The sequence below is a fragment of the Patella vulgata genome, chromosome 6, assembly GCF_932274485.2.
Source record: "Patella vulgata chromosome 6, xgPatVulg1.2, whole genome shotgun sequence".
NCBI lineage: Eukaryota > Metazoa > Mollusca > Gastropoda > Patellidae > Patella > Patella vulgata.
This window is the reverse complement of record NC_065884.2, coordinates 19,866,848-19,978,851: the sequence shown is the minus strand read 5'-3', so window position 1 is coordinate 19,978,851 and position 112,004 is coordinate 19,866,848. Positions and strand designations below refer to the sequence as shown.

The 112,004-nt window shown below is 34.2% G+C and overlaps 3 protein-coding genes and 2 long non-coding RNA genes across 6 annotated transcripts; 3 read left to right on the top strand and 2 right to left on the bottom strand.

The window, feature by feature from the left end:
• The first annotated feature begins 2,131 nt into the window (after positions 1 to 2,131).
• LOC126823399 (uncharacterized) lies at positions 2,132 to 10,787 on the top strand. 2 transcript variants are annotated; one of them, XR_007681152.2, is made up of 3 exons: positions 2,132 to 2,312; positions 2,766 to 3,191; positions 10,072 to 10,787. It is a non-coding gene; the product is annotated as an uncharacterized LOC126823399 (long non-coding RNA). The 2 variants fall into 2 exon arrangements; XR_007681151.2 differs by lacking the exon at positions 2,132 to 2,312 and adding an exon at positions 2,551 to 2,659.
• Positions 10,788 to 19,620: 8,833 nt separating this feature from the next.
• On the bottom strand, positions 19,621 to 24,064 carry LOC126824158 (aspartate beta-hydroxylase domain-containing protein 2). Its single transcript, XM_050553338.2, has 2 exons — positions 23,193 to 24,064; positions 19,621 to 22,747 (listed from the first exon to the last, which is right to left on the bottom strand). Exons 1-2 carry the CDS (start codon positions 23,980 to 23,982, stop codon positions 22,524 to 22,526), a joined length of 1,014 nt encoding a protein of 337 aa, XP_050409295.1. The 5' UTR covers positions 23,983 to 24,064; the 3' UTR covers positions 19,621 to 22,523.
• A 479-nt stretch (positions 24,065 to 24,543) lies between these two features.
• Positions 24,544 to 84,625, top strand: LOC126823476 (dynein axonemal heavy chain 10). Its single transcript, XM_050552343.2, has 72 exons — positions 24,544 to 24,865; positions 26,244 to 26,396; positions 26,890 to 27,035; positions 27,481 to 27,705; positions 27,925 to 28,751; positions 29,756 to 29,954; positions 30,171 to 30,287; positions 30,924 to 31,172; positions 31,865 to 32,041; positions 32,579 to 32,780; positions 34,418 to 34,545; positions 35,298 to 35,384; positions 35,933 to 36,046; positions 36,589 to 36,726; positions 37,205 to 37,393; positions 39,854 to 40,014; positions 40,613 to 40,844; positions 41,912 to 42,166; positions 42,766 to 42,924; positions 43,183 to 43,299; positions 43,635 to 43,737; positions 43,938 to 44,116; positions 44,464 to 44,675; positions 45,451 to 45,607; positions 46,030 to 46,263; positions 46,712 to 46,834; positions 46,963 to 47,196; positions 47,424 to 47,647; positions 48,072 to 48,240; positions 48,467 to 48,567; positions 49,034 to 49,217; positions 49,489 to 49,623; positions 49,839 to 49,991; positions 50,502 to 50,690; positions 50,851 to 50,997; positions 51,290 to 51,481; positions 52,252 to 52,370; positions 52,660 to 52,954; positions 53,978 to 54,238; positions 54,862 to 55,063; positions 55,542 to 55,816; positions 56,213 to 56,365; positions 56,644 to 56,969; positions 57,702 to 57,909; positions 58,409 to 58,573; positions 59,364 to 59,685; positions 60,304 to 60,392; positions 60,642 to 60,792; positions 60,970 to 61,058; positions 61,649 to 61,846; positions 62,222 to 62,455; positions 62,802 to 62,899; positions 63,174 to 63,355; positions 64,297 to 64,433; positions 65,082 to 65,299; positions 65,555 to 65,924; positions 66,467 to 66,602; positions 67,353 to 67,507; positions 67,801 to 68,019; positions 68,301 to 68,574; positions 69,591 to 69,694; positions 70,343 to 70,498; positions 70,739 to 71,077; positions 71,613 to 71,813; positions 72,282 to 72,587; positions 73,319 to 73,490; positions 74,003 to 74,134; positions 74,988 to 75,199; positions 77,696 to 77,863; positions 81,592 to 81,772; positions 82,239 to 82,384; positions 82,869 to 84,625. Exons 1-72 carry the CDS (start codon positions 24,649 to 24,651, stop codon positions 83,013 to 83,015), a joined length of 13,968 nt encoding a protein of 4,655 aa, XP_050408300.1. The 5' UTR covers positions 24,544 to 24,648; the 3' UTR covers positions 83,016 to 84,625.
• A 4,237-nt stretch (positions 84,626 to 88,862) lies between these two features.
• LOC126823572 (uncharacterized) lies at positions 88,863 to 93,786 on the top strand. Its single transcript, XR_007681223.2, has 3 exons — positions 88,863 to 88,956; positions 90,262 to 90,343; positions 92,935 to 93,786. It is a non-coding gene; the product is annotated as an uncharacterized LOC126823572 (long non-coding RNA).
• Positions 93,787 to 96,425: 2,639 nt separating this feature from the next.
• Positions 96,426 to 111,792, bottom strand: LOC126824246 (mitochondrial import inner membrane translocase subunit Tim22). The gene is made up of 4 exons (XM_050553443.1): positions 111,517 to 111,792; positions 102,548 to 102,732; positions 97,978 to 98,050; positions 96,426 to 97,188 (listed from the first exon to the last, which is right to left on the bottom strand). Exons 1-4 carry the CDS (start codon positions 111,770 to 111,772, stop codon positions 97,109 to 97,111), a joined length of 594 nt encoding a protein of 197 aa, XP_050409400.1. The 5' UTR covers positions 111,773 to 111,792; the 3' UTR covers positions 96,426 to 97,108.
• Positions 111,793 to 112,004: the final 212 nt, after the last annotated feature.

The following is a 112,004-nucleotide window of genomic DNA, read 5'->3' as shown; positions in this document are numbered from 1 at the left end:
TAGACATTTTTTTACAAATCATTTCAGGTCAGCAATTTCCAGATGCAAAATTGCTAGCTGAACACGATTTTTGAAGATTTATCTATGACGTCATTTTCGTTAGGGGTTTGCCTGATTTCAAAAATGGCCGCCAAAATTTGAAGAAAAATGAATTTCCAGATAGGATGGGTGATTATCACGCAATGTATGCCTTGTAATATATCAAATATGTAGTTTTTGTTGTAATTGAACTGAAAAATAATCTCTAAAACTAGTTTCCCCAAATCCAAGATGGCGGAAATTCAAAATGGTGGCCAAAATATATCCAAAATGGCGGATTGATCAGATTAAAGTCATTTCACTGTTTGATTTGGTTTGTAATATATAATTTAAAGGGTTTACATTGTGACTGAACTTAAAATTAATCTAAATAAAAAAATAGTTTCCAAAATCCAAGATGGCGGAAATTCAAAATGGCAACCAACATTTATCTAAAAATGGCCGATTTGTCAGATAAAAGTCATTTCACTCTTTGATATGGTTTGTAATATGTAATATAAAGAGTTTTCAAAGTCATTGAAATTAAAATCAATCAACAATTATCAAATTCACTGACTCTGAAAACTTAATAGAGGACATATTACAAGGCATATCAAACAGAAAATTCACGATTATCCTAAAATTTGATCATTATTGGCAAATTCTGGCCACCATTTTGAATTTCCGCTTTCTTAGATTTTGGAAACTCTTTTTTATTTTAGTTTGATTTTAAGTTCAATGACTTTGAAAATTCTTTATATTACATATTACAAACCATATCAAAGAGTGAAATGACTTTTATCTGACAAATCGGCCATTTTAGATAAATGTTAGTTGCCATTTTGAATTTCCGCCATCTTGGATTTTGGAGAAAAAAAATTATTTTGATTAATTTTAAGTTCAGTGACAATGTAAACCCTTTAAATTATATATTACAAACCAAATCAAACAGTGAAATGACTTTAATCTGATCAATCCGCCATTTTGGGTATATTTTGGCCGCCATTTTGAATTTCCGCCATCTTGGATTTGGGGAAACTAGTTTTAGAGATTATTTTTCAGTTCAATTACAACAAAAACCATATATTTGATATATTACAAGGCATACATTGCGTGATAATCACCCATCCTATATGGAAATTCATTTTTCTTCAAATTTTGGCGGCCATTTTTGAAATCAGGCAAACCCCAAACGAAAATGGACGTCCTAGATAAATCTTTTTTCAAAAATCGTGTTCAGCTAGCAATTTTGCATCTGGAAATTGCTGGCCTGAAATGATTTGTAAAAAAATATCTTATTGTGACACCCCTTATTATATGTATATCAATGAATAGGCGGCCATTTTGGAAAAGATAGCCGTAACGACCACCATGGGGAGCTGCTGAGGTGGATCCAGATCACAAAATAATCAGTAGGGTTGATGCCATCTATGTGCCAAGTTTCATGCTTTTAACCCAAAGTGCACGATTTTTTGCTTAACCGCCCCACTATAATGTATCTTTAATATTGCGAGCTAATTAACCCACACCGATGTCTAGACTGGATAACCTGCTCAAATGTCGTCAGGCTTGTTCACGGCGCTAGTCTTGCTTCATCTGGTCAGAAAAAGGTGACGTAGTCGTAGGAGCAACTCTGGCGTATTAGAGCATGTTATCCAGTCGACTCCAACGTAATGCCTCTCAGTAATTGTAGCCGCCTAGCAAATATTCACTTCTGATCAGTGTGGGTATTTTCACTCAAAAACATGATCAGATCTATTTACCAAGGCCACCTGCAGATTTCTTGAAGGTTACGAGATGTAAACAGGGTTAGGGCACGTTCTTGTTGCCGAGGATTGTGGGTTAGAGTTAGGATTAGGTCTGAGGTTAAATATTACCACTAGCCCTGTAGTGTTTACATCTCCTATACATCTCGTATTATACAATTAAAATAAGTGAGTTTTGTTGGACGAATCGGTGATTTTAGAAGTGAATTTGGTGAATTCCGGTGATTGTAAATGAATTCCGGTGAATTCCGGTGATTAGTCTACCCGGGAAATACCGACTATGCTACCTTTCATTTCAACAGCGTTGCTGCGTATCCATTTCAACCTCTGAACTTTGTTATCCTTCCGCCTCAAAATCATGTATATTCACCAAAAACTGCCAGAAAATGTAAATTCAAACCCTTTTCTTCAATTCTACGCCAAAAAGTCAACAAAACACAACACGCAATAGGATTCAATAGGAAGGATGTTGGATGGAAAAGGGGAAGTGAGAGAAGACTATAAATAGAAGGGATTACATTCGTGGATGTAAGAATTTCTAAAATTAATTTCAAAAATAGTTTTAAAATTTATCGACCGTGAATCAAAGTTTATATCGAATTTTCGTTAACTTATCCTTATTTTGTTCCTCTCTGTGGTAGTGGCGACCAAGGGAAAATTTACAAAGGGTCAGTGTGATATCTCTGACTCTACACAATTGCCCACCCTTCCTCTGAGAATGGGCGCTTCCTATAACTTTTTGCCATATATGGAGATTTCCCCTCCGACCTCAGTGAGTCACATACCCATATAAATTTTGTGAAAGCTGGCCAATGAAATGTTAGAGTAAACCGTCCACAAAGCAGGAGGTTCGAAGGGAAACAGAATTTAGAACGGTTTGAAAGTTTATTAGTTCTTATTAGTTCACAACTATTATAGCAAAATTTTAGCAATACAACATCGATTATGTATAAAGACTACATTAATTTATTTATTTTGTAGAGAGTCCATTGATTAGGGTGTGTATAATAACAACGCCATACTAGCGTGTTTCTCAGCCTCGATCTGAGATTGGAAAAGAAAAGGTGGTTGACATTTTGTTCTGTCTTTACAAAATAACAAGATGAGTTCTGGTGTAAAAGTGACTGAAGAAATTCAACTGAAATATGAACATTTTAAAATGAAGAAACGACTCAGATTTGTTTCGCTGAGGTTAGTGGAACTGGAGGATGAGAATACTGGAATGAAAACGTTAACTTTTGGTATAGAAAAAGAATTGATGAAAGGCCAGGAGTGCGACGGCGACCCCCTCACTGATTTGGTTGAACTCATCAAGGATAATAGCCCAAGGTTCATTTTTTTCGACTATCCTGTCTTGAGCAAAACGGATAAAACTTCTAAAAAGGATCAGTTGTTCATGATACAATTGTGAGTATAAAATCTAGCCAGATTTGAATATATTTAATGTCTGTCTACTAACTAAACTGGCTAAAACGTCCATTGACAACCGGAACTACCGGCAAATATACCGGTAATAATGTCATATTGTCGTCGCCGCTTTTGTCTTCTTGACACTCTAGAGGCGAAAGTTAATATCCGATTTAATTAAACTTTATACACCCTGTTTAATCCCATTAGTAGGGTGCCCCACCATAAAAATATGTCCAAATAGGCCTATATTATTACCAGAATATTCATACATAAGGTTAAGGCACAACCCATAACTTAGTTCCCCCCCATCATCACTGAATAAAAATGGCCAAGTCGTCAAGTTATAAACATTTAAAGTACAAATAAGTAGACTGAAATTGTTGTACAGCAGACAACACATCCATGCATTTCTTAGTCAACTTAGTGCAAAATGTGGGACAGGATGATTTACCCAAATTACCCAATGTCAATTCTACTCACCCAATACTGGGAAATACTATGGGTAGGGCCTGACTACTACGGCCAGGCTACGGGGCTATTGTGAAAAAACTAACCGAAGACTTCACTAAATGAAAATGTAAGCATCAATGTTTTGCTATTCCAGTTATCTCCCTTAATCACCCAATACCACCAAAAATTAACTCAAACCGGTACTATCAAAAAATCAATCCATTTCTGTGAAATAATGGATCAGTACTAACAAATAATGAGAAAAAAATATAATCACTTGAATAACTGGTTTGTTTGGGGAAAATTAAATTATACAATGTTTAGCCATCCCATTTATCACTGATGGATATTACATTTATAAATTACTATAAATATCAGGTTTCAAAATTTTGTTCATGGGACATTTTTAATCGGGGTTAATGGGCCAAAATTAGGTCACTGGAAGTTATCTGCAGCAAATAGGGTCAGTAAGCTTCCATTGCCTTTATTGACAAGTTTTTCTCACCAAAATGAAGTTTTCTACTACATTTGTACATGTACCGGTAGTTAGCTATGCGAGATAGTGGGAAAGTAGCTTGTTACAGAAGTAAATTACCTGGTGACAGCTATTAAAAGTGAGTGCTTCGTATCAGTATGGATATATTTTGTAGTCTACAGAATATTTTGTTGCTCATTGAATGGAAAATGATTAAAATATTGTGTGATGGCAAATGGGGCACCAGTTGGAATCACATGGCCAATTCTTACACAGGAAAATAATGTGTGATCATGGGATTACACCATAGAAAAGAATTTGGGATGTCTGTGGACTACTGGTACTTTCTGGACGTGTTATGAATAATTATCAGGGACTATCTAAATCTGAATGACGAATGACAAGAAATTTCTAAACAATAATTTATCCCTTATGCCAACATTTTGGTTATTTTATGGAACTCGAGAGTGTAATGTATAATGTTTGTACATGTATTAGAATGCATGGAGTTTAACCTCCTACATTTCTGCACTAGGACCAATGAAACTTAAGTTTCCTATGAGCGAAAATTTTCTGGATAGTGGTGCTACGCCCTACTCTGATATTGGATCCCAACTGTCAGGGTGTACATGGGACCAGATTTTCGTCCCATTGGAACGACTATACATTGTCCCCTAGGCCAACCGCCCTACACCACTAAGAAGGGGGAAACCATGCCAGAAAATCTTAATGAGCTTACTTGGGATCGAACATGGGACCTCCATATACGCGAGCTGACGTCTTGCTTACTGAGCCACCACCACTGCTCCCTGTTAGAATGACTGGCTCAAGAGGATAAACAAGTTCGCTAGATGAATTAGAATGATGAAGAGAATACCAGAGACTCACTGGATGAATGACATGCTCACTGGATGAATGACAAAAGATAATGACAGGGGCCTACTGGAAGAATGACAAAAGGAATGACAGGTTCTCCAGATGTATGGAAACGAGAATGACATACATGTAGGTTCACCAGACGAATGACAAAGAGAATGCCAGAGATTTACCAGGTGAATGACTAGGTAGGGAATGACAGACTTTCATTGTCATTCCTCTGGAGCTCTATCATTCTTCTATTTGTTATTCATCTTGTGTACCCCTGTCAATGTCATTCTTTTTGTCATTCATATAGTTAACCTCAGGGCTAGAAATTCACGTGAATCTCCGAATCTGATTCACGCAAGGATTCTCGCAAGAGCTTACGCTGCGAATCTATAAAAAAAAAAAAAATCTCGGAAAATTCTCTTTAACTGTTGAATGTCAGTCAGGGTTAATTGTGGGATTTAGCCGATTGATGTCTAATCTAGCCGATTGGTAAAACAATGAATCGGCCACATGGTATCATAAATCAATCTACTTGTCTTTTTTTGTCTAATATTACAACGCGTTAATTATTACTTACTTGTTAATAAAGAAGTGTCGGCTACAACAACAGTCATACCTTAGTGCGAATTGGTCATATGTGGTTCATAATCCGAATAATTAGCACATTTAACGGTGATTTTGATAATCCGGTAAAAAAACAAAACAAGCTTGCTGTTAATTCATACTAGGTTCAGTAAAATACGCACGTGGTGAATGAAGACGATCTCGGCATGGTTTGCGAATCGCGCATCTTCCACGCTCCGTCCGTGTGAATTCCAGGTATTAAAATAATAACTGGATCATACATTGATGGATTCACCGACCAGTTGTTAGTTAAATTTAAATTTGCATTGAATATAATCCCCTGATAGAACACCGAATACACGGAGATAGAAACAGTAGATATTTTCCCAACAGAATCTCGAATGGCGAATTCCAATGACACGTGACATATTGGTTGGAATTAGGTCAATAAACCAGTTCTAAATAGCGTTTTCCGTTATGATTTTTTATTTTATATACATGCTGACAGAGACTTAATTTTAAAAATATTATTGAAGGCTATATCATAGTCGTACCGAAGTTTATTTTGTCACGTGATCATTGTGCAGTTTGTCTATCATCGACGAATGAATAAAAACTTTTGCAAGTTACGTGACTAGTTGCGTGATGAACAAAAGACTACAAATTGTGCTATGAAGAAATGCCATGGTGCTGTATCAGCTTATTTTGACTATGGCATTTTCTGGATATTACTTTTGACACAATTTAAGTGTTTACCAAAAACTCCATCTGATTGGGTTTTTTATCATTGTTGTTGTATTTTGGTGTTATAGATTATCACAATAAACACAATTTTGTTTTTTTAGACCGTATTATTAATTAAGATTCGGAGGATTCGCGCAGATTCCATATATGAGAATCCTCTTAGATTCTCGCAAAAAATGACAAATTTCTAGCCCTGAACCTACATGTATATCAATCGCTTTGTCATTCATTTTCTGAAGCTCTATCTTTCTGTTTGTCATTAGCCAGATGAACATGTGTATCAATACTCATTCTCTTTGTCACTCTGCTGGTGAACCTCTGTCATTTGCCTAGAGAACCAACTGTAATTCTCGTGGCATTCACCTGGTGAACCTCTTTGTCATTTGTCATTAGTCTGGCGATCCTGTGTCATTAGCTTTGTCATTAGCTTTGTCATTTTCCCAGTGAACTTTTACCATTCTGCTTGTAATTACTCTTCTGAGACTCTTATCATCTGATTTGTCATTCTTCTGGTGAACCTGTCATTCTCTTTCATTTGTACATTTACCTATGTCATTGGTCTGATGAACCTCTGTCATTCTTTTTGTCCTTTGTCTGGTTAATTCTTCTGTTGAGTCTGTTATTCCTCTGGTGAATGGGTCATTCGTCCAGTGAACTCCTTTCCATTCCTCAGAAATAATTGTTGGTCAGGAGTAGACTGACACTGGTCATGGTCCCTGGGCAAAAAGGGACATTGGCCCCACAAACTACCTCACTTAAAGATACATTATGGGAGATTGCCGAGATTTGATAACGAGTTGGCAGTCCTCACAAAACTAGATAATGTAAAGCCAATTTGCTGAACATTTCATTCAAATTGATCCACTATGAACCGAGAACAAAGCGTTTGAATTTCCGCCTAGCCTTGATCATCATTACTAAAGTCAGTACGATAAACAGGATAGTCTTGATTATCCATTAAATCGTGAAGGAAGGCTGACAATCCACTAAAGATCGCAGGCGAGCGATGCCATCTAGAGTTGATTATGGTCTGAATAGGTTAATTAATGTCTAATTAATAATTTAGATAAAATTTTAGACCCAAAGAAAGACCTGCAATAGACATTGCATAATGTATGTTTAAAGATAGATTAGTTAATAGTTTAAATAAAGAGTTGGCCATTCTTACTATAATAATTCAAAAATAGATGATAAAAAAAGGAAATATTGAAAATTTCAGTCAAAGTACTTTATTCTGAACAGAGTTGTCACGGTTGGAAGTTTGGACTAGAAATGGGCATCAACTCTGTCTGCACCATCTATGAGAAATGTTGATCGTTTGATTGACAGATGACGCTCCACCCACATATTCTTGATTATTAAGTAACATTCCCAGTGACTATACATGTAGTATAGGGCTTAGAGTCGCACGGTATGCCTTCCATCCCCAGTTTCCGGTAGTGACGTCAATGAATGACTAACAGTAAATGTAAGCTTGGTCGATCATTTCTTGATTTAATTTAAATGGACGACTGTTTAAATCCAAGCTGTTTCCAAGCCATCCGAGGGTCTACAGGGTTGGGTTTGAGCTTGTGTAAATAAAGGTCAAATTAATAATTTCTATAAGATCTGAAGCCTAAATAAAGACTTGCAATAGGCAGATTTAGCTCTTGCATAATATATATTTAACAACCCATTTTATAAACAAAGGTATAAGAACTGTGCCATAGTTTTATTCCTCGAATTAATTGCACAGGTACATGTAGCTTTTCTTCATACATGTCGCTTCAGTAACTAACCTGTAACTCTAAATTATCAAAGACCAGTCACATCACACACATATCCATACATGTAGGCCTAGGTCCCCAAACACTCTTTACGTACATTGTTCATATAAATATCGTAATATGAAACCTATGGGAATGCCTAAAAATTCTTGAAAGTCCGCGAATCTGCTTTGCCTCGGCGACACCCAGATTCGTGCAATTCTATAATCAGTATCCACGTAAATTTCTCCAAGTATCATGGTGCCAAACTTCCGTGCTAAATTGAATACTTCGCCGTTGAGGTGTAGAATTCAGATTCTTAAATATCCGTAATAAATCTAATATCAAAACACGACTTGACACCTGTGGCTGTGCATGGCTGCATATTTACATGTACCGCGTGCGGAGAACGGGTAACGCCCAGTGGAATTCCTTTCCCACATCCATGTCTATCTGTACGCTACAAATTATATTTATATATGGAATTTTTTCCCCGACCTAATTATTGATTTTGTCAAATTTTCTAGTAAATTATTTATAGCCTTTATTTATGGACATTGTTTTAAATTTTTTAAATGATTAAATACACCAGACAACGAGCCGTGTGCATTTCCATTCCAGATATTTACTGTGGGGTCGTTATGGTAGAATAAGTACTACTCTAGTAGGTCACATGACCTGGGGGTGCGTTTTAATTTATTTAGACAGTAATTCATAATGCTATAAACTAGTGTTAAACAGATGAAAACAAGCGTGGATGGTATGAAATTTATTGTTATAAAATTGGCTACTTCCAACTGTGTGAGTAACTTGTCCAACAGTGCGCAATGGAAACAATGCAAATGGCGGCTTTTCGCGGTATTTAGAAATGAACAATTAAATGTACGTGGCGTACACATGAGTATTGTTGTCTCAAGTCAGTTTACTGAACATAAAACAGTTTTTCTTGCTACCTGTCACAGCAGACGTAAAATTCGCCTTTCGGCGACAAGATAGGCGAACATTTCGAGCCATGACTAATTTTTCAATCGAGAACCCCATCGCGGTTTCACGACAGATCGTGTGACCTTGCAAAGGAAAATGTCTTTTCCACATAATATTTTGAGAAAAAGGTGTATATTTATCTTCCTTTCTCGAGTGATTTGGAATAAAAATGGTTGAAAATTTTAAAAGTTTCCACAAAATTTTAAATTTTTACTGGCCAGATCAAAAATCTACCGGCCACGGGTGTTCGGGCCAGTGCTAATTTCGCACACTGCTAAAGTTAATGTCCGATTGACTTTGAATTTATACACAGTGTTTAAGGTCATGAGACGAAGAAGCCTATTGATTTTCAACAATTTTCTATACTTACTGACTTCAGATTGATACACAGAGTTTAAGGTCTTGAGATTTTCAATGAATTTTTAAGACTTGAACAGCTAAATCCATGATGTTTAATGATTTGTATACTAAACGTTAGCATGGGGCAGAACTTTATAAAAACCAAACAAATTCAAATGGTTTTCTGATAATTACATAATGAGTTGTTACTCTTAATCAGATTTTAATGTATTATAAATGTTTCATTACCAAAAACAAAAAAATTAAAAATATGCAACAACTCTTGTTGACTGCCCAGACGATATATCTCTGTGGGCGTATGTTTCGTTGCCTGGCAACCTATCTTTATTTGATTTTAAAAAACGTTCAAATATATCACCGCTACACCATACTGTACATGTAATTACGATTGGGTTTGAATTTCGTGAAAATCCGACTGAGGCTGTCTGACAAAATAAGCATTTGTACGTACAGGCCTCGTCCTTTGAAAATCCCGGGAGAGCATAAGATACACTCCTGAAAAAAACGATACAACAAACCTGTCATCTACACAGACATTGCCATGAATGGTGTTTCAGGAAGGAAGAATTGGACAAAAACTTAAATACTTCCTTGGAAGGTTGGTAAACTGACATGAAACAAGTCTTTTGTTGTGATTCTTCCCTTGTATTAAATATCCTAATTATGTAATTTTTGTTTTGTTTAACAGCATACCAGATAGTTGTAAAATTAAAGAGAAAATGGTGTATGCCTCTAGTGCACAGGGTGTGAAAGCGATTTGTGACGGAAGCAGCAAATATGTTCAACTGAATGAGTGGGAAGATCTTAAACCGGAACTGCTACAAGAAATTTATAACAGTAAATAAACATTGCTCCATTTTACCAAGAATCGTTCCATCACAACAGTTACAACTGAATTCAGTGGTACATATTTAAAACGTTGCCAACTGACATTAGTCAAAGTTATATATACCACTGAGTTAATTTTTTTATATGCTTATTAACCATTGAAATTTAGAATTATGATCTGGTCATCTGTATCTTTTAAATTAAATTAATTCAGCTGGTGGACACTATCGAGCGATTATTGATTTTTTTTAATAACATATTAGGAAAATCACGAAAAACTCCAATATATATTTGTATCTTGTTTTAGTGCTGTTTTTCTTTTTTGATTATACATTTGAATGCTTTAAATTTGGGATTACCTTTCGACACAAATGTTTTCTGTAGGCTAAGAATGGAAACGTTAACATACCTTATTTTCAAAACACCTGGGTATTGATGAAATCAATCAAGGGCTAATAATGATTGGAAATGATCAATTATTGTAATTAATTTTCCATGTACCATTAAAATCTGTTCTTGAAATCTTAATTGTGTATATGTGAACAAAATATGTAAGAACATTTGTTTTGAAAATTACTTTTGTCTTCTTTTTTTCTTTTAAAATGGAGGTATTGGTCGGTTTACAAATGTACACTCTAACATAGTTCGCACATTCTTTCAAGGGCTTGTAAAATCAACATGGAATTTGTCGGAATATCAACATATATGTACATGTACATGTAGGAAGGAGGATATGTGTTATTTGACTGTCACAACTGAGTTAAATGATGAGCAATTTCTGCTTAGGGTAAGCGGAGTTGAGTAATTTGACAGATTTTAGAACCAAGTTACCCAGTGTTTCTAATTGAGATAGAATGATATTCAAACTTTGTCTAGTATATCTGTTATGTGAATGCCTTGAATGACTTCAGCTATGCAGAGTTGAGCAATTTGATTGGTTGAGACTTTAGAATACAATACAGCTGCTTTAAATTGACAGGCATTGATGAAACCTGGTGTATAGGTTAACTACATCAATGTCTTTTATATCCTGTACCATAATGAGCATTTTTATACGCCAACATGTTAATGACTATCCGTCCATCAACAATTGGCTCGTTAAAATGATTGAGGCTACATTTATCATTTGATCATTAACAATTTTCTTTTAGAGTTAGGGTCCTTGCTTCATTTTGTACTTTGTAGAAGAACAAAAATTATACAATTCCAATCTTTATGAAATTCATAAGCATTATTTAAATTGGTAAAACAGAAAAGCCTATCGAATTTCAACAATTTCTCTTGATTATAATTATAATCTGATCTGTAGGAAATATATATATAGTGTCTTGTAAATGCTCCCATTACCAACAAAAGAATAAATATGAAAATATGAGAAATAAAATGGAGTTGGTCCTACTGTTCTGCTCCGACTGGGCTAATGAAGACGGGCATACCCCATACAGTGTGCTTATGGCTTACTCTTATTTTGAATACCAACTGGCAAAAGTTCTTTTACGTGCACGGCATGCCCATGTGTACACTGGACCTGTTTTTTGTCCCATCTGAACATTACAACTAATAAATGTGAAACAACCCTTAATAAAGCAAAGAAGTTCGTCTTATTCCAACGATTTCTGTTTATTGTCCCCCACCTTTTGAAGAAAGCAGGGGACTATTAAAATGGGTTTATTAGGTCAATGCCTTGATGGAGTTCGAAGATGTGTATTTTCTGCTTAGGGTAAGCAGAGATAAGCAATTTGATTGGTTGATGCTTTGGGACACGATAACTTAAGTTCTAATTAAGTGAGAGAACTTCATGTTAGTTTCATTACATCAATACCTTGACTAAGTTCGATAGTGAACATTTTCTGCGCAGGGTAAGTAGGGCGTTAAGCAATTCGATTGGTCGAGACCTTGAAACACAATTACTCTCCTAACTGAGGTAGAATGTTCAAACTTGGTGTGGGGAGTTCCTTTGGTGAATGACTTGTTACTTCTAGAGTTATGCCCCTTGTTTCACTTTATAGAACCTTGTGAATGCTTGAAAGACAAGTTAATCCTCCTATCTGTATGAAATTTGTTTTTATTATTCTAGTTAAGAAAACAGAGAAGCTTTAATAAATTTTTATAAATTATTGACTCAAAGAAGCCTATCGAAGTATCTAAATAATATTAGTTTTATCTGGAACTTTGCTAAAGTAAATATTAAAGCTCCAACATATAAAAAGTTTCATATCAAAGTACTTTTCTTAAATAAAAAAACATCAATTGAATCTAACTTGTGGCCATTTTTATACGCCCACATTGAAATGTGGTCGTATATTGTCGTCGGTCCGGCGTCCACAATTGCTTGTGGACGCTCTAGAGGCTAAGTTAATATCCGATTGACTTTAAATTTATATACAGTGTTTAAGGCCATGAGACGAAGAAGCCTATTGATTTTCAGCGATTTCCGATAATTACTGCCAGAGTTATGGCCCTTGATCACTTCGAAAAATCTTGTGGAAGCTCTAGAGGCTAAAGTTAATATCCGATTGACTTTAAATTTATACACAGTGTTTAAGGTCTTGAGACGAACAAGTATATTGATTTTCAATGAATCTTTATGACTTGAACAGCTAAATCCATGATGTTAAAAGTTTTGTATGCTAAACGTTAGCATGGCGCAGAACTTTATAAAAAAAACTACAAATTCTAATGGTTTTCTGATAATTACTTAATGAGTTGTTACTCTTAATCAGATTTTAATGTATTATAAATGTTTCATTACCGAAAAAAGTAAAAATATGCGACAACTCTTGTTGACTGCCCGGACGATATAGCTGCTGTGGGCGTATGTTTTGTTGCCTGGCAACCTATCTTTAATATACATGTACATTAGTTTCTATAGATTTCACACAGCAATCTTTAATCCTCTGAGAAAAATATAAGGAACCCACCCTGCTGTGCAAGTCCTTTGGAACGAGCTGCCTGTTGCGGCTGATCCCTTTAACATACATTATGTAAGGGCTAAATCTGCCTGTTGCAGGTCTATCTTTGAGCCTTAAATGTTATGTAAATTAATAATTAGACATTAATTAACATGACAAGACCATAATCAACTCTCGATACCATCGGATGGCACCGATTTTAAGTAGATTAAAACGGTTTGGAATGACCATTACGATAGTTCGGTCAATGCACACAGCTTGTCAAAGCTACAACCATGAATTACATAATGCCCTTTAATTTCCGGATTTCTAACTAGCGAAAATGTCGAAAACTGTCTTGAGTTCAATATCGTCCAAAATTAACAACTACCGGTATGCCAAACACACATAAAACCCATATAAACAAGTACGATCGTACTATGGACCAGGATCTGACCCTGGTCCATGTTGTTGGATGAAATCCAAAAATCTAATTCACCAAATCGATGCAGTATGTTCAAAGAAGAATGTCGATCTGACTTGAACTGACGGAGCCTTAAAGGGTTAGCGACCAGTCTCTGTTCCAAAAACACAATATACACAGACATTGCAAGTTAAACAGCAAGGGTATAAAATCGCATGAATGGGTCCCGAAAGCAGTAGACATGTACAAATGTACATGGGGGATCTTGATATTCAGGACTCGCACTGCACCTGCATCCAATTACAATTAAAAATTTCTGATAGTTAAAATGGCAAAGATGAAAAAGTTGGCGAAATTGCAATATTTATGTAGGGTTTTGCAATTTTACGCATATTTTCTGTTAATGTTGGTTTAGCTCCATAGACTTAACTCATGAATTGGACTTTTGGATATCATCCCCGATTCCATTCCATAACTTTACCCTCCGTTTATCTCTGGTAAAACTCGCCGGCCATTTTGAAATCGGCAGCATTTCATTTTAACAAATCCTGCCAATCAGTAGCCATTAGGGGCGAATAGGCTGTGATTTAGCCCCGAAAATCGTTTCATCTCGTCCCAGCAAATTCCGGGTGAAAATCTGACGTTTTGTTACATAATTTAACCAGTAGGCCGTCACTGTCGCATACTTTTCTGTTCCGATGCATTGCACAATACGTCTTGCACTTGAATTACGTCTCGAACTATATTTGTCAAGTGTAGCCATAATCCGGTGAAAAAATCAAATTCTAAGCCAATCAGAAACCATAAAAGCAAAGATCGTCATAGGTCAAGGGTCAATAGCCATAAATAGACCAGTGAATACCTTTTATGATACGGAACACGTTGGATTGTTTACATTTGTCTGAGAGAATTTCTCTGCAAATATGCCGGGATTACTGGATAATGTCACCTGTTAAATGTTGCATTGACACGGTAAAGACGACTTACCCCTGATCTGTGGCATAAATATGGCCAATAATTAGGAAATAGCACCAATGATTGAATGAATCTTTTATTTTCTGGAAACCAGTATTTCTTCAAAACTATTTCAGTGAAACAATATCCAAAAGAAATATATACTTAATACAGATGAAAACGATTTTGGCATGCTTGAAATACTGGTTCCATCTTATAATTATATATAATGCTAAGAAAAAACAAAAATAATAATACCATGTGATCTTATCGATACAATTAATAATAATTCACCTTCATCAATTTTACTATTTTCTTAAAACGAGAAAACAATAGACTTATTATAAGAGTATAGAGAGAGAGAAATGGGGTTTAACTTCTACTCGACACAAACTAGGTAATTTTGGTTCAATTTTATTCCAATAATTCGCTTGCGTGTAGTGGTCTTTAGCAGTGGAATCTAAACCACGCCAGTGGACTCAATGACAGACCTTATAATATGCTACCCATTCGGCTACCCAACCCCCTATAAGAGAGTATAAGATTACATTTATTTAAAGAAAGAAATTAAAAAAAATAAACAAATGCAATTATATAAATTTCCTCGTACACAACAATACCATACACCACTAGTATTAATGAAAAATGTATATAATAATAATAACATCATCATTTTTTAAAGTGTATTAATACTGGAGAACGGTTTCTAATGTGCTGTTCAGGTTCTTATATTCACAGAATACATGTATTTACACAGAGATCAGGTCTTGTACCCATATACGCTGTACAAAATTGAAAGATATATACCAACCAGTAAATAAAAGTACATAAGAGAAAAACAAACAGTAATTACCTAAGTAAAATGGTTCTAGTAAAATGAATTAGAAATGAAATGGTCTAATGAAGTTGGGCATATACGCCATACAGTGTGCTATAAAGCAAATTTTGCCTGGGCTCCCGGAGCTGCAACGTTATAGGTCATGGTCTCAGTTCTTAACTCGAAACACGGAGGGTTGAGAGGATTAAGGTTTGTTATCTAGGTCGTAACTAGCTCAGAGAAACGAGGGGGGTGTTCTCAGGGGTGCTGTAAAAGTGACGGACAATTTTTTCACAGGGGTGGGGGCGAAACTTTTTACGGGCTTGTGAGTGATCCATGAAAGAAACTATTGGTCAGGATTCAGTGTTCTTCTTTACAACAAGGCCTGACAAGGACAGCTGTCTAGTCGTTCGGATGGGACGAAAAACCGAGGTCCCGTGTGCGCATTGAGTGCACGTAAAAGATTCCCTGACAGTTGGAATTCGATATAAGAGTAGGCTGTAGCGCCACTGCCCGGGCAAAATTTCCCTCATAGCACACTGTATGGCATATGCCCGTCTTCATTAGCCCAGTTTAGGAGCAGAACAGTAGGACGTTAAACCCCATTTCATTTCATTTCTTTACAACAATTAAGCAATTATTCAAAACTGTAAGCTCTTACATGTACTGAGTTTAAATTCTACACCTTACCGATTCTTCAAGATATCTGATTAAGAGTCAAAGACATAGGCTACACGATATAAAAAGGCGTTTGTTTTTGGGGGGTGTTTTTTTTTAAAATCTCGTCAAAAATTATTCAGATCGATCATTGTAACTTCAATTATGACCTGAGGGCCTATTTTAACGTGCCTCTGGGTAAATATCGAGTTCCTACGTGGCGTAAATGAAAAAAACAAAAGTAACCGGAAATGATTCTGACAGTCAAGTAAACCTTCAAATCCGATGGCATTTGCTGCCATGGTCCGCCCCCCCCCCCCCCCAATTGTTTTTCTGGGGGGGGGGGGGGTGTCTGAATATACTTGGCCCCCCCCCCCCCCCCCCAAAAAAAAAAATTTACATAGTAGACATCCCAATATGGTTTATACTGCTAAAATAAAACCGAGATAATCATCCTGGAAACATGTGTGAAGCGAAAAGTATCTAATCTGTGTTCCATAAAATTGTGTCTAGTTTGCCTGTCAGTAATAATATTTTGTTCATTTTTTTCTGCCAATTATCAGAGTGAATCGCATGTAGGTACCCAAAAACATAACCGCCTAAACCAAATATTTACCGCCAGCTCAGCCAGCAACGTAACCATAATTATGCTTTTGCATGCGGTGTCTTGGTAGACAGCATGGCCACATGGTGTCTGTTTATAGGTTTTAGGGGTTTTAAAAAATGGGTTAGGGTTAGGGTTGCGGACCCCCCAATATATATTTCACGACTACACCTCTGGGGGGGGGGGGGGGCTATGTGCCCTCCCTTCCGAAAAAGTGCCCTCGAATTCTCAAGGAAATGCTCACGTCAATGTCATTATATTCCCATTGCCCCGATTACAATATACTCTGCCCTCTTTTCCTGCTGATCTTCCCTTGTTCCAACCAAATCCAGAAATACTAAAAACCAATCGACCTCATATGCACTATCGATCAATTCTTGTTTTGTTGGCTCTCAACAGTGTGTGGGGAAACATTTAACCCGGCTGGTAATCGACTGATTGTGGCTGGTATCCAATCTTCTCTGATGTCGGTTTCCATTTTAACTCACAATTCCGTAATAAGTCCCGTATTAAAATTATCGGGGGTGGGTACATGGATAGCTCTAGGCCCTCTAACCAACTAGTTTTGATGGGGCCCCGTTGTGGTAATTTACAGAATGCGTAACATGACGAGATAACGAAACTAAGTAGTTTGATTCACTATTTCTGCACCTCGGATAGAGACCATTATAAATTTCAGTGGAAATGACGATTGGTGCCATTGAGGCCCTCGGACTGACTGATCTCCATGGATGGCTTCCAGATTAGATTTCACAGCTGGATTAATATTTCTATAATATTCAGAATCAATTAGTCTTTCTTGGTTTTATTTATTTAGCTAAATGAATTTAGGAAAATGAAAATAAAAATCAGAAATTGCAACAGGGGCGACGCGAATGTTTTTCGCTGTTAGCATCCTGTTCAAGACCAATACGCTAACTCTAGCCTATATACCACGAACCCTATTGATATTTATTCTGTGAAACCTGTTGCAAAATGTTCAGTTCAGCATCACCAAAGGTATCAAGAATGGTAGGCTACATGTCAGACATATTCAGTGGTTGAGTAACCCTTCCAGATACCACCTAGATCAGTTCAGAAGCGAATCCAATGACACCAAGTGTAAAATGTTCAGCACCATCCTAGGTATCACGAATGGACAATGCCAGACATTTTCAGTGGAAGGATACTCCCACCAGATGCTAGATCTGCTCAGAAGCGACCCCGATAAAATCCACTGCAAAATGTTGAGCACCACCCAAGCAAATTACGGCTGATCAAATCAGATTACCAATAGATAGATTAAAGGAGCTAAATCACTATTCTTTGGTACCTGGAAATGGAGAGATAGACAGAAATGGGGTTTAACCTTGACACAAACTAGGTAAATTGTGGACTAACCATGGAAATGGACACAAATGGGTCGCAACGCATATAATAATGTATTATGAAAGTATATAAACTGATTTAAATTCAATCATTTCTGTTTTTACTGTAATTTCTAATTAATTATGTTCAGCGAAATAAGCCAAGAATCCATACTGAATGACAGTCTTTTCCATCTGGTAATTGCAGTCTACACCGGTAGTATTCTCCTGTGGCTGTAGGGTATGTTTAGCCTCGTTCATCAAGTCGCTTCATTACAAATGCCGCTCGAAAGCATTCTGGCATGCGATACATGTGCCAATTTTAACATGTTCATCTTGTCTTAAACATACACTACGCAAGAGCTAACTCTGCCTATTGCAGGTTTTTCCTTAGGCCCGAAATGTTATATAAACTATTAATTAGACATTTTAACTAGATTACAAATTTAATTTAAAAATGGGAAAGCGAGGCTAAGTCCCGATTATACCAGTTCCTTGGTTACCACTGTGCACACATCTTGTCAAAACTATAAACAATGATAACTTAGCTGCGAAATTTTTTCATCATCTATTTTTGAATGACCAACGCTTTATTAAACTCTTTAAGTATTGGATATCAGAGGCCCATCTTTTCACTGTAAGATAATAAAATCAATGTTGATTTAAATTGACCAATAAGTCTTGTTTGCAATATCGAGGACTGTGGATGATATTGAATTAGCGACTTGCCTCCTTTTAAGGATGAGGTTAAGTCAGTAACACAAAACTTACCAGTCTAGCTCCTTTCCTGCAAATAGACTTAGTGGGGTAACAATTAAAGCTTAAGGAAATTATCAAGGAAACATGTTGGTTTTTATGGGGAGATACCCCTCCACTGTCCATTCATGATACATTTATTTTATTTAGGTGGTGCTCGGCTTAAAGGATCTGAAACATTTCATCATTATTCTGGTGTTATTGTTTATGGGTTGTAAATAACTTTTAACACCCAAAATACCATAAATTTGCTTCCTAAAACAACTAGGCTGTGATTTAGCCCCGAAAATCTGAAGCTTTGTTACATAAGTAACCAGTAGGCCGTCACTGTAGCATACATTTCTTTTCCGATGCATTGCACAATACGTCTTGCATTAGAATTACGTCTCGAACTATATGTCAGGTAAGCGTTTTTTCCATCCACTGGAGCCAGGTGTTATGACGTCATATGTGGATTGTGGGTAAGGGCTGTGGCCCGCAGATTTCGTCAGAGTCTCGAGATGTAGACAGGGCTAGCCCTAACCCTGGGCCATTCCTTACCCTTATTCTAACCCACAATCCACATATGACGTCAAAATACCTGGCTCCAGTGGATGGAAAAAACGCTTACCTATATGTCCGTACGTAACTAACGTACGAAAATTAAAGGGTGCAGGTAGGGTGAGTCTGTCGTTCAGATTGCTATATGTCAAGTGTATCCATAAGATCGTCAAAGGGTCACGGGTCAATAGCCATAAATAGACCAGGGAATACCTTTTACAAGGAGCAACACGTTGGCTTGTTTACATTTGTCAGAGAGAATTTATCTGCAAATATGCCGGGATTGCAGGATAATACCACCTAGCTGTTATATAAATGTTGCATTGACACGGTGAAGACGACTAACCCCTGATCTGAGGCATAAATATGGCCAATAATAGGGAAATGGCACCAATCGCGCGCGGGCAATGATTGAATGAATTTGTTATTTTCTGGAAACAAGTATTTTTTCAAAACTATTTCAGTGAAACAATATCCAAGAGAGATATATATACTAAATACAGATGAAAACGATTTTGGCATGATTGAAATATTGGTTCGGTCTTATAATTATATATAATGTTAAGAAAAAAACAAAAATAATAATACCATGTGATCTGATCGATACAATTAATAATTCACCTTCATCAATTATACAATTTTTTTTAAAAAAGAAAACAATAGACTTATTATAAGATTATATAAAGAGAGAAATGGGGTTAATTTTCCACTCGACACAAACTAGTTAATTTCGGGACTAACACATGGTTCAATTTTATTCCAATAATTGACTTGCGTGTAGTAGTCTTTAGCTGTGGGAGGAAACCGGAGGACCCGGAGAAAACCCATGAGGTTGGACAGGCAACCCTTCCCCTTGTCATGTACAACCATGGAATCTAATCCACCCCAGTGCACTCAATGACAGACCTTATGATACAGTGCACACATGCTACCCATTCGGGTACCCGACCCCCCTATAAGTGAGTATATGTACATTTATTTAAAAAAAAAAATAAACAAATGCAATTATATAAATTTCCTGTACACAACAATACCATACACCACTAGTATTAATGAAAAATGTATATAATAATAATAATGTCATCATTTATAAATGTATTAATACTGGAGAACATTTTCTTATGTGCTGTTCAGGTTCTTATATTCACAGAATACATGTATTTACACACAGATCAGGTCTTTTGCCCATATACACTGTACAAAATTAAAAGATATATACCAACCAGTAAATAAAAGTACATATAAGAGAAAAACAAACAGTTACATGTACCTAAGTAAAATGGTTCTAGTAAAATGAATTAGACGTGAAATGGGGTTTAATGTACTACTGTTCTGCTCCTATACATGTACTGGGCTAATGAAGATGAGCATATGCCATACAGTGTGCTATGACGGAAATTTTGCCCGGGCACAGCACTATGGCCTACGCTTATATCAAATTCCAACTGCCAGGGGATCTTTTTACATGCACACCAATGTATACACGGGACCTCGACTAGACTGCTGTCCTTGTGCCTTGTCAGTCCCTCCGCCTGCACCATGAATTAGAATAAAAAAGTAAAATAAAAACATATAGTAAGCATAAAGTGACAAAATATAATACGAAAATTATTGACATGTACAGTACATTTAAGTAAAACATGTTTAAAATATGTAATATTTAAAAACTGCTTACAAAAATACATGTATACAGGTGTAGGCCTACTCATAAAAATCACATAATTTCATCAATATCATCATCACTATTAAAATCAATGTCACTGTCAGCATATGTTTGGCTGTCACTTAATATATTCTAACAATATACACAAATCCATACAAGAAAGTTTTCACTTGTAACAAGTATATCTATCTGTAATGCAGCTTGATTTACATTCACATTGAAAATTTTGTTTGGTGCTTGATCTCTATTCACTCTTACCCTGTCATTTGTTCAATAGACTTTAAAAAGACAGGTTTAAATTTCCGTAGCTATAGTAAGGCAACCAGGGAGGAATGCGACAGAATATGCTCCCTTTTTGACTGCGGATGCAAGGGCCGCAGCGACATTTTCAGCCAGGAGACTCATGCAAGCTCAGTCTGGTGCAGAAATAATTCATACATATTTTTTTCAAAAAAAAGAAAGTGCACTGTGCACTTGTATTTCGGTTCTATTTTTCTCCATAACAACTTGGGTATATGAGTACTGCACATTGGATTTCACCCCATGGTGACACAGTTTTTACCATAGTGGTCTTCTGTCTTTGACTGAGTGGACTATTGGTCTGAGTGGTCTTGGGCCGAGTAGTCCCTCTGGGTTGTCATGCATTTAGATATCTTCAAGTTCAGCAGTTTGCATTTGCAAGAAAATGAGAAAATGTTAAGATATGATCCCATTGCCCTTTACAAATTAACCATTTTTTTTTTTTTTTTCTAAACATCACTTTCTTCAACAATTTTGGAATCGTGATAATGTTTCATACACAGTTTTGTTTACGTTGGTAACGTGGAATGTGAGAAGTCTGTATTTAGTAGCCTATAAGTATAATAATAATATACCCCAGTGAGAGTTTTGACTGCACATTCCTGGATTTCTTTGTCAAGCAAATCAGCATTTGTCTCCTGCACAAGCCTGCCATTTCCATCTAATTTGATCCACTGGTTAGCACATACCTTTAATTCTTCCCAGCTTGTCGCAGTGAAAGGTTTTAGCTCAGTGTTTTTAACAAAATAGGTATGCAGTTTTAGCTATCCTTCCGCCATGTACTGTTTGTAACAAAACGTAAACAAAGTGCAGGTGACCTTTAGCCAAACGACCTTTTGAACTTTTCGTCGTGTGTGTCTGATTGGCGAGCTATGTCATGTGATCTGTTAAAACCAAATCACCGCGAAATTCAAATACCATCGCACGTTGATAAGTAAGCCCGTATTTATTTTACGTTTTCTGCCAAACGTCAAAGATTGGATAACAGAAAAGTTGTTTGGCAGTACAAAGTCATACCAGAAGAATTAGATGATGTACTTTTTTTTCCTCCCGAAATTTGCTGGTACGGAAAAACAGAAGCAGACTAGCTAGACATTTCACACCACGGCCTAAACACAAAAATCTTCAAAAAAAAACCAACCAGTGAAAATCTGCACATTCCTCAAAAGGATTAATTTTTGTCATGGTCTGTAACTGTACTTTCCAGAGAATACACACAGTGAATAAAGTCTTCAGTGGAGCCAATCAAAATCTTCAGCTAAATATATTTGGAAATTCATATCTCTCTCTAGTCATATTGAGTAGTATGTATTGCATAGATTTATATCTGGAGGTATGGTTTATTTGTCAAAATAATGGATTAGCCGTCAAGAGGGACAGCAGAAAATATATCTTGTAATAATAACCTCTTTGAATATGGAATATCAGGATGCCATATATCAAACAACAAAATAACTCTCTCTTTCTTTCCATAATTTGTTGCTGAATGTAGAAAAGAATCATCAAAAATTAAACATTCCCTATCATTCCAAGTGCACTGATCATTACCAACAGTGAGGTAGCAATCTTCTGAAATCTGCAGGCCTGGAAAATAAGAAAATTCAAAATTAAATTTTGGTGAAGAAAATTAATGAGTGGCAGACACAGGATAATTGGGGATGGAGATGGGAATGGTGGGTTGGGGGAAGGGGCGGTAACCTCTACCAAGAAAACAACTGAGTTGTCAATGGTGATTTTCAGTGAATATCTGGCCTTGAATATAACATTTAATTTCATCAGCTACATCAACCCAACTCAATTAAAAAAAACACCCTCAAATCTACTGTTATTTACAAGGGGCTCCCATCCAGCTGGATCCCCCACTGTTTAATGAGACTGACATATCAAAAATAATATTTTTAATGACACTTATACACAGATATGATTAAACTAATGCATGGGATATCGTGGTAAATGAGATGTGAGTTACTTGTATGCAAGAGGAAAACTATGATTCTGCTATTGATATCAGTGAATATTAATTAGTTACCTAAATGACAGCGAAGTCGAATATTTGTTGGGCCAAAATGTTCTGTAATATGTGTTCCTGGATATATCACAGAAAACCCTGCATTTCCAAAAACTGTGTTATTCATGAAACCTCTGACAGAAAACAAAAAATTCATTGTTTTTGGACACCTGGGTGCATTTTTTGTCACACAACCCTGGTCAATTAGATGGAAGAAACACCATTTTCCATTTGGTGTATTGTTTACTTTCCAACTGCCACGATTGACTTCAGAACTGCCATTGGTCTTCGAAATATGTATTTTAACACTTTCATATTCACTTTTGATTCCTTGAAATACATTTTCTGTCAAAATATTAGTATTAAGGCATTCTGAAACATTCCAAAATGTTTGAGTGCCAATATGTGGCAAGTAAAATATTTCTGGATCCTGCACGGCACCTTTTGATATAGATCTATCTCTTTTTTTATTAGTATTATATTCTTGCAATTGACAACTCATTTCTTCGTGTTCGTCCAGTGTCAGCAGTTTTACTCCGTTAACATTTTGTCTAAATAATGTTCTTGCTCTTGTCATTATTTCCGATCGTCGTTTACAACGAATACAATTGGGGAAAGCACATCTATCATACTCTTTCAACAAAATTTGACTATTTTGATGATGATCATGATGATGTTTTCTTCGTCTTTTGAATACTAATATAAGTGCAAATACAGTTACAAATGACAAGATGACCTTTGTAGTAAACGTATCTGGCAGACCGTTTATAAGCGCAAAATAAATTTGGTTGTCAAAAAATAGAGCTGCCATATAGTTGTAATAAATAGTTGGAAAATAAATAAACGCCAGAAAAAAATACGTTAACGTGTTAAAAAACTAAACTGAAAGTAACAATGCACACCAGGGGAAATAACTCTAAACTTTAAAAAAAAAACCCCAAACGAAACGAAATAATAAATAATTCGATTAAAGAAAAAAACAACCTTTTTGGTAGATTGGTTTGGGTTAGAGAGTTATGAAAAGATAGCGGGTGTTCATAATACTATAAAAAAAACTAATCAGAGTGTTCATGTCAGAAGTTATATAATAGAATACGAAAATTGTGCATCGTTGCTACTGGTGATTTGTGTCCCTGTATTTCCGGTGATAAAAATAGTTCCAATGCTAAGAAATATATCAAACATTTAATGTACCACTTAAAAGTATCATACAAAATACCAAAATAAATTATTCATTCTATATTCTATGGGTTTTTTTTAATATCAACCACTCGTAAATATCTTAATAGCCTTTTTGTTAGGGACTATATCTCGTGTATTAACACACTGGCGTCATTAGCAACGTGAGAAAGCTAAAGCAGCCTTGTTGACAAAATGGTGAGAACAATTACTTATCTGTGATAGTATTGATATCAGGCCAATTGGGTAGTATGCAGAGATCCCGTTAGATCATTATTAATATTTAACATTCACAAAAATGGATGATCCAAGGATTGAATGGATCCGGAACAGAGTGTTCCAAGCCATAGACATAAAAGACACAGAAGTTTTTGATGAACTTTTAGAAAGAGATGATGGCATTGCAGAAAGACAACTTCTTAAATATCTCAATGATACTCCTGGTGATAATGAATCAGCTATGTTGTTCTATAAAATTATTGCAGAGGAAGAGGAAGAAGTTGAAGTAGAATGTGGTAATGATACATTATTATTAAATATCTAATAAAGATCTATAGTAGATTCAATCATATTCATTCCAATTCCATGAAATTACCCTAAACTTTACAAGGCTGAACTGGCTAAAAGAACCTATCCATTGTCATTTGCAGAACATTAAACAAAGGAGCTAAATCGTTAATATTTGGAACCTAGAAAATGCCACAAATGGGTTGCAACGCATATAATAATGTAAGATGCCCCAATCGAATGGCAATCTCTAGCGTCTGGTTATCGCAGTCTACACCGATAGTATTTATTGTGCATGCTCTCCAGATAAGAACATGGCGTCACCGTTTGACATGACTTGCGGAATATATCTTCGAGTCCCTTGTTACAAATGGCTCTGAAATACATTATGGTACACGATTCGTGTACAAATGGTAATTAAATGTTTCTTTTGTCTGAAATATTTGATATCAGAAAACCAACTTTTCCCACTAAGATCACAACATCAGTTTGATTTAAATTGTCAAATAATTTGTGTTTTCATTGTTGAAGACTTTGGATGATATTGAGCTAAAGTCTTAGTTACTTTAAACATTCATGAAATTAAAACCACCGATCAGTCCTCATTTGAGGTATTTGAATCTCTTGCAATCTACATACACGTACTTGTATTATTATGAAAGGTGAATCGTAGTAAATTCATAGAATTATTTCTTAAGGTTTTACTTTTATTTCAAGGAGGGGTTGGATGGCCAAATGCTTGCCGTGTGCACGTTGTATCATAAGGTCTGTCTGTCAATGAGTCAACTGGTGTGGTTTCGATTCCCCGGCTGTCCGTGACAAGGAGTAGGGTCGCCTGTCCAACCTCATGACATCCTCGTGGGTTTTCTCCGGGTCCTCCGGTTTCCTCCCACGGCTAAAGCCCCCTATACGCAAACGAATTGTTGAAATACAATCAAACCATGTTAGTACCGAAATGACCTAGTTTGTGTGGAGTGAGTTTTCTCCGGGTCCTCCGATTTCCTCCCACTGCTAAAGACCTGAACCATATCTTAGTCGCAAAATGACCTAGTTTGGCTCTCTCTCTTATTTTAATTTGTATACAAATTCTTCTCCAATTCTCCAAGCAAGGGATGGCCTTAGAACCATCCACTACTGTGGCTCAAGTCAAAGACGGAAGTAATCAGTTAGTGAAACCATTTTTATGTGCCACCTAGCAGTTGGGTAAATTCGTTGGATGGGGTCTTTTCCCAATCCGAGTCATTTATACTTTTAGGGATTTGGCAAAAATACATTATTTTAAATCGTAAATAAGCTTATATATCTGAAAGTTTCAGCCAATATTTAGTATTAAATCTAAGATAAAGAACATAGGCCTGTTTAAATAAATTTCTATTTGAATTGTAGAACCAGAAATACCAGATATACAACAAGATGAGGAAGGGGGAGATGGAGAAGGGGATACTGGAGATGGAGAATCTGTGGATCAAGGTTCGGAGCAACCATTGCCGGTGTCTACACCAAATGACACATCAGCTGATAAAGATGAAGATACTCCAAGTAATTAGCCACTATTTACTTCGTTTTCTACTCAAGAATATTAAACAACCACTTGAATTTATTTGGAAATTTGAAGTGGATTTTTTTTTATTCAGATGCAGTGTCAATATCAGTTTTGGAACTCACTGTAATAGAGATGTTCTTTGTTTCAAGTGCATTTGTAATTAAACATGGATACAAAAGCCACAATTCTATTGAATACAATTACTGTTTACTACTGAACAACATTTCGACTAGGCTTCTCTTGTGTGGTTGCTTGATGTTCTTTTCTCCGTGTTAATGTTTTCTGTACCTTGATGTATGGTATACTATAGACTTTAGAGTAAACCCAATACAGTGTTAATGATGTGCTTTTTTATGATGTCCATAAGTTCTGTCTAAATCTTGTGCCACTGTCATGTATTCTTACATTTGAAAATATTAGCCATTGTATATCATTAATCAATTTTGGTTTTAAATGTCTTTTAATTTGTTTTCTTTCTCTAATTTTTAGGAAAGAGAAGGGCAAAAGGAAAAGAAACTCCAACCTCAGATATAGAAAATGCTAAAGATTTAGAGAAAGAGGTTAAACCAGAAGTTACAGAAACGATCGAAGAAGATGCAGATAAAGATGAGCAATCAGACAAAGTTCCCAAAACAGTAAGTTATTTAAAGCATGAATTATCAATAGGCTATGATATTTTGTATTGACAGGAGCATCTGTTATTGTCATAGACTACTAAATAGCATTTACTATTGGTGCGAGGGGGGTTGGGTGGTGAAATGGTTTAACACATGCGCTTTAGATCATAAGTTCTGTCATTGTATGTGACATGGAGTATGGTCGCCTGTCGAACTGGTTCTTCCTGTTTCCCCTAACTGCTAAAAAGACCCCTATGTGCAATCAAATTATTGACATAAAATTGAACCATAGTTAGTCCCGAAATGACCTAGTTTATGTAGCGTGGACGTTAAACCCCATTTCTTTCTCTATCGGTACAAACTTTAAATGTACCTGGTAAATTATTCATAAGATTCTAATATAGGTCTACTTTCAGCCACTAAGTATTTTGATGAGATAAATTCATCTTTTTGGTATTTTCAGAAATTCATCATTCAGAAAGTTTGGCGTACCTATTTACATATGTGTTATCAGCATTTACCAGAGCAAGTTACTGATAATAATAGTGTTTATTTTCTGAGAAATACACCTGGGATGGTTCCTCTACCAAATAGTGTAGAAGAAGCTGAAGAAATGCTGCCAGCATATTTTGAATTTGGATTATTAAATGGTCATTCATTAGTTATGTTGGAACAAATTATAACACAGGTTAGTAATTTTTGTTCATTTTGATTTCTGTGATCACAAGATAGTGGTCATATTTGCAGAATATAAAAGAATTCTTATGACTAAGTAAGAAACTGATTCTTAAAGATTGATCATATGCACAAAACAGGTTATGCGTTTTCGTTTTATAACAATGTCGCTTCTTTATTTATCTTGAAACTTTCCACTGCTAACAGTTTTTATGATACGTTTGTATTTCAGGTATATATGCCTCTATTATCTTATAATCAACACAAGGGTAGCGATAGTAAATCAAGTCATCCAGCGCGACTATCAGAACAGAGATCCTCCATTAGTCGACAAGATACTAGTCTTACACAATCTACAGACACAACAGAAGAAGAAGGAAGTAAAATAAATATAGCAGAATCTCGAGCTAAAGCTTTATTAAGAGATGAATTTCTCATTAGTATGCAAAAATTTTCAGCAAATATTAACAGAACTTTACAACAAATTGAAGGAGAAGTCCGACTGGAAGTGCCAGATCTTGAATTAGGTTCAAATGTAGATGATATTCTAGAAAATAATGATTTAATAGAAAAAATTCGAGAGACATGCTCAGAATGGAGAAAACAAGTGCAAGGAGCTTTAGAAAAACAGTTAAAGCGTGGGCATTCTGCTAATGGACCTCTTGCAGAAATTGATTTTTGGCGGGAACGTAATGCTGCCTTAAGTGCTCTATCGGAACAGTTAAAAATACCTAAAGTAAAACAAATGATAAGTATTTATAGTCGTGTGGAGAGTGACTTTGATGATACGATTAGCGAACTCACTAAATATGACACAGAAGCTAAAGACAATGTTCGTTTTCTCTCAACACTTGAAAGACATTTTAAAAATATTGCTCATGGTGCTACATTTCAAGTGGTCATTGAGACGATTCCTTCCATGATGAATGCTTTAAGAATGGTGTGGATTATTTCAAGACATTATAATAAAGATGAAAGAATGGTTCCACTGATGGAGCGAATTGCCTGGGAATTAGCAGAACGAGTTGCTAAGGTTATTGATGTTAGAGAATTGTTCGAGTAAGTACATGTAATTAAATTATATTAACTGTATCATAGAAATTGTAATAGATTAGATTATAGCAGACGTCCCCCCGTCCAGCACAATTTAATTGAGCAATAATAAACACTTTCACGCTGACCTTCGACTGAATTACATGTACATCCCCTGCTGGCCATTCTAGGCTAAATACTAAGGATTGATAAAGATGTTTATTTTGTATTGTATTATCTATTGATGTGCACATTTAATATATTTCCCTCAAAATCTTGTCTGTTGATCGGCCAGTGGGATGATGGCAGCCATGAGATCAGGGGAGCTCGATTTTGTAATTGCACTCCCCCCCCATGGGATTTTTGTACATGTACATGAAGTACCATGTGAAATGAAGCACCAATCAAAATTGTTGTAAGTTGGAAGCTTGTGTGTTAATCATCTGCAGGTCTGGGCAGCATAGTGTCCCTGATGATATCAGAGATTTTGAACCTGATTTGCTGTTACAATTGTTTGCAATTTTATCCCTAACTATCAGTAGAAGTATCTTTTCGGGGTTTCTTGAAAGAGTACTTTAGTTTATAAATTCAAATTTGTGAAAAATGTCATGAATTAGGTTTTTAACTGAATAGATTGTTAAAAGGTATTTATACAGCTAGTGATAGGGGCTGGCAATTGATACTGGTTTCAAGTATCGATAATCGCTGACCATCCGCCGATCAATAATCAATAATATTGGCGAATTATTTTTACCTCCAATTGTTCTGAAACATACATAATTTGTATATGAATAATGAATTATATGTGAGTTTATGCTGTAATATCATTATCTGTTTCATTGACAATAAAATAATAGCATTCCTTACCAAATATCGATCTTCAAAATGCTTTACCGAAAATTGTTGGTGAAATCGATATTTTCTGCTAGCCCTATATACACAGCTAGTTAAAACGGCTAGTTGGACATGAAAACTAGCTTTTCTGATCATTAGAATGTTAAATGAATTTTCTTCTGTCCTTTTGTCTGTAGTAGTGGTACACATGAAGTAAAAATAAAAACATCAGAGGCCTCTAAAATGTTAACAGTGTGGAAAGATTCATATTTTGAAGTGAGAGGAATGATTGAGGCATCGGGTCGAGATCAAAGATGGGAGTTTGATAGAAAGAAATTATTTGAACGAACTGATTATATGAAGAGTATATGCGATGATTTAAATGATATTGCACAGGTAAGTAAAATAACATGTCAGTCATCCATGAAAATAAAAACAAAGTTTTGCAACTCAAGATTTTTTTTAACCGAGATTTTTGACAGTTTTGTTTGCGCATGCTGGAAATTTCAGTCATCTCTAAGAGGGTTCATGTATATACCATGGCAGACACATGTTTGTAATGGTTATTGTAGTCTGCTCTTGAAACTAATGATTGCTTTTTGTTTATTTCAGGTACTAGAAGAATTTTATAATATTTTTGGACCTGAGTTAAAAGCTGTAACAGGTGATCCTAAAAGAATAGAAGATGTTGTTTACAGAGTAGATGCTTTGGTTTTTCCCATCCAACAGGTCAGTACTACTTTTCTCTGATTTCAGCTTGACCTTTTGTCAACCAGTGGACACATTAGCCGAATCAATCGGTGCTGAATTTTATTCGGCCGAATGGGTGGACATACCAGCCGAATGCTTCCCCCGATTCACCAGTCGATTGCATCACTTTTCACGTCACATGATTAAACATGGCGGCGTCTATGTCGTCAAATAATCACGTGACTTTTCAATATGATTGGATGATAAGTGGTGATTGGCTAATGATTTCTACATTCGGCCGAATGCTTCGGCGAAGCGGACACACCAGTCGAATATAATTCGGCCGAATATATCAAACCTGTTTGATTCGGGCGAATGACAGTGAAAACACTAGGCAAATTTCGATGCCGATTGATTCGGCCGATCGATTCGGTCGAATCATACGGCTGGTGTGTCCATCGCTTAAGGAAACATTGTGTGCCGTAGTTCATGGGTTGTAACTCGATAAGTCTGAAAAATGGGGATTGATTTTGCTTTCCAATTGCTATATAGCAAACAATATCCCTCCACGAGCATAGAACAACCATTTCTGAGAGAAATAAAATTGTTCTGAAAAATATTAAGATTAGCCCATTGATTTATTTACTAAGATTAACCTTTTGATTATTTTTACAGATAAGTTTTGATCCATTCTCTCAAAAAGAATCTCTTCAATGGAAACGACTGAAATCTAAATTTACAAAGGAAGTGGCAGAAATTGAGGGAGAAGCTAAAATGTTTATCGATGAGTCATTTAAAACTTTGCGATCAGCTGAAGGAGCATTTGATATGTTGTTAAATTTTAAACATATCCGTTCAAGAGAAGCTATCAATGCTCAGATGATGCAGAAATTTAAGGATATTCTTAATCAATATGGAAAAGAGGTACATCTATATTCTAATTTAAATTTGTACCACGATTGTATGTGACAAAAAGAAGAGTCGCCTAACTATTTTGAGTCAAATGGTGTGATGTCGATTCCCTGCCTGTACGTGACAAAGAGGATGGTTGTCTGTCCAACTTTGTGGATTTTCTCCGGTTTCCTCCTACTACTAAAGATCACTATTGAAATAAAATTGAACCATTTAGTCCGTGTCAAGTCGACATTAAACTCCATTTTAAAAAAGTACATGACTGTCGTGACATGTATTATACCAAATAATTATTATTGCGATACAACTAACAGATTTCAATTTGATTTACTATTATAGTTATACACATGTGATTCAATTTTCACAAATTTATTTCTGGCTTTATACCATCGGAGATCGATCAAAAACTAAAATGCTTTCAGCGTTCTGCGACCTACTGTTCCCCCACCCCTAGTGCCCTACACACCGAGCCACAGTGGTTCCATTGTGTATTGTACTGTCATTGGTCTATTGAATTCACTGAGATATTCCTTAACTTCTGCAGATATTTATGACAAACCACAGAACTATAACTTTTAAGCTACATGACATTCCCTGTACCATATGATGGGACCCAGTTCAAGTATAATTTTTTTTTTTTTTTTCTGTTACTTTTTTAGATTTTATTCCTTCATGTACCGGTATTTATTGTTTTTGTGTTGTAGGTTGATACGATGGATCATCTGTTTAAAGAATTCCAAGACAGTCCACCACTTCATAAAAATAATCCACCAATCAGTGGTTGTATATTCTGGGAACGTTCTTTATTCCATCGTATTAAACACACCATTATTAGATTCCAGACCATGGATGAAATGATGCTTACTCAAGATGGAAAAGATGTAAGTTCATTTTACTTATTGAATGATATGCACTTTATGTACTTCTTAAAAAAATTTGTATTGTTTAGACCAGGAATATCGATCCTAGAATGTTCCAATTCCGTTCAGTATTTACCGGTACGGAGATATGACGTATTCAAAATTCCACAGATTTATGCTGCTCCCTATGTAACAAAGCGTTCACCATCTTTGTCATGGACCAAATTGATGGGCTTGTTTTAAATCTGATTGAATCTAAACTGGTTGACTATCTAGCATTGGTATTTTAGATTTTGTTTTCTTAATTAAATGTTAAATAATCGTTCTGAATACATAGCAGTGTGGATAAAGCTTTGAGAAATTTGCAGTTTTCCCAAAAATGCAAATAAAGCATTGTTACTTTAGTAAAAAGCAGTGACAATGTTTGATCATGGACCACAAATTCTACAAGATCTATTTCAAATCTGACAGTTAAACGAGGACATGTCCTTCTTTACCATGATGTTATTCAAATATTTTCAACTTCTAAGATTTACAAAGTTATTTTTATATTTTCAGACAAGAGCCAAATATTTAAAAGTTGGTAAAGAAATGAAGAGATTTGAAGATATTAGATATGAACAGTGGCGAGATCATGTAGAACAGGTTTTACCATCTTTATTACGGAGAAATCTTTTAATAAAACCTTCAAACAGTTCCAGTGGTCCTCAACAACCAGCTATTCAACATCCTGATGATAATACACCAGGCAGAGAATCAGGTATTGACATCAATATATCATATTCATAGTATTGTCATGACAGGTCTCAATTCAAAGGAGGATATGGAGATTTTCAATCTTCAAAATTCTAAGATAGTCATCTGTCAGAAATATTAGATTTTGTTCTATAAATTAAGAGAGATACATGTATTTATCAAAGATAAATTGAATTAGATATTTAACTTTACATTATGGGCTTAACTATATCATAGTATTAGGGTTTTAATACAAAGCATGAGTTTTATAGAAGAGTCTGTGGCTTTGATATTTTAGAGTTTTGCTGTTATTTGTCTTTTGGACCCACACGACAATGTTATAGTGATGCACACTTTACATGATGTACTTCAAAATTTTCTTTTTTTTTAGAGTGGTAATAATATGTAGCTTCATTAATAATAGCAAAAATATTTGTGTAAATTAAAAAGTAACGATTATTTCAATGAATTAATATGTAATACAGGTGAATCTCCCGAGCGACCATCGAGAGAATCTTTTGTTGGTAAGCAGATTGATAACCCTATAGTCAAAGTGCTTTAATATTTATTTAATTATTAACTTAACATGAAAAGTCCAGATTCTGCCAGAAAGCTGCGGTGTGATTTTTTGTGTGTTTCTGCAAACTATTTAACTTGTGTGAAAGTGTGATTTTTGATTGTCTAGCTTTATTAATATTGGATATTTTGTAAAGAATTCTCATAAAAGACTTCATCTTTGCTTTGATTTTGAGCGAGTAACAAACTTGTGAATTTGATGAGTTGAAAATTTCCAGTGTCCCATTGTCCACTATTTGAAATCTTTAAAGAGTAGGTGGGAATGCCTCTGTCCGGGTAACATTCTCCTACCTAGCATTTTTTTACAAGATGTTAAACCCCATTCATTCCACTTTGTGTACCAACTCAATATCCTACTCCGAATGTTGAAATGGTCGATAATCAAATCCACAATTAAAAGGCCTCACAAATTTGATTTTTCTGTTCTTTTGGATCTTGATTTAAAATAGCCACTTGATTTGTAACTAAGAGCTTTTGAACATCACAGCCAAGTACTTTCGGTTTTGAATAAGTCTTTTACAGAAGAAAAAAAAGAAGTTTTTTTTTACAGATGTTCCTGAAGAACGTAAAATCAAATTGATGTGGCCTAAAGTGTTTTCGCACAAAAAAAAAGAAAAGTAAAAGCCCAATCTTTTTGTCTAATTAATGATAATACATTGTAATAACATTTAATTCAGGGATGTCATCTTTATTTAATTGATATGTCCAACATTCCTTAGTTGATATTATAAATTTAGATTTTTTTTAAAATTATTTTAGAAATGTAACCTAGTGAATAACTTTTATTTTTCTCCAAATCTGTAATAGTTTTGACAGGGTATTCATACCATAACAGCAGATATAATTTAAGACTCTTAAATATATTTCTTTCAGGCATATATTTTTATCACTTAAAAAAATGATCTACTTTCTGAACACAATTTATATAATTTATGTTTAAGAAATTTACTTTTAAATCATGACTCTTAATTGAATAGAATTTGTACCCTGATAAAACTTTTGTATATATACAAGTATATAAATGATTTAAGACATTCAAACATTTAGTTTATTAAATTTAATCAAACCAACTTAAAAAATTTTCAGGTGCATTGTTTGAAGTTAAATATCTGGTAGATTTTGATCCCCAGTTACATGAAATTATCGCAGAAACTAAATATATTGAACAACTGAGTTTTCCTGTACCAGAATTGGCTAGAAATGTAGCATTACAGGTAATTTTGAATATGGACTTTTTTCTCCATCTGCCTTTCATAATCTATTATGACATCAAACAAATGTACAAAAGGTATAATTATGTACAAAGAAAATAATGTACATTTAAATACATAAATTTACAAAGGATGTAAACTTATAATATGCATAGATGGAAAAAAATGGAAAATTAATTCTAAATATCAAATTACATGTTACATTAGATAAAAATCTTAAAAATGCATTATGCAAGAGCTAAATCTGCCTAATGCAGGTCTTTTTCTGGCTAAGATATTGAATGGATTAAACCACTTGTGCCATATAATAATTCAACGTTAAAATGGATGATATAGACTCTGTTTATTCTTGTAGCAGTGATACTTGACAATCTAGACAATTTACTCTATATCATGTCAAAACTTCGCTCAGAATAAAGTAATTTGAATGAAATTTTCAATATATTCAATTATGATTCTCTATTTTTGAACTATTATAGCTAAGAATGACCAGCTCTTTATCTAAATCTTATAATATAACTGCCATTCTGATGATACCTCACACTTGTTGTGAGACTTGTAAAAGGTTAAGCTATGGCTTATTGGAAATATACTATCAGATTATCAGATTAAAGTAAATTTCATGGAGCATCTGTGTGACCTAAAATTGTGCCTAAAGAGATATATCTTTAGGCAAAGCTCTGCAGTGTGGTTGGCCAAGAAAAAATTTTGGGGGGTCAAAATCTCTTAATTTTCTTATTTTTTTTTCTTTTCAGGAAGAAAAATATATAAAGTATGTAGAAGGGTTACAGCATATGTTAGATAGATATCATCGTTTATTAGGTTCATTAAATCACGCTGAGGTAAAAATTGATTAAGATTTAAGAAAACTAAATTTTTATTAAAATTATCAGCAAATTTCCTATTAACCTTTACGACAGTATGAGTGGAGGCCATCCATAGTCAATCGATAATAGTGTTCGACCAGGATAGTATTTGACACAAGTTCCTTAAGTTAGTGCGTTTTGATGATTTTAACTTTCGCATGAGTCTCTACTGGAAGCCAGTGAAGTTCCATAAGAACTTATAATACAAAATTCTTACAGGCATATTCATACTGTGTTGATTTGTTTAATATTGTGAGCAAAGCCCTTCACAATGGACTTTTATATATTGCCCACTCTCATCATAGTTTGTATGATAAAAAAAATGTTAGATGTGCAGTTAGAAGAATTTATTCTATCAAGATTATGGCATGTTCTTCTTCAGATTTTTTTAATTCTATGTTTACTGCATTTTTGTACATGAACAAGGATAGTGTACAAAATGGTTTTTGATATTTATATTATGAATTATATTTTATTGGTGGTAAATTAATTTAATATATTTGTAATGTTGTGTATTTTTCTAGGCTGCATTATTAGATGATCATATGCGAGATCTGAGACGTGTTCTACGACCTGGAGCCAAGAGGTTAAACTGGAATTCTCTGGGTATCAGTGATTATGTTTCAAAATGTCAATCGGTAAGTAGATGAAAGATTTGTTCATAAAAGATTTAACGAAGTGGGAATGCAAGTAGAAACGTCTGGTTTTGTTTACGTGCGGTTTAAATGGTAGAAAATATATTCGAATGATGTCACCATGAACAAAAACATTGAATGTTATTCATTAGATAATTAATGGAGATCCCTAATGACTAATAAATAATGTTGTGAATTTTCTCAGTTTCTGTCGTGGTTTCCCATTGTCAGTGGTGCAGGATGGAGAGGGCCTGGCAAACAGTATGTAATCATTTGGATGGTCCCATGTACATGTTGGCGTGCACGAAAAAGAACCCATGAACATGTTGGCGTGCACAAAAAAGAACCTTTGCAAATTAGAATTCGAAATAAAAGGAAGAAGCACTGCTGTCTGGACAAAATTTTCATCATAGTACACTGTATGGGTCTTTATTAATCTGGATGGAGCCGAAAAGTTTCACATTAAACGCCCATTTCATTTCTGAATTTTCTCAGGTTGCTATGGTTTTATACTTTTAAGTAAATAATTTCCTGTTTATTTTCAGGCTATTGCTAAATTTGAATCTCTAGTCAATCAAATACAGAAAAATGCTCGTGATATTCATCAAAGATTGGGCATGATAGAAAACGCAAATATATTTCGATCTCCTCAACCCAAGAATGATATGTTACCTAGCTGTAAAGTAAGTACACAATAAATTCCCGATTCAACATTTTGAAGACATTAAATTTTTGATATTTTTCCAACAAAAGATTTATAAATTATATTGCTATTGGTTTTTAAAAAAAATTTAATATGTAATATATGCCTTGGAATGAGCACAAATACTAGTACTCTGATGTAATGTGTACTGTTTCAGTGATTGATTACTTGAAATAATTCACAACTTGAACAATCTTACATGCCCTTTAATTTGCATTGTACATCTCTGACAGGATGAGCATATAAAAGAACGCTAGCAATTGGAATTCAAAATAAAAATAGGTCTTAGTGCTGCTGCAAAGGCAAAATTACCCCAATAGCACACACTGCATGGTGTATGCCCATCTTCATTAGCCCGGTTGGTGCAAAATAGTAGGTCATTTCATTTCTGACAATATGAATGGAGCACAGTAAGTACAATTAAGGTATAAAATAAATTGTTGTATTTTATTTTTCAGGAATTTTTTGAACACATTGAACAAGAAAGAGCCAGAGATTTTGAAATTTTAGCAAGAAAATACCGTGCAATAGGCCCGTTATTAACCAAAATGGAAGGTTTAGTAGTTCATACTAACAGTGGTAAATCTCCTAAATTACGTCAGTATTATGCATTCTGGGAGAGAAGAGTGTATGAATCTCTTACAAAGGTAAATTTTATTGTAGTGATAAGGATAGTTATTCTATAACTAGATGCAAATGCAAGCAAAAATGATTGAATACAGCCATTGAATAACCTATGGCTGTATTCAATGACTTGGACACATACTACTTTTGTCCAGAATGACGTCACTTTCAGAATTAATGACGTCACCACTAGGCAACCACAAATTTTTAAAAAAAGAAATTAAAAAGGGCGGAACCTATGATGAATTTAAACATTATTGATGATGATTTTTTTTTTGATAATCTAGATACATGCAGTACAGTGTATTTTGCCTGTCCAACCTCGTAGGTTTTCTCTGGGTCCTCGGGTTTCCTCCTGCTAAAGACCCCTACGCGAAAGAGAATTATTGAAATAAAATAGAACTATATATTAGTCCCGAAAGGACCTAGTTTTTGTCGATTGGATGTTAAACCCCATTTCTCTTTCTCGCTATTCAATGGTTCACTCATGTACACACCCTTGCTATGCGCAGGGATACAATCTCTTGAACCCTTGAATAACCCGAGCGGTATTCAATGGTCATTGAGTTCTATCTATTTATTATAATATATTAAGATGAATAAACAGAAATTTCCTGCAGTCACAATTTTTGTCGTTTATGTCGTCATCGTCTTCTTTTACACGACCTTTAAAACAAAGCTTATTAAGGGTTTTTTAAAAACTTCAAAAGCTTTATTAAATCTTTGAAGAACTTCAGGAAACTTAGACTACACTAATTTACACTATAAACCTCAGAATGCCTGGTTCGGCATTTTTGTCCAAACGTGGCAAAAACGTATTAAAATGTTTGACATAATTTTGCCAAATTGTAACGTGGTAAAAACAAAATGCCACGTTTGTCTGGAGTTCCAAAACGTATTTTTTTTTTTTCTAAATTGCAATCTTTTTGGAACGAGGTATTTTGTCCAGAACGAGGCTGATCACAAGGTTGGATACACGATTTTTCAAAAGGGTTGGGGGTGGGGTTCAGCCAAACCAAATATACTGTTCCTGTTTTTATATAATAAACGACAGGTTTACGATGAAAACGTATCATGTATATTGAGTTATTTGCTCGGTCCAAAGGTAGAAGATTTTAATGGCTTTTAACACAAAATTAAGCAGTTTTATTCTCCAAAATATAGTCTAGATCGACCCTTTATATAAGAATCCAGACGTAGGCCGGTCACCTGAAGGATGTAAATGTAAATATCATTTTTAATATAGTTGTTCGCATCGCCCCGCTTTGCATGTCATTATATAAACATAAATTGTGTCTATTTCATTTTTCGATGGATTTTAATTTAATTGCTTTTGCAATTTTTATACATACAACTGAGTGCCAGATATATATATATATTAAATATAATATCGTTTATTATATAGAAAAAAGGAACAGCATATTTGTAAATAATATTCAAAGGCCTAAAAAACAATTATTGAGTTCGCTCCGCTTTGAACTTGGCTGTTTTTCATTTCTCACATCTCTTTGATGGAAATAATGTGTGAACATATGAAACTGCAACAAAGAATGTAACAAACGCTTTTGTGCAACGAATGTCATTTCTAGTCGACTTTGCCTTGTGTTTTTCTCTCTACTTAATCGCTTGAAAGTGTCACCAAATAATGTTATGCTGTCCTCGATACGCTCGACGAAACTTTGGTTTGGCTGCCCCCGCCCCACCCCCAACTCTTTAGAAAAATCATGAAAACAACCCTGTGAACAGCCTCGTTCTGGTCAAAATACCTCATTCCAAAAACATGGCAATTTAAAAAAAAAATACGTTGTGGTACTCCAGACAAACGTGGCATTTTGTTTTTACCACGTTACAACGTGGCAAAATTGTGGCAAATATTTTATTAGCACGTTTGTGCCACATTTGGACAAAAATGCCGAACGAGGCATTCTGAGGTTTATATTTTTTAAACTTGAATAACCTCACAAAATCTTTATACAACTTTATGAAACTTGCATAGAGGTTTTATTTTATTACAAATGGTATGGCCTAACATGTATGCCTATGTACAAATGACAAAAATCCATATAGCCTGTAAAAGAATTTGAAAATCCCTTGTTTTGCAGGGAATTTTGACGTATATCCTCATTTACTACCCTGATCTCTTCCAAATAGAATTTACAATTTGTGTAACATTACCACACAGAAAGTACATTGATAGGAATTGGATATATCTGTATTAATATTTCAATTTTCAACACATTGGACAAGTAGATGAATGAGGTCATAAACAGATGACATCACAGTATTATGACCTCATAATTGAATGTCATCATAGATGAATGAACAGAAAGAAGTGGAGGGGTGTACTTCTTTCTCTTTAAAACTGAACAATGTTTGCTGTTAAAACTAAAAAATGATTATATTTTTACAATTATTGAACAACTTAGATTGAATTTGATTCTATTTCCATGAATGAAGTAATAATATATGTGTCTCTCTTTCAGCTTATAATGAAAAACATCAAGCATTTTTTGACAGCATTATCTACAGAGAAACCATTGTTTCAAGTTGAGACATTATTAGTGGCACCTGATGTTGTTCTTCATCCACATGCTAACGAAATAAATAAATTAACGTTACAGTGTGTGAGAGATGGTGTAGAAGGGTAGGTTTCTTCTTTTTAGATATTTCATTATTATAGCTTTATATTTGTGTCTGTCGAATATACCCAGTAGATGCAATAGATTTTCTTATTGAAACTTGTCCTTTTTGATTTTTTACTGGAAATGGTCTGTCAAATTCTGTATCTTAACAATTAGATCGATAACTATAACAGCTCATAGAATCCACTTTAAGGGTTTTCTAGGCATCTCCATTTAAATGCTACACTAAATTGACTAAATTAAAGATTGTTTTCTTGACCTGGTGAAATTAGACATAACATGTACCAAAAACACTGCCATTTTTAAGCTAGAGTATCAACCACATTGAAAGATCTGATAGTATCGATGATGTTACTAATGCATTCTTTAATATTGAACAGTGTTTGAGTAGCTGTCGTTATTATCTATCTTATTTTTAGAATATAGAAGCAGATATATCATCTGCTTTAAGAAATTAATTGTAAAATATGCATAGATTCTTCTAATAATCTAAAAGATTCATGCTTTGATCTGTTTAGAGAAAGGGTCTCATTTAGAAATCTTTAATCAGTGATGAGGACAAAATAATTTCAAATTTTGTATTAATGTCCTTAATTTCAGAACTAAATTATTTGTACGATGGATGAATGGAACGTGTATTGAATGTTTACCTCAGAAAATAGAAGGGGAAGATGAGCCTCATGTATTTAGTTTTTTTACGGATATATCAGCAAATCCGGAAATCATAGAAGTTTGTAACACAATCCAGTTGAGCATTAGAAAAACTCTTACCAACTTAGCCAAGTATTTGAATCGCTGGAAGAAATATAGATCAATATGGAAAGTGGACAAGGTATGATTAATCATTAATGTCAATCGAGTTCAAATTTACATAAAATGACAATGTATTGAATAAAGTGGGAACGTGTAATAATAGAAATTTCTCTAATCAAAGAAGATATTATTTCATGAAATTTAGTAATATTAAATAAAGATACATAGTTTCGTCCAACTTTTTAATTTGATCTCTTTGATCAGCAAATTATTGTTGATTTATGGTAATTGATCAAAACTGATGTGTCAGGATGTGTCATTTTCATTTTACACTAAAATATCAAATTTCTCACGATTTAATCCACACTTCTCAGATTTATTATTTAAGATTTAATTAAGAAAACAAAGTAAAAATAATGTTAGATAACATCCCTGCTTTGATTCAGTCAGATTTAAAATCTAATGTCATTGAAGACATATCGATGAAATTTCAATTTAACATATCTTTGTAAAAGCTGAATAGAATTGAACCATTTTTTGACTGATTTATTCCTATTAAAAATTCATCTTTCACAACGGCAATACTATATACCGGAAAAAAACCGAAAAACACCATTTTATACTGAATACCGGAAAACACCGGAAAAACACTAAACACCGGAAAACACACTAAATACCAGAAAATACCCTAAATAGGTAACCCGGAGACTTGCACCCTAAATAGGTAACCGGGAGCCTGGTCCTCTGTGTGCCTGGGTTAGGGTTAGGGTTAGTTTCAGGTTTATAGTATATCCCTTCTCCGGGTTACCTATTTAGGGTGGTTTCCGGTATTTAGTGTGTTTTCTAGTATTTAGTGTTTTTCCGGTGTTTTCCTGTATTCAGTATAACATGGTGTTTTCCGGTAGTTTTCTGGTGTTTTTCGGTGTTTCCCGGTATATAGTATAGCCCCTTTCGCAATATTGTAGTTTGCAAGGAATTCCTATTGCGCTAATATGACCAAATGTGACTTTAAGTGATGCTGTTTAGGTTAATTTTAATAAATAAATGATTGGACAGCTGTGAACATTCTACTAAAAAAATGTAAAGTGATGAAAAATAGGAAAATGCCCATAAAACAAAATTATTTGATTATTTGTTTTTTTACAGCAAGTTATAGCTGATAAATGGTTTGCTAAAGGTCCATCAGTTGTAGATTTTGATGACAAATTACAATATTACAATAAAACTACAGATGAAGTGGCATCACAACCAATTGTCAAAGACCAAGACTTTATACGACTCCACATGGGACTATTAGCTACAGACGTGAAGAAAAATGCGAAACAATGGATAGAATGTTTGGGTACCATATTACATAATTCAGCTAAAGAATCTCTCAATGAATTATGGAATATGATGGATGTAAGTATATTTGTTTATTGATTTTTTTTAGATTCAAAAACTTAATTTACTCTCAAATTTACAAGAAATAGTGTAAGGGTAAGCTCTGTAAGCTTTTCTTTCGACCGACTAATCTGTTGAATCTGGGATAAAATCTGGCATTAGATTTGGTTTTTGACTGAAGAATCCAGTTACAGTTACATGTAAAATGGCCACAACAATTTCTTCAAGATATATTTGAAAACATTGTTATAAATTGTTTATATAGTTAGTAAAAAGCCACTGAATGTCATGTGCATTTTATGGGCAACATCTACTTTTCCCAGCTCAGTCAAAACTAAGATGTACAATCCAAAATATCAATGGTAGATAATATTCCGGCTAGATTAAATTGGATTAATGGACCATCAAAAGATATTGCCAAACACTTATAGGTTGTGCTGGTTTGTTTTAATAGTCTGAAGTGAATGCTCTTTATCATATCTTTGTAAAAAAATTGAACCATATTTAAATTTCTATTCCTTGTTGTTGGCAAGATATTCAAACTTTCTAAAATATCATCAGCAGCTAATTGCTGAATAGTAGGTTTATATCTATATTTGGATATTGATATATTTCAGGATAAATCTGATGACCTTGATCAATCACCGGGTGTCCTTGAAGATCTAAAGTCAGTTTTATCCACAATATCTGATATTAAAACAATGTCGTTAGATGTAGAAACACAGATGAGAGATATACAAGAACGTTATCGGACCCTACATATGTATGATATTCAGGTGAGACAATATTTACTTGTCTAGGGACTGGACGAGGGTTTATAGTAAGGATGCTCAATTGATAGATTGACAGATAACATAAATAATTACAGGTTTTACAAAATATAACTAGCAGTTTCCAACCCAAATTGACTTTTTCACAAAATTTAATAAAGAAATCAAGTATTTATTGCAGACCAGTATCCAGGCATTGTTTTATCGAAAAATATTTGAAAAATTATGCATCAGACCCTCTAATTGAAAATATTTTCTATGAAGGTTCCACAAGAAGAAAAAGATTTACAAGAAAGACTTCCACAAATCTGGGATGATCTTGTTCTTAAATCTAAAAATGTTGATGCTAGTCTTGTTGTAGTGAAGAAGAAATTCACTGAGGTAAAATTTCTATTTGATTATTTTATTTTACTAAAAATTACTTTTTTTTTTCCCCATTTTGATGTTGAAACAGATTTTATATATAATTTTGATGTAGATATGAAAAGAGTTTAAAGAAAATATTTCAAAATAAACATTATTTTTAACCTAATTTTTATTAAAACAAAATCCCTGGACAGTTGAAAATTTTAGAAGGAAGCAAATTTTCCCACATGCCTGCTATTGTCTGCATCCCTTTATTACCATTTCTATTTCTTGTATTTTTGTATTATAAAACAATACAATAAGGTCCAATGAGAATTCGTGTTGATAATAATTGAGTTTTAATATTGCAGATTACGCAAGATGAAATTAAAGTATTTAGAAAGAATCTAGAAACATTTGCTGAAACGTTTAAAATAGAAGGACCTGGTTCCGTTGGACTGGATCTTGACAAAGGTAAAATTAAAAATCATGTAAATTTTATCTTTCCAACTTTCAAAAAATTGTCTTTTATTCATGTCATTAGTCATTTATTATCAAAAATATTGATTATTTTGCTAGGAATGATGCAGACTAAGAACAAATAATTCATTTAAAAAGAAGAATATGATCATTTCTCTTTGTTAATACTAATAATTCTTTTTTTTGTGTTCTAGGTTTAGAGGTTATGAAGAAATATCGCCAAGAAGTGGCTCAATATGAAGCCCAGAGAACAGAATTAGCTAATGCTGAGAAGTTATTTGATCTACCTATAACAATGTATCCTGATTTAGTACAAGTTACTAAAGATATGAAAGGTTTAGAGATGATTTACGCATTATATGAAGAACAAGCGGTAAGTTATATTTTTCTTATTCATTAAAAAATTGCTGAAGAACCTAACAAATTCTCACATGGATCTAAAGCTGTGAGCTACATTTTTACAAGGTCATTTGTAGCCAGATATACACATTTTAAGGAAAGAGAAATCCAAACATTGGAAAGTAAAGGAATTCTTTCTGGTCGGCAAAGTTGTTCAAGCCGGGCCATTGAGAGCAACAACAGGCCCCAGGGTGAAAAGCTACCTTGGTTTCCATCCCTGCATGTGAAATCATTTTACATAGCAACCTGCATACACTGGAGATTTAAGCTGTCAATATGAACCATACAATTCTGTTCATTAATTGTATACTCTACTTTCAGGCTGCCAGAGAAAGTTGGGCAGAAACATTATGGGCTAATCTGAATATTCAACTACTTCAAGAAGGTATTGAAGGCTTCTTAAAGAGTCTTAGAAAAATGTCAAAAGATGTCAGAAGTATGCCAGTAGCAAGAGCATTAGAAGAAAAAATGAAAGAATTCCGAGATTCTCTACCTCTATTTGTGGATCTGAAACACGATTCCCTTCGAGAACGGTTAGTTCACTTATTTCATTTTAATCTTAATCGTAAAATTTTAAACTTTTAGAAAAGATTAGAATTGAAACTAGATGTAGTGGTGATTTGATTGCAATTGATGTATAATTTGTTTTGTGTGATTTAAAGTCTGTATATCAAAACAATATTTATATGTAACTGATTGAATGTTCCACAGTCCACAGTTTCAGCCAGAAATAAAACAAAAATAGAAAACTAATTTACATGCAACTTAGACTTCTGAAGCTCAAAAAATAATTATTTAACAATCATTGATCTTATCTATTTAAACATCATATCAAGCCAGTTCAACACTTTATATTGGGGGGGTTGGATGGCCGAATGGTTAGCATGTGCGTGCTGTATCATACGGCCTGTCATTGAGTCAACTGGCGTTGTTACGAATCCCCGGTTGTACGTGACGTGTAGGATAGCCTGTCCAACCTCGTGGGTTTTCTCCGGGTCCTCCGGTTTTTTCCCACTGCTAAAGACCCCTATGCGCAAGCGAATTAATGAAATAAATTTAACCATATGTTAGTCCCAAAATGACCTAGTTTGTGTCGAGTGGAAGTTAAACCCCATTTCTCTCTCTCTCACTTTATATTGAACTAAATTAAAGAGGTTAAGATGCTTAATGGTTTTCATGATGAAGTGCACATGTGATTTTAAACAAGCACAATTTTTGTGATTCTGAATATTCACAGTGCCATATGAAATTGTTCGATTTAATTCTACTTTATATAATATAATATATGTATTTTGATTGCACTTGTAGACATTGGAAAGATCTGATGACCAAAACTGGTCAGAAGTTTGATATTAATCCTGAAACCTTTACCCTGGCTAATGTCTTTGCCATGGAGCTGCATCGCTTCCAAGATACTATTGGAGAGATTGTAACCTGTGCTAGCAAAGAGATGGGTATTGAAAAGGTAAGCAAAGATACTCCGGCCACTGATGTTTGATAAGGTCCTCATCTATAGAATTGATATGCCTTATTCCAAGGTTTGAAAAGTGTTAGAGAATTACGTGAGGTGTCACCAATATGAAAATTTGTTTTCAGGAAGTCCAATTACTACTATTAGAAAACTTATTTCTTAGGGAAAAACTAATTTAATTAAAAATAGTACTATTTATTAATCAAGACCCTGAAGAACTAAAAATTAAACTAGATTGGCCTAAATGCTGAATTGAGTAATACAAATCATTCTTGATCCAGAGGTACCAGATTCTCAATCCATTGACAGAAATTTATTCTACACCATCAATTACTGCGTCGTCTTAAAAAAAAATATGGTCTTATGCAGACAAAACAACATTTTTTTTAAAACATTTCATATTTTGTTTTTTTTAGGGTGTGAAAGAAGTTGAGGAGACATGGAGTAATATGAAATTTTCTGTACAGGCGTACATGAAGGGTACAAGTAATAGAGGTTATATATTGGGTGCTGTTGATGAAATTCTTCAAATACTAGACGATAGTGCTATGAATCTTCAGAGTATGTCTGCTTCCAGATTCGTCGGACCATTTTTAAATTCTGTCCAGAACTGGGAGAAAGGGTTGTCTCTTATATCAGAAGTTTTAGATGTAAGTTTTTAGAGAGACTAATTCTAGATATTGACATTATGAAGATTGTTAATTAGAAGCAGTTGTTTATTGTCCATCCTTATACACAGTAGTTATTCCTACGGCTTAAAATAATGAATAGAGAAAAAATTTTAAAAATCACACAATTTAAATTAATCTGATTCCACTGACTTATATTTTGTATTTGGACTTGGTTATGAAATGAAATGAAATAGGGTTTAACTTCGGACATACAGTCTGGGCATACGCCATACAATTTGCTATGACAAAGATCTTGCCTAGACAGTGTCACTACGGCCTACTCTTATATCGAATTCAAACTGCCAAGGGATCTTTTACATGCATCCTAATGTGTACATGGGACCTCGTTTTTTCCTGCCCATCCAAGCGAATAGACTGGGTTTGAAGTTATTGTGCTGTATTTGACTATATTGACTGTATATTGTAGGTATGGATGGTAGTACAAAGAAAATGGATGTATCTAGAAGGTATATTTATTGGAGGTGATATCAGATCTCAACTGCCAGAAGAAGCCAAGAAATTTGATCAAATTGATAAAACATTTAAAAAGGTAAGATAAACTTGAGATTTTCAGTTTTAATTCAGATTTTTTTATCTTCTACATAAAAAATACAAGAAAAATTTATCTCTTTCAAAGTTCTTATGAAAATATTCTAAATAATTCTGTTATTTTTATAGATAATGACAGACACTGCCAAAGTTCCAACGATAAAGACAGCTTGTCATGCTGCTAACAGATTGTCAGATCTACAGAATCTTAGTTCTGGTTTAGAAAAATGTCAGAAATCATTGAATGATTATCTGGATTCTAAACGTAATGCCTTCCCTCGTTTCTTCTTCATCTCTGATGATGAGTTGTTGAGTATATTGGGTAGTAGTGATCCAGAATGTGTACAAGAACACATGATAAAGGTAAGAATAATGACATTTTATAATAATAGCGCTTTCTTCGGCTGACGTCAGATAGGCTTATCGATTCAAAATTACTGATGACATGCAAGTATATCACATGTATAGCCATTGCGTTATGGTTGGAATTAGATCAACAAGACATTGACTCAAGATTTACTGGAATAATTTAGTATATATACACAAGCAGACATTTTAATATTTATTAACCACTTGAAGTTTTCGTTTAGATGTTTGACAACATTTCATCCCTGAAATTCCAACGAGGAGCCAACAATGAGATCATAGTTGGTGCCATGGTGTCTGCTGAAGGAGAACAAATGGAATACAGAACACATGTTTCTGCTGAAGGAAGAGTAGAAGATTGGATGACAGCTGTTCTAGATGAAATGAGAAGAAGTAATCGTTTAATAACCAAAGAAGCCATATTTACATACTGTGATAAAATTAAAAGGTTTGTTATATTTATCAATATTAATAAATTCTTGTTTTGGCCCCTTAACTTATGTCTGGATAAAATTCTACCCTCAAATGTTTGTTTATAGGTATATTGTTGAAACATTTTAAACCACTATCTGGTGCAGATGGCATGGCCCAGTGGTTTAGAATTTCGAGATTTGAGCTCTATCTGGTTGGTCACCTCTGGCTTTCTGTCGTGGTTTCGATCCCTGGTCTGAGGGTATGTGGCTTGGAGATAGGGCTGATAAAGGAACAATAAACAATTAACTAAATGCTCAATTATGACAACAATTTGGATAAAAAAAAAAATTCATTGTGTTCGCTAATAATAGTATATACTGAAATAGTCATCAGTATTAGATGAAGACAGTAACAACCAGAATTATGATATATAATTATTCCAAATTCTGTTCATCTAGAGTTGATTGGATGATGAACTATCAGGGTATGGTATGTTTAGCTGGTAATCAGATTTGGTGGACGTGGGAAGTGGAAGATGTTTTCCGTAAAGTTAAAAAAGGAAAGAAAACAGCTTTAAAAGATTATGCGAAACAATTACATCAACAGATTGATGATCTGGTTGTTCAGGTAGGTTCTGTACTTTCAAGTTGTTTAAATTTAAAAAATAAACTGGCATCATTTGATTTATTTTTCACATCCATTATACCAATATTCACCAAATTTCTTGAGATAAATCTGTTACGGAATTACTCAAGGAATTCACAAAATTGATGATTGATGTTGAAGATCAACAAAATCTAAGATTAGTGTGTTAATATAAAATCTTAACAATTGTGTTATTTTTGTTTTGTAGGTTCGATCACCATTATCTAAAAATGATCGAATGAAGTTTAATTCTGTGTTGATTATTGATGTACATGCCAGAGATATTATTGATGGATTTGTTCGAGACAGGTAACTTTTCATTAACTTTCCTCCTCAGTTTAAGTACTTTGGTAGCCTTCATTCCGAAACAATTGTATATCTGAATTCAGACATAGAAAATCAGAAATTCTCTTTTCAAATACACCTAGAAATGATAAAATAAAAAAAGATCCTCTGGAGGAATACTGAAAAAATAAAGTTTTGATTGTATTAAAATGTGCAGTTAATCTATTATGTCAAGTTTTCAAGCCAGATCTAGTGTTAAACCATTTTTATAGTTTAACTATAATCTATACTTTAAATGAGGGGGATTCCATTGCCAAATAGTTTAATCCGTGCACATTAGATAACAAGGTCTGCCATTCAATCAAGTGGCGTGGTTTCGATTCCCTGTGGGTTTTCTCCAAGTCCTCAGGTTTCCTGGACATTAAACCCCTCTCTCTCTCTCTCTCTCTCTCTCTCTTCATTTAAATGATTTGTTGTTTTTTTCCCAAAGTATTATGGATGCAAGAGAATTCGAATGGGAAAGTCAACTGAGATTTTATTGGGAGAAGGAACCGGATGAGTTATTAATTCGACAGTGTACAGGAGAATTTGGTTATGGTTATGAATATATGGGTTTGAATGGTCGGCTTGTTATTACACCTTTAACTGACAGAATTTACCTTACATTGACACAGGTAAATCTGGTTGATAATATTTCTAATATACATAAGTGGTATCTGGTGTTCTACAAAGGAAAAGTAGATCTGTCTTATGCACAACCCGCAAATTCGGTTTTTGACTTTAAATGAAAAGTATCTATCTCAAACTCAATTTGTGAGAGGTTCAAATTGAAGTAATGAAAATGAAAAGAGAATTATGAAAGTAATATCATTTTAGTATTTTATCTGTGCGTTATTGTAAATTAGTATCATTACTGATATGTAATTTGACAACGATTATTTTCAGGCCTTATCCATGAATCTTGGTGGTGCCCCAGCTGGACCTGCTGGTACTGGTAAAACAGAGACTACTAAAGATTTAGCCAAAGCTCTTGGTTTATTGTGTGTTGTTACAAATTGTGGAGAGGGCATGGACTTCAAGGTAGGAAAACAGTGCACCCATATACTTTCTTACTTATTATTGCTCTCCAGTAACCTACCAATTGAAAGTTTGGACTTTTGGTCTGGCACCAATTGAATTGTTTTTTAAGATCATGATTGTACCCTATATATATATAGCAGTGATATTGCCATGAAAATTTGGATATTGTCCAAGATAAATGCAGATGACTTTTGATTGATTTTTGTTATTTTCAGGCTGTAGGAAAGATATTTTCTGGTTTATGTCAGTGTGGTGCATGGGGTTGTTTTGATGAGTTTAATCGTATTGATGTATCTGTATTATCTGTTATCTCAACACAGCTTAAAACTATTCAAAATGGTTTACTACTCAAACTTAAAAGATTTCATGTAAGTTGTGCTCTTTACTTCTTCTAAAAATTAATAACATTATTTTTGTGTTTGGATTTAAAAACTAGAACAGAATTGATGTTCAGTAATCTAATTTTGTTTATGACTTCGAAAGATTATTAACAATATTATTTTACCAAGAGTATGATTGACAAGTAATGATTTATTTTTAAGCGTTAGATGGCATGTCAACCATTTTTATATAATCATCAGTGGTCATTGTGTTGGTGCATCAAATATAATGAAATTAGTATCAAGTGTTCTGAAATTTAGAGCATATCCTACCAGGAGTGAATGTTGACACTTCTCTTTAACTTACAACAAAGGAATCCCTGGAGTATGATGAAACACTGCTGCCCGGGCAAATTTAGCTCATAGCAGGTCTTCATTATCTGGGAACGAGCAGAAAAGTGAAATGCTGTGAAAGATGGATTTTAGAACTGAATTGAAAATAACTTTCTATGTATTAGACATGAATTTTAAACAAAACTTTATTGCTTTATTTTACAGTTTGAAGGCCAAGAGATTAATCTGGATTGTCGTGTGGGAATATTTATTACCATGAACCCTGGCTATGCTGGACGTACAGAGCTACCAGAATCAGTAAAAGCCCTGTTTAGACCAGTTGTAGTAATTGTACCTGATTTACAACAGATTTGTGAAATTATGTTGTTTTCGGAAGGTTTCTTGCTTGCTAAGGTGGGTTTCAAAACTTATTCAAATACGTTTATAATTTCAAATGTATGCATTTTAATATTTTTCAAAACTGTTTTCATAATGTTTTATATTAAACTATTGTAACTCATGTAAAATCAGGTTCTTATGATTTAATTGTTTTTTGTTTTTGAATTTGTTGTAGGTATTAGCTAAAAAAATGACAGTACTATATAAACTAGCTAAAGAACAGTTATCTAAACAATATCATTATGATTTTGGTCTTCGTGCTCTGAAATCTGTACTTGTAATGGCTGGAGAATTAAAGAGAGGCTCACCAGATTTACATGAGGTAAAAATTATGTCTATATTTTAAGATTTATTTCTTAGTTTCCTGGCAATAAATTGTATTAAGAATAACATAAGTTTCAGGAAGACTGCACAACAGACAGAACAAGTGACACTTTGTTGGCTATATGAAGTCCTGGAATCAGAAGTGATATCAGATGTTTACATCTCTCTATAAAAATAACAATTTTTGATGCATCTCAAAGTGAAATTAATCTGTATGTAAACAATGGCTGAGTTTGAAAACTATTTATGAAAGCACATTATTTACAGTTGACAATATCTTATATTGACAGGATGTTGTATTGATGAGAGCTCTAAGAGATATGAATCTACCTAAATTTGTGTTTGAAGATGTTCCACTGTTCTTGGGTTTAATTGGAGATCTGTTCCCTGGATTGGATTGTCCTCGAGTTCGTTATCCTAATTTTAATGATGCTGTAGAAGCAGTAATTAGAGAAAACAATTATGTTGAACTACCTCAGCAGGTATTTTTTGCAGTTTATTATCACAGATTATTAATTTGCTGGAGAGCAAATTGTCTCCCCTTTATTTGAGCAGAGAGAGAGAGCAAATTATCTCCCTTGATGGAAAGCACCTTTTTATATGCCCACATTTTCATATGGACACATATTGTTGTCGCCCCTGTCTGTACGTACAGATTTTGTTTGTGGACACTTACAGGTTACAATTTTTGTCTGATTTTGACAAAACTTGACATATAAGTTTATATCCCAAAGATCTCGGTATCTGACCATAACTTTGTGGATTATACAAAAAAAATCACATTTTTAGCTGGTGGACATTCTAGGAGTCACAATTTTTATCCGATTTTAAAAGCTGTTCAAACATATCACTGCTATATCCTACTGACGGTTGTGGGCGCTCTAGAGGTCACAATTTTTATCCGATTTTGATGAAGTTTATAATATATGTTTATATCCCAAAGGTCTGGATTCCTTTCAATACTTGCGCCTATCGGACCCCAAATTTCTGGTTTTGGCCACCAAAATCACTATTTTAATGTGGACATATCTTTCTTGCCATTATATTTTAAGGAAGATTAGACAGAAGTTTAATATTTTTTTGATCAGATTATGGTCTCATTTATATCTTCTTTCATACATGAATAGAATATTGTACAATCATTTCTTTTAGAAAATATTTGCATTAAGGGCATGCCAGAATACTGGTTTTAATAATAAGTGACTATAAAATGATTTCACATAAAATTAAACTAACTGTATTAATGTCATAGGTTGATAAAGTAGTCCAGATGTATGAAACTATGTTAACTAGACATACAACTATGATAGTAGGACCTACAGGAGGTGGTAAATCGGTTGTCATTAATACACTCTCACAAGCACAATCCAAGTAAGTCTTTCGTTATTTTTTGCATATTGTATTTCTAAATATAATTGTTACTCACTTATTTATAATTTTTTTATTTTCAATGTCTCAACATTTTAAAATTAAACAACTGATCACAAAATAAATATATATTATATTTCTATGATAATAATAATAAACCATAATTAAAATAAATTTTATTATGAATTGATTTAACTCCCACAACATTAATAAAACTTAGTACTGAGTTTTTCGGAATGTCTCATACATATGTTTTAAAAATAGTTAGTAATGGTATGAAAATTCTTTTTAGATTGGGTATTCAGACTAAATTGTTCACCATCAACCCTAAAGATCGTAGTGTTATAGAACTCTATGGTATTCTGGATCCTGCTACAAGAGATTGGACAGATGGATTACTCTCCAACATTTTCCGTGAAATCAACAAACCAACAGATAAAAATGAAAAGAAATATATTGTGTTTGACGGTGATGTTGATGCATTGTGGGTAGAAAACATGAACTCTGTTATGGATGATAATCGTTTGATGACTCTGGCTAATGGCGAACGTATCAGATTACAGAAACACTGTGCACTGTTGTTTGAGGTAAAATAATTTATGTTAATCGGATTGATTACATTATGCATGTTATTTCTCAAGATAAATATGCTTAAAGTAGCTAAGTCTCTAACTCAATATCATCCAAAGTCTTACACATTAAATACACAAATTGTCAATTCAAATCAACATTGATGTTGTGATCTTACTGAGAAAAGGTAGGTAGGTTTCTGATATCCAATATTTAAGACAAAATAAACATTTTACCATTGGTACACGAATCCTGTACCATAGTGCGTTTCAGCATCATTTGTAACAAGTGACCAGAAAGAACGAGGCTAGACATATTCCACAACTTATGTCAATCGGTGACGCTATATCTTATCTGGAGAGCATGCGCAATAGACTGGAATAACCAGACGCTAGAAATTGCCATTCGGTTGAGACTCATGCCATATTTCGCTGGACATAACTGACTTGAAATTAGGAGTGAAAATGGAAACAATTGAATGTAAATCAGTTTATATACAATCAGATTACATTATTATATGTGTTGCGACCCATTTGGGTCAATTTCTGGGTCCCAAATATTAGCGATTTAGCTCCTTTAAACAAAGATAATTTCTGAAGTTAGGAGAGAATCATTCCATGTGTTAAATCGGAAATCCTTTCATACATTTTTACTCAGCATGGCCATTTGAAATTTGCAATTATACCTTGTCCTAAGGATAAAGTGTATTAAGGGCATCATGATCACCCCCTGCATCAACCATGTTGTTGACAATCCTTCACTCTTGTCGGTTTCAACATGACCAAGGTAATTTGTCAAAGAGAAGTTAAATCCTATTCTTCGGTTTTCTCCCACTGCTAAAGACCCATACCTGCAAGTGAATCATTAAAATAAAACTGTACTTTATGTTGGTTCCAAGTTATGTCAAGTTGAATGCTAAAACCCTTTTCTCTCTCTACTCATCGACTAGCTACATTCCATAAATAGTATTAGTTTTCACTTGAAATAGTTCGGTAATACATTATTTAGTAATTCTTGTGATATTATATATATTACTACAGGTATATGATCTTCAATATGCCTCACCTGCTACTATATCTAGATGTGGTATGGTTTACGTTGATCCTAAAAATCTGGGTTATAAACCCTACTGGGATAAATGGGTCAGCATGCGAACTGGTAGTAAACAGGAAAAAGATGAATTAAATCGTTTATATGAGAAATATGTACCTAATCTTATTGATATGGTCGTAGAGGGAATGGTGGAAGGCAAGCAACAAGAAAAATTAAAAACGATTGTTCCACTCACTAATCTTAATATGGTAAGTAATGACAGAAAAATAAATGTCAAAATATATTCTGTTATTTTAAATGTCAAAATATATTCTGTTATTCTAAATGTCAAAATATATTCTAAATGATGTCAAATTATATTCTGTTATTCTAAATGTCAAACTATAATCTGTTCTTCTAAATGTCCATGTATCTTCTGTTCTTATGTCCAAATATATTCTGTCCTAAATGTCAAAATATATTCTTTTCTTGCTCTTCTTAATCAAAATTTTCTAACCATGTTGTATTTTATGTTGGAATGTATTCTACCTGCTGTTTGAATGATACACTAATACTGAAGGCTTATGTCTTCTCCAGGCAGCTAAAAATGTGTATACCAATACTCTGCTGGTAAAAACTCCAGACCAGACAAACTTTGACCCAGAGTTAAAAATGTCCGTCCTCTTTGATTTGTGTCATGATTTTTGATTGGATTCATCTTTCACAATATTGTTGATTCAAGTGATTCTATGATGCTAAAATGGCATATCAGGACTTTTAGGTTAAAACAACCATATGTTAGTCTCAAAATGATCTAACTACAGTTTTTAAGATGTTAAAGCACATTTCATTCCATTTATCTTGCTAATGGAAATATTGAAATTAATTTCAGGTGACACAATTAAGTATGATGTTAAACGCTCTGTTAGAAAAAGAGATATCTGAACCTGATGAATTAGAAGCATTCTTCCTGCAAGCTCTATACTGGTCTATTGGTGCTGGTCTGTTAGAAGATGGTCGAACTAAGTTTGATACTTATGCTAAATATTTAGCATCTTTAACCATGAATCAGGATGACAAAATGGCAGGACCAGGTAATATCTTTAAACCAAAGATACAAAATCCTAAATACTGTTAATAAATGATCTTCAATCCCAACATGAACTACTTCTTGAGGTCTCCAACTAAAGTCTTTTGGTCATAGATGCTTCTCATACACTGTACCAACAATAAAACCTATGGAATTCATTACCCTTGACCATAAAGAATTCAAAATCTCTTGGCTGTTTTAAGAAGCAGTCATCTTCTTTTGACTGCTTATTAACATTAGTTGTAATTTTGTCTAGTGATGAGTGGAGAGCTAAATGCATCTTGAGCATTAACTTTGATGGAATTGTATGCAATATAATAACTAACTATTATAATTATTATTAATGAATATGATTTCCTAAAGAAACTGAAATTTTTGAGAAATGTTTTAAAGGGATTTAATCATCATAATTTTCCCCTTTTTGTTGACTTTGTACTTCTACTTGGTTTCATTTAAGTATAGCTATATACATTTTTTACCAGGTGAATTACCTCAAAATTCGCTTCTTTATGAGTATTTCTGGGATGGTGAGCAGAAGAAATGGGTACCATGGTCAAAATTAGTTCCAAAATATATCCATGATCCAGAGATTAAATATAATGAAATCCTGGTCCCAACTATTGATACTGTGAGAACAACATGGCTGATTAAACTAATGGTGGAAATAAAACGTCCTGTAGTCTTGATCGGGGAGACAGGTACATCCAAGTCTGCTACGACAGCTAACTTCCTTCGTGGAATGGATCAAGAAGCACATGTAAGCTCATTTTTACAAATTCTAATTTATTTTGTTTTTAGAATCTTTTTTTTTAAATATAAAATTGTCTTTAAAAATTCAACTTGATCAATCTCTACCAGTGGTTATAAGCCTGTGGATGAATTTGAAATCAAGTAACTAGAGAACTCATCATATGGAAAATTCTCTGATATCAATAATAAGTAAATGCTACAGATTACAAAAGAACAGAAATTGTTAGTTGTATAAAAGATTTGGGTCTCTTTCTCAACTGTATGAAATGAACCAAGATATCAGATGTTAGAGAAAGAAAGCATACCCTGCCTTATACAAGATACCTGTTACAATTTTAGACTATATCGATTATACTTATAGTATCGTATTTGTAAAGATGAAATATTTTGATTTATATTTTAGTTATTATTAAACATGAACTTCTCCAGTCGAACAACATCGTTGGACGTTCAACGTAATTTGGAAGCTAATGTTGAGAAAAGAACTAAAGACACATACGGTCCACCAATGGGAAAGAGGCTTATTATATTTGTTGATGATATGAACATGCCTCAGGTTAGGTTTTGTATTATTATTGTTTGTATAATATTTGTAACATTTTAAACTCCATAGTAGCATTATTCTTTACAGAAGACAAATAGGCCCATGCTCTTTTCTATTTTTCACCATAATTTCAACTTAGTATCTTGAAATCTCAACTTAGTAACTTGAAATCTCAACTTAATAACTTGAAATCATGAAGTCATTTTCTCTCATGTAGCCGAAACGCCATATATGATTATTTCATAATTCTTTGGTAAGAAGTATTTAATTTATTATTTTATTATATGTAGGTTGATACATACGGAACCCAACAACCTATAGCTCTATTAAAACTACTGTTAGAACGTGGTGGTATCTATGATAGAGGTAAAGATTTAAACTGGAAGAACATGAAAGACATTGGTTATATTGCTGCCATGGGTAAAGCTGGTGGAGGAAGAAATGAAACAGATCCACGATTTGTCTCTTTGTTCAGTGTTTTCAACATGACGTTCCCTAGTGATGAATCATTATACAGTATTTATTATTCTATATTACATGGACATACGCTAGGTTTCCCTAAAGAAATACAAGATATAGTTTCTATTATAACCAAGATGACCATGAGTTTATATGGGTAAGATTTTCAATAAGATTTATTTTGTTAAACATACATTATGCAAGAGCTAAATCTGCCTATTGAAGGTCTTTCTTTAGGCCTGAAATGTTTTCTAAATTATTAATTAGACATTAATTAACTTATCCAGGCCATAATCATCTCTCGATGGCATCGGAATTCTGCGATATTAAATAGATTAGAACAGTTCAGCCATATTTTGATTTAAGCTAAAAATGGAGGAGCGAGACTTAGCTTCGAACAACCAGTATGGCGGTTGAAATTATTGCACAAATGCTTGTCAAACCTTCAAAGGCTAATATCTTCGCTCGCAATAGAGTAATTTGAATGAAATTTTCAAATTATTCATTTTACATTATCTATTTTCAAACTATTATAGCAAGAATGGCTAGCTCTTTATCTAAATCTTACATAATGTATCTTTAATAATGTTACAACTTATTGGATTGGATAGAAGCCAACCATAACCCTTTACTTGTTTACGGAATTGGAGCTAAGTTTGTTCGGATTTTCCCGCCTGGTTTCTTCCTTGTAAGTGGTGCAGGTCAGGGAGTGCAACACTTTCAGGACAGCTGGAAATAAAGGCAAAATTTCCGACCAACCTTCATTGGCCTGGTTGGTGCAAGAATGCAAGACATTCTTTCTTACACTTCTGTCCTTCATTTTCTGGACTCTTAGTATTACCGTATGGACTACTTATGAATAAACGTAAATCTCTTTATTTTTCTGTAGAATGATTGTGAAAGAGCTGCCTCCTACACCATCAAAGTTTCACTACATCTTTAACTTACGTGATCTGTCTCGTATTTATAACGGTTTATGTCTGACAACACCCGATAGATTCCAGAAACCCGATCAATTTCTTCGATTGTGGAGAAATGAATGTTTACGTGTTATAGGAGATCGACTGATTAATGAACAGGATAAAGAGATTGTAAATGTAAGTTAGACTCAGTGCAGGGGATGCTTACGGCTGTCCCCCAGATCCATTCATTTGATTAGATATTTGTTGTTTATTTCTTTCAACTTCTAGTTAAGGTTTATCTTGTTGATAAAAACAACACGTTACAAATTACAAATTAAAACCCCTTTTTTTTTCATAGAATTGAAAAAAGAACAATAATTATTTAAAGTTGGTTGTTTTTAATAAAAAAGAACAATATTTAAATGATTTAAAGAAGAAATGTTTAAATGATATAAAGCGGTTTGTTAAAAACGGTCAGTTATGAATAACAAAAAGATGTATGTTTTTCATAGAACTGGAAAAAGAACAAAAATGGTTTACAGATTATCATAAACTATAGAAATCTGAGACTAAATGATATTGGATTACATTGTATTTCTCTTGATTAAAAAATACCTGCTGGCAGTGGTACTATAATTTATAATTGAAGTAAAGATTAATTACAGCATGTAAATATTGTATTTTTACTTTGTAGAAAGCTATCAAAGGTTTATTAGAAGAGAATTTTAAGACCAGTGTTGACTATATAACACGTGATCCCAGTTTATTTGGTGATTATCGTACAGCTCTGGAAGAAAGTGAACCTCGTTTGTATGAAGATATACAAGATTATGATGCTAGTAAAGCTTTGTTTCAAGAGGTGAGATTTTCATACTAATGAAATTACTTATTCTTTATTGTAGATAAAACAAAATTCATCCCAGTGACCTAATTGCTTGTTCAAGTTAACTCTTCCAAGATAATGATAATAATAATCATTTTCTCGAGTGCTGAACATTCAGTCAGCTTGACTGCTCTATAGCACTTTACAAAGGATATTACATAGACAACAAGCACAGCTAAAACAGAATTCTCAGACAAAGAAATACAGATTTTCTTGTGATTTGATAGAGAGGAGGGGTTAATGCGGTGCAAAGTTCATTCATTTGCAAGAAAACTATATTCACTTCTCTACTGCTATGTGGGGTGGTGGCCTATTGGTTTAACAAATGTGCTGGAATCTTTCCATTGAGTCAAGTGGCATGGTTTCGATTTGCCACTTGAATGTGTTACAGGGAGTAGCGTTGTCTGTCCAACCTTGTAGTTTTTCTCCAGTTTCCTCCTACATAGTTTGTGTCAAGTGGATGTTAAACCTCGTTCCTCTCTATCTACTGCTAATGATTTTGAAGAACTGAGACTTCTTATGAAACAGATAAAAAAATATCCCACTTCATCCAAAAACAAGCCTGAAAATAACAATTTTGAGCTATACCTGTCAAAATGATCGACACAATCAAGGTTGTACCTGACATTTTTATCCTAGAGAAATTGTCTGACAATATCTGTGAATTGTGACCTTTTTCTATGCTTGTCTAAAATTTAGATGAAAAATAATTATATGGACCAGTTTATTTTGTAATTCAACCATTTAAAATATTTTGTTTTGACAGATATTGGAGGAATACAATGAATCACATACTCCAATGAAACTGGTTCTCTTTGATGATGCTTTAGAACATCTAACTAGAATACATCGTGTATTGAGAATGGATCGAGGTAACTCTCTATTGGTTGGTGTTGGTGGTAGCGGTAAACAGAGTTTATGTCGATTGGCTAGTTTTACGGCTGGATGTGAGGTATTTGAGATAACTCTCAGCCGTGGCTACAATGAAAATTCATTCCGTGATGATTTAAAGGTTCTTTATAACATGCTGGGCACAGAAAACAAGAAAGTTTCTTTCCTGTTCACAGATCAACATGTTGTAGAAGACGGTTAGTAGATTTGTTATATTTTCAAATTTCAAGGCACTATGTCTATCTCATCATGTTTATAGGCACGTAGGGGGGTCATGGTGGCTAAGTGGGTAAGACGCTGGCTCGCTAGCCTGGAGGTCGGGTGTTCAATCCCTGCATTGGCCGAGAAAGTTCATCCAGATTTTCCAGCATGATTCCCCACTTGTCAGTGATGCAGGACAGAGGGCCTGACAAGGACAGTTGTCTAGTTGTTCGGATGTGACAAAAAAACGAGATCCCATGTAGATATTGGCATGCACGTAAAAGATTCCTTGGCTGTTGGAATTCGATATAAGAGTAGACCATAGTGCCTCTGTCAGGGCAAAATTTCCCTCGTAGCACGTCTTCATTAGCCCAGTTCGGAGCAGAACCCATTAAACCCCATTTCATTTCATTTCAATTTATAGGCATGTATGATTATCCAGTATCATTTATGTTATGATTGTCAGTAACATTTATCAGGGTTTATTAGTGACACTGTTTTTATTCTTGATCTATGTTTCATGCCTCCCTTTTTAAGTGACATAATTATCTAAGAACCTAATGCGGTATTTGTTTGTTTATTTTTATTTGAGAAAATCTATATTTTATTTCCAGGATTTCTGGAGTTAATTAACAATATGTTAACATCTGGTATGGTACCAGCTTTATATGCTGATGATGAAAAGGAAGCCATTATTGGTGGTGTAAGTAGCTTTTGAGTAATCAAGGATAAACTAGGAAATGGCTTTTTTGATCCTTGAAATTCTACTAAATTTTGGAATCATGCATGAGGAAAAAAATTGAATATCAGTTGGTAGCATTTACTGGTTGCTTTGCTGTTGCAATGTGAAATCTGATCTGAAATATAATATTAATGATACCGTCTGTCATTCAGATATTTATAAATAAACTTAATAATAAATGTTGATTCAGTGTTTTATTATTCTTTGTAGATTCGTGATGAAGCATTAAAGAATGGAGCCGCTCATGCTAGAGAGAGTATTTGGCAGTATTTTGTTAATAAATGTGCCAATAATCTCCATGTAGTAATGGCCATGTCACCTGTTGGGGATACGCTACGAACAAGATGTAGAAATTTCCCAGGTGAGTTAAATGTAGCTACATATTTTTAAAAATATCAACAATTCTTATGGATTTGAAGAAAACGACAGATATCATTAATTTAAATTAAAAGTTACCTAGGATAACTTTGAAATTGTTTTGATTATGAATTTGTAAGTCAACCTTTTTTTTCTAGATGGTTATAATATTTTATTTTAGGAATGGTTAATAATGCTAGTATTGATTGGTTCTTCCCATGGCCAGAACAAGCTTTATATGCTGTAGCTAGTGTATTTATATCTCCTGATGTAAGTACTTGATAAAATCAAATCGGGTTTAATGTCCTTCTTTTTTGCACAGACTGGGCTAATGAAGACAGGCATACTCCATAAAATGTGATATGAGGAAAAGTTTGCCTGGACAGCAGCACTATGGCCTACAGTTATTTCGAATTCCAACTGTTAAGGGTTCTTTTTGATTCACACACAGGACCCTAGTTTTCCGTACCATATGAAGGAATATAATAGACACTCTTGTTGCCTGGCCCTTTCTCCTGCACTCACTGACAAGGGGAAACTATGCTGGAAAATTCCGGGGAACTTTCTCAACTGACTCACTGAGTCACCATGGCTCCCCTAAGTGCTGGATGTTTAAGATTATTTTCTTTAAAACTTCTGTATAAGTGCATAGCAGATTTCAATTTTAAATGTTGCAATATATAAATGCAAGATTTATGTTTTATTTTAAAAGTCTACTGCATATGACTGTGTCCCAAATGTTGAGTTGGCCATATTGTAGCATGTTGTGTTTTCAGTTGCCAAATAACTGCAGCTTATCACAGCTTATTTTGTTTTACCCAGTTTTTCACAACATTGAATTTTTTAATGTTTTGTTTCAGAATAATTTGATTCCTGATGATCACAGAGAAAATCTAGTCTCACATATTGTACTGGTACACAGTAGCGTCGGTCATTACAGTCAAATGTTCTTACAGAGATTACGACGTAATAATTATGTCACACCTAAAAATTACCTTGATTTTATCAGTACTTACCTGAAATTACTGGATGAAAAAGATCAATATATACTGTCACAGGTGATTATATGTTATATTTTATAGCTCATAGAAAATTTGCCTTAATTTGTTTTATAAATATTTTTTCAGCTGTTTTATTGTACAGTTTGCTCTACATTTTTTTTTTTCTCACTGCTCTCACAACCGTAAGCCATTAGATCAACACAAAAGAAGTGCTCCTAATGTCACTCGAGCAGGCAGACTGCCAGTTAGTGACACACTTACATTCTTGACGTGTGAGCTCCCTATGAATGTTTTCCAGGGAATCCAGTATTTTTCTAGCATGATTGAGTATCTCTATTTTCCATATATCCCAAATATGCCATACTTCAATCGGAAATAATTGTTTGGAATAAAGTTTCATGAAGGTTAGAAGGTTTGAATTGTATTTTCTAGTGTGAACGTTTAGCTGGTGGTCTACAGAAGATTGCAGATGCAAGTGACATGTTGGCTGTACTCAGTGAAAAACTTGCTGTGCAGGAAGTAGCTGTGCGAGAGAAAACTGCAGCTTGCCAAGAACTCCTGGAAGAAATTGCTATTGGTACGAAACAAGCCACTGAGAAAAAAACATTTGCTGAAGCTAAAGGAAAAGAAATAGCCGAACAAAGTAAAATTATTGTTGTGGAAAAGGTAAAGATTTCACATTCTCTTCGGTAAAGGGAGTTAGTAGAATTGGCTCTGTTCCTGTTTGGAGGATTTTTACTTTTTGATTTAATAGTCACTATAAGTATTTGCATAGTGATTCATGTTAGTGCATTAAATGGTAGAGAATTGGTTTAAATGATAATATCTTGCTCTATGAGGATCAATGCTTTATTTGTCCTAAAGTCCTAAACACATTTGTTTGATGGTACTATATAAATGTTATAATAGGTTTCAATTTCTAAAGATTAATAAATCTTATGACTTTTGTCCTGTATTTCAAATGTTTGAATTTAAATTATATTTTATATTAATTTATATTTTTCACTAATAGAAAGAAGCAGAAGATGCATTAGCTGAAGCTTTACCAGCTCTAGAAGCAGCTCGACTTGCTCTTGAAGATCTTGAAAAGTCTGACGTCACTGAAATTCGGTATGTCACTAGATAGCCATTATTAGCTGTTCATCGGTCTCATCTTTCAAGAAATTTATACAACAGGCCCTAGGCCACACTTTCATACTTTTATGGTATATAACTGAACATTGTAATACAGGAGTACAGAAATTATTTAGCTATACAAACTTACCAAATAGAAATGTGTTTTGGGAGTGTTCTTGAAAGATAAATCAGCATACCCTGCCTTAAGCATGACTTCCTAATCAACCATTATTATATCAACCATCAATATATAATTTTTCATTTTCAGATCATTTGCCAAACCACCGAAAGCTGTACAGACTGTTTGTGAATGTATTGTTGTGATGAGAGGTATCAGAGAAGTGTCATGGAAGTCGGCTAAAGGAATGATGTCAGAAGCTAACTTCTTAAAATCTCTAACAGAAATGGATGTTGACAGTATTACCCCAAAACAAACAGGTGCTGTAAAAGGTGAGGAATTCATTTTATATTGTTCTTTCTTTTGAATGATTTCTTGTTCATAATATTGGAAATAAGAAAAGAGAATCTTCAGAGAAGTTTTATAGTTCTATAGTTGATAGTTCCATTGCTAGGTACAGAATACTAAAAGTAAAAGTTTCAAATAAGGATACTATCTTTGTTAGAATTTGTAGTATTTTTTTAGATGTAATTGCCTTTATTAGAATTGAGGAAAGAGATTTATTAGGTATAATTCCTAATCTGCATTTAGGTTTTTAAATTCTCAAAAATCTATGGCAAAGAATACAATAATTTTACACAAATCATTGAGTGTTAAAATATTTTTGCATTGTTAGATAAGATAAGATAGATAAGATGTTTATTGCATCAAAACGTCCATGAAGGACAGCATGCATACATATACACTTAGACATAGTCATATACATTCAATAATACATATTACATAGACAACTCAATACATTCATACAAACAGTATACTACATGTACAACAGTACATGTATATCAAATAGTAAGTGCAGGAGGACCGCACTACACGCAAAACAAAAATCTACAAGATAAACCTGCGGACAAGACAGAAAATGGACATTGCACCAAATAAACAAATATCAAATCAAGTGAATGGAAGGGGTTTCAGTTACATGTAGTTGCCACCAAATTTGATTTAGCTCTTATCAAAAGCCAAAAACACATGTAAGGCCACTGCCTTGGCAATCAATTTTGGTGGTGTAAAGAGATTAATAAAATTGTAGGAAATCTTAGGATTTGCCGAGAAGGCTGGGTATAAATGGGCTTGGCGTATTTCTTCATACTTGCTACAGTATAGCAAAAAATATTGCTCGTTATGACATGTTAGTTAATCACCTGAGTAACCTGGCAAAGTAGCGGTTGGCAATCCCTGCAATTATTTATTTTATTTTATTTTATTTATTTAGGATTATTGAAAGAAATTGATTTAACAAATGCCGAGATGAAAGCCATCAGTAGAGCTGGTGCTGGTCTACTCAAGTTTGTGGAGGCTGTCATGGGTTATTGTTCTGTTGCTAGGGAGATTAAACCAAAGAGAGAGAAGGTAATTTTCAAGTTATCTTCCTGACTAACCTTTTACCCCAGACTAGAACAAATTGACGTGGAAAAGGTCATTTATTCTTTGAATGACAACTAATAAATTACATTAGATAATGGGTGTAATTAAAGATAATATCTCATTATAGAATTTTAAGTTAACCAAATAACAGCAATTCTGTTTGGTAATTGAGGAGCTCTTTTTTTAAAAAATGTTTTAAATACAATTTGAACTTTGAACTCTTTTTTTTTAAAATCTATTTTTATATTCCTCACACAAATTAAATTTACCTTTAAAACATATTGAAATATTCTTTTAAAACTATTTATATATTTTGTCTTTGGTATGCGCCACCTTTGTGTTTTTGTTTTTTTAAATAGTCTTTAAGTTATGTTATATTTTGAGCTAAAGTTGTAGAGTACTGTAACCTTGGAACATATAATAAGGCCACACCAAATTGATTTTCAGTTCTTTGTGGGGTTGGGGGAGGGGGAATTGTTAAAGGTTTTTAGTACCAAATTTGTTAGTTTTGAAATTTAAACAACATATTTCACGGAATTCATGTCGCTATTTATTTATCAAAACAGAAAATAAAATTGGAGTGGCCTACCCAAAATTCATTTGATTTATAACGAATAAATCTGTGTTTTATAGGTAGCTAAATTAGAAAGAACATTCCATCAAGCTAAAAGAGATTTAGATAAAATTACCAAAGAAATTAGTGCACTAGAAGCTGAGTTATCTAAACTCAATCAGAAATACGAAGAAGCTATGGCAGAGAAAAAAGCATTACAAGAGGAAGCTGAAATTATGGAACGTCGATTGAGAGCTGCTGATAAACTCATTTCTGGTCTTGGATCTGAAAACGTCAGGTAAAAATCAATATAATTGGCTGAAACAGACTAAATTCTTACCTTTTCTTTATCAAAGTAACAAGGTCCATTGTGACATCATAGTCAAATGACATCACAATGAAAATGACGTCATAGTTCAATGATGTCATAGATCAAGTTAAATCTTTAGAAAGAGGTTGTATTTCTTCATTTCTCAAGTAAATAAAAGTATTTTCAGAGGTTTTGTTCAGAATTTTAAATCATTTGAATATTTTTCAATTTCTATGTTCTCAGATGGACTCAAGATTTAGAAGAATTGAAGAAGAAAAGAGTGCGTCTGCTGGGAGATTGTCTGCTAAACTCAGCTTTCCTGAGTTATGTTGGTGCCTTCAGCTGGGAGTTCCGTGTTGATCTAGTCTATAAAGAATGGCAAGCTGATTTGTTGGAAAGAGAAATTCCACTGAGTCAGCCTTTTAAATTAGAAGACTTGTTGACCAATGACGTAGAGATTAGTAAATGGACATCTGAAGGTTTACCACCAGATGAGCTGTCCATACAGAACGGTATATTGACCACCAGAGCGAGTAGATTCCCAATGTGCATTGATCCACAACAACAGGCCTTGAAGTGGATTAAAAAGAAAGAAGAACAAAACAATCTGAAAGTAAGATATGGAATGTAGTTATATAACTCTTTGATATTTCTTAATTTTCTGAGAAAAATGATATCACTTGTGTGGTGTTGTTCCTGGAAGCTACCATCAATAAGAAAATATATCTGTTGTTGTTTTATAATAAGGCAGAATACAAAACTGATATACAAGCACAATAACAACAATAAACTAAATACAATACCAAACAACTATATAATAATTATGTATTATAACATATGATAAAGTTGGATGTTATAAATGTACATATCACCTACAAATAGTAAGCTGACACCAAATATGTCTGTCACCTGTCCAACCTCGTGGGTTTTCTTCAGGTTTTCTCCTGTTTCCTCTCACTGACCAAAGACCCCTAGTGAATTACTGAAATAAAATTGAATCCCTGTTTTTCTATTAAAATGCTGTCTTCATTAGCCCAGTCAGAGCAGAACAGTAGGACGTTAAACCCCATTCATTTCATTTCTATTAAAATGTATGAAATCTCTATCTTTCCACATACTTACAATAGTTACAGTATAGTCTTTATTTATCACTAGGTGTGTACCTTTAATGATCCAGATTTCTTAAAACAACTGGAATTAGCCATCAAATATGGCTTCCCATTCTTATTTCAAGATGTCGATGAATATATAGATCCAGTCATAGACAATGTACTAGAAAGAAATATAAAAGGTAAGCCTTTACATAATATTATGTTGTTTTCGTTGACCAAGGATCATAACATATAGACTGACATGGATTAATACATACTAAACTTAGGCTGCCTGTCTACAGTTAGCTCCGCTTAAGAACAGACACTAAGCTAGTTGACCGAGATTTTAAGTCCTAAATCGACAATTTTAATCGAAAACACTAAGTATGTTTCAAGAATTTTGAGAAGTATTTATTCTGTTTCCCCCGCCATTTAATAGAATTGAATAGGTTTATTTAGTCTTTGGAGTATGGCAGATGTGAAACGGAGTATAGAACAATAGAACCCCATTACAAAACAATATACTAATTCAGGACAGAGATTTATTCTCGAAGTATGAAGTAGATGGATCTCTGTGTGTAGAATGGGATTAATACAGTTTTGAAAACTGCACAACAAACAATAACAGGACATAATTAGATAAGGCCGGACCAATTTGATTATCTGTTTTTCAGCTGTCTTGAAAAATAAATAGCAACTTGGATCACAAGAATATGTTTGTTTAAAATTTCAAAACTTAGAATTTTGTAACTAAAAGCTTTTAAACAGCACAACCAAATACTTTATGTTTTTAAATTAGTCTTTTTCCCTGAAAAATAAGAAGGGAAGTTTTTATAGGTATTCCCGGAGAAGATGATCAAATTGGTGTGATATGTAATTGCTAGTTACATTTGATTATTTGTATTAGTTTTAAATCTGATCTAGTTCAAGTCTTGTGCTATTATTTACAGGTGCTCAAGGTCGTGAGTTTGTTATGTTAGGAGATAAAGAGGTGGATTACGATCCCAACTTCCGTCTTTATCTCAATACTAAATTATCGAACCCGAAATATGGACCAAATATTTTTGGCAAATCTATGGTTATTAACTATACAGTAACATTAAAGGTACAAACTTTTATTTATGAATTTTCTCATTATGTCTTTAAAAGTATACAACTAAAATAGATCTGTTGTACATTTTAGTATGAAGTTGTAACTTATTAAATGATCTCTTTGGCAGTTGAAATTTGAAGAAGATTAGATGGAAATGGCATTGACTGGACAAAATTCTATTACACATTACACATGTTAACATAGATCATAACAAAAGATAGCATATGTTAATTTCCTTTTCTTTGATTGTTCATACTTGGTTTTATTTTATTGTTTCTAAAACATACATTTTCTTTTGTCATTAGGGTTTAGAAGATCAGTTACTGAGTGTTATCGTTAAGTTTGAACGTAAAGAGTTAGAAGAACAACGTGAAAGATTAATTCAAGAAACCAGTGTTAATAAACGTCTGTTAAAAGATTTAGAAGATTCGTTATTACGAGAACTGGCTACATCCCAGGGTAACATGTTGGATAACGTTGAGTTGGTCGAAACGCTGGAAGAAACAAAGACAAAAGCCTCAGAGGTAAATTTTTGTGTCCAATGTTGTAAAGATTCTTTGGCAATACTTTAAAATGTCCATTTTCAGTTTGCTTTAATTCAGATTGATTATCTGAAATTTACAAAATGTTGAATTGGTTGTTTTGGTTTGGTTTAGTTTTTACAAGCATTGAAATCTTGAGATCTTGTTGTTATGAAAATGTTAAAGTTGATACAAATAGGTTTCGGTGTTTCCCCCAACAATACACATGCTTTTTTACACTTATTTAAATGAAATTTTAATTCTTCTATTTTATTTTGTTGTAGGTATCAGAAAAATTAAAATTAGGAGCTAAAACAGCAATCGATATCGAGAAACTTCGTGATGGATATCGACCTGCAGCTAAGCGTGGAGCCATCTTGTTTTTCGTCTTGGCGGAAATGTCGCTAGTCAATACAATGTACCAGTATTCCTTAGCTTCATATCTTGATGTATTTGAATTTTCTCTGAAAAAGAGTTTACCAGACTCAATATTACACAAGAGGTTAAAGAATATCATGGAAACTCTAACACATAACGTCTATAATTATGGATGTACTGGTAAGAACAAACTTTATTAATTCATTATATGGTAGTCAAGAACATTTAGGATAGACTGTAATTATGTACTTCTCTTTAGGCATTGCCTTGTGTCAGTTTTTGTAAAATTAATATTTTAGTTAGAATGGAAATATTTTACATAAGTTTAAACATGCATTATGCAAGAGCTAAATCTGCCTATTGCAGGTCTTTCTTTAGGCCTGAAATGTTTTTTAAAGTATTAATTAGACATTAATTAACTGATCCAGGCCTTAATCAACTCTCGATGGCATCAGATTTCTCCGATATTAAATAGATTAGAATGGTTCAGCGATACTTTGATTTAATCAAATATGGAAGACCGAGACTTAGCTTCGATCAACCAGTACAGTGGTTGAAATTATTGCACACGTCTGTCAAACCTTCAAAGGCTAATGTCTTCGCTTGCAATAGAGTAATTTGAATGAAATTTTCAAATTATTCATTTTACATCATCTTCTTTCGAACTATTATAGCAAGAATGGCTAGTTCTTTATCTAAATCTTACATAATGTATCTTTAGGGCAAATTATCTTAAATGTTTTTCAGTCTGCTTCTTAAATTTGACTTTTGAAACAAGCCTAGCTTGACTACACAATATTTTCTGTGTCAAATTACTATTGGTTAATATGTACTTTAACAACCAATCGATTAATATGTAACAAATATAAAGGATATTATATAAAAAGATTAAGACAACAGTGACTAGAAATACCTTGTAGCTTTAACAGAAAGTAGGAAAATTCAACCTGAAGTGAACTTAAGTCTTAATACAGCAGTTAGGGTAGATTTACTGAATGATAAACTCTGAGGTGTATAATACATGGTAGAATGGTATTTCTAAGTGATGCCTTCATCAAGATAATTAAGTTAGATTAAAGCATCAGTGTGTAAAATATTAATCCCTACTATAAGACTTGTAACTTCTATGGTTAATTTTAAAAATGTCCAATTGATATTATAAGTATTTATTAATGTTATTTATTTATTTTTGCTAGGTATATTTGAGAAACACAAACTACTCTTCTCACTACAAATTACCATTAAATTAGAACAAGATCAAAATAATGTTGTTCAAGATGAACTGGACTTCTTCATCAAGGTAAGACATTTCTAATATTTACCTTTTATCAAGAATTTGTATTTCATGAATAAATACCTGGGACAACATCGACCAATGTACTCTATACTATGTTCTTAGAAAAGAACCCTTGTCTGTTGGAATTAAAAGAAGAGTACACTGTATGGTGTATGCCTGTCTTTATTATCCCGGTTGGTGCAGAAAACTAGTTTGTGTCGAGTGGACGTTAAACCCCATTTCTCTCTCTCTCTGGTGCAGAAAAGTAAGATGTTAAACCCCTCTTCAGTACATTTTAAGAATAAATGTCACTATAAGCTTATAGTTTAGTTTAGTTTAAACATATTTTATTGTTCATTGAATGACAATAGGATGAAACCCAAGTTTTACAACTTATAAAGTCGTTTCCTTTACCTAAATATAAAGCATATTACAATAAGATAACATTTATATGAGACACCTGCCTTAGTAATTGTATAGTGATGTTATAGTCCAATGATAGTGTATATACGATATATATGTCTGTGGAATAATAGACTTGTCATATATTATGAATTAATGCTCCAATATTACTTAAATAGTGTATGTGTTACTACCCTGAAGATCAAATTTTAAATGCTTGAAAGTTATGCAAAATGAAGAAGCCTACAGTATCTTAAAATCTAATTTCAGGGTAATATTGCTTTAGAGAAGAGCAAGCGAAAGAAACCTTTTGGTTGGCTGCCGGATGCAGGGTGGGAGGACTGCACTCGCTTGGCTACAGAATTTTCAGATAAATTTGGAACTCTATTAGATGATATAGAAAAGAATGAGAAGGTTTGGAAAGAGGTAAACATAAAGATTTTGTATATATTTGATTATTGACTATTTTTTGAAAATTTTCTACTCAGATGGCTAAGGCTATGTTTTCTACTCTGATAATTAAGACTATGTTTCTACTTAGATATCTAAGGACACCACTAACACCAACACAATTCTCACTTTTTCCTCCTCAATAAAATTTTTTCAAGATTCCTTTAATAGTAAGAAACTTCTGAAAGAGGAATTTGATATATTTGTTCATTTCAGTGGTATGATCATGATACTCCAGAATCTCAACCTTTCCCGGGAAGATATGAAGAAGTTTTATCACCCTTTCAACGATTAAAACTATTACGTTGTTTCCGTATAGATCGTATCTATAGGGCAGTAACCGAATATGTTACTCAGGTGATGGGAGAGAAGTATGTAACACCACCTATTATTAGTTTTGAGAGTATATTTGAACAGAGTACGCCGATGTCGCCAATAGTGTTTATATTGAGTCCTGGGTCGGATCCTGCAAGCGATTTGATGAAACTAGCAGAAAGACTGGAATTTGGAACAAATAAGCTGAAATTTTTATCCATGGGACAAGGGCAAGAACAGGTAAATGAGTTTCTCTGAAATTTTTAAACTCTTTCACTTTGTGCAGACCGTTGTGAAACTGAAAAATAGGAAAATAGGTTTTAATTATAGGTTTTAATTATAGGTTTTAATTATTATAAGAATTGTTTTTGTTATGCATCTTACATTTTCAATATAAAATCTTTGCAGGGCTATGTATATAGAAACAAAAAGAGATTTCTTGCTGTTTACAAATTTGATTTTAACATAAACAAAACCTACCATTTAGAATTCTGAACAAGTAGAAATAAACATTTTTTGTTTTAATTGAAACAAATTTCTTTATTCAGACAAACAGAAATGGGGAACAGATATTTATTTATTAATATTATTCTAAGAAACAGAAATATTAAGGCCAATTGAAATAAAAAATGAATTATGTCATGAATGATCTGAATCTTAAGGATAACCCATGCAAACAATCAGCAAAAATTACACAATGTACACTAATCGCTTATGTTGTTCTGAAAGATGCTATAATGGTGTCAACAATTGACTAATTCTGATTTTGTTTCAGGTTGCTCTCCAACTTTTAGAAACAGCAATAGCACGTGGTCAATGGTTGATGTTACAGAATTGTCATCTGTTAGTAAATTGGTTACGTGAATTAGAAAAACATCTAGAAAAGTTGAATAAACCACATCCCGATTTCCGTCTTTGGTTGACAACTGATCCGACACCAAGATTCCCTATTGGTATACTTCAGCGTTCACTCAAGGTATGTAATATTACTTCAAATGATGTTATTTAATTTACTCGAATTCATCACTTCTCTAATCTTGTAAAAATCAACCAGTTTCTAAAATTGGATTTATTTGGTTATCAGTTGAAATTAATCTGATTATCTGAAAGATACAACTAAATATATGTCTAACAGTCAACGGTTAAAACCAAAAATAAAACTAAAATAGTAAACAAAACAACTTCAGCTCAATCATTCCAAACAAAAAATTAACAATAAGTCATCACTAATCAATCCATTTCCACACATTATTTGGATCTAAATATATTTAGCTCCATAAAAACCTTCAATGGGTGACAAATAAATAGATTTTCGCCACTTAGTATTATTTTACTTTGAACAATTACACAGAATGACCATGATCAAGAACATGGATATATACAAAAAATGGAAAAGTATAATGTGCCTTTCATTCATACCCTGTACATTTTTTTATATTTTTAGGTTGTAACTGAGCCGCCCAATGGTTTGAAATTAAATCTACGTAGTACATATCACAAGATTCCTGCTACAGCTTTATCAGAATGTACGCATCCTGCCTTTACATCTCTTGTATTTGGTCTGGCATTCTTCCATGCTGTGGTACAAGAGAGAAGAAAGTATGGTAAAATCGGATGGAATGTATCATATGATTTTAACGAATCTGATTTCCGTGTGTGTATGCAGATATTAAACACGTACCTGACTAAATCTGAGGAGCAGGGAGAAGTTAAGATACCATGGGCTAGTTTAAAATATCTCATAGGAGAAGTAAGTTTTCTTTTACAGCACTTTGAATAAAAAAAGTTAAATTGTTGCTATTGTTAGAACATAATTTTTTGTTCTTAAACATACATTATGCAAGAGCTAAATCTGCCAATTGCAGGTCTTTCTTTAGGCCTGAAATGTTATCTAAATTATTAATTAGACATTAATTAACTTATCCAGACCATAATCAAATCTCGATGTCATTGCTAGCCTGCGATATTTACTGGATTAGGATCTGATTTGCTACTCAACTTTCATTCATGATTTAATCATGAAATGGATAATTGAGATTATGTTTTTTATCGTACCGAATTTAGTGATGATGATTGAGGCTAGGCCAAAAATTCAATCGCTAAATTCTCTGTTCAGAGTGGGTCAATTTAACTGAAATTTTCAGCAAATTCCCTTTACATTATCTAGCTTTTAACTATTAAGAGCTGCAGCTCTCTATCTTATCTCCCATAATGTATCTTTAAGAAGTGTATTTCTTATTAAAAAGGTAAGTTTTCATTATGGCAGTTGATTGAAAACAATAAAATATGGGGGGAAAATCTTTAGTTCCTGTATGTGATTGGAAGATGACATGTTGAAATTAGGAAGGCATTTGCTTTGGGGAATTCCTGTTCTAGAATGAAAACGGAATTCATGTATTTTGTGAAAGAGTCTTTTTATGAGTTCTGTTATTAAACAAAATATTTTATGATATATTTACAAAAGTTTTTGTATTTCAATAGGTTATGTATGGTGGCCGAGCAATTGATGATTTTGATCGTCGTGTATTAAGAACATATATGGATGAATATATGGGAGATTTTATCTTTGATACTTTCCAACCCTTCCATTTCTATCATAATGAAGAGGTTGATTATAAAATACCAGAGAATGGACCCAGAGATAACTATGTTGGTAAGAACGAAAGTCAACATTTCTTATCTAATATATAGAGTATATAATTATGAATGAAAGTTTTTTATTCTTTAGTTGACTATACTTTTTTGGTAGAGATATGTGTTATTTATGGTATAACCATTGTTGTTGATGTCATCTTTGATGTCCAATAACATGTGATTGTCTCCCAAATGTTATTGGGTTGCCTTTTTTAGTCATGGGCATTAATGATATGGTATAAACCATGATTGTGCCACTGGTTCCTAATGAAAGGGTGGGGCATTTATTGTTTCACATGTTCTCTATTCTTAAATACAATTGGTGCGATCTAAAGTGAGAACTTCAAAATCTTAAGTTATGTGAATATTCTTAAATATTCTTTATTCTTTATCTCTTCTAATTAATATCATATGCTAAATTCTGTATAGAAAAATAAAGAAAAGTATAAAATATCGATCAGAGAAAATGTTTTACAAGAATAGTTCTTGTATGATGAATTCTTATCATTCATAAAATTATGTTTATTTCAGACTATATTGAATCACTACCATTGGCCAATACACCAGAAGTGTTTGGTTTACATCCAAATGCTGAGATAGGTTATTATACACAGGCTGCTAGAGATATGTGGTCACATTTAGTAGAATTACAACCTCAAACAGGTAATTAAAATGTTTACCATTAAATCAAGAGTGTTAATCCTTGAATGCAATAGTACAATAAAAATTGTTGGCTTTGTGAAAGGAGTGTGGGGGATTGGGGGGGGGCGGTGAATGGTTAACAGGTGTGTGTTGTATCATAAGGTCTGTCATTGAGTCAAGTGGCATGGTTTCGATTCCTTGCTTGTACGTGACAAGGAGTTGGACCGCCTGTCCAACCTTGTGGGTGTCTCCAAGTCCTCTGGTTTCCTCCCACTTCAAGAAGACTCCTATCCTACGTGCAAGAGCATTATTGAAATGGAAATGAACCAGATGTAAGCCCAGAAATGACCTAGTGTTTGTGTTGAGTGGACATTAAATCCCATTTCTCTCTCTCTCTCTCTCTCTCTCTGGCTGTGTGAACACCTCAGATGAGAAATATAAAACATCTCCAGCTTTTCATTGTTCATGATTTTGAATTCATTACTGCCAAGTATTTGAAATTTGGCATCTAGAGATGATAGTATGTGAAGAACTCCGATGCTGATTCACAGGAATGTATCATACGGACATCCTTCCATTACATAATGATTGAAGAAGAAATATTCAAATTAATGTTATATTAATGTCATTTCTGTATGGCAGTGATCATAATGATTCAAACCATTTTCATTAATTCCATGTCACTTTTTGGTTCAACAATACTGGTTTTTAAAGTGTGGCCAATTCAAGATATGGAATCGGTTTCTTGAGCAGGAAAAATGTATTGTTAACACATCCACAGTTAGTGAATGGGATATTAAATGTTGAGTATTAATTTGATGATGAATAGTAGAGGAGTGATATATTACGATGAAATTTGTTTCTATTTTATCAGGTGAAACTGGTGGTGGAATCAGCCGTGAAGAATTTATAGATAAAATAGCAACAGATGTTCTAAATCGTTTACCTGAAGAATTCGATTTAGATAAAATCCGAAAGAAGTTTGGTTTAGAAATTTCACCTACAACTGTTGTATTATTACAAGAATTGGAAAGATTTGATAAACTTATTATTAGAATGAGGAGATCATTAGGTACACTGAAAAGAGTAAGTATTACAATATTACATAGGCCTACATGGACAGAATTTTTTTTACTTATGCAATAGTATCCACTAGATGAAAAAGATTTTCTTTGCAGATTCTAGATACAATCAATGGCATGACTATTTCCTTAGTTTTAAAGGACAATATTGGTGTCAGTCATTATTACATATGTGATGGAACTGGTTCAACATATAATTTTAACACAGAGATAATTGCTACGATGGATGCGTTATGAAAATAATTAACTTTTACTGGATAAGAGAAAACGAGAAAAATAGAAATGTCTGTGCATTACCATGTTCTTATTAAGTATAGAATGATTAAAAACAAGGGAATATGTATGGACTATTTCTATTTTTCCATTTTTCCCTGGGGGGTTGGACGACCGAATGGTTAGCTGTATCATAAGGCCTGTCATTGAGTCAACTGGCGTGGTGTCGAATCTCCCGTTGTACGTGACAAGGAGTTGGGTCGCCTGTCCAACCTCGTTGGTTTTCTCCGGGTCCTCCGGTTTCCTCCCACTGCTAAAGACCCCTACGCGCAAGCGAATTATTGAAATAAAATTAAACCATATGGTTGTCCCCAAATGGGGAGCGGAACAGTAGGACATTAAACCCCATTTCATTTCATTTCATTTGTCCCCAAATGACCTAGTTTGTGTCGAGAAGACGTTGAACCCCATTTCTCTCTCTCCCCCATTTCCCCTTATCTAGTGACATTATGATCAATTACTTTTTTATACGCCCACATTTTCATGTGGATGTATTATGCCGTCGCCCCTGTCCGTCCGTCCACAATTGTTTGTGGACTCTCTACAGGTCACAATTCTTATCCGATTTTGACGAAACTTGAAATATAGGTTTATCCCCAAAAGATCTCGGCTGCTTTCGATATTGGCATGTATCGGATCGAAACTTCATGGATTATGGCCCCTGATTGTACGAAAAATCACGTTTTTAGCTTGTGGACCCTATAGAGGTCATAATTTTTATCCGATTTAAAAAAAACGTATTATTATATCACCGTTACACCCCAAGGAAGGTTGAGTTCGAATTTCGTGAAAATCGGCCCAAAATTGACAGACAAAATGGCCGCCATTCGTTCTCAAATAGCGTAAAAATATGGTATATCAAGGTTGTGGACCCTATAGAGGTCACAATTTTTATCCGATTTTGTTGAAACTTGAAATGTAAGTTTATAACACAGGATCTCAGTTCCTTTCGATATTTGCTCATATCGATGTTATCAATTGCCATTTCATTCAGTTATATAGAAGGATAACTTGTGTTTTCCTTTTGCGTTCGTCACTTCCATTTCTTGAAATCTTCATAACACATCTATCGTAGCAATGATATCTCTGTGTTAAAATTATATTTGGAACATGTTTAACCAGCTCTATCATATATGTGAAAATGACTGACACCAATATTGTCCTTTAAGAAAGTTCTATTACGATCAAAATTTTTTTTTGTTCTAGTCTTATCAGCAAAATATTTAAATAGGATTGCAGAAATTGTCTTTATAATTAACCCGTTATAAAGCCTTATTTAAATGCAGAAGTCTTAAAAAAAGATTATGACAAAATTGGTTATTGCACAACAATGGAAAATGTTACCTTCATTCCTTTAATTATTTATATAATTAACTCAATATATTATTTATAGATAGATTTTGTATAATCTATCAAAGCAAAAAAAAAAACAGATCTAAAAAGATGATAAAATGATTGTGTGCCCTGGCGGCCTTCGTCTTTGTTTTGCATACTTTTATAATAATCTTTTTTTATAGTATATTAAACCAAAGTATTTCACTAACCATTGTTCATAATTTTTCATACATCAATCTAGCTGTACATGTAACAATCAAAAAAACATTAATTCAAGTTATAATTAAATTCAAATTGGAATTGCCAGACAGTGGTAAACCGATTAGAATAATTGTACGAATCAATGCATGCATTTTGTGATTTTCTTCAACCTCACTGCTTTTGCTTATTTTCATGAATTATACATAAACCTACTTCTCCCACATTGTCTAGTGTCCTTGTCTTTATCTAGTAATGATAATGAGATGTTTTATTTAAGATATTATTTTATTGTGTGTTGTCTTTGTTTTATTGCCTGAAGTATTATTTTTTGTCCAAAGATCTTAACTAATTGATCAAAGAGATATCTTCATTTGATAAAAACATGACACATGAATAAAATTTTATTTTTTGTTATTACTTGACATGCATGCATCTTTTGATTGACATATGTAGCAACACATACTATAGAGTGAATACTAAAGATTGAGAACTTTTTGATTTAAGATGATTGTATTTTATTCTCGGAAAGTCAGGAAGGTCTCTTATCTGATTGAATCTTTACCCCAAAGAGATGGTATTTCTCACAAACACTTTTAATTGAACAACACTGTGCTTTGATTGAATGTCTCAGATACATACATTTGTGGAGGAATAATTCATGGTGTCAATACTTTTATTTGTTCTACAACAGGCTTTGGCTGGTGAAGTTGGAATGAGCAGTGAATTAGATGAAGTGGCCAGAGCATTATTCAATGGACAAATTCCTGCGATATGGAGACGCTTGGCACCTGATACATTGAAATCACTAGGAAATTGGATGATTCACTTTGAGAGAAGATATAAACAGTATAATTTCTGGGTAAGTGAACCTTGAACTTAGTCATCTTTCTATAATATCTGATCTATGGTGATGTCTATCTAACTTAATCTATGACATAATAGATCTATATTATCTTATCTAACATGCGATCAGTCTATAACTTCTGGCTTACAATGTCACTTTTCTATAATGTGTAATCTGTGATGTCATTTATCTATAATATCTGTGATCAGACCTGCTTATATCATAGAACACATAATCTGGTATGTCATCTATCTATAATATCTGATCTTTGGTTTTATTCATCTATAATTACTGATTGTGACCTCGCACGTCTATAAAATCTGACCTACTTATGTAATAGAATACATAAACTCCTCCATTTTAATAAATTGTAAAATAAATCAAGCAATATCAGTTGAAGAGATATCCACAGCTTTAAAAAAAAATTAGAAGAAAAAAGCCAATGGCCCAGATCTAAATTTAAATGAAATGCTAATTACATCCGATGAATATATGATTGACCAGTTTTTTAAACTCTTTAATCTAATACTTAAGTCAGGTACATTCATTAAAGAGTTCAAAACCTGGTCAATCATGGAGTGAATCTTTTATCATACCAATTTATAAAAAAGGAGACAAACTTGACACAAACAACTATAGGGGTAAATTGCCCTTGTGAGTTGCCTAAGTTTTCTTTCCATATTGACATAGCTCAGTGCAGTGTAAGACAAAACCACAGAACAGTGGGTGGACAATGTTTTTATTCTGAAAACCTTAATAAACAAACATAAATGTTTTGTGGATTCCTCCAAAGCTTTTGACAATATCTGGCAAAAAGGTCTATTTCTGAAATTTCTAAAACATAACCTCTCTGGTAATGTATTTAACCTCATATACTCAATGTATAAAAACAACTTGTATCGCATCAAAACTACCGATGGGCTTTCTGACTCAATAGTTTCAAAAATGGGTGTAAAACAAGGCTGTGTTCTAAGTCCAACCCTCTTCAATATTTATATTAATGATCTTCACACTTATTTGACCAATTCTGATAATGATGCACCCACTCTAGATAATACCAAAATTTGTCACCTTCTCTTTGCTGAAATTAGACGTAAACACAGATAAATTAAAAATAATGCTCTTCTCTAATAATAAGAAATAAAATTATGAAAGGTTCCATATTGGAATTCATAACATGGAAAATATAAATACGTGTGTATCTGGGTGTATATCCAATAACTCTAGTTTTAAACAGGCCATGTCAGACTTGGGGGGAAAAGAGCCTGGTACAGTATCAGAAATAAACAAGCCAACAGTGAGGCTGATGTCCCCCGCCGAAATCCCAAAATAAATAGATGACACGTTAATTAATCGCACATTTATTTTTTTCAAAAGTATCGAGCAATCAAATTATACACTAAGTTTCAGCACTCTCTATCAGATAGAATCAAAGTTATCTTGACCCAAAGCATCGACCAATGTTAATAATTGAACTCAGCCATGACATGACAGCAGAAAATACTCATTATCAAACTTAGTCAAGGTAATGATATAATAAAGCTATACACCAAGTGTCCTCACTCTCACTTAATTAGATCTAAAGTTATCGTGTCCCAAAGCATCAACCAATCAAATTGCTTATCCCTGCTTACTCTAAGCAAAAAATTCTCATCTTCACACTCCATCAAGGCATTCACCTAATAGCCACCTATGCCAAGTGTGAACATTCTAACTCAACTAGAATGAGAGTTATTGTGTTCTAAAGTCTCGACCAATCAAATTGCTTATCTCTGCTTAACCTAAGCACAAAATGCTCATCTTCGAACTCCATCAAGACATTAACCTAATAAACACCTACACCAAGTTTGAACATTCTAGCTCAATTAGAAAAGGAGTTAATGTGTTCCAAAGTCTCGGCCAATCAAATTGCTTATCGCTCTGCTTACCCTAAGCAGAAAATGCTCATTATCGAGACTTAGTCAAGGTATTGATATAATAAAGCTATACACCAAGTGTCCTCACTCTCCCTTTTAATTAGAACTAAAGTTATCAGGTCCCAAAGCATCAACCAATCAAATTGCTTATCTCTGCTTACCCTAAGCGGAAAATGCTCATCTTCGAACTCCATCAAGGCATTGACCTAATCAACACATACACCAAGTTTGAACATTCTAGCTCAATTAGGAAGAGAGTTATCGTGCCCCAAAGTATCAACCAATCAAATTGCTTATCTCTGCTTACCCTAAGCAGCAAATGCTCATCTTCGAACTCCATCAAGGCATTGACCTAATCAACACATACACCAAGTTTGAACATTCTAGCTCAATTAAAAGTTATCGTGTCCCAAAGCATCAACCAATCAAATTGCTTATCTCTGCTTACCCTAAGCGGAAAATGCTCATCTTCGAACTCCATCAAGGCATTGACCTAATAAACACATACACCAAGTTTGAACATTCTAGCCCAATTAGGAAGAGAGTTATCGTGTCCCAAAGCATCAACCAATCAAATTGCTTATCTCTGCTTACCCTAAGCGGAAAATGCTCATCTTCGAACTCCATCAAGGCATTGACCTAATAAACACATACACCAAGTTTGAACATTCTAGCTCAATTAGGAAGAGAGTTATTGTGTTCCAAAAAGTGTGACGGACAGACAGACGGACAGACGGACAGACAGACGGACAGACAGACAGACGGACAGACAGACAGACAGACGGACGAACCCATTTTAATAGTCCCCTGCTTTCTTCGAAAGGCGGGGGACAATAAACTGTACCAGGCCATTATCAAACAAATAGTAACTTATGCTTCTGATATATGGGGAGCTGAATTGTTGCACAGCAAAAAATTTGCAGTTGAAAAATGGGACAAAATTAGTCTAAAGAGTCTAAACCAATTAATTATAAAAATATGCAAACAACTTAAGTCAACCAACCTTGGATATATTGTGGAACTAGGAATCTTCCCACTAACGCTAGACACTTATACCTGCATGCTTATGTATCATAAAAGGCTAAACGATGTCATGATGAAACAAATATTTCCTCTGCTATCAGCAGCCTATACTGATGATAAAAATATGTCCTCTAAAAATGAAAAATTGTCTTGGTCAGCTGCAATCGATAATTTAACATCGAAACGCCAAATAAATCATGTACATTTGCTAAATAAAGAGAATAATATAAAGAAATCATGTGTTGTATGTGTTGCCTATATTTAGTATGTATTATTAAATGTATATGACGATGTCTAAGTGTATACCGGTATGCATGCATGCTGCCCTTAATGGACGTTTTGATACAATAAACATCTTATCTATCTATAACATATATCATCTATCTATAATGTTATGACTTGTAATATCATCTATCAATAATGTCTGATTGGTGATGTCATCTATCTGTTATGTCTGATCTACGATGCCATCTATCTATAATATCTGGCCTGTGATATCATCTATCAATAATATCTGACTTGTGATGTCATCTATCTATAATATCTGACCTGTGAGGTCATCTATCTGTAATATCTGACCTGTGATGTCATCTATCTATAACATCTGGCCTGTGATATCCATCAATAATGCCTGCACTGTGATGTCATCTATCTATAATATCTGACCTGTGATGTCATCTATCTATAATATCTGACCTGTGATATCATCTATCTGTAATATCTGACCTGTGATGTCATCTATCTAATAATATTTGATTTGTGATGTCATCTATCTGATATATCCTAATTTTTCTTTATTTCCAGGTAAATGAAAGTGAACCACCAGTAATGTGGTTATCAGGTTTACATATACCTGAGTCATATCTAACAGCTTTAGTACAAGCAACATGTCGTAAGAATGGCTGGCCACTTGATAAATCTACATTATATACATCTGTTACACAATATCAAACTGCTGATGATGTTACAGAACGAGCTCATTCAGGTTAGTGTTCAAAATATAATCCACTTACTCTCAGTGTTAACATCATTATTTAATTCATTTATAACCAAGAACTAGAAACTTTGAAATTGATAAAACAATAATCTTCCCTTCTATAAGTTACATGAGTGATCATGTGGTCTAGCACGTGCTGTGTAGATCACAAGGTCATTCATCAATGCAAGTGACAGGAGTTAGATCATGCACTTGCTAGATAAAATATCAAGTAGTGTCGCTTGCCAAACGTCATGGTTTTTCTTCCATTTGTAAAGACCACTGTACACAAGCAAACTTTTAAAATAAAAATATACCAATCCCTATCTCTCTTTTCTCTATTCCACAATATAATAATTACTGCACATTGCTTTCAAAATAATGAGACGTAAAAACCTCATCTAACTTGTAATGTTATTTTGAAGTTATGAAATGTTTATGATATAAAATTATTACCTATTATGTATATTTTCAGGTTGTTTTGTAACTGGTTTGTATCTGGAAGGTGCAGCCTGGGATACAAAGGAACTTTGTCTGATTCGTCAAAAACCCAAACAACTGATACAAGAATTACCTGTTTTAAAGATTATACCAATAGAATCACATCGTCTTAAATTACAGGTATTGTTATTGTCTATTTTATTGATATCTTAATATTACACTTTGTTATAAATACATTTGGAAGCTATGGTTGTCTCATTACTGGATCTTCTGATGTGATTACACCTTGTCAGTGTTGTGGTATGAAGGACCTAACAAGGAACAGTGTCTAGTCATTTGGATGGGGTGAAAAATTGAGATCCTGCCTACACATTGGCGTGTACGTAAAAGATCTTTTTCCACTGCCTGTGCAAAACTTACCACATAGCAAACTGTGTGGCTTATGCCCATCTTCATTAGCCCAGGTAGATCCCATTATGTTAAATTTCATTTCTATTTTAATGAAATCATAATATTGCACTTAGTTATAAAAACCCTTTGGAAGCTATAGTTGTCTCATTACCGGATCATTCAAGGCACAGTTTGGGGTCTTATATTTGGAAGGAAAAGAAATATTTATTTAAATAGCCAGAATTTAATCCTTATCTCTTTTCTTTTTTTACAGAATACATTACGAACACCAGTATATGTGACATCACAGAGAAGAAATGCTATGGGTGTTGGTTTAGTTTTTGAGGCTGATTTAGCAACAACTGAACACAACAGTCACTGGGTGTTACAAGGTGCCTGTCTTATTCTCAACACAGATTAAACTCTAGATAAAACATACAACTTGATCTATATATTGTATCATTTATAAACCATTATATTTTGAAAGTTAGTGTTATATTTTGTGTTTTATACTGTGCTTAGAATACAGGTTTAATTACTTATTTAAACTACAGATTTTATTCATCCAAAACATTAATTTTTAATAATTGAAAATTGCATATAAATAATATATTATGAAAAATTGAATTGAAAAAGATTACAGGTAACTTTCCCAAAAATTACAGATATTTTTAAAGCAATATTTCTTACATTGGAAAGCAATTGGATTTTTTTTTATTTTTATTAAACTTAAAATTATTTAAATGGTGCCAAACAAACATTTTATTAAACAACTATTTTCCAAGTATTTCATCAGTATTGCCCAGAAGCATTCTAAATATTTTCATAAATCTAAGATTGAATGTTAATTATTAAACAGCATTTGTCAAGTATATAATTACCAATAGCATTGTTGCACATTTTAAATAGTAGAAATATTACAATTTTTACACATTACTGTATTTTTTAAATAGATTTATACTGATAGATTTGTTGCAGGTTCTTAATCATAAAATTATCTTGAAAATTTTAAACATAATTGTATACCAGATATTTGATCAGAATTCCTTTTTTTCATTTTGCTTAAAGTAGCTAAGTCCGTAACTCAATATCATCCAAAATCTTCGACATTGAAAACACGAATTATTTTGCAATTTAAATCAGCATTGGTGTTGTGATCTTACCTGGAAAAGATGGGCTTCTGATATCCAATATTTAAGACAAAATAAACATTTTACCATTGGTACACGAATCGTGTACCATAATGCGTTTCAGCGCCATTTGTAACAAGGTGCTCAAAAAATGAGGCTAGACATATTCCACAAGTCATGTCAAACGGTGATATCATGTTCTTATTTGGAGAGCATGCGCAATAAATAATATCAGTGTAACCAGACGCTAGAAACTGACTTACGGTTAAGACTTCTGGCGTATTTCGCCGAACATAACTGATGACAATTCACAGTAAAACGGACACGATTGAATGTAAAACAGTTTATATAAATTCATATTACATTATTATACGTGTGCCAATTTCTAGGTCAAAATATTAGCGATTTAGCTCCTTTAAGTTAAACTGTCTCAAACAAGTTAAGTACCAACAGCATTTTCAAAAGTATTGTAATCTATTTCCAATCATCCTAAATTGAAAACTTGCCTGGAAAGTATTTTTTTTTTTAAATTTTAAACATTAATTTTTAGTAAAGATATTTTGATTTTTCTTGAGTTAAACTGTGATATTTTTAATTATTGTTTTTGCCCATAATTGAATTTGTAAATACGGGCACTTATATATTTATATTCCTTGGTGTGATCATTATAATATGATGTGATAAACCTTGGCTAATAAGTGCTCAATTGTAAATAATAATACATTCTTAATTTAAAACCATTTCATTTATATAATTCCATCCAGCATTTCATTTAACAACCCGTCCATGATATAATTTATTTATGATATATTTATGAAATGTTTATTTTTTGTTATGAATATATGAAAGAATGATTATTTATTTCAAATTGAAGTTGAATAAATAATATATACGACTGCTTGATCATGTTATTTCTATCTTTATCTAAAAAGTGCTTGTAACATGAATGGATAATCTTCTCTTGTTCTTTTCATAAAACAAGCAGATAATTTTTGCTCTAATGGGGTGGCCAAGTGGTTAGCATGTGCGCGTTGTATCATAAGGTCTGTCATTGAGTCAACTGTCGTGGTTTCAATTCCTCAGTTGTCAACTGTCGTGGTTTCAATTCCTCAGTTGTATATGACAAGGAGAAGGGTCGCCAGTTTCTTCCCACTGATAAAGACCCCTACACGCAAGCAAATTGTTTAAATAAAATTGAACCATATGTTAGTCCAGAAATCACCTAGTTTGTGTCGAGTGGACATTAAATCCCATTTCTCTCTTTAATGGATTTGGTAGAGCTTAACAGTGCAATAACTAAGACATTTTCAACCTTATTGCACACTTTTGCTAGTTTATGCCAGTGTTTGTAGAAACCATAGACAAGTAGGGTGGGTTTTATGTACATGCAATAACAACCAGCATGGGCAATGTTACTGAAATGTATAGCCCCACACGATTTCACAACATCACCAGCAAAGACAGGATTACTATTCATGTGCAAGGGGATCAACCTTTTAGTAATGTTCATGGATTATTGATCAGATTGGTCATTTATAGTACATTTCCATTCATTAACAGATTTAACACCTCCACCTCATAAATATAACATATATTATCACAATATTTTGTTTAGATGATATATTGTGTCATTACATTTGATGATTTGTTATTCATCGTTATTCTTTACACTCCTCAGCATGGTGCAGGAACTTTTCTATCAAATTTCTTCTTTGTATTTCAATGGAACTGTATTGTAAAGCTTATTGGCCCCGAAACTGATCCCTATGGCCACCATAATTTCTTTTTAAATTTAACAGAAAATAAAGTTTTATGCATAAATATGGAGGGGCAATGCATCTATATCATATATTGTTTCTACAGACTAATGAATTACAGTAGATAATTAGATGCACAGCACTAAAACATTGTAATCATCTGTCTGATTATTGCTATTACATGTAATGCATTCAGTGAAACAGGGATGCATTCAGTATCTTATATGTTATAACAGAGAATATGTCTTCAATTAGGCGATATTAAAATGTTATATGTGGTCAAGCTGTAAACACATTTATTTTATCCGGGGGAAATTCCCGTCAGCGCTGCATAGCCTATTGTTAAACCCTTCTTACTAATGATATCAAGAAGAGGCATTGTTTTTTTTGTTTTTTTGAATGAAATGAAATTGAGTTTAACTCAACATTTTTCTGTTACAATCCGTGCTAAAGAAGACGGGTATTGCCGCAAGAATACCATCTTCGCCTGGTTTCGGTTTATACTGAAAAATAAAATATATATTCTGTTGTCTAAAAAAGGAATGTACGGATTTCCTGACAATATGATTTCTCACTATTATGAACACAAAAACATTATTATCTTAACGTATGTGGCATTGACTATTTTGAATACGTGTGGAATGGAATGAGGTCCAGATACTAACCGCCAACCAACAGAACAAGAAAACCAGGAAGATCCTAGAAGCTATAAATATCAGAAGACATTCACCTGAACTCAATAGGGACTTAGGGCTCTACATCCCCAGGGCATATGATGATGTTATTAAGATGCACAACATAATTTAACTATTAAGCCATCTTTGGTTGTACTAAAAGACGGGCCTGGCACCTAAACACTAACCCCAAACGATGACATCTACCAATCCAGAAGCAGACGAGATCATCTACCAAACGATATGTTTTGTATTAAATAAAGGGATAAACCAAATCCATGGCCTAAGGCCAAATGGAAAGATTGCAAAATCATATTCTAAAAAACAGGAATCAGCTTCGGCTCTCCTATGTCTTGTCTGCGATATCACTTATATGGAAGCAGACGTTAAACACCAAGAATGAACGAACTAAATTGTCATTTGTGCTTAATAACGATAAGAGGATACTTGTCGAAACGTCGTGCTTTTAGAATAAACTAGTGATTGTATCCCATAAAAACTGTGTTCTGTTAGTGTGGAACGACACTGCGGATAGAAAATGATAAATTAAATGTCGGGTATTTAATATTGAATCACGAACGGAAATATTTCAACGAAAATATATCTGCGAGTTATTCATTTGGTAGCAATTACACATACATTATGCAAGAGCTTAATCTGTCTATTGCAGGTCTTTCGTTGGGCCCGAAATGTTATCTAAATTATTAATTAGACATTAATTAACTTATCCAGACCATAATCAACTCTCGATGTCAGCGCTAGCCTGCGATATTTATTAGATAATGGTCCGATTTGCTCCTCAGCTTTCATTCATGATTTAATCATGACATGGATAATCGAGACTATGTTTTTTATCTAATCTCACATAATGTATCTTTAAGTATTGAAATTTTACGACAGTCCCTAACACTTCATGGGTCAAATTTTAAATATTCTTGATTAAGCAGTATACATGTATTGAGTGTTCTGTTATTATTTATGAGCTGATAATACTCGTCGCCATTGCTTAAGTTATATGCAAGTTGTATGTTGATTAATACGTCCCTAAGAATATCCTTCTAAACAATATCAATAAAGTCTCATTTTCATTTTTAAGGTAGACTGTTGTCAATTCTTGTCTATTTCTTCTTGGTAGCTTAATGTTCTTTTGCGCACTTTCTTTTGAGGTGTATTTCCCGCCAGACATAAAAACGTGTTGGACAAATAATAAACGCCTACTTTCAAGATTAATATCTTTTATTTACGGCCAAATGTGACAACTTTATCACAAATTATCCAAAGCTTCAGACGGTCAGAGGTTAAATATAACATCAGCAGAAAGAAGAAATACCAAGAAGTCTCTCGGTTCTTTGAATTGGAAGTAATTCTGCAGAACAAATTTATCAGCCGGTGATTAACCGATACATCCATATGTAAAACTATTCATGATGTTTCTATCCCCTGCCTTTAAATGACCATCAACGTGATTTGATATGTCATAGCGTATTCAGAGGTTAAATTCCGTTGTGATGGTGTAACCATGTAGGCCTACGTAATACTATAGATCAACATATTATTTTGGGAGAGAGTGTAAGGATTTTCTCATTAAGAAATAAAATCATACAAAGACATTATGTACAAATCTGAAAACCAATTAGTGTTTCGGTTTTCTTTGAAAAATATGCTTTTATAATAAAAAAAATAAAAATAAAATTAAAAATGTTTGTTTTGGAGTTAAACGCTCGAACTCGAAATAAGTCCAGATAGCCAGTCCTTGCTTTCTTTGAGGCTAGGTCTTGTGAAATTGAAAACACGTAATTTTGGTACAGCTAGATATCTGTCTGCCAAATATTATATCCATTGCGAAAATGAATTTTAGAATATCACTGTTTTATTTTTTGTTATGTCCGTTATAAACAATTCAGAGGGTAATGATACATATTGATAATTTACACATTTAGCACGTATCATTGATATCAATTAGAACATTTAAAGGGGGCAATAACGAAAGGATAAATATAATATGTGTGTTAATTAACAAGTCGACCGCAGATATTAATCCCACACCCGAATATTGCTTATTTGGGAGATTTAAACTAATATAATATAAGTAAAAACGGGTATTACGAGCACACAGAATACAAAGGTGGGTTTTCTTTTCTAAGCTACAAACATATTGTCATATTTAAATACAAACTGCCCAAACCAACATTTACTCTAAAAATTATTTAACAGAAATTGGACAACCCATTCCCCAGTAGCAAAGCCTTTGAAAACAAGCTTAGTTATATTCTAAGCAAAACTTCAGAGCCTTCAAGTTTTCATGGCTTATATGTTTGTTTCTTTTTTTTTCTTTTTTTTCTTGTGTGTGTGTTTTTTTTTATTTGTGAGTTCTTTTTTTTAATGTACGTGTCCATTGAATTTCAATAAAATGAACAAAAAAAAAAAAAAGAAAAAAGACAAGGTGAAAATTGGGCACAACCATCTGCCATTTTTATACAATAATGTACAATTAGAGCGATTAACCACTATTAGCTTCATTGATTTCTGTTTAGAAAGTGTTAATCTATGCATCCAAATTAAAGACGGTGTTAATTAAATTTAGATGACATGACTTAAAATACGACTAAAAACCTGACTGGTCGTAAGAAGGTCGTCATCATTGACGTTAGGTTCTTCATGTCGATTGATTGGTGCCAGGGTAGGTTGTGCTTCCTCAATTGATGAGTTTCACGACAAGATTACTATAAAAGACAACACTTTCTCAACCTTCACATATTACTACTGCACCGAGGACAATTTGCCGCCGCTGCCATATAAAGGTAAAGTTTGGATTTTCTTCTCACTTTTAAAACTGTAAATAATTACGATCATAATTCTAAAAAGATCAGAACTTTTTAAATTTAATTTTATTGTTTATTTTTGCGATGACATAATCAATTCATCTTTTTATTGACTATAATTACCCTATTTTGTCTATCAATATGATATAAAACACAAATTTATATGGAAAACAATCACTGGGTTTATTTCACACTACGTTTCAACAAGCTCCTCTTGTCCATATAAATTTGTGTATTATATCATATGTTCAGTTACTAAATGCCGTATAAGGATTTTATCAATATTATGCATTAACTTTTTGTCATACACACAAAAATACGATTTTTATTCTGGAAATATTTACTTTCACTTCAGTTTTAAGAGACGATTTATTTGCTTATGGAACTGATTTGTATAAAATTGTATTTGTTATAAATTGGAATGGGGTTAAACGTATTAAATGTTCTGTAACAACCTTGCTAATTAAAACGGGCATACGCTATGCACTGTGCTGTGAAGGAAATCTTGCAGGAACAACAGCGCAGCTGCTTACTCTTATTTAGAATTTCAACTGTCAAGGGTTCTTTTACATACACGCCAACGTGTACACGGGACCTCGGTTTTTCGTACCATCCGAACGACTAGACACTGTTTCTTGCCAGGTCCTCCTCGTTTTATAATAGCGACGGTACGGGCAAAAGCTGAACAAGACGCAACTGGGGTCTCACTAATCAAAGGGACCAAACCAAAATTTTATGTGTAGTTTTATATCAAACACACAAGTCTAATTCCGACACTGTGAACCACTGTTATTAAAGAAAATAGTATTTTTAAGCTGACCAAGATCGGCAGGCCACGTCAATAAATATAACTCTGTTAAGTTTTCAATTACATGTATTGTGGAAAATCCCTTCGAAGATTTGTTTTCTTCCAAAGATTCAGTAAAAATCAAAACACAAACCCACAAAACCGGATCAGATTACTGCAGTGTCGTGAGATAAACTTGTTTCCATGCACTGGGGGACCGTCTAAATAGCGACTGGTGTAGAAAACATATAGAGCGTGCTAAAATAAAATCCGTCCTAAATTACCAAAGGGCCCAGGTGGTTGTGCGGACCCGTAACCAGTGTCCTGGCAAAAGGTTTCTGCTCACTCGTAACCGTTTAACCTCATTCCATACCTTTTCTTAAGTTACCGGGGCTATGGATAATATTTTAGAAAATTAAAAATAATCGTTTAAATTGAAATCGTCGTTTTGCCAAATGTTACAGACTGGCGAATATAATTCTTCTCTTATTTTGTAGAAAATGGATCTGATATTAAGAAATATATTATGTGTTCTATCAATCTGTGCTTTGTTATATGGACATATTTCTTGTTTTGAAGGTAAGTGCTAGTTAAAACTGTATACTGTATTGTACGGATTACATAAGAAGAAGAAAAAACACTGACACGAGCTTCTGAATTAATCAAATACACAAACAAAACAACTTTTTAATGGGCGTCTATGGAAAGGGCATCTATCCAAGGACGGATCCAGAGATCTATCCCCGGAAAATTTCGAAAACTAGAAGCCCGAAAATGCCATTTCCAGTGGTCTGTACATTACGATCTGTTACTCGTACATAATTGAGTCGGCCCACATGTGTGGGCCGGTGCGCCTCTTTGATGTAGATAGGGGGCGGGAGTGCGCCGGGTGCGCCCCAACTAGATCCACCCATGCTATCAAAACTGGGAAAAGGGAATAATTGAGGCAGAATGTGTATGTGTTTCACTTGACCAAAGATGTGGGAGAATACTGTCGTCGTTCCTGTGCAGATCAAACTTGCTGGAGGCCTTTTTCAGAGGGAATTCTGTAGTTTTTGAGATTTGTTTTCAGAGTTTGCGAATTGTCCTGTCTCCAGTTTTTGGGACTTTATTTTCGATCTTGCTGGGGATTCTTTAGGAAGTACCAAGAGTAAGCTCCATCGAAATTCAGAATCGCGCAAAACTGGTGGGCGTGTAATCGTTGCCTGCCAACACGATAAAGGAATAGTTAATCATTTGTCTATTTCGGAAATCTTTCATGAAATGACAACAGGTTTGCATTCCAAAAATGAAAAATATGCATAATATGTACTTTTGTTTTATAAGTACTGTTATTTCAATCTAATTAGGGATACCAGAGTACAAAAAGAAAATGTATTGATCATTGCGGAAATTATATCAGAAGACATCTTTTAAAAAATCAATGGAAACAAATTGGTCCATTTGATTATTTTTTTACCAATATGATTGTAAAGAGAACCTTTGATTGTGTACGTATGATCTTATTGTGGCTTTAGGTCACATTAAGATTGGTTGCACTGGTACATATTTAGAAATGGTATTTTATGAGAGATCGTTCGCCCCCATAGATGTGACATTATTCTTCATAGTGGCTTGTTACCATGGGGGAAGAAAGCCTTTTGAAACATCCGCACGGGGCTTAAAAAGCTCGTATTTATAGAAAAGGATAGGAACGAATACTGACACGTCTCAAAAAGCACGCATCAAAAATAAAAGTCCTAATTATGTCATAACGACAAGTGCCTTTAGGATCGCTTATCTAATCCTTATATAAGTTGCCAATGGGCTCATCTACGAGAGGAATACTGTTGTGTGGAGTGTTCGTTCACCTATATCTTAATTCACTTTGACATTTTAGATGACCTGTCATATGTTCATGTAGGCTACTGTTTATAAATGATTCCTCTAAGCGCTGTGTAGATCTTTGACATTATAAAATATGTATTGTTCATGCTTATATAAATTCGTGGAAAATTCCTCCGGTTTGATTGCTGGAATTGTGTGGGTGGGAAAAATTGCCACTGCACGTAAATAGACATGAAATGAAGTTTAGTCCTACTCTTCTGCATCAACCGGAAGGGATGGACTGGGAAGGGGCCTGCGAGTATGGTTGGCTCTGGGACCCCTAAAAAGTTATTGTTAATGATGAATTAGTAAACAAAGCAGTCTTTGACGGCTTGGTACTTAGGATATACTCTAGAAAGCACCATTTTCTAAACAATTTCTAGTCCCCGGGTAGGGAGGCGGGGGACCCATCTTGATCACCGCTATAGTTGAAGCTACTCTTCATCGAATTCCAACTACCAAGAGTTCTTTTTCTTGCACACCAATTTGTACTGGGGACCTCGATTTGTTTTACCATCCCAACGAATAGACACTGTTCTTTGTCAAGCAAGCTTTGACAATCAGAAACCAGACCGGAAAACCCCAAGTAACGTTCAGGTCCAATACCGGGACCACCTGGTTAGGAAGCCAGTCCCCTTACTGAGTGTACCAACGTAGCTCATTATAATAACTCTTGGTAGTTGAAATTCGAAAAAAGAGTAATCACGTAACCATAGACATTTAAAATAGTGTCAGGTCAATATGAATTAGGATAGTAACCCTATATTTTATGATATTCTATATATTATTGATTAAATATCATCTCTTCAAGTTTAGTCATCGTATTTCCATAAACATTTTTTTGCTGAAGGAGGTTACCAACAAACTAATACCAATCCTATCAATAAATCCATAAATTTTCTTTAATACCATGGTACCTTTTATACATGTGTAATCTACTTGAATATTATAGTTACATAGGGTGTATGAAATCAGATAACTCTGACTATGCCCATAATCCATAAAAAAAATTCACAGAAAAGTCCGATTTCGGGTTTGCCTGGAACATTAAATGGTCTTGACTAATGTATATACCTGTACTATCATTAACTGAAAATATAGTATCGGTCATAGATTTATAGCTTATTTCCAAGAGGTTTTAAAATAAAACAGATTGACTGATCACGATCAATCACCCTTTCGAAAAAATTGTATACTGAATTTCAACTTCACTTTTATATCACTAAGTACATCATTGTTTCCTGTAAATCTCTATTTGTCCAAACCCTATTCGTTCCTAGACCATTTTATTTTATTTATTACAGATGGAGAATTGTCATATCCAAACTCAGAAGACATGTTGAATGCGGAGACTCAAGGATTAGAAGATGCTGAAAATTTGGTGATTGCTAAACGTCCTTTTGGTCGATTATTTGGCCCATCCTGGTCCAAACGACCATTTGGTAGACTCTTTGGCTCATCAAAACCCAGAAGACCCTATAACTGGAGATTATACAGTCAAATTCTTTCTAAATCAAAACGTCCCTTTGGTCGAATGTTTGGTCCGAGATTTTCTACCGGCAAACGATCAGATGGGCAACAAACCGTGGACAACCCATCACAAGAAATGGCAAAGCGACCGTTCGGTCGTATGTTTGGACCAGGTTCCTCTTTGGGGAAGCGATCACCTTTACAGGAATCTATACGGATACCACTGCAAGAAAAGTCAAAGCGACCATTTGGGCGTATGTTTGGACCAAGATTTTCTACCGGCAAGCGATCGCCTCTTCATGAAGCAGTTAATACACCATCACAGGAATTACACAAGCGCCCATTTGGTAGATTGTTTGGAACAAGTGTTTTAGGAAAGCGTGCACTGGGATCGGTTTTAAATGGTGGTTATAAATTGGGTAAAAGAAGCAACACAGCAGACGATATGGATCGTGTGGATGTCAGTGACTATATAGAATTTCCAGGTTATTCGCCAGAAGATACTCAAAAACGATATTCATGGACAATGCCAGGTTATAAATTAGGTAGACGATAAATTTATTATCGCTAATTATACTCATATCATAGTTTAATTTATCACTTATATCTGTCTGTAAAATAAATAAAAGTCTCATTGCATTACATTATATAAAATATGTTCATGTAATAAATTGATAGTAAAATCATTAGGACTTTATTATTCTGAAAATTAACTGCAAAAAGTTAGGCTCTTGGCATCCCTACATAATAATTATATAAATCTTTAAGAAGTGTACCTGTTGCGTCTGTTCATTTAATAAATTATGTCCTAGTAAATTAATTACAGTTACGCCCGTCGCATGCCTACACAGCATAATTAAATGAATCATTGTGGTGTGGGACAGTTGCTAAAATTTAGAACACCTGTGTGCTAAAGGGGTTAGTATCAACAGTAGTATTTATTTCCCATGAAGAAAGAGAGAGAGAGGGAGAAATGGGGTTTAACGTCCACTCGACACAAACTAGGTCATTTCGGGACTAACACATGGTTCAATTTTATTTCAATAATTCGCTTGCGTGTAGGCGACCCTACTCCTTGTCACGTACAACCGGGGAATCGAAACCCCTCCAGTTGATTCAATGACAGGCCGTACTATACAGCGCGCACGTGCTAACCATTCGGCCCTTTCCATGAAGAAAGGAAAAATGTTAGGATTGAAAAATCTCGGATAGTTGGGATTCTTTATAGAAAACCGTGCATAATGTTAAAATAATGTGTTTTTTTATGAACCGCACAAAAATCGTTTGGGCAATACAGTCAATAATTCGCTTGCGTGTAGGCGACCCTACTCCTTGTCACGTACAACCGGGGAATCGAAGCCCCTCCAGTTGATTCAATGACAGGCCGTACTATACAGCGCGCACGTGCTAACCATTCGGCCCTTTCCATGAAGAAAGGAAAAATGTTAGGATTGAAAAATCTCGGATAGTTGGGATTCTTTATAGAAAACCGTGCATAATGTTAAAATAATGTGTTTTTTTATGAACCGCACAAAAATCGTTTGGGCAATACAGTCGAAGTCCAAACGACTTTAAGACCACGAATCTTAATAATCGAAACCTAAAAGGATATCCCATGTGCTATCAATTCTATGCGTTTTATGTGCATTTTTTATAACTATCATCTTTTATTCCTGCTCTTTTTTTCGGAATTGGATCGAGCTACATTTGACTTCAAGGTGGCAAACGGTTTATATTCTTTGAAGCTAGATTCCGACTTTTACTATAGAGATGATTGAAACTAACAACGGAATCATTCTATAAAACGGTTATGATTTCATTATGTACAGGATAAATGGAAAGTTATTAAGCAGTGGTCATCGTGTTGAGTTCATTAATCAAGTCTACGAACTGGTTAAACGACAGTCGTTACGACTATTCAGGAGATAAAGAAAGAAATGAGTAGGCAGATAGTTAACTACTAGATAATGTTTATCTGTCTTGGACAATAAAATGGTAAAATGGCACAGAACATTACTGCGAAACCTGGAATTGCTTCAATATTTAAAGAGGGCGAAACATTGTATCTAGACTAACTTCTCAGAAAGTCCCTTTTCATTTATTATTGCCGGACAGGTTTGGCAAACGATTGTTCTTGCCGATGAAGCTAGATCGCACATAGTCAAACTGATGCGCTTTAGTTTTATATGACAAAAATACACTTTCTTCATATCAAGTGACGGGTGTATGGGTAATGATGGTATATTTAAATTTAAATTAGTAAGTTAGCTTCATTAACAGATATAGTTTTCCGGTCGTGTTCAACGATAGTTATGTAAACAGTAGGTAGAACATATCTCTTTAATCGTCTGTTTGTTTTAAAGGCTTGAAAAACCTGTTAAGATTTCTATAACAAAATATGTCAATTTTTAATAAATAACTCGTTTATTTTCCTATGACCTTGAATAGACAGATTTCCCACTTTAAGTCTGGTGCATGTCATATAATGGTATTCAAACGTCTTAAGTTATTTCGCACCCTAATGAACTACAATAACTAGATATTGATTGGAACCAATGTTCAATCGTCACTCTAAATTCACCAACACATAATGTGACCATATTTAGCGGAATAAACCGCCAAGAGGAAATCTCACTTTCTTGTACATAGCCTGAACATGGCGGGACAACAAAGTTTCCTTTTATTGTCTTAGATTAAACTGTTAACCATGTGTATTTATTGGAGCGTCCAATCTCTAATGTCTTAAAATAGTAAATTTTCCAAAAACGTGCTTTCTGAAGTCTAAAGATCAAAGCTTTTCTCTTTTTTGTCTCGGGGGTGAATTTATCTAGAATTGGCAAGTGATAAAAACAACTAAACATCGATATAAAGAATTCAATAAAATAAAAAATTAGAACATCTAAAGGCGAATTTAATTCTTCACATGAAAAAAAAGGACAAATAATTTATAATAATTTTGTTGACATAACCACGGGTATTGAGGAAACTAATATATAGACAATATAGATCAGTCTGATGATCATATTGTATTTATATTGTATTAAGCTAATGGTGAGAATATATTCAATATAATGGACAACTTTAATAGCATCCTTCAGTATAAAAAAATAATAAAGAGACCTGGAGGGAGGGCATTAATCACATATATTCTAATCAAAATTTGAGAGTTATTTCATTCTGGTTTAATTTTTAATTTTGGTTGGACTACACTCAGGGCCGGATTAAGCTTGTGTGAGGCTCCCGGCTGAAACTGTCAGACAGAGGTGATAACAATATACTTCCAAATTAATAGTGGGACATATAAAAAAAGGCGAAAAACAATAAAAAGATATATATATTTTTATTAAATGATTTAAATAAAATGGTTTTAATTCTAGTAAACATTTATATACATAACAATCTGCTATAGTTTTATTTTACTTCAACCTTGAAATCACTTTAAATTTTGCAACTGAAATCTACAATGAAATGAAAGTAGTCGCTAATTGTCCGCTATTTTATATTTTTATGAATTCGTGTTGAGTGGAGTGACACAGGAATCAATTCTATGGAATACAATTACTGAAGGATGTTTTAAATATGATTCTATTAGAAAAAAACTAGAGAATCCTAGTCAAAAGGTTCCTTAGTAATAAACACTAGTTGTATTCCATAGAATTGTGTACTGTTTATTTCCAGTTCAATTAATAATAGTTCAATATTTGAGGCTCAAACAGAACAAGCATTTTGTAGATCTTTGATAAGCTTTTGTCTATAGATAAAGCAAATGTTTAGATAGCTCCTTAAAGCTCTATGTCTCTTCATTTATACAGGCTTTGATAACCATAGAAAAAATTCTATGAATGACCAAATTGGGTGAAATATGTTTTAAGTTAGAAGTCATAACTTTAGAACTGTAGTCCCTTCTTACTCCAATACACAGTTATCAATCATTTTTACCAGATGCTTATGTCTGGTTTAACACATAAATATCTATAGTCTATTCTGCTCTAGTCTCTATATAAAACATCAATGCCGTAAATAATAATCTATAGCTGTAGAGAACAAAGCAAACCCGGCAGCACCAAGTAAACCTGCTTTAAGACCAGCTGAAAATTCAAACAAAATTACCAAATTAGAACAGTTCTATATTCTATTTTCTTTACATAATTTGCAAATCAATCATACCAAGAATGCTTTGATAGTGATACACAACAAATTGATACACAACAAGTCAATAAAAGTCCTTCTACAAGGATCATGTACATAAAATATCTTTCTTAATATAAGATTTCTTGTTGGAATATACTGATCATGCAACATAAAAAGAGAGCGAAATGAGGTTTAATTTCTACTCAATTTCAGACTAACATGGTTTTATTTCATTCATTCACATGCAGACAGGAAGTCTGACATAGATGACAGAGAAGTAACTGGCAGTGGAACCTTGGACTGTATTGTCAACCAAGATAATTAAAAAAACCCATTGGAATGAATGAATGAAATGTGGTTTTTAAAACATCCTACTTTTCTTCACCTATCAAACTAATGAAGATAGGCATACATTGTAAAGTGTGCTATGAGGGAAATGTTGTCTGGACAACAACTGAATTCCAACTGTCAAGGGTTCTTTTATGTGCACAGCAACGTGTACACAAGACCTGTTTCTTGTTCCATGAAAATAACTACTGACAAGGGCCGGGGTATCTTCTCCAAAGAACATAGGAAATGGAGCATAGAATGTACCTTATTCATATATACGTGAAGAAACAATTCAAATTGAATGCAAAAGCAATGTTGTTATGCTGACATGTTATTAAGTATAGCAAAACCAATAGATGGAGGTGTTTGTGAATTTGACTTAAGATTTAGCAATGTCTAGTGTAGCTTATTATTACCTCTCAATCCTAGAACTCCGCCAACAATGCCACCAGATAATGTTCCATTTAATAATTCTGATTTTCCTCTATGCTGTAAAAGATATTTCAAAACTCATAAACACCACTCTCCAGAAATAAAACCTCAAATAATGATGTCAACATTTCTACATTTAAAGTGTCTTGACCTCTACACACCGCAGTGCACTCACCAGCAGGAAAGTTCTCTCTGTTGGCTCTAAAAGTAATGCCAACAAATCCCACAGAGCACTCTACCCTAAGCTTTAAAAACAAAAAGTGAACTGAAAAATTTAGAACTGCTCAGACTTGAAATCCTCTCCCAGTTGACTACAATGTTAAACCAATGCCATTCCTTTGCATCTAACATTTTTTTTTTAACATTCCAATGATCTTTATCTCTATAACCAAAAAGAGTCCAAAATGTCATAATCATTTGATAAAAATATTTTAAGGTGTTGATTAGCTTGATTTTTTTGCAACACCCATTCAAAGGACACCACCGACTTTCATTTTCTTAGGCGATTTCCCTAGCTCATCTTGTTTACTTGCTGTGCCTTCTTTCTCAAAGTCATGACTATTCATCAAAACCTGACAGAAAATGTAATTCAAACACTCTTCCCCAATTCTCCTCAACAATAAATACCATGCAAAAGGGGGTAAAAGGGGGAATTGCCATAAATAGATCTAAATCTGGGGGAGCAATTATTAGACTTAGTCCAGATCCCGAAATTTGAAATTCCATAGGTTCTGAATTCTCCAATAACCTCATCAGGTTTGAAATAAGTCTGTTAATTCTGTTTTGTATGCAGTTCAAAAGATTTCATAAATGTGAACCTAAACAGGAGAGATAGATCCTGGGTAGATGTCTACAGTAACAATATAATCAACAATTTCACCAAGATTTTGTCAAGCATCGTGTTCACAAGCTTTTGTAAATTGGAATGTTACATGGAGATTATTATTATTACACATTTCTATAACACTTAACTTGCCATATAAATGTGCTCAAGTGCACTTTACAATGACATATTATAGAGCAAGACAATATTACATTTACATAATATAACAAGATAACAAAGAGCATACTTGATAAAATATATAAATAAAAATTGTTAAAATCCTTTTTAAATAAATATGTCTTTAGTTTAGTTTTAAAAGTAGCAATAGCAGTGACATTACGAATTTGAACTGGTAATTTATTCCATAACAATGGTACTTGTACATGTACATGTAATGACCGGTAACCATATGATGATAAACAAGCCAACAGTGGGGCTGATGTCCCCCGCCGAAATCCCCAAATAAATAGATGACACATATTAATTAATCGCACATCTATTTTTTTCAAAATATCGAGCAATCAAACTGATTATCAACTATACACTAAGTTTCATCACTCTCTATCAGATAGAATCAAAGTTATCTTGTCCCAAAGCGTCGACCAAGGAAATTGCTTATCTCTGCTTAGCTTTAGCTCGATATGTTAATCATTGAATTCGGTCAAGACGAACATCAACATCAAGTTAGAAGCAGAGTTTTTATGTTCCAAAGTCTTGACCAATCAAAATGCTTATTGCTCCTTAGCCTAAGCAGACAATTCTCATCATCAAACTTAGGCAAGGTATTGATGTAATGAAACTATACACCAAGTTTCATCACTCTCACTTAATTAGAACTAAAGTTATCATGTCCCAAAGCATCAACCAATCAAATTGCTTATCTTTACTTACCATAAGCAGAAAATGCTCATCTTCGCACTCTATCAAGGCATTGACCTCATAAACACCTACACCAAGTTTGAACATTCTAGCTCAATTAGAAGGAGAGTTATTGTGTTCCAAAGTCTCGGCCAATCAAATTGATTATCATTCTGCTTACCCTCAGCAGAAAATGCTCATTATCGAACTTAGTCAAGGTATTTATGTAATGAAACTATACACCAAGTTTCATCACTTTCACTTAATTGGAACTAAAGTTATCGTGTCCCAAAGCATCAACCAATCAAATTGCTTATCTCTACTTACCCTAAGCAGAAAATGCTCATCTTCATACTCCATCAAGGCATTGACCTAATAAACACCTACGCCAAGTTTAAACATTTTACCTCAATTAGAAGGAGAGTTATTGTGTTCCAAAGTCTCGGCCAATCAAATTGCTTATCGCTCTGCTTACCCTGAGCAGAAAATGCTCATTATCGAACTTAGTCAAGGTATTGATGTAATGAAACTATACACCAAGTTTCATCACTCTCACTTAATTAGAACTAAAGTTATTGTGTCGCAAAGCATCAACCAATCAAATTGCTTATTTCTGCTTACCCTAAGCAGAAAATGCTCATCTTCGAACTCCATCAAGGCATTGACCTAATAAACACCTACACCAAGTTTGAACATTCTAGGTCAATTAGAAGGAGAGTTATTGTGTCCCAAAAAGTGTGACGGACAGACAGACACACAGACAGACAGACAGACGGACGAACCCATTCTAATAGTCCCCTGCTTTCTTTGAAAGGCGGGGGACAATTAGAAGAGTGCTCCGAGTTTGATATCTTAATCTTTATATCCATAAAGAGCCCAACAGAGAACTGCTATAAATAGAGGCACTACATTCATTCACCATAAAAACTTGGGAAGCAATATCTAGGCTTAGTCCATATAATAAAAAAAATCTGAACTTTACAGGATTCTTTCTCATGATGACAAAATAAGCAATTCCTGAAAATTTCTTTTAAAAAGTCTTGCGACAAACAAAGGACTGATTGACAACAGGCAGAGGTGACAACAATATATATCCACAATAAACATTGACATGTTAAATCAATAAACATTGGAGTGTAAAAACATAGTCTCTTTTTTTTCTAATTCAAGTACACACAATCACACATACTGGTTCAAGTTTGTCTGTATTATTTACAGCTTAGCCGATTAGAATTTCAGACAATTTTTTTTATATTTAAATAACAGTAGTAGGCCTCCAGCTATATCATTTATAACATAGTTACAGAAATGAATAAGTAAATCATATAACTATACCGCTACACAAATAATCGATTTCTGTATATGATGAACTGTGCATGATTTCAGATTATATGTGCTAGAATCACTGAAATTGAATCTTCCTCTAAATAAAAGCTATAAGCTACATATATATATCACTGATAAAAGTTAATAGCTGTAAATCTTTAGATTTAAAACCTATCAATGAAAATCATTAGCCTTGTTCATGATGAAAATCTTCATACAGCCTATCTAAGTTTCATAGGGATCTGATGATCATAATTGCATTCTTCTGAATAAATGGAAAGACGATTCTGCAAAATCGATTTAAAATTTATGATCCAAAAATTTTGAAATTTGATAAACACCCACTAAGTGTTAAAAAATTACTTTGAGAATTCTGTTGAGTATCACTTTCATAAGAATTCATTAATCCGACTTATGACTGAAACATTCTTAATTTCAAATACGTTCCTCTTGAGGCCCAAATGAAAACGCCAAGTTTTAATATATTGCAACAAAATTATTGAAAATTGTCAAAAATAATTTGAGGTCTTCATTTCAATAGTATAAACAACCAAAGTAAAATTTCAGAAAAATACATGTAGGTTTATAATTGCAGACTATAAATAGAGTGCTAACAAGATTTCATATCAAGGGGGGATAACTCAAAAAAATGTTAAAAAAAAAAGACTTCTTCATTTTAATGAGGTTGATAACTATAAAAGATATGCGGATTACTATAACCCCTATTGTGCTAACAAAAAATATAATGACAGGCCGACAATCGGCTCAAGTGATGGCAATCTACAACTCATTAAAATCTATGCATATAAATATAAAAATAAACAAGCCTCTTCTATGATTAATTAGGGTCGCCTGCCCAACCTCGTGGGTTTTCTCCGGTTTCCTTCCAATGCTAAAGACCCCTACGCGCAAGCGAATTATGTAAATAAAATTAAAACCATATGTTAGTACCAAAATGACCTAGTTTGTGTTGAGTGGACGTTAAACCCCATTTCTCTTTCTCTCTCTCTATGATTAATATTGTCCACAGATGATAATTGCAGTCTTTAGAGGCAAAGTAAACAATATCTCTTGAAAACTCTTGTAGATATTACATAAACAATTCCAAACAAATATAGGTAAAAAATTTTGATCAAAATGTAAAATTTAAAAAAAAAACAAAAAACATTATTGGAAGACAGAATAATGAATAATAATCTCCAAGCAACAAACATGACAAAAGTGTGTGAAAAATAGAGTGGCTTTAATCCAGGATACATTCCAGGGACAATCCTCCTGGATTAAAACTACTCAATTTCTGATATAGTCTTGTCATGTTTGTTGCTTTGGGATTATTACTTGTGCATTATTTTTGGAGGATTTGGTGTTTTTTTATCCCCAACTGTATCACTTAGTCTGATCTTGCCTGCACTTTATCAAGAAGACAGACTTAAAAAGTTCAATCAGAAATGCACATATGTAAGTTTTACTCAAGGGAAGTTCATTAATTTTTTAGAAATGCATGTTTGAATAATTAAGGAGAAACAGAAAACAAAGGGATTACTTACTGTTTCTAATAAACATTCTGTACCCGCAAACATGGCCCCAACTAAAGCAAAATTTTTGCCATAAGACAGAAACCGTAGCTTCATTTCTTTCAGAACCATACGAGTTGTGGGTGTTTCAGGAGATATAGTTGACATTGGATCAACACCTGCAGTAAACAAACCAAAAGCTCCACCTAATGCAAAGCCTACAAAAGAAAAACAATAAAATAAAACAAACTCATAAGTATTTTGATGCCAAAAGAGTTCAAGGCGTAGAGACAGATGGGTTGATGGCAAGATTGACATCAAGCAAGCGGTTGCCATGCAAGATAACCCAAATTAGTCCATAAGGTGGATGGAGAAGGGCACACCCTCCCAATGCTTCACACTGAATTTGAATAGAAATCTGTTTACAACTGTAGGCTCCATTACATTCAAATGATTTACAGAAAAGGGGGGTAATTGGTGAAGCATTGTGACCTCAATGCTTCCCACCAAATTTCAAATAAATCTGTTAAAAATTTGTAGCCTCTATCGAGTTCAGAAAGTTTTCAGAGAGATACCTTAGGAATGTATAGTTGTGTAATGCTTCTCACACAATTTGAAAAAAAAAAAAAATTATTACGAATTTGAATTAGTGGACTGATGCTTGTACATAGAATGACCAGTAAGCTAATGATAATAGATTATAAATGAAATGAAATGGGGTTTAACGTCCTACTGTTTTGCTTCGAACTGGGCTAATGAAGACGGGCATACAGTGTACTATAAGGGAAATTTTGCCCGGACAGCGGCACTACAGCCTACTCTTATATCCAATTCCAACTGTCAAGCGATCTTTTATGTGTACGCCAATGTGTACATGGGACCTTGGTTTTCTGTCCCATTCAAACAACTAAAAAGCTGTCCTTGTCAGGCCCTCCGTCCTGCATCATTGACAAGGGGGTACCACGCCGGAAAATCTGGATGAACTTTCTCGGCCAATGCTGGAATCGAACACCCGACCGCCAGGCTAGCGAGCCAGCATCTTACCCAATTAGCCACTGTGATCCCCGATAATAAATTATAAGAGTGCTGTATAAGTAATCATGTATCGGTAGAGGATTCCAGATTTCTTATGTTTTATGGTATTCAAAGTATTTAAACCAATAACCGTGTTTTGTATTGTATCCTTTATAGTGCTGGCATGATATACTATTCAAAAAAAGTAGGGGATATTTGATTTTGGGGGCATAATACTAAAATATGCAAATGACTACGAAAAAAGTCACTATAGAACCTAACAGAAGAAACATTTCCAGTTACATGTGACGCCCAAACGCACCAATAGCTACCGCATGGAATGCAGGTGATGCTTGGGATCATCATGGGGGTCCAACCCAAGATTTGCACGACAACGCAAGATGTCACAGGGCCAGGATCGTTACAGGTTACCTCCAACAACAGAACATCACCACATTACCTTGGCCAGCACTGAGTCCTGACCTCTCCCCCATCGAGCATGTCTGGGACATGCTTGGACAGAGGTTACGTCAACGTCAACAACGTCCTGCCAATGTCCAAGAACTTGCTGCTGCGTTGCAACAGGAATGGGACAATCTGGACCAAAATGACCTTAGACGTCTCATTAGGAGTATGCCACGTCGGATCAATGCTTGTTTGGCAAACAGAGGAGGATTTACCCGTTACTGACTTGGTTGTGATGCTGTGGTAACTTTGCTGTTTGACCCCGGGTATCATTTTACCCGTATAATGGTCAGTCTGTGCCTTACTTAGTCTAACGATCATTTGGAATAAATCGATGAATGTGAACTTCATTTCATTTTGTCATTTGTTTCTTCGTCAGTTTCATTAGGTGACTTTAATAACACTTAAAAATCAAATATCCCCTACTTTTTTTGAATAGTATATATTATATTGTTGAATCTTCAACGTGTCACAATTTGCGTATTGAATCGCGAGACGCTGCATTGATGTACCAATTATTCTTTTTTTAAGGTTTTTTTTTGTCACTTCATTAAGTAACCTGTCACTCTTAATTATAAAACAGTTTTATTTCTTCAACATTGGCAGGACCAAAAATATCCTGTTGTTTTCTTGGTAAATATTGACCTGGTTATGAATCGTGATATCTTAGCACCTGAATCACAATACATATCGTATTGTGATTGCAGTTGCAATACCCAGTACTAATTCTGTATGCTATACGGTATTTATTTCAGTTATCCAGTGCAGAGAAATGAAATGAAATGAAATGGGTTTTAACGTCCTACTGTTCTGCTCCTATACTGGGCTAATGAAGACGGGCATACGCCATACAGTGTGCTATGAGGGAAATTTTGCCCGGGCAGCGGCACTATCACCTACTCTTATCCAGTGCAGAGAGTATAAGACAATTAACAGCCTGATTTTTTTTCCCTTTGGAAGTTTATCTAACTAAGAGTTTAAGCAGTTATAAATGAACTGACTAAAAATCTAATTGCATCTCAGTTTTTACCCAGCTTAAAATTATGTAAATATTTGTGTTTATATCCCACCTGTTGATTTAACACCAGCACAAACTGATCAACTTAATACTTTCATTTAGTGTCACCATGATGGCTTCATGAGAAAATTTACAGAAACTATACTGAATGTGATGGCCGACACTATCACCCATTACCAAATAATTATACATCCTAAAACTATTTTAACAACAATCCAGTAATTATGAGAAAATGAATTATTTATGCAATGTCTAAAAGGGAGACAAACAAAATGATAAGAAGATGTACATCGCAAAACACCTTCTGCTTCCTTGAATTAAGGGTGTTTTGTTCATAAGATAGGACATATTTTGTTATTTGGGGTGATAAACTACATGTACATATTAATCACCCAAAAAATACCAATTTTATTTAGCAACTATGTTCCAAACTTGGCCCAAAAGAATAAAGGGTGCTGATGACAACAAAAGTCTAATTTTCTCAGTTATGCCTACATGGATTTTCATCAAATTTGGCATGAACAATTATGCTAAATGCAAGTCCAGGAAATCTACCTTTCAGATTTTGGTTTATAGACCGGGTTTGTTTGGTATCTATGGAAACACCAAAAAATGATGAGTTTTCTTGGAAATTCTATAAGTTCATGGTAAAAAGAGATATCGATAATCACTACAGTAGATCTAAAGTAGAGGTTATAAGCAACATTTTGGCGCCAAAAGTATCACTTCAGAGTATTTTAAAATCTTTGTTCATTATTTACCTTCAAACAAGATTTTGTGATTTAATTCAGATTTAAAAGTAAATATTTACTTCATTGAACTACTCCACCGCACTCAAAATCATTTTATGCATTCAAAAACGGTAGTCTTCAACCATCAAAAAAAGAAATGCAGTGATGTTCCAGTCGTGACATATAATCACGTTACAGAGGGAATTCCTACTATGACGTCAATGGGTCATCCAGTGTAAAACTGTTGCTGGAGGCAGCCGTAATTGTTTACTGCAAATCACGTGACTGATTTCACGAGGTCATAATTTATTCAAATTACTGATCTAGGTTGGGGAAACCTTCTTGTTTGCTATAAATACATATAGTTAGTGTACTATATTAGACTACACAAAGCCCTCAAGTTGAAATAAACTGAAATAAATTAGTTTTTCATAATAATAATGAAATGAAATGGGGTTTAACATCTTACTCATAATTAATAGTAATGAGGTGACCTTACTGTATTAAACCTTGCACAACTGTTTATACTTTCAAAAACCCATATATTTTTTAAGAATTTTACTAGCACAGAACCATTTTACATTCATGTACTTTATTTTGTAAGTGTGTATTATTTTTTGTTGTGCTTGTAATTCTGATTTTGCTCTCATTTCTATCTCTATCTTGAATACTGATACCTCAATTTTAGTTCCTGATCTTCAGATCAACCAATAAAAATACTGTATCTCAAGAAGTGTAATGGACGTTCAGATGACAGACAGATGTATGATCCATTGCATTAGTCCTCTATAGGTGGAAGACAAAAACAATGTCAAATTCCTTGAAGGTTGGTCAAATTTTCGAGAATCTGATTGTCAATTCTTTCAATTACAGTGATCAAACTGTGAAAAACCATTAACACAGATTATCATCTAGTCTGGTGAGATCAATACACAATGAGTTTACAATGAGTTGTATATATAAATGAAATGGGGTTCAACTTCTGCACCAATGGGCTAATGAAGACAGACATCTGTCATGTTCTGTGACTGTGCGGGAAATACTTATCTAGGGTGCCCCATGCAGTCACAATTTGCACTATTAAAAGTTGAACTCACCACAGCAAATGTTCATGCTCAAATGATAAGTTACCAAGTAATTACAGGGTAGACATGGACCACATGTATACCGGTAATCCAGAGTATATTCTATTAGTATTAGGCTATAAATTGCCATCGCACATGAAATTTTCTACACATATATCAACTATTAAATCTGAGAAAAATCTATTGTTGATGACATCTTTTGGTTTAGTACAATTAATATCTCCGAAGCTTGCTAGTTAGGCAAAAATGGAATACTAGTAGTAAATGTATTTTCCTTTTACAAGTTTCTCAAAACAATTGTTGAGTTGCCTAACTTGCAAAGTTACTAAATTAGATTTTTTGATTAAGTCTAGTTCACACCAACGGCGAATGTCGCGCTTTAAATCGCCGAGCAAAGCGGCTTCATTTTTGTTTACTTTTCCAAAAACATCACGATCTCCTAAGTAATGTTACGCTCTGATAAGCTCTGATAAGCTCTGATACGAATTGGTTACGCTTTCAGGGACGAATTATTTCCCGATTTGATCAGGCCTTGTTACGCTTTAAATCACGCTTTATTACGCTTTGATGTGATTATGACGCTTTAAATCACGCTCGGATACAATTATCAAGCTCTGTTGTGCATTGTTAAGCTGTGTTACGCATTGGAAAATTTAATGCCGCTTTTGATCCAGAGCAGATCTACAAAATCATTGCATCTTTGACTCCAACACGATGGCAGAACTACAAGATCCAGAAGTTCCAGATGTACCAGAGCATAATCTATCTGAACAAGACATGATGTTTGTCTCCCTACTGTATAAATACATCCTAGCCCTTGAGGCAGAGGAAGAACAGCAAAGATAAGGGGAGGTTGATCTACCAGCAGAAGGGAGAAGACTATTCATCAGGAGCTGCTGGACCAGGCCATGGCTCACTGAAGAAAGAAGACAACAGTATGGTCAGTACACTAGCCTCCTGGATACACAACTCAGATTAGAAGACCCTGCTGCCTTCAGGTGTTCGATGAACCAGTCATCCAGAAGCAGCAGACTAACTACAGACACCCCTGTCTGCTGGCATCAAGCTGCTGGCAATCACTTTGAGACATCTGTCCACTGGGGACAACTACAGGTCACTGGCATATGGATTCCGATGTGGTATCTCCACCATATCAGAGCTGATTCCGGAAGTGTGCATGGCCATTGTACAGGCGTATAAAGATGAGGTCTTCAACCCACCTACCTCCCCTGAAGCATGGAGAAACCTTGCCCAGCAGTTTGAACAGAGGTGGCATGTCCCCCATACAGTTGGTGCCTTGGATGGAAGACATATAGCCATCAAGAAGCTAGCAAACACAGGCAGTCTCTACCACAACTACAAGGGGTCCTTCTCCATACCAATGCTGGCCTTGGTAGATGCACAGTACAAGTTCATCTGGATTGAGCTGGGAGGTAAAGGACACACGTCTGACTCCCAGATATTCATAGACTCTGAGCTCTTTGAATGCCTAGCAGATGGGTCCATAGGGCTGCCCCCATCATGCCCTCTCCCTGGGGAAACTGAGCCAGATATTCCATACTTCATCCTGGTTGATGATGCTTTTGCCCTGAAGAGCTACATGATGAAGCCATACAGTAGAAGAGGGATGACAGATGAGCAAAGAATCTACAACTACAGGATCTCAAGGGGTAGAAAAGTGGTGGAGAATGACTTTGGCATCCTGGCAAACAGGTTCAGGTGCCTGCTGGGAACACTGGAACAGAAGGCAGAGACATTTGGTGGAGACTGCTGTGGTGCTGCACAACCTGCTGAGGCAGAGGGTGGTGATGGCAGCCAATGAGGTGGATCACGAGGATGAAGAGCACATTATCATACCAGGGGCCTGGAGACATGAACCTCAATGGGAAGATGTTCCACAGCCACCTGCAAGAGCCCCCCCCCCCCCACTGTGGATGCCAGACGTCAGAGAGAACATCTCAAAGACTACTTTCTCTCTCCAGTGGGTGCTGTTGACTGGCAGCAAAAAATGGCTGAGAGAAAGAGAGCCCGCAAGACTGAGAATGAAAACTAGTGTGTTATGAACATTATTTTGTAATATTGACTTGGAAATTTGAAATTATTATGTTATTATATGTACTTTGGAAGATGCTATGATTATTATTCATCTTATTATTCATCTTTGCTGCACCTCTACCTCTCTTGGGTCCTATCTTTGTGTTGTTTTACAGGTTCAGGATACTTTTTCTGAAACAATGCAATGAGTGGTACTCAAGTCGCAGTGCTGGAGACAGAGCTTGGGTATCGTAGGAGAGCGTGAGAGAGCGTGAGGAAGCTTGCCAAGCGTAACAAAGCCTAGCAAAGCGTGTCAATCCTTGATTAAAGCGTCTCAATTCGTGGGAAAGCGTTACAAAGCATGTCAGATCTTCATGCCAGATCGTAGCAAATCTTGAGACATCTTAACAAAGCGTGTCAAGTGGTGACAGACCGTGAAGACTGGGGTTCCCGCTTTAAACAAAGCTCTGTTAAGCTTTCCTACGCTTTGAGTCAAACTTTGCTGAACTTTATTACGCTTTGATACGCTCTCGGCACTTTCGTGACAGAGCACCCAAAATTTTGAAACAGTCTTAAAATTTGTTGGCACTCTTGCCGAATGTCTCGCTTTGCACAAAGCTTTCCAACGATCTATTACGACCCTAACGCTTTAGTCGAACTTTGTTACGCTTTGGTGCCACTTTGCACGCCACTTTAAAGCGCCATCAAAGCGCCGTTGGTGTGAACCTAACTTTAAGCTTACTGTAATGTTTCATAGAAATTGTCTTGATTATCCAGGCCTGTCCATCTGGCAAAGACCTGTTGATAGACTGATTTAGCTCAACTGATTTCAAACCAAGGGCATGTAACCTTATTTTGCACGCAAAGATGCCCGGATATAATGGCTGCTTGTCGTTTACCTTTTCAGTCTGTATTTTTTATTGATGTTTAAATGGTTATAACTTGTTAAATACAACATGACCATTTATTTAGTAATGATAAATGTGTGAAACTAAGTTAAACTTAATTGTCGAGAATTTTGAGATATTTCTTTATTGTGGGGCAGCCTAAATTAGCTTCGAATTCCAACTGTCAAGAGTTCTTTTAGGTGCACATTACAGAGTGGCCCACATTTATTGTCTCAACTGGGCTACTAGATTCATCTTCCAAGCCCAGTCCTCTGTCCTGCACCACTGACAATGGGAGACCAGACTGGAAAATGGACTGCCGTACATGTAACTAAGGGACAATCAAAATAATAGAATGACTAGGAATATGGGAATGTTTGATTATTCAACTCAGATTTACAGTCCTTCCAACCTTCTATCTAACTCAAAGACCATTGACAAATGGACTATCAGTCCATGACTGGTATAACGGGCAGCTGCAACCCTAACTAAATTTTTTATCATTATTATCTATTAACTGGTGTGATGGCGCGGAAGCTCATTGAGTAGTAACCAGGAAGCCATTTTAGTGTCTTGATATTTGCGTCTTAATAGTGAATAAACAAAATAGTGACCTTGGGGGGAAGCAATGAGGAAATCTGTAGTGTTGTCACCTTTCAAATTTTATGTCTCGACCATCATAGGAAGTGGTAGAGGTGCAAAAATGCAATAAGGCCCCCGTAAAATTATGATTGCCTGGAATACCAGCAAACTTAGAACTGGCCTTGAGACAATAAAATGAAATGAAATGAAATGGTGTTTAATGGCTTACTGTTTTGCTCCTAAACTGGACTCATGAAGACAGGCATATGCCATACAGTGTGCTATGAGGGAAATTTTGCCCGGGCAGCGGCGCTAGGGCCTATTCTTATATCGAATTCCAACTGCCAAGGGATTTTTTACGTGCACGCCAATTTGTACACAGGACCTTGGTTTTTCGTCCCATCCGAACGACTAGACACCTGTCCTTGTCAGACCCGCCTTCCAGTATCACTGACAAGAGGAAACCATGCTGGAAAATCTGGATGGACTTTCTCGGCCAATGCAGGGATCGTACAACCGACCTCCAGACTAGCGAGCCAGCGTCTTATCCACTTGACCCCTGAGACAATAAAAGAACTCGAGCTAATAGACCAAAGACCAAAGCACTGGTGCCAGTGGTGGACAGGATTAGTGGTTGATAAACTGTCCTGCACTATAAAATTAATATAGAGCAAAGCTCTAAAGAATTTAATTTCGTCATATATGGCCGAGTTATGTAAATTTGTGTGTTACACTCTATTTAGATTCCAATGGCTTCTGCCAAGCCATTTAGCAGAACGGGACGTATTTTTAACAGCATGTTTTGTCGCACATACTGACCATAGCGAGGTAAGCAAGGTCTTATTTTTCACGCTAAAAAGTTCTTTTACATTGATTGTTCAGGCGTGCACACGACCATTTAGAAGTAAAAGCTTGCACAGTAAAAAGTTGCCTAATAAAATTGACTGGGGGCCAATACTTTTTCGGCAAGGATTCAATAGGGCGGTTTCTGAACGTACATAATTATAATATGTACAGGCCGAGTGTAAAATGAGACCTACGTTTAGAGCTGAACTACAATCACATCAGCTTCGCTCTACTCAGGCAATATTTCCCATTCATTGTATTCAATTATCTTTTTAGTAATTTTAGAAAATAACACTGGGCACTCAAAATACATTTTTCATTTAAACTTAAAAATTCTCACCAATTACACAACTTGCTGTAGCTTTGAAAGCACAACTCTCAAATATACTGGCAATAAAAACTTCTTCTCTAGATTTACCCATTCCAGGTACAGTGCCAAGTGGAAGGAATGCATTTTGTCTATGTTTCTTTTCTCCAATAATATTATTTATTATAAAAGAAAAGTTCTGTACGTCTTCTGGCCTTAATTTGGGATCATTCTTTAATTTATCTCGGCTTGTTTCCCCAACTGAAAAATTAGGCATGGGGGCAGCCATTGTTTAGAACACTAATTCTGTTTTCTACCACCGAAGAAATTAAAGGGAGATAATCCATTTTCCCCGTGGAGTAAGACCAGAGTTACATACACAAACTAGTTATTCAATCCCCATCGATTTCAATATTGTTTATCAGTATCTGATAAAAATGTTGCAAAGATGGGGGTGATCATTTTGATTTTTTCTACACCAATTTACGGGCTAGCCATAAAATCTTAACTGGCCTTCATTA

What these genes read in the sequence shown, in the direction of transcription:
- LOC126824158 (XM_050553338.2), bottom strand. Translation starts at nt 23,982, where the DNA reads ATGGCAGCTCTATTTTTTGACAACCAAATTTATTTTGCGCTTATAAAC. An exon ending in TCGACTTCGCTGTCATTTAG is followed by an intron (nt 22,748 to 23,192) that starts GTAACTAATTAA and finishes CTTATTTTCCAG; the next exon opens with GCCTGCAGATTTCAGAAGAT.
- LOC126823476 (XM_050552343.2), top strand. Translation starts at nt 24,649, where the DNA reads ATGGATGATCCAAGGATTGAATGGATCCGGAACAGAGTGTTCCAAGCC. An exon ending in GATGTTAGAGAATTGTTCGA is followed by an intron (nt 28,752 to 29,755) that starts GTAAGTACATGT and finishes TTTTGTCTGTAG; the next exon opens with TAGTGGTACACATGAAGTAA. An exon ending in TGTATGAATCTCTTACAAAG is followed by an intron (nt 37,394 to 39,853) that starts GTAAATTTTATT and finishes TCTCTCTTTCAG; the next exon opens with CTTATAATGAAAAACATCAA.
- LOC126824246 (XM_050553443.1), bottom strand. Translation starts at nt 111,772, where the DNA reads ATGGCTGCCCCCATGCCTAATTTTTCAGTTGGGGAAACAAGCCGAGAT. An exon ending in TACAGCAAGTTGTGTAATTG is followed by an intron (nt 102,733 to 111,516) that starts GTGAGAATTTTT and finishes TTTCTTTTGTAG; the next exon opens with GCTTTGCATTAGGTGGAGCT. An exon ending in CAGAATGTTTATTAGAAACA is followed by an intron (nt 98,051 to 102,547) that starts GTAAGTAATCCC and finishes TATCTTTTACAG; the next exon opens with CATAGAGGAAAATCAGAATT.